The sequence below is a fragment of the Pteronotus mesoamericanus genome, unplaced genomic scaffold, assembly GCF_021234165.1.
Source record: "Pteronotus mesoamericanus isolate MK-2021 breed Mesoamerican mustached bat unplaced genomic scaffold, CSHL_Meso_final scaffold_651, whole genome shotgun sequence".
Taxonomy (NCBI): domain Eukaryota; kingdom Metazoa; phylum Chordata; class Mammalia; order Chiroptera; family Mormoopidae; genus Pteronotus; species Pteronotus mesoamericanus.
The window spans coordinates 44,255,426-44,359,432 of NW_026555325.1; the positions used below are offsets into that span (position 1 = coordinate 44,255,426).

A 104,007-nucleotide genomic window follows, 5' to 3' on the forward strand; every position below is an offset into this window, starting at 1 on the left:
TGACAGACAGGGAAGGGCTAGGTGTAGGGGGACAAGGGGGGAAGTTTAGGACAACTGTAATATCAATAGCATAAACAATAAAAAAGAATATGAAAAACGAATCAACATCAAATAGAGTTTGTTCACATACTGTCAAAACACCAGTAAATAAATACAGTACTTAAATGCTAGGCTTGTGAGTATATTAGACTTAGAAACATAAGCCATTTTAAAGAGAAGGGAGAAAATTGAAACCAGATAATCCTTTGTGGAAAAGAGCCTTGAGCTGAATGCTGAAATTGGAATACAAGAACAGATGAAAAAATGCTACTGCAGGTTGAGCAGACAAGAACCTCAGGGACAGAGGCACGGAGGAAGTGGTGAGCGTGGCATGTCTGTCAGCCTTACGGAGGCCAGCGCAGGTGCTCATCGAAGCTCCTTGCCCAGCTGATCTGCTCCCTTCAGGCACAGAGAAGTCCAGTGCTTGTTTGTATATTCCCAGGTATGAAAGGATTCTTAGGATTTTTATATAAAAGTAAGCAATATGGTCTTTTCAATTTGACCTTTAAGTCCCATAGTATTAAAAAGAGAAGATGAAAATTTTAAAACCAGACTGTGTAAGCAAAATGAGTACACTGAATGCATGTTGGAGAGAAAAGAAATATTCAGATGGTGAAATGTTATCTACATGATAGCAAGCTAAAGATAAAAAAGAAGTATATACAGCATTGGGCAAAAGTAGGTTTACAGTGGTTTGTACAGAAAAGAATACAGTAATTAACAAATAATAATATAAGAATAAACTCACAGCTTTAAACCTATTTTTGCCAACCCCTGTATTTTATTTGGATTACCAACACAATTAGTCCTGAGGGGAAAAATCAAAAGATTAGTTATTTTTGTCGTTTTCTTTAAACAAGAGAACTAAGGTATTTTTAGTTGCCCCAACATTCATATGAAATTTCTTAAGAATACAACTAATTTTTTTCTAGTACATGGAAGGAATATTTGATGTGAAGGCCACCAATGACTGATTTCTTACTGTTTTGAACATGTAAATGCCTTACTTACCAATGAGGATGAGAAACACTTCCACTTCTCATTCTCGACATTCACGGATGTGAGCCAGTTTATCCTCAGTGGCCGTATCATTCTGCCTAGCGTGGGGAAAAGATATTTGAACGAGACCGGGTGACTTCGTTTCATGGTGGCTATTAACAACCACCTTAACTACTCTGGAGGAGCCAGGGAGGCCCCAGGGGTGGGCGAGGTCTTGGGGATCCTCACCAGTACATAACCAGTAAACTTAATAAAAAGTGTTAATTATTATGAAGACTCTAAACAAGGGAATTAACTCCATCATTGAGCTCACTGGTGAGCACAGCAGATACAAAAGCAATAAGGCACGGTTCCTGACAGACGGTTTCCCGGAGGACAGGACGACGCCTGACGCACATCTTGGCAGAAGAGTAGGAAATAGCCGGGCAGAGAACATTAAGGGGGCTTGTCTGTGGCAGGAGGATGAGAACGAGGGAAGCGGTTAAGGAGAAGGGCTAACGTTTTCTAGGCAGTTAGAACCCTATGAACATAGATTCTGAGGAAGCTGCAAGTAATTAAATGTTGCTAAAACCACTTTGTGAGGTGGGTTGTGGTCAGACGTGATCGCTGAGAGCGCCACCGTGAACGGGACCCTGTTGCCGGGGGAGATCCCGGACCGGCTGCAGCTCCGTCAGCCGGCTCTCGCGCTCGCTCAGGCCCTACTTCCTTCTGACCCAGGCTATCCGGACAGCAGACCTAGCCAAGCTCAACCAGGTTTGGGGAGAAGTTTGAAGCAGTTGAGACCTACACCCTAATCATCCGGCTGCGGCACAACGTCATTAAGACAGGTGTGCGCCTTATCAGCCTCATTCCCGGGTCTCCCTGGCTGACATCGCCCAGAAGCTGCAGCTGGATAGCCCAGAGGATGCAGAGTTCATGGTGGCCAAGGCCATCCGGGACGGCGTCACTGAGGCCAGCATCAACCACGAGAAGGGCTCCGTGCAGTCCAAGGAGATGATTGACATCTACACCCCCCCCCCCCCCCCGCCCCGAGAGCCCCAGCTCGCCTTCCACCGGCGCATCTCCTTCTGCCTAGACATCCACAGCCTGTCCGTCAAGGCCATGAGGTTCCTGCCCAAATCCTACAACCAGGACTTGGAGTCAGCAGAGGAGCGGCCTGAGCGAGAGCAGCAAGACTCAGAGTTTGCCAAGGAGATGGCAGAAGATGATGACGACAGCGTCCCTTGAGCTGGGGGGCAGGGGAGGGGTGGGGTGAGTGGGGACCGGCCCTTTATCTTTCTCCCTTCGGGGTCCCCTGCCCAGGGAACTGGCCCCTTTTCCCACACACAGCGCACGGCCTGCGTGCGTGCGGGGAGCATGGGGGTGGTGGTGAAGGATGTGCAGAGCCAGCCACCCCCACCTCACTCCAGGGCCCCTCCCCAGCCGGCCACTCAGCACAAGGCGGGCAGGAGGGCCGGCAGGTGGCCTCCCCAGGGCAGGGTCCTGGCTAGTGATGTGGGCAGCAAGATGGGAGGGAAAAGACCTGTGCTCTCCTCCAGGGCGTAAGGGACTTGAATTGGGACATGGCTCGGATTATATGTATTTTGAAGCGTCAGTTACGATTTTTAAACAATAAAAAGTTCTCCAAAGGAGACGGATGAGTGCAGTGAATCAAGGGAAGAGACCAGGAGAGCCCTGACAATGAAGCAATAGATTGATTAGGCAGTAAAGCCCAGGAAGAAGATAAGTTTCTTGCCATACTTCTCTACTTTTTTCCTCACCCATGGAGCACAGGTGTTGGGAATCTTTTGTGATACAGACCAGAAAAGAAAAGGGAGCACTGGGGCTGGGAGTGGGGGGTGCAGCCAGAGAGACCAAGTCGACGTCCCTCATACTCAGCTGGAGAGGAGAGGCAGGAGAGCCAGGCAAAAAAGCAACAGCAACAAACTGCAAAGCTGGGTTTAGTGGAATAAAAGCTCTGAAGAAATGAAGAGTGGAAGAAGGGGACTTCAGAAAGGTTTCTGCGGTTTATGAACTGAATCCCCCTTGATTTTCTTTGAGAGACAAAAATGTGAAATCATTCTTAAATTTTTGGGGGGTAACTGGACTGAGCTCCTTTTGTGTGCAGAGACAAAGCCAAGTGGAACCTTGGTTTGATAATGGTTATTAAAGGAACTGCTAGATAGATACTAGGAGAACTAAGAAAGTGAAATAATAGTCATACAAATTTGCTATTACTACTGTACTAAACTAATTGTAGTAGACGTATTTATGGCAACAAGTACTATTCAGTTCTATGAGGTAGTGCTATCATCATCCTTGTTTTATAAATTGGAAAACTGAGATACAGAATGGTTTGAGTGCTTGTCCAGAGTCACACAGTAACTTACTTGATGAAGCCAGGACTCGAGCTCAGTCATTTGAATTCAGAGAAAACAATGGAACCTATTTTTAACAAAAGGACAGGGGTAGAGGGTAACATTCAAAGTCAAATTCTTTTTACTATTGAATATTTTATTTTTTCTGTTAGAAGGTGATTATACTTAATGTGTACATATTATGCAGTTCTTTTGAGTTGGAAAAATCATTACAGCATAGTTTAAAGAATCCTGCCACGGAAATGGGAAAGGGAGGACATAGTTTTTCTTCCACAGAAGAAAATATGGTTTTTCCTCTCCCATGCACACAGTACCTGGCACATTGTGGATTCTGAATAAGCACTGGCTGAATTAATATATACAGTAAATGGGTATGTACTTTAATAAATTCCCTCAATTTGCAAGGCGCTGGGTACATAGATGACTGCTCAAGCATGACAGTTATAAAGATGCGTGCATTTATAATCCAGAGTGCCTTAAGGCACTGGGTTAGCCTGAGCCACTGTCTCCTCATAGAAATATGGCTCTGGTACACTTAAGTTTTGGTGGGCACATGGATGTTGCCATTGCTTTTGTTTCTTTATCTGGCCTTCTCATTTCTTCCCTCCCTCCCTCTGGTCTGTTGGACTTAGGTCCTGGATCAGGAGTTGGGCCGTGTGGGAGGGCTCACCGGGTACAGCCAGAGGGTAGACCTCTTCTCTCTTTGCTATCTGGATGGCCTGTGTGCAGGGAGTGGGGCGTGGTGAGGTACATTTGTATTTATGTGTAAGTACTTGTGAAGGATGGCCTATCTCGCATGGTACTTTCCTGTAGGCAAGTTCTGGACCACAGCTTGTAAAACATGTCCCAGCCTTTGCATGCTTATCTTTTAGTCAAATTTAAAAATCAAAATTTATAATGCAATCAAGTACTATACATTCAATCAAATATTTCATTTTTTAAATTAATCTTTATTGTGTTTTTTTATTACCATTTAGTCTCCTTATAGACCCTTCCACCCAGCAATCACCACACTGTTGTCCATGTCCATTTCATTTCTATATATACATATATCACTTCACAGGGTTAAAAAAGAGCTTTTTAGGTTAATATGCATTGTGATTAAGATTTAGTAGTTACTTTGGAAAAGCAATCTGAATGTACTGTTCTAGTACTTGTAAGTTTTTAATGTCCACACAATGTATTTAAACTCTCAGTCTTGTTCACTAACTTATTTCTTTAAATATTTTTTTATTTTTCAATTACAGTTGATGTATAATATTATATTAGTTTCAAGTGTATAACCCAGTGATTTGATATTTTTATAACTTATGAAGTGATCACCCCATCTGACACCGTATATACTTATTACAATATTATTGACTATATTCTCTATGCTGTACTTTACGTTCCCAAGACTCTGCAGTAACTACCAAGTTGTACTTCTTAATCTCTTCACTCTTTTTATTCACTCTTCAACCCCCTCCCATCTGGCAACTGTCAATATGTTTTCTGTATCTATGAGTCTGTTTCTATTCTGCTTGTTCATTTTGTTTTTTAGAATCCACATGTAAGTGAAATCACATGGCATTTGTCTTTCTCTTTGTGATTTCTTTCTTTCTTTAAAAGATTTTATTTATTTTTTTTAAAAGAGGGTAAGGGAGGGAGAAAGAGAGGAAGGAAAAAACCCCAACCAGGGAACTGGCAGCAGCCCAGGCATGTGCCCTGACCAGAAATTGAACCAGCGACCTTTGGGATATCAGTCTGGTGCTCAGCCCACTGATCCACACCAGCCAGAGTGGTCTGATTTATTTCATTCAGCACAATGCCTGGGTCCATCCATGTTATTACAGATGGCAAGATTTCATTCTTTATGGCTGAGTCATATTCCATTGTATATATGTACCATTTCTTTATCCATTAATCTACTTATGGACACTTAAATTGCTTCCATAACTTGGCTATTGTAAATAATGCTACAGTGAATATATGGGTGCACATGTCTTTTTGAGTCAGTGTTTTGGGTTTCTTTGAATAAATGCCCAGAAGTGGAATTGCTGAGTTCTTTTTCATTTCTTGTTATAGCCTTTGTTTAAAGTCTATTTTATCTGATACAAGTGTTGCTACCTCAGCTTTTTTGTTTGCTTCCATTTTCATGAAATATATTTTTCCATCTCTTTACTTTCAGTCTGTGTGTGTCCTTCAATCTGAAGTGAGCCTCTTGTGAACAGCATATGTAAAGGGTCTTGTTTTTTTAACCATTGTTCCATCCTATGTCTTTTTAATGAAGCATTTAATCTATTTGCATTTAAATTAATTGTTGATAGATATGTATTTATTGTGATTTTATTATTCATATTTTTGACCTTTTTTTCATGTTCTTGTTAAAAAAGACCCTTTAACATTTCTTGTAATAATGGTTTGGCAGTGATGAACTCCTTTAGCTTTTTCTTCTCTGAGAAGTTCCTTATCTGTCCTTGATTCTAAATGACAGCTTTGTTGGTAGAGTAATCTTGGTTACTCTACCCTTGTAAAAATCAAGTAGGCCCTTGATTTTTAACAATTTGAACATTTCATGCCAATTCCTTATGGTCTGCAAAGTTTCTTTTGAGAAATCAGTGGACAATCTTATGGGAGCTCCCTTGTAGGTAACTAACGGCTTTTCTCTTGCTGCCGTTAAGATTCTCTCCTTGTCTTTAACCTTTGGCATTTTAATTATGATGTGTCTTGTTGTGGGCCTCTTTGGGTTCATCCTTTTTGGGACTCCCTGTGCTTCCTGGACTTGTATGTCTATTTCCTTCACCAGGTAAGGAAAGTTTTTAGTAATTATTTCTTCAAATAGGTTCTCAATTTTTTGCTCTCTCTATTCTCCTTCTGTATATCCCTATGATGCAGATATTTTGTCATTAATGCTTGTTGCCCCAGAGGCCCCTTTTACTACTCTCATATTTTAAAATTTTTTTTTTCTTTTTGTTGCTCTGATTGGGTGTTTTCTGCTACCTTTTCTTCTAAATTTCTGATTTGATCATATTCTTCATTTAATCTGATCTTGATTCCCTGCAATGTATTCTTCATTTCTGATTGGTTCTTTTTTATGGTGTTTATGTCTTTTTTATGCTATCGAAGTTTTCACTAAGTTTTTTGGGCCTTCTTATAACTATCATTTTGAACTCTGTATCTGGTAGCTTGCTTGCCTCCATTTCATTTAGTTCTTTTTCTAAAGATTTCTCCTGTTCTTTCATTTGGGATACGTTTATTTGTCTCCCTATTTTGGCTGCCTCCCTGTATTTGTTTCCATGCATTAGGCAGATCTTCCATGTCTCCCAGTCTCAGGAGGATGATCTTATGTAGTAGGTGTCCTGTAGGGTTCAGTGGCATAGCCTCCCCAGTCACCTGGGCAGGCACTTTAGGTGCTCCTTCCATGTAGGCTGTGTGCACCCTCCTGTTGTTGAGTTTTGATTGTTGTTGGCACAAAAGTGGGAGGGATTGATCTGCAGGCTGATTAGCTATGACAATCGCTACTACTACAGTGGAGGAGCTGCTGTGCAGAATTTGACCCCACACACCAGAATTTGTTTCAGTGGAGCTCTGGTACTGGCTGAGTCCACCCCTTGAGTGTGTTGTTCATGGAAGTGGTTAGGTGGTGCCCTGGCATAGTCTGAAGCTGGCTACCTGGTGCGCTGGCTCTAGGGCCACCTGGGAGGTGCAGGCCATGGTTAGCTGCTGCTGCGTGTACCCTGCCCAGGGCCACCTGGCGTGAGTTACAAAGTGACCTGCAGGTGGCTGCTACTTGTGCTGGGCTTGGAGGGGCCCAGCAAAGGCAAGCTGTGAATGGAGTTCAACTGCCTCTAGTGCTGGGCCTGGGATCATTTAGCAAGACGTATGTGACACACTGAGGCTAGACGTTTTTTGTTTGGGGTTTGTGAACCTTTGAGAGAATTCAGGAAAGTCCGCTGCATGAGGCAAAACATACTATTTGCATGGAAAAACCGGAACAGCTTGGGTGGGCCCTCGAGTTGAGTGGGGTGGGGCCTCAGGAAATCATTAGGGCAGGAGGAATAGTGTAGGTCAGGTTGATGGAGACTCAGATATGGTCCCTGCCTGTGCCTGCAGTGGGAGGGCTGAGCAAAGGAACGATGTGTTCTGCAGGACTTCTGTCTGTAAGAAAGCTGCCCAATCAGCCCTCACCCTAAAACCACAAAATTCAGTTCTTCCTCATATGTCCCTGGTACCTTCTGAGCTTCTGCCCCAGCGCTGAGGCTCAGAGGGAGTAAGTCTGTGTAAGTCTCTTCACAGACTCTTTAAGAGGGAGGCCTGGGACTCCAGTAGCACCACATCTTACTCACCCACAATCTCTACTCATTTACACGGTCAGAAGATACGGGGACTTCACTTCCCAGCACCGCAACTCTGGGCCGGAGAGCGCAGCATGGGGTTGAGACCCCTGTCTCTGAGACCACTCACTCCTCAGGGGGTCCTCTACAGCTGAGATATCCCTCCCAACATTTGACTGACACACACGGGTGTGGGACCAGCCCCTTGCACCTTTGCCTCTCCTACCAGTGTCCACATGGCTTTTTCTATATTAGTTGTAGGACTTCCATCCAGCTAGATTTCAGGAGGTTCTCAAAGATGGTTGTCCTGTAGTTTAGTTGTAATTTTTATGTGGTGTGGGATGATGCCAGTACCACTGTTTACCTACTCTGCCATCCTGACCCCAAGTCTCTTGTTCACCGGATTCTTTATTGAGTGATACACAATATGGGAAAGTCACATCTCTGGACAAGTTTACTCATCATTTCATGTTCTTTCATTCATTCATTGATTCATTCACTTATTCAATATTTTATTGATAGCTTACTATCTGCCTGGTAAGGTTCTAGGATTGGGGAATATAAAGAAAAAGGTCAAGATTCCTGACCCCAAGGAAATCTCTCAGTTTCTGTGCATGGTGCAACACACCAACAGCAAGCCAGCCCAGGGGACCTTATTTTATAAGAAAGGGGTGCATATTCTTTCCTCTGGCTCTAAAATTGTGTTTCTACACAAATGCCCTAGACCAATGAACATAACAAATCATACGACTTCAGCTAATAAAGTAGGAATAAGGTTTCAGCCAGTCTGACTTGATTTAAAATGATTTTTGCCGGTTATTTGCCTTGCCAATCCTTTCGTGGACCACTGAAGTTAGGCTTTAACACAGCTTGCCAGGAAAGGGCTGTGCTAGCATTCTCCAAGTTTATAATTAAGTTCAGTGTTTGTGTGTGGGATCGAGTAGGGAGGAAAAAGACCACTAATTATGGAGTTTCGTTTGTGAGAGCCTGCTAAGGCTTTTAAGTAGCAGAAACACGAGAAGCGGATAAAGCTTTCCTCATTTTAAAATAAAAGTCGCATGGGAGTCGCTGGCTGGAACGGGGAAAGCGGGCTGTCCTCGGTGCTCCGCAGGACGCAGGAGGGTTTGGACCACCAGGAGCACTGCCGCCGCCGTCGGGGACTCGGAGGGTCTGAGGCCTCGGTACAGACGCCCAGTTCACCGGACAGAAGGCGACAGCTCGCGAGGAAGTGCAATCGGTCTCGCCCCAGGGGAGGAAGACTCTCCTCCTTCACTTCCTCCCGCAAGGCGGCTCAGCCTCCCGGCCGGGCTCCTCCTCCTCTGTCTCCTCCCCCGGCCGCAGCTGCACTCTGGCGCGGGGTGCGGCGCTCACTCCCGCAGTCCCGCGCTGGTGCCCCCGCCCCGCGCGCCCTGCGCTCCACTTCCCCCGCGGCCGCTCCGAAGCTCAGCCCTCCTGCCGCCCCGGCGCTGTCTGGGACTGCTGGGAAGCTAGAGGCCCGCAAATCGCCGCGCGCGCGGGCGGCGGGCCGGCGCGGGCACAGTGCGCTCCGGCTGGGGTGGCGGCGGCGGCGGCTCCGGACTGAGCGCCCTGAGCGCACTTCAGCGATGGCTTCTCCGCCGCGGCAGTGGCTTCGCCTTCGTCCCCGCCGCCTTCTGCTCCTTCTCCCTGGATTCCTGCTGCCTCTTTGCGGCGCCTTTAACCTAGACGTGGACAGTCCTGCCGAGTACTCCGGCCCAGAAGGAAGTTACTTTGGTTTCGCTGTGGATTTCTTCGTGCCCAGCGCGTCTTCGTAAGTGGCCCCTCTTGGAAAGGGAGTCTGCCCCCTCCCCCACTGCTCGCACTCACCCTGCATTTCCCCAGGGGGAGAGAGATCTCCCGGAGAGATGCATGTGTCTGTCTGTCCGTACCGCCCCCCCACCCGCCGGGCTGATTTAGGTTCTGGATGGATGAAACATTTGGGAAGATGAAACTCCCTGCACCCCTCCACCCCGGCACCTACTAGCAGTTTCCTGCTCTCCTCTACCGAGAGAGAGATCTTTGAAGTTTATCGGTGCTTAAACTCGGGTAAAGTGGAGAATCAACAAAGGCTGATCTGGCCGAACTCCGCGCCGCCTCTCCCAGCGTCCGGGATGTAGTCAGTTTCATCCACAAACTTCTGTTCCTCCGGTACCACTCAGCCTCCCTGGTAGCCGTTTTCTACTTCATAGACTTAAACACGAGTCCTTTTCATTCTCCCTAAACAAGCCCTCCCCCACTCTTTCCGCCTTTCTGGCTGATTCGTTTCTCCTCATTTACTCCTCTTCCAGACATTCTGATGACTAAAGTAATCATACTGTCATAGTAAATTCGTTGTCCCCTATCTCTAGGATGCCCGACCTTTGCACAGTTGAGAGCGAACAGATGAATGTGTCATCTGTTCTTTTTATAGTGATTAATTATTTAGGTCATTGTTCGGAAAGAAGGGTGTTTGCTGAGTTTTCACTCACTACAGGTCATTTGAATACTGCAGTAAGGAATTCAGTTATGTTTTCAAATTGCCAACGTTTCGCTTGCAAAGACCGTCAGGATTTGTAACAGACTTACCCTCGTTATTGGACTAAAAGTTGTCTCTGACTTGACGGAACACTGACATCGTTCTCACTACTCCACCTCCACATTAACATTAGAAATATAGCATTAGAAATAAAACATTTAATAAGTGTTCATGGGATGTCTTTTGATGTTTAAATCTTGTTTTCAAGAGGGAGAAATTCCTTTGTGTTATTTCTAAGTTCTTAAAAATTGTAACAACATACTTAAGGTTTCTAATTATTTTACATATTTTAAAGTGCTGTTTTTTAGGGGGGAGAGGGACGATCATTTTGATGGTTAGTAGTTAGATAGGACTATTTTTCCAATTTATACATGTCTAATTAGAAGGTGATCTAAGTACTTTTTTCCATGACTGTTAGAACACTTATCAGGATTCATTCTCATAGTCTTTCTGGATGTTGCAGAGTATCACAAATTTTGGTGACAACCATTGCAGCAGTAAATAGGTTGGAAGCAGTTAGTGGAAGCTAGACATTGTTTTATGTAGTGAACTCTTGTTTCCAGCTTCAGTGCTTTTGATAAGACCTGAGCACAGATTTTTCCAAATTGATCAAAGTAACCATTAACTTTAGGCAACCTTCTCTTTTTTTTACTACCTTTTCTTTGATGTGATCATTTGTCAGCCTTATCTTTTATGTAAGTTTTTTTTTTTTGTTTCCAGATATTTTAAAGTTTATGCCTTTACCCTGCAGAGGATTTTAGTTGCTCCTAACATTGCCCTTTTAGATTTAATCTGTTCAGAAATTCTAGCAATTTTGAGAATGTATTGTCTGTTGTCAAGAGTTAGTACTTAGCAAGAGTTAGCACTTATATATTTCAGAATTGATGGAGTGTTTTGCAGTTGTTGCTCTTGATTCTGTGGCAACCCTCTGAGGTTAGTAGTGTAAAGATAACATGACACTATGATAAACTTTAAGTGTTTTTACCATGGGAAATGCAGTAATATTGAACTGTTAGCCTGAGATATTCACTGTTTTTGGTTAGGAGGCTGGATGACTGATCTTTGATTAGTCATTGGAGTTGCTGAGTATACTATGACCTCACAGGTTTACATGACCTCTCATGTTGGGCCTTCAAAAGTTAGGTAGACTTAAACTTGCTTTGGTTTCATACAATGTCTTGAAATTTTTACCAGTGACTTTGCTACTGATAGACTAGTAAGCTCTAGGTATAGCCTAATCTAAAAAATAGAAATCAACTTTGAGATGTTTAAAAAAATGAAGTATATGTAAACAAAGGTTTCTATTACTGAGCTTTTCAGGTTTAACAAAGAATAATGCAAAATTATGCTTAATTTTGTAAAAAGGTACTTTAAAATGTAGCAAGCAGTGGAATCCAAGGTACCTGGGATGCCATTTATAATACTGCCAGCTGCATTGTTGTAGTTATTTCGTGTGATTGTAAACTTCCAAAGGAAAAATAATCCACATAATAAAAACGTGTTTAAGATTCCCTTTTTTCTGAAGAAGGAATACCTAGATTATGAAGAAGTGACGGTGATAAAGTCTCTCTTTGCTGTTCCAGTTTCTATTAAGTGTCTGAATGCCTCTGGCAAGCTATAGAATTGTTTTATGTCTAATTTTTCTTGTCATAGAAAATCGTTATTGAATTATTTCCATATTGTTTGAAAACTAATGAATCAATATTTATTAAAAAGAAAGGATCCCTGGCTGGGTGGCTTAGTGGATTGAGCTCCAGCCTGCAAACCAAAGTGTTGCTGGTTTGATTCCCCAGTCAGGGCACATGCCTGGGCTGTGGGCCGGGTCTCAAGTAGGGGACGCATGAGAGGCACCCACACATTGATGCTTCTCTCCCTCTCTTTCTCCATCTCTTCCTCTCTCTAAAAATAAATAAATAAAATCTTTTAAGAAAACTAAACTCTTTTAAAAAAAAAGGAAAACCAAGACATTAATAAAAAATATTAAGATGACTCCTCAACAAAATACTCCAAAAGTAAGTTTTAAGTACGAAGTAAAAAGTCACAAACATAGTGATTTAAAAATTATGTTAATAAAAATAAGCATTTCTTAATTTTTTCCTGTGTGCATTAATTTATGGTGCATTAATTTTCCTGTGTCCATGTTGCCATACTTAAGAAAGTTTAAAGATCATTTATTGGCCAAGAAGTAAAGTCATGTTTTTCTTGTCAAGAATATTTGGAGAAATTAAAAATTGCACCTTAGGTTTAATGATAATAATGATATATTACATTGGGTAACCTGTTCTACAATGTACAAAACACTGTTACTTGTGATACTCACTTTGCAGCACAAACCGCCAGGGTAAGGAGGAAAGCAGATAAACTCATTCCTGCAGGTGAGGAAGCTGAGGCCAGAAGAATATGAAGGCTTTAGTTGTTCAGGTTAGTGTGTGGGATAGGGGGCAGGGTGTGATTGAAAGAGAGATTGTATGAAATTCAAATTCCATTTAACTTTTATATTTAAATTTTAAAATTTTAAGAAAGTTGAACAATTTTCTTATGTATACTTCAACTGCTATATTAGTTTTCATTTTACACATATATTTATATTAAAATAATACTATAATAACACTGGGTTAGAATACTTGCCTTTTTCCCTATGAAACGCTAGTGGAACCCTATTTACAGTTTCTTCGAATTTCTCTGACCCCGGGGGCAAAGCGTGGGTGAGTGTGCTTTGGTCACAGAAGGTCCTGCAGAAAGTCCTGCGGAACCATGGTTAGTGGTTCTGAATCCTAACTTCCTGTTAGCAGCTCCTGAAGAGCTTTCAAAATAAAACAGCTGTCCTGGGGGCATCTTAGATCCAAATGTAGAACTCTGGATCATTTCTGCTTCCCTGGCCAGTATTATCTCAATCTGACTAAAAATGAACTCTTTTTCATCAAGAGATGTCAGTTAATACCTCTGTTTCTATTAATGGTGCCATCATTTTCTCTGTTGCCTGGAAATAATTTCATATTCCTCCCTCTCATTTTCCATTTTTCTTTGTTTCCATATCTGCACCCCCCTAATATTAGTCAGTGATTAGTCACCAGGCAGAAGGTCCTAGAAATTCTTCCTTGCTAATGTTTCTTGCTTCCATCTCTGCTTTTCACTCCTTGCTGCCACCTCCTTATTTCAGCCCAGTTGTCACAGGTGTGACCTGGGGCACTCAGGTCCTCATCTCTTGGCCCACCACTTGGCTCTTAAATCTGCAACACATCTTAAATGTTTCTGATGGTTTTATCTCTCTGAGGCATCTTTTCGATCCTGGTATTTGGCTGCTAAAATTTCCTCAACAGTGCTTCTTCTGTGGCCAGAGAGATAGCCCAAACTACTTAACAAGGGTGAAGACCTCTTTCAATTTGTCCCAATCGGCATGCGCTTTTAGAAGTTCGTGTCCCACTCTGGCCAGGTGGCTTAGTTGGTGAGAGCATCGTCCTCATATACCGAAGGGTTGAGGGTTCGATCCTAGTCAGGGCACAGTGCCTAGGTTGCAAGTTCAATCCCCAGTTGGGTGCATTCGAGAGGTAACGGAATGATGTCTCCCTCTCTCTCTGTCTCCCCGCCCTCTCCGCCCCCCCCCCCCGCCCTGTTCCTGTCTCTTTAAAATCAATAAAACACATCCTCCTTGGGCGAGGATTAAAGAATAATAAATAAATAAAGTTCATGTCCCATTCCTCTCTTCACCATTGTAATCATCTTCAAAACTTGTCACCAGCTCATTTTCCTGAACTTTAGTGTGGTTCTGGCTATATTCTTTTCTTCTTGCCATACACAATATACATGCATGGACTATATATAGCCTTATTATTTAGAAATTAAATCCTATGTTGATTATTCCAGATTAAGGCCCAAGGTTTACAGGACATTATAAAAGAGAAGGGAAATGTATAGAATTTACAGTTACTGCATCTCTTTTACATCGTAAATAGGTTGACTCTGTAGTGTTTTTTTAAAATGAAAAGCAAATAGCTCTGAAGTAACATTCAGTTATAAAATTTTATACACATTTCTTACTATAAAGTATAAGAAGTATAAATTTTTCAGAAGTCCCTTTTGATGAAACCTCATTGGTCAACCCTGAGTCAACTGAATATATTAAACATACTCTTGGAGAGAGAAGTCGGTGCTGAAAGTAGCCAAATAACTGAGTTCATTTCGAGGGTTTAAAAAAATGTGCTTGTCATTGTTTGGCTGGTTGCCTCTCCTTGGTAGTCAAGGTCACATTCCCTGAAGCTGCTGCCCTTAAAGTAATACTTCGGATAGGAAGTGCACCCTAAGGGCATCCTCCTGGTCGGTTTCTCTGGCCCTCTGGTCTGCTTCCTTCCCCCTATTCCTCCTCCTCCATTCTGTTCCTCCCTCTTTCCCATCTCCCTCTCTCCCCTCCCCTCATCTCCTACTCCCCCACCCACATCCCAGGCACACACTTTGCCTTTTTATCTTGTAGAATTTCTTGACATGCTCGTGTATGTACACCTTAATTTTGAAGTCATTTAATGGAAATATCTCAAGTCTTTTAAAAAGAATGATGAGAATGGGGATGTTGATAATGTTCTCAAGCCAACTTTTTGGAGGGAGTTGCAGTCTGTCAGGGGAGAGTTGCAGGCATAAGAAACTAAATTGCTGAGCTTCAGATTTCTCATGCTAATTAGTGAAATCTCTGTTAGCCTCAACTATCCCTGGGTATCTTTCCCCAAGCCTTCGCATGATCAGGAAATGTTGCAAGACAACTACTTCTTACCCTTCTTTTCTCCTTGAGATTTTGCATTTGAGTTAATTAATGGCCCTTTGAGAAAATCAAAGAAAGAAAAGTTCTTTTAAAAATAGATTTTAAAATAGAGACAGGCTCCTAGACAGAGAGCAGGCTGACAGCTTTGGGGAGACATTGGGAGACGGAGGAGCGATTGACCAAAAAAGAAAAAAATAGATAACTCAAGGACACAGACAACAGGGTAGTGATTAGGGCGGGGTGGAAGAGGATATGGGGTGATAAATGGTAATGGAAAAAATACAGTTAAAATAGATTTTAACTGCCATATTTCCTATGTTATTAGGGAGTGTTCTACTAATTATTTTTAGTTCTGATGCCATTATTTCTTGTATTTTTGATGTCTTTAGATTTTCTAAGTGTGCTTTTTATCTACTATCCACATTCTGAAAAATTTATGTTTTTAAGTAATTACAGTTGGCATTGTTATCTCCATTGAACAGAAGAGGAGACTGAGACATGTATAGAATGACTTCCTAAGATGATTTTATACAGTGATTGTAACCTTTAGTCCCAAACTGTGTCCCTTAGACAATACTGCTTATATTGCAAACATAATTTTTCTGGTCTGTTACTTCTGTTACCCTAATTAAATTAGTGTAGGCATTAATTAAATATTCTTGGATGAATTTCAAGTAACAATTATTTAATTTTCTATAAAGTGATTTATTAACAGGCTTTTTTTTTTTTTGGTTTGTTATCGTGTCAAAAAACGCATGCCACAAAACTTACCCTCCCAACACATTAATAGGCTTTTGTTTTCTGTAATGTGTTGGTTTTATATTTCTTCATTTTTTTCAGATAGTATCTTTTACCATCCTGTATCCTTTATTCTGTACAAATACTTAATTTTTCTCTGCACAACTCCCTCTGAAGACTAACATTTGTCTAAGGTAATTTTACTTTCTCCATCTTTCCATTTTTCTCTTTTAAAAACTTGGTATGCTCTGAAAAGTAACTTGACATGTTGACATTTTAGACAAAGAACTTTATTCCTCAGCTTCTTTTCTGCCATTAACCTAGCATTCAGGAACTGACAGTGCTCACACATTCCTTTCCTATTATTCTTCCGTTTCTGTAGCATTTTACCAATGTGCAAGACTGCACATGAAGGTATGCTTAGGAAAACTCGATGCACACCCATATTAGTACACGTAATTACCATCATTTCATGCCTATAATGTGCAAATGGTCTGTTGAAAAGCAGCAGCCTTGTTCTTGGTCTTATCCAGGGAGATCAGGCTGCTAGGAGAGAAACTCACGCTGCGGTTTTCATTCAGAACTCAGGCCCCTGTTAGCTTCCCAGCCCTCTCTGTCTTACAGTGCCAAGTAAAGTATCTGAAATCCAAAGTAAAATAATTGTACAGATAATTTAAATAATTGGATGTTTATTAGAAGATGCGTTCTTCAAATGCCAGAGAGGTTGGGGATAGTGGAAATGGCTTATTTATATGTGGCTGTTTTAAATTGAACACCTACAGCTATCAAATTTACTTGCTACTCAGCTGTCAATTCAAAATATTTTTCTTGAGTGCTTAATAGGTGGCAGGTACAAAGATGAATTAGAGTCCTCTACATTCAAGGAAGTAATTTATTGTAAAGTGGGAGGAATAGCTTTGATAAGAAATTGTAGAAGATTGTGTAAGTGGTAAGTAACAGTCCGGAAATGACTTTTACTTGTAGGTTGTTTTTGTTTGTTTGTTTAATCCTCACCTGAGGACATGATTATTGACTTTAGAGAAAGGGGAAGGGAGGGAGAGAGAGGAGAGAAACAGAGAAACACCGATGCACGAGAGAAACGTCATTGGTTGCCTCTCATACACACACCCTTTCCTGGAACTGAACCGGCAACTTAGCAGGTGCCCTGATGCGGAACAGAGCCCAAAACCCGGATGATGCTCCAACAACTGAGCCACGTCGTCGGCCGGGGCTGCTTGTCAGTTTTTAGGCATAGCTTGAGAACCAGCTCTCCTGTCCTGATATGAAGCCTGGCCATTATCCACAACACTGAAATCATATGCAAAGCTGTGCTTGTATTGCGTTTATTAGGACTGTCGCAGAAATGTCCTTCCTCCTTTTTACATGTAGTCCCTGAAAGTCCACTTGTCTGAAATGTTCTTTTTTTCCCCATGATGCACTCAAAAATAATTCAAGTCACGTGAAAAGAGTAAGTTTTGTGGTACATTTTTTACCTGTTGAAATGAAAAATTTCATATATATACAAAATTAAGTTGTTAACCCAGCTCTGTTTTGGAAAAGAAGAGTGTGAAGACAGTGAGCTGCTTTCTTATTAATGGCAGCTGGGGGGTGGGGGTGAGGGCTCTTATTCATAGTCTGATTTTTTTTTCTTACAGAACTTTTTTTGCTGAATGAGAGCTAAGTTGATATTTTACTGAGAGTCATGGGCTCTGAAGAGAGAGTGCGAGCATTGGTGTTTTACTGATGCCAAGTATGACTGCATAACGCTTTACTAAAGAGGGTGTGGTTTAGTTGGGAATTTTGTCTATTTTGAGTATGGACTTTGCAGATTAGCATCAGATAGCAGGATGTTCATAATGCAGCAGTTCATGCAGCCAGCTTTTGGACACCGTAAACATGACTTTGCAGATACCACACACAAGAAATGAAATAGAAAAATAAAAGTTAAAATGGATGCATTCCATATTTAAGGTTGCCCAAGTAAGAACATCCAAACCTGTAGAGAATTTTAATAAATACTTACTTGAGCCAAACAGGATACACGTGGAAGCAGGATCCCAACAAAGAGAGTAAACTGCTTCCTAGAATGGCAGTTTGCGGCCCTTTTTATGCATTTTGATATAAGCAGGGAAATAAAGATGACCTGGAGGTGGGAGACAACGAGGCAGGGGTTGGATTACAGGGTAGTTAACAAGGCTGTGTGCTCTCTTGAGGCTGGTTTCCATTCTGAGGGGCCTGAAAAGAGGCATTTCAAAGGTGTGTTACGCTAGATGCACCAAAACACTGGACAGCCCTTGATTACTGGACGGATGAACCTTTTACTGAAGAAGTTATATGACTGGGGTGTGGTTACCCGCCATGACCTGCCCAGTTAGGAATTTATGATCAGATCACCCTGTGAGGTTTTCTTTTGGTCACTGGACTTGTCAAATTATTGCAAAGCCCCTTTTTTTCTCCACAATAGTAAAGAACTGAAGACAAGATCTCCTTTACTTAAAAATTTGACTCCTGATTACTTTGTCCCCCGATAATTTTACCCTGATAAGAAATTTGAATAATGATCTAATTCTTTGACTAGGGATTAATTAGATTAATTTTGTGAGGAGAAATTTGTTAGTTGCTATTTTTTGAAAGATTGAAGTACAGTAGCTATGAAACAAGTTCTACAAATGGGAAAATGACAATATTTAGAACTACCATCCTTAAGAATTATTTATTTAAAATCATTTTTTCTTTCAACATCTAGGATATAGAAAGTGTGTAGCAAACACATACATTCAAAACCAAAAACTAAAACAACACTTCCATGACCCTAGCCAGTGTACATTTTTAACACCTCTAATGCGATATAATTGACATGTAATAAGCTGTACCTCTTTAAATTTGACCAGCATAAATCTTTAGTGACATGTAACCCTGGGGTTGCCTTATAACATGTTCTTAGGATGAATAAATTACATTAAATAATGTATGTATATTCTTAGGATGAATAAATTACATTAAATAATGTATGTATATAAGAGAACATCAGATGAATAATGAATATTATGCCCTCAGCGAAGAGTTTAAAAAATACAGGGTAGGGCAAAAGTAGGTTTACAATTTGAATACATGAAAAACAGTTTATTCTTTTATCATTATTTATTAATTATTTTATTATTTATCATACAGACAAATGCGAATGTGCTTTTGCCCAGTCTATGTATTTGTGGATAATATCTAGAGAACTAATTGCTCTTTCTAAATTATAGGATGTTGCTTATGCTTTGTGCCATTTTAAAAATCTCGTCTTCCCTTTTGTATTTTAGCAGGATGTTTCTTTTGGTGGGTGCACCCAAAGCAAACACTACCCAGCCTGGGATCGTGGAAGGAGGGCAAGTCCTCAAGTGTGATTGGTCGTCTCACCGCAGGTGCCAGCCAATTGAATTTGATGCAACAGGTAAATGTTGATGCAGTGCCCTCTTAACTTGTCATTTGATTTTTTAAATGTCATTTAATTTTTGAAAGCACTTGTTTCATTTTAAATGTAAACATTTAATAAAATCATGTATAAGCACTTCAGATACCCAGAGAAAGTTATGTAAAGACAAATGATTTATTATATGATTTTCCCCCAACTTTGTGGCATATGAAAACATTAAAAATACATTGCATTTCCACTGCATTGGATGTCTTCAACTTTAAACCGATCACGTCAACCTGCAGAAATCTGGGGAAAATCTATTGAATTGTTTTTGCACCTCTTCTGAGAAGAGAGAGCTCATAGGTACAGGAAGGGTTTTTTTGTCTGTTCTCTGTGGGCAGAATTGAAGCCTGACTCACTGACAACTGTAGAAGATCAACTCTGTAATCATAAATATATCTAAGGCTGGGTCATGCTACCAAAACCAGTTGCGGAATCTTTTGCATTACAGTAGATGTTGTTGACTTTAAAAAAATTCTTATCCAAAATTTATTGGGAAAATTATGTTATGGTTTTGATAACATTAGAATTTTATCTATAGGGACAAATTTTAGTGTCAGTCATGATTGTGATAATAAGGAGAAAAATAGCATAAGGAAGATGAGAAATAAGAATTAACATGTTTTACATTTAGGCTGGTGAAATAAGATTATATAATCCTGTATACATTTGTATTGATATATTTATGTATATTTGTGAAAGCTTAGAAGAGCCTGAAAGAAATAGTGTGGCATTCATCAGGTGCAATAGTTTTACAATTTTTTTAATGATTCTGGTTTGCTGGGTTTGATAATATTTTAAGGTAAGCCTGCAGAAAATTAATTCTTTTTTCCATATTGTTACTTCCTGCTAATTCTAAAATATATTCATTCTGGGAATTATAGCGTCAGTGAAACAGGAATTAAGATGTGGACTGTTTGTTCCACTTAGCATAATCACTGACACTCATTAAACCAACTCTTATTGGAATCAGATCTCATGTTTGTTTTTTTCCATTTGAAACCATCTACATTAAACCCTGTTGTTTTTTCCATATATGGCTGACATTTGGAAAACCCCAAAAGCATGTGAATAGGCTCAGGTTTACCACAAATGGAGAAAGACCTGTGCTGTAGAAATACCTGGGTCAGGACATTTGTATCTTCTAACAAAATATGATTACTAACAAAATGAAACTGTAGTTCAGTTTTGATAGTTTGAACTGTTCAGATATGTTTCTGATGTCAACACCATAGGTTTTCGTGCAGTGCAAGATAATTTATTCTGCTCTTTTTTGAAATTTGCCTTTATATACTATTGTTTTATTGAAAAAAAAAATGCACTTGGCAGAAAAAATTGCAAGCAGTCCAAAATAGTATACAATGAAAAATAGGACTGTCTTACATCAGCCTGCTCAAAGGCAATCACTGTGAACAATTTTTTGATCCTTCTGGAATTTTCTTATACAAAAAGGCAACTCACAAATAGGAATATACTAAATATACTGTTAGGCCCCTGACTCTCTCTACTTTTACCCCATACCTGCCATAGATCTTTCCATATCAATATGTATTGAGATACCTCATTGTTTGCAAATTACTGATAGTATTGTGTTGTGTATGTAGCTCAGTTTATTTTACTCATATATTTTATTGATAGACACTTAGATTAGATTGTTTCTAGTCTATTGTTACTATAACCACTGCTATAGTGAAAAGCTTATGTGCAGTATTTGTGCGAGTGTGTGTGTAGGATTAAAGTCCTGGCAGGGGATTTTTAGATCGAAATATCCTGCATATGTATATTAAAGTTTTGATAGATAACTACAAATTAATTCTTTACAAAGGTTTACGCACCTAAAATTATGTTTTGTGATGTCAGTGCCAATGCCAATTATCAGCATTTTTTAAAAAAGATTTTATTATTTTCTTTTTAGAGAGAGAGGAAGTGAGGCAGAGAGGGAGAGAAACATCTGTGTGTGAGAGATTCGTTGATTGGTTTGATGGGTTGCCTTTCACATGCTCCCATCTGGGGAATCTGGCCTGCAACCCAGGAATGGGCCCTGGCTGGGAATCGAACCTGCGACCTTTTTGTTTGTAAGCCAGTGCTCAGTCCACTGAGCCACACCAGCCAGGCCAGCATATTTTTATCTTTGCCAATTTTATACTGTTATAATATTATTATGTCTTACATATTATGTATAATGTTACATTATTTTATTTTTTGTCATTAATTTGCATTCCTTTAATTAATAGTAAGACTAAGCACTTTTGCATTTGTAAGCCAACGTTCCTTTTCCCGTGAGCTGTTCTTAATATATTTGCACATATTTTCTATTGATTTGTGAATTTCAAAAATGAATCTCAGTTGACGACATTCCATCCTTTTGGTTGCTAAGGCCAAAATCTGGGCTTATGCTTGACATTAAATTTGTCAGCAAGTCAGAACTCTGACTGCTACTCGTCATTCTGCTCCTCACATCCTGATCTGAGCCTCCATTGTCTCTCACCTGGACTGCTGCCCTAGACTCCTGAATTTGTAAGGGTGCTGCCAGAAAAGAGGTAGCACCCTTAAATTGGGATCGTTTGAGGAGCTTTTAGTAAAAGGACCCTTTACCAAGGATTGTGCTGTTTTCACAGATCAGTAGTGCCTAGACACTAGTTAAAATTGGCTTCTGGGCCTGAAGGAATCTCAGGAGCCAGGGAAAGGAGTAGCTGCCAGAATCTAGCCAGAACATTAGGTGGAGAGAGCCACTTGACTGGAGCCGAGGGCACGGTCAGAGAGCAGTAGCCAGCCCAAAAGGGCCGGAAGGAAGGAGCAGGGGAATAAAACCCTGACCTCACTTTCCTTCCTCCTTTTGATCCTTTGTACCTGCTCCCCTCTGGCTGAATCCAGTTGGGAGCCAGCGGGCAGCAGTGCATTTCACACTGGTCAGCATCGTGGGCAAAGAGCAGGCTAAAGAACGGTAGACAGGAGACCTGAGAGGCAGTTGGCTGGGAGCCCACACACCTCACTGTTCTTTCCGTTTCTGCCCTGGATACTCTGATTGTTTGTTCTCCACGGCAGCCAGAGAGATCCTTTTAAAATATGCAGATCATAACACTCCAGCTCAGATTCTACCCATATGTTCCCATCTGTCTCATAGTAGCTGAGAGGACTTTTGAGTATTTTGGCTCTATATTTCTTTTCTTTCTCTCTTTCTAGAGAGAGGGGAAGGGAGGGAGAAATAGAAGGAGAAAAACATCATTGTGAGAGAGAAACACTGATCGGTTGCCTCTTGTACGTGCCCCGACTGGGGACTGAACTGCAACCCAGGTATGCGCCCTGACTGGGAATCGACCCAATGACCATTTGTTTCGTGGGATGAGGCCCAGCCAACTGAGCCACACTGGTCCGGGCCCACTATTTCTATCTTGACCTTCATCCTCTGTGTTGTCCCCTCTTTCACTGTCTTTGAGCCCCAATGGGTCTCTTAGCAGTGGCTTGTAAACAGTAGGCACATTCCTTCCTCACCTTTCCCTGGGTTGTTCCCCCTGCCTGAGAACACTGTTTCCCTAAGTGTACATTGGGCTCCTCCTCTACCACCACCTTTGAGAAGGGACCAAATGTCATCTTCAGTAGTGTGCTGACCATCTTATTTAAAATTGCGATTCCCTCTTTCCTGCTTTATGCTCCCATTCTTTTCTCTGCTTTACTTTTCACTGTAGTACATACGTTGCTGTATGTTATCTTTAGTTAATGTCTCTCTCATATAGGATTTAAGTTCCATGAGGATAGCTTTTTTTTTTTTAATCTTTTTTGTTCATTGCTGAAACTTCTGGGTCTAGAACAATACCTGGTGCCTTGTTGCCTGGTACAAGTTGGTGCCAAATAAATTGAATAGGTGGTTGACGGAGTGAGTGAGTGACTGACTGAATGAATGAATCATAGGAGCTTTTTCTATAGTGAAGAAATAACTAATGTCCATTAGTTATACATGTACAATGATCTATTTTTTGTTCTCTCCTCTTGTGTCCTTGCTTATGGTATTTCTGTATTTTGTATAACTTCTGGGACTTCTCTTACGAATATACAAATTAAGACTTCATTTATTTGCATTAGAATTTTTATCCAAATAGTGTTTGAATTTAAGAAAAGAGGACAATATAGATCCCAATAATCTCGTCTTGAAAATGTATATCTAGAAACATCACTGTTAGACTGAGTCTTGGCTTTAGGCAAGACATGCTTAAAATGTAGAGCACCCCCCAGACTTTCTTCATACCTCTGTCCCTAGGAACCAATACCCCCTCCTAGCCCAAACACGGATACATCTCAGCTCCGCAGCTCTTTTCTCTTTTTCATTATCTCAAGAGACAGTGGCTTTTAATTCTTTCCTTTATCTCAGTCTTAACAGTAGCTGAGTGGGTGGACGAGTGTGGTCTCTGGAGGCAAACTGCCTGGGGCTCCGTCCTGGCCCCGCCATTTTCTTGCCCAGGCTAGTACTGCCTGGCTACTGCCATTTCCATGACGCAGAGCAGTGTCCTCATGAGCCCAGCTCCGCAGGTGTGCCTTAAACGGAGTGAGCTGATTTCTGTATCAGGGAAGACACGCTGAGTGCTTAGTACAGGGACAGGGCTGTTGCAGTGGCTCAATAGATAGAAGTTTTTTTATATTGTTACGACTTGCTCCCTTCTCAGGGAACCTGTCTGTTTCTTCATTTATGTCTCTGGTCCCGCTATATACATTTGCCCTTTTCCTTAACAACAAACCAAAAAAACCTTTCACATGTGCTGATATTTTCTCTACCTGAAAAACTAATCAAAACCACTTTCCCTTGAACGGATGTCTTCTCTAAGTCATTTTCCTTTCTCCTCTTCAGGTTCAGGACCTTCAGTGTGGTGCCTCTCTTCCACACTTGCCACGTTTATCCGCTTCAGCCTGGCAGCTCCCTAACTCCACCCCAGCGGTGGCACTAGCTGAAGTCGTTCAGTGGACACTTCTGATCCCTCGTCTTATTGAATCTCTCTTTTACAGTTCGTTCCACTGACCATTCATTCCTTATTTAAAGTCTCTGTCTGTTGGAAAATACCATGTCCCCTTATTCCTCCTCACCTTCTTGAGACTCTTGTGGGGTTTGCCCTTTGACTCCTCTTTCTTCACGCACTCCATGTTTGCTATACATCACGATGCCATGGAAAGGAAATAGGCCTTGCAGTCAGGCAGGCTGGGCTTCAAATCTAGGTTCTGTCATTTTTCCAGTGTTATTTTGGAAAATTACCTACCTTTTTATATTTACTACATTCTTGGGATGATGAAGAAGAATTAAAATTAGTTGGTTTGCTTGCTTCATTGTGTCTCACTCCTTAATATTTTAAGGAGTTTCATTTTTTTTTAAATTTGACAAGAAAAATTTATAAAATAATTGTTTAAATTAGCTCTGATTTGTATGATGTGGTATATTACATCTCTTCATCCATATCGTCTTTCTAAAACTTCTGGGGAAAACCTTTGAATTTAGGTATGCCCATGTGACTTTTTCTAGCCAATAAAACATGAGCAGAAGGATTTGAGAGTTGGAATATTATTCTGATTAGTGATAGTTTAAATGATAGAGCCTCCATTGACCTGGGTCCCAAAGTGAGGAAGAGATGAAGCATAGACTCTCACTGACCTACAATGCATGTGTACAAGATAATCTTTTGTTAACTTTTGACTAGGATTTTGGGGATGCTTTTTTTCTCTAGCATAATGCATCCAAATTGAATAATCCATATAGGGATATTACAATTGTATATTATCAAGTCTGCGGTTGGGAAATGGTTAGTAAAAGCTTTCCCTATTCTACATGCCAACTTGATCTTCTGTTACGTTTCTTGTTCTATTTTCCTGGGTCATGAGTGGCAAGCAACTATTTAGGTAGTATTGCTCATGCCAAAAATGACTTCTGGTTGGTAAATTGCACTTAGACTGGGAGAAACTATAAATAGACTACATGTCCCTGGCGGGGATGTGGTAGCTCTGGGGTTCCTTGAGTACAGTGACTCCGATCACTGGCATGTTCTTTGCAGGAACCCGGAAAGCCAAGGTATAGAGTCATCACAAGGCATGTCATTCCAGTGGGGCCTGAGGCTCTGAGCCAGAGAAGCTTCTATCCCCACCTGATCTTGTTTCTTCATATCTGGCTGTCATCTGGTGAGGCAAAGGGAAGAGCTCTGTACAGCCGTGTACTGCTGCCCAGGGAAGTTCACATAAGGACGCAAGGAGGCATGTCTGGTTCTCTCCTGCATCCTCTAAGTAGACTGGTGCTCCATGAGGCCTTTGGTGGTATGTGAGTCTGAAAATTTAGTTGAGCCATGAGAAGCCCCCCCGATGGTTGTTGGGTCAACATTTGAAGTTTGTAACTGTATGAAGTACTTTTAGCTCATTTGTTTCTTAGGCCGTTTCTCTTTAGAAAAACACAGAGCATTTTTTTTTCCCCTAAAAAAAACTCAGCGAACTCCAGAATCACAATAAAAATCTTTATAATAAGGTTCTTTTAAATGGCTGTTTTTAAATATCATGAAGAGCCCTTTCCCATTCCCCTCCTCTTTCTTGTAGGTCAGCTTCTGCTCTGCAGGCAGTCTTAGTGCTCTAAGTATAGCTCTTTTTCTTCATTAAGCTGCGGTTTATGTTGGTTTTCTTTTTTTTTTTCTGCTTATCTTATGATATGCTTGTTTTCCTGACTAGATTGTAAGCTCTTGAAGATAGGAAACAAATTTATTTCTGCTCACCATTGTATGGCATATGGATTGCATATTTGTGTATAGTCTATGCAGATTTGGGTCCTTCGTGAAAAGCAAAAAAATACAGACTCTGGCTAAATTTAGCTGAACAGGAATTTACTGGAAGTATATTGGTAACCCACCACCAGTTGTCTGAAAAATGGGCAGGAACCAAGAGAAGCTAACAGCGAGAGGAACCATTAGTGCTGGGTTTACTGCTGTCAGAATTGGTATTGCTAACTGGGGAACAACATCATGAGAATAATAGTCATCCCTCCCTCTCTACATCACTTGCTAGAGTCTCAAAGCTTTTATGCTAGTACCTGACTCACTGGATATAAGTCTTACACCTTTGAAAGTCAAGCTTTTTTTTTTTTAATTTTTTTTAAAGATTTAATTTATTTACTTTTTTTGGAGCAAGGGAAAGGGAGCTAGAAAAAGAAGCAGAGAAACACCAGTGTGTGAGCAATAATACATCCATCAGTTGTCTCTTGCATGCCCCTGGTGGGGAACCTGGACCGCAACCTAGGCATGTGCCCTGACTGGAATCGAACCTCTGACTTTTCAGTTCGTAGGCCAGCGCTCAATCCACTGAGCCACGCCAGCCAGGGCAAAAGTCAGGCCTCTTATGTCACACAACTAAGAAATGATAGATTATGAGCTTGTACAGGGAACGAAAGCCTAGGGTTCTCCAGAAGAAAAAAAAAGTAGGATTAATAGGGTGCCTTTTTCTCTTTTTGTTTACAAAACCAGGTAATAGGAAGAAAGCATCCTTTATGAATACAATGTATCTATTACTGATTAATAATTCATAGACTGATTTTACTTTACCCAAGATGCACCTGGATATTAAACAGTGTATATAATTTACTAGAAGGCCATGTTACTGTGGCTTGCTACATGCATTAAGACATGTAGTAGAAGCTAAGGAAGAAAGTCTGGATTTTGATTTTAAGGTAGCATAACACTTAATTTCTTAGCTCTTAAAGAAGAAATATGAATACATACAGTGTGCTTTTCTTCCTATCCCAGGCATTATTTTCAGTAGTGGGAGAGAAGAGATTTCAAAAGTCTGTTTGGAAAACCAATCTAAATTTATTCTACTTTAACTCTGGGTAGTAGAGACGAACAGATTCATACCAAAATGAAGGAGGCATAACTGGAAATTATCTAACTGGGGATTTTGAGGAAAGCTTCCCAGATCATGACATTCCCAGTTGGTGACATTTCACTAGCTAATGAAAAATGAGATGGAATTCGCCAGATGTGGAATAGAGGTCCAGGTGGAGGAAACCATTTTTGCATAGATTAGTAGAAGATGTTTATGAGTGAAAATCAAGTAATTCTATATGACCCACATATATATATAGTTACATATATATGTAACTACATATACGTAGTTACATGTGACCCACATATATAGTTTCATATGTAGTTACACATATATATATATATGTAACTACAGCAAGTCCTTGAATAGTGTTATTTCATTCAATGTCATTTTATTATTACATTTGATGAGAGGCTGTAGGAACTTAACTCTTGTTTATATCAATCAGCCTGTGGTAAAATTGGTTTCGTTATGTGTGGTTTAGCTTCGTTGTAGAACTTATTGACAATATTAAGTGAAGACTTACCATGTAAGTTTTATAAGTGTATGGAGAGGGTAGAAGGGGTATGATAGGAAATGTGGCTGGACTTAGGGTGGTGAACACACAATGCAATATACAGATGATGTATTAATTAAATTATATTCCTTAAACCTATATAATTTTAATAACCAATGTTATTCCAATAATTCTAATAATAAATAAATAAGACAGAAAAAAAGAAATGAAGCTGAAAGTAAATTAAGGAAAGTTCTAAGTGAATTTTAAGAAGATACCCTAAACTAGCAGTCTAATCAAATGAATTTGCCATAAAGCCTAACATACATAGAACACTATTAAAAATAAAAAGATCTAGAGCTCAGTGGGTAGATCTAGGGTCTTTGGTTTCTGGCTATGCTAAGATTTGACATGAACTTTGCAGTGTATATAGTCTATTAATTTTCCCAGTCATTAGTTTTGGTGTAATTATATATGTTATAATATTACCATATGGATATCTTTAAAATATTGTAGACATGCCTTTTAAACAATTAAGGGAAAATGTAAGGGTCTGTGATGAAAAGTGTAATTTACTAGAAAGTTCAATCCAAGGTGGCAAGCTTACTTGCTGCTTTGATTTTTTTTTAGTTACATTTATGCATTAGTGAGCCTGCAGGAACAAAAGGAAAGCTCAGTCTAAAATTTATCTCTTATTTAGGAGATTTAGCTGTGAAAAGTGCTCTCTTAATTTTCTTTTAAGCTTGTCTTACTTATTTTCCTTTTTCCTGCTGATTTTCTTTATATAATATGTGTACAAAGTCACACCTAGGATGTGAAAAGGAAAGCCTGCTGTCTTCTTTTACATGTTTGTAAAGTGATTGAAATATCGATTTGCATTGACATAATAGTTGCCCTCTTGCATTTTTAAACCCTTTCATCTCGTGACTCTATCTAATTTGTAGTTTTAACCAAGGACTGTGTAATGGCTGAAGAGCAATGTTTCCCTAAATTGACAGAATCATATGACCTTTGAAAAATTACAGAATTAGGAAAGTAAAGGGGTCATTTTGGGATAAGATTTGTTTTACACTAAGGTGATTATTATATAGAAAACACTTATTTTATCTGAATATGGGTGTGAAAAAGTATACCTTAAACAAAGGTTAACATGTGATTTAATTTTAGGATGAATGATCTATGTATTTTAGGAAGTAAATATATTCCAAACTATATCATGTCAGGATGCAAAATAAATAATATTGAGAATATTCATGTAGCATGCATGGGGTGGTCTGTTATTTCAGTTTTGTCTTCATAGCTGAATTATTTTCTTACTGTTGTTGTAATAAGTGACTATAGACTTGTCTTAAAAACACATTTACTACCTCTAGTGCCGGAGGTCAGATGTCCAAAATGGGTCTCAGTGGGCTACAATGAAGGTGTCTGCTGTGCTGTGTTCCTTCTGGGGACTCTGGGGAAGAATCTGGTTTCATGCTTTTTCCAGTTTCTAGAGGCCATTCACATTCCTTGGTTTGTGGCCCTTTCCTCTGTCTTAAAACACATCAGTGGCCAGCCCTGTCTTTCTCAGGCTACATCATCTGGCAACAACTCCTCTGCCTCCCTGTGGTGATTGCCTTGGGCTCACTGAAAAAATCTAGGTAGAGGTGTTCAACCTGCAACCTGTGGGCCACGTGCAGCTCAGGATGACTGTGAATGTGGTTCAACACAAAATCATAAATTTACTTAAAATATTATGAGATTTTTTTTCTGATTACGTGTCACAATGTATTTAATGTGTGGCCCAAGACAATTTTTTTTTAAGCTTTTATTTATTTATTTTTAGAGGGGAAGGGAAGGGAGAAAGAGAGGGAGAGAAACATCCATGTGTGGTTGCCTCTTGAGTACCCCCTACTTTGGACCTGGCCCACAGCCCAGGCATGTACCCTACACTGGGCATCGAACTGGTGACCCTTTGGTTCACAGGCCGGTGCTCAATCCACTGAGCCACATCAGGGCCCAAGACAACCCTTTTCCAGTGTGGCGCTGAGATGCCAAAAGGTTGGACACCCTGATATTTGAAGCCTTCCATTTCAAGATCCTTAATTTAATTACATATGCAAAGTCTCTTTTGCCGTGTAAGGTCACCTATTAGTCGCATGTAAGATTCTAGGGATTAGAACTTGGACATTTTCGGGGATCAGGTGGGTATGAAGGAGGCATTATTCTTTTACCACAGTGCCCTTTTCTGTATTTGTGATGTTTGGTATTGGTTATATTGCAGGTTCCCTCAGGGCAAGAACCCTGCTTATGTAAGCAGGTCTTGTTCCCGCCCTCATTCTTTTTTGCCTTGGCTCTGTGATTATGAGGAATGCAAATTAGATTTAGAAGATGTAGGCTCAGATTCATGCTCTGACATTCACTAGATGTGACCTTGGGCAAATGGCCAAAGTTTGCCAGCCTCAATTTTTTCCATTTGTCACATGAGCATAATATCCACTGCTCAGGGTTCTCATGCGGATGAAATGAGATAATGGGGAAAATCCTGTCCTTGCAACGTGCTTTCCTTTTCTAGGAAGTGGATGTTACTGATTATGCCCTGTTTTCTCAATATTAAGTCTTTCTGAAAAAACAGACTGATCATCTGCCCAAAGGGGGCAGAACGTGCAACAGCTGCCCTGGCAAAGGCTCGGGCTTGCCCACGTGATGATTAAATGTGTCCCCCGAAAAGAGGAGATGCTTCTCTATTCCAAGTTCTGAGAATGGATGTCACCTCTCACCAGTAATGTCTGTCCTAGAGAAGGTCAGAAGTCAGGTTTCTCCCCCACCCAAACGGGCTTGCTGGAATACTTTACCACTAGTTCCCGGAAGGGCTTGGCTGTAGCCTGTGGGCAAACCCTGGCCAGGCCCGTTCTTTGGTCAAGAAAAATGCTGTGAAGTATTTTCTGGATATTACACCACTTTGTATTTAATAGAAAATATAAAACATTTAGCTGCACTCTGGTCTCTGTGCCACATAATGTCCAAGTCATTGCAGCATTCACCATTAGGCAGACTCAAACAGAGTCAGAAGCGTGACCTGGTCCTCTTGGTGAATTGTCTGTCTTTCCGAGTGTGTCTAGATATTTCTACAGTTGCAACATTGCAACAGTCCTGCAAATTAGAAACTTAAAAACACGGAAGAATAGTCTCCCTTCCCTTCTTAAGATAAAGTAAGTTTATACTGAACTGAGGATTTTGTTGTTGTTTTTAATGAAACTTTCTCCAGATATAGTCTGTCACCCTCTGTTACAGAATGATACAATTGGAGAACTGCTAGTCAACCTTGAAATAAATTAATCCAATTTCTTTATTACTAGGTGACAGTTTCAACACTTTAAATATTTCCCCTAATTGAATTCATATGAAACTTTAAAGCCTCTTCCCTGACCACTTTGACCTGACCTGTACCCATTTTTTTCAAAGACTTAACATTGACTTTGCTTTTTAAAAAATCTTCAGCAAAGAGTTTTTGTTTTGAAATGTTAGATGCTTTCAGGATCATTTCCTTCTCATCACTAGGAGGAAACAGACCCGCATTGATCAGACAGTGAGTGTTTTCAAAGGGCCTGTATTCTCTGTGCTGGCTTCCAGCAGCACCATCGGACTTCCTTGTGGAAGGAGAGGCCAATTTAGATTCTCTGTTCCCTCCAGTGATGATAGCTCAATAAATAAATAAATGCTGATCCCAGTGAAATGAGCTTCATCAGGTTTTCTTCTGGCTCTGCTTCTCTGACTCTTCTTGTTTACTTTTGGAAAAAAATTATATCTAATTCTATATAAAAGGCGTTTCTGGACAGGTCTGTGTAAATTAGTAACACTGCCTCCTTTTCATAGATTATGATTTTACAATCTACGTTTATATTCCCAAATGATTTGTTTTTCAGTAATCTGTGACCCCAAACACTTTAGAGTTAGGGACCTTTATCTGTAGTCATTTTAACTCAACAATTATGCCTCTAGAGACATTTAAAGACATTTTGAAGTTTACAAATCAAATAATCCTTTTATTAATACAAATACCTAACCACTGTGAGACTTTCTTAATTAACTATTATTTTTTAATGAAGTCAAAGAAATTATTTACCTCAGTTTTTTCAGTAACATAGAATTTTGATTTTTTTAAATTAATTGATTTTTACAATATACTACTTTTAATAGTTTGACTCTAAGACATGGAATAGAGAAACAGGAAGGATAATGCTTATAAAAATTGCTAGGTGGAGTTTTTTCAATTTAAATGTTACTGAATTTTAGGAACTGAAACTACTTTATGTGTGGGAGATGAATTATAAATATAAAGTTAATTAAGAGGGAATATGGAGGCTCTTAACTAATTTGTATGTGAAAATTAATGGATATGTATCCACATTAATTTCCCCCCACCTTTTAAAACATTGAACAAATAATGCGTAATTATAGATTGAAAAATGAGAAAACACTGAGGCAAAAAGGAAATAAAAATCTCCCAATCCTACCATCCTGGAAACCAGTGACGGTGGGATATCTTTGTAAGTGTGTGTGTGACATGTTTGTGTGTGTGCCTTTGATCTGTGTATATACTTTGTGTGTGTGTGTGTGTGTGTGTGTAGAAATACATAGAATTATAATTTAGTCTGTCTCCTATTGTGTTGGGTATTTTTTTTTTAAACTACTTAAAAATGCTTTGAATATGATTGTTAAGTCATTCTTTGAATTTTAACTACTTATTTAGAATCCATTTCTAAAAGTGAAATTCAGAAGTCAAAGGGATGTGTTTTTTAACATTCTTTTGATATGTATTTGCCATGTAGGAAAATGATACAACCTATTCCCAACTCAGACTTCATAGTATCCTTCTTAATCTGTAAGGGGAAATGTTTATCTGGCTTTAATTTACATTGCTGATTTCTAGCAAGATTAAGTCTTGTTAGCTCTTTTTGGTTTATTTTGTTTTGTATTATCTATTCTTATTCTTGGCCTGTTACCCTACTGTTACGTTCTGTTAATTTTGAACAAGTCTTTATTACACGCACACATTTCTGTTCAGTGTGGCAGCTACTTTTCCACCTGACAGGTTTGCCATTTGTTTTTTCACAAGCTTTACAGAGATACAGTTTACCATAAATCTAATTCCAGAACATTTCCATACACTAAAACGAAACCTCCTGTTCGTTGTCAGCCACTCCATTTGCATCCCAAACCCTGAGCAATCACAAATAAACTTTCTATGTCTATATAGCTCTCTTTTTTTTGGATAGTCATTTAAACAGAATAACATGATATGCACTCTTCTGGTCTGGCAATTCATTCATGTTGTCAGTGTTCTGTTCCTTTTTTATTGCTCAGTGGTGTTCTGTGAACCCTTGTTTATTCACTCACCAGAAGGTGTGCATTTGAGTTGTTTCCACTTTCTGGGTATTATGAATAATGCTGCTGTGAACATTTGTGTGCACATCTTTGTATGGACATGTTATCATTTCTCCTGGATAGTTACCTAGGAGTGGAATGGCAGGGTCATATGGTAACTCTGTGTTTAACTTTTTAAGAAGCTACCAAGTTATTTTAAAAAGTGGCTGCATAATCTTACATTCCTACTAGCAATATATGATGGTTTCAGTTTCTCTACATCCTTATGAACACTTATTTCCTGACTTTTAAAAATTATTATAGTTAGTCTAGTAAATATGAAGTGGTATTGCATTGTGGATAATGATGTTAAGCATGTTTTCATGTACCTATTAGACATCTGTATATCTCCTTTGGAGAAATATCTATTCAAGTTCTTTGCCTATGTTTAATTGTTTATTTTTTTCCTTGAGTTAAGAGGGAGATTTTATATATACATATTTTCATAGCTATATATTTTCACCTGGTTGAAAGTCTATTATGTAATATATATGCTTTGCAAATATTTTTTTCCCATTCTAGGGATTGTTTTTCCCACTTTGGGGTGTGTTTTTGAAGAACATAAGTTTTTAGTTTTGATTGAGTCCAATTTATCAACCTCTTATCTCTTGTACTTTTGGTTTCCTAAATTATTTTTTAACATAAGACAATGAAGGTTTATTCCTGTTTTCTTATAAGTATTTTATAGTTTGACCTCATACATATAAGTCTGTGACTTAATTTTGAGTTTTATTCTTTATTGTTTTGGTTTGCGATAGGTTTCCAAATTAACCTTTTTGCGTATGGATATCCAGAGTCTCAGCACCATTTATTAAAAAGACTATATTTTAAAGTATATTTTATTGATTATGCTATTACAGTTCCAATTTTTCCCCCTTTGCCTCCATCCACCCCGTACCCCTCTTCCCTCCAGCAGTACCCTCCACTTAGTTCTTGGCATGGGTTGTGCATATGAATTCTTTGGCATCTTCATTTCCTATACTGTTCTTAACATCTCCCTGTCAGTTCTGTACCTACCAGTTCTGTTTCTTAACCCCTATACATTTTCCCTGTCCTCCCTTTTTCCCCCTCCCCACAGATAACCCTCCAAATGACCTCCATAATCTATGATTCTGTTCCTGTTCTGGTTGTTTGCTTAGTTTGTTTTTTGTTTTTGTTTTTTAGATTCAGTTGTTGATAGTTGTGAGTTTGTTGTCATTTTAATGTTAATAGTTTTGATCTTCTTTTTCTTTAATAAATCCCTTTAACATTTCATGTAGAAGAGCTTGATAATGATGAACTCCTTTAGCTTTACCTTGTCTGGGGAGCACTTTATCTGCCCTTCAATTCTAAATGATAGCTTTGCTGGCCAGAGTAATCTAGGTTGTAGGTCCTTGCTTTTCATCACTTTGAATACTTCTTGCCAGTCCCATCTTGCCTGCAAGGTTTCTTTTGAGAAATCAGTGGATAGTCTTATGGGTACTTCTTTGTAGGTAACTCTCTTTTTTTCTCTTGCTGTGTTTAAGATTCTCTCTTTATCTTTAACCTTTGGCATTTTAATTATCATGTCTTGGTGTGGTCCTCTTTGGGTCCAGCTTGTTTCAGACTCTGTGCTTCCTGGACATGTATGTCAATTTCCCTCACCAAATTAGGAAAGTTTTTTTTTCATTATTTTTTCAAGTAAGTTTTCAGTTTCTTGTTCTTCCTTCTCTCCTTCTGGCATTTCTATGATTCGGATGTTGGCACTTTTGGAGATGTCCCAGAGTCGTAGTCTTCTCTCCTTATTTTTTTTTGAATTCCTGTTTCTTCATTCTCTTCTGGTTGAATGTTATTTCTTCCTTATGTTCCAAGTTGTTGATTTGAACCCTGGTTTCCTTCCCTTCACTCTTGGTTCCCTGTGGATTTTCCTTTATTTCACTTTGTGTAGCCTTCATTTCTTCCCTTATGCTTTTGCCATACTCAGTGAGTTCTTTGAGCATCCTCATCACCAGTGTTTTGAACTCTGCATCTTATAGGTTGGCTATCTCCACTTTGTTTAGTTCTTTTTCTGGGGTTTGTTCTGTTCCTTCACTAGCCGTCACTTCACCCGCTTCTCGTATGTGAGTGGCGCCCTTGTAGCTGTTGCCCTGGTGGCGGTACCCAGAGTGGGTGAGGTTTCGTATGTTCTAGGGCTGTGCAGGCTCTTTAAATGGACTCTCCTGAGAGACCAGCAGTTTCTTCCACTGCCCCAACCCCCACTGGTTTTTACAGCCAGAAGTCTTGAGGTTTTATTTTCCTGGTGCTGGGACCCTGGGCTGCACGGTCTGGCCTGGGTTAGGATTACTGCTCCCAGGTGTCCCTCCCCACCCTTTCCACCGGCTACTGCCGCCTGACCCTGCCACACTGTGACCTTTCCACCCCTCCTACCTGTCTGGATGACAGTTCCTTCTTTAAATTCTTGGTTGTTAGACTTCCATACAGTTTGATTTTCTGGAAACTCTGGGTGTTTTTTATTTCAAGGTTAGTTGTGATCCTTCTTGTGGTTGTGCAGGGAGGCAAAGCGTGTCTACCTATGCCTCCATCTTGACTGGAAGTCCAAAAGACTATTTTCTTGGCTCCTTTGTCAAAAATCATTTGACTGTAAATGTGAGGGTGCCATTGATGTTAAAATGTACTATTTATGTAGTACTAAAAATGTGCAAATTACAAGTCACCATCAGCTCTAATATACACTCATTTCAAAGATGTTAATATCTAAATATTTGCAGCTTTGAGTCAATGAAATACCTAATTGTATGTTATCATTATGGTACAAATACATGATACCAGCAGCTGTCTATCTTTTCATCACTTTATCTCCAGTTTCTTTTTTAGCATTTTTGACTCTCTGAAACAATTTTATATAATTATGTATCATTTCTGTCCCTTGATAATAGGGGCCTTATCTATCTCAGCTACTGCTGTATTCCTTGCCTTTAGACATAGGTACCCATGATTTATTTATTTAAATGAATGATCAAAGATATTTCCTTCTTTTACATGTTAATTTTCACATAAATAAATAAGCAGTATTGGGAGGTTTTTGTCTCAGGCAAAACATAAGGAGTGTGACGGAGCAACAGTAATGTCTGAGGTAAAGAAGCTGCTTAAGGAACTCTGCAAATTGTCTGTTTTATTAAAGGATGAATGTGAGGTGTCGTTTTTATTTATGTATAATTGATATATAACATTATATTAGTTTCAGATATATAACTTAATGATTTGATATTTATGTATACTGCAAATGATCACTGTAATAAGTTTAGTGAACATCCATCACCATATATAGTTAAAATTTATTTTTTGTGATGCAAAATTTTAAGATTTATGCTCTTTCAAATATACTATACAGTATTATTAAATCTAGTCGTCATGCTGTCCATTACATTGTTTTAATAGCCACGTTTGGGGGCAGTAAATAAGCTCTCTGAGGACCTAAGTTGTTTCATTTTTCATAAAGCCATATAGTAATAAGTGAGAATCAAATGACGTAGCACAGCTAACTCACAAGTATTTTCAAATGCTTTGGCATTCTTGACTTTGCCCTTTTCAAAAAAGGTGACATAATCTTGTAGCTCCGGAGGATATTCTTTAGGAGTGAAAAAAAGAAACAAAAATTTAGCTTTAGGGTGATAACTGTCTTAAAGATAAACATTCCCGTAACTCTCCAGCAAGTTGAATATTTGAGAGTGTGTTTGGAAACTCTCCAAGGAAATGAGAAGAGTTGGCTACTAATCAGCAGCTGAGTCTAAAGCTATGACCATTTGCTCTGCTCAGTAGACTTCTGTCCTGAAGTCTACAATCAAGGGAATCTGATAAAGTGCAATTGATACAATTAAAACCCAACAAAAATAGACATTAAATCTTCAAGGATCTAGGAATTTACTTGCTAATTAACTTCAAATTTTGTTAGCAACAATTTCTGTATTTTAGAAAGTAAGAGTATAGAGGATGATGTTAATTTACAGAATATGGGGCATTTCATTTTTACCATTGTGTAAATACTCTTTATTTGATTTATTTGGAACATCAGAGCAAATATTCCAAGGTGTTTTACAGAATTATGGACAGAAATTTTTGTTCTTTCTTGACTGTTGCCTGAGGCAGTTTCCTCTTGCTCTGGAATTTCTGCAGTTGTCTGTATCCAGTTTCCCTTTTGAGCTTCGTGACATAGTCCAAGCAGCTTGTGGAGTTCCGGCATTACTAGAAATGGTGACACTTCAGGGCTGTGACTCAAAATATTTACTTCAGTCGTGTGTCCCTGGTTAGCTGCCAGTTACAGCCAGGTCATGAATGAAGTTGCCAGTTTGTTTGGAGAGCAGGCTTTCCTTTTCTTTTCCCCCACCCACCTCTATTCACACTTCCCCTAAGTAAAACTTCTTACTGATGTTGAATCAGCCACATTAAACTTGATCTCTGGGGAAGAAGTTCTGAGTGATAAAAAAGGAACTTCCTATTGAGCAAACTTCTTGAAAATACGGTGATTTGAGGTTATGACCTTGTTGAAGTTGAAGGGATTCAAAGCAGTGGGTAATACATATATTTTTTTAAAGACTTTAGACAAAGTTTTGGATTCCAATATATGCCAGTGCATTAAATCCAAATATGTTTGACTTATTTTATTTGGTAATGTAATTGAAAGCATATTTAATCTCATGATGCCTTTAAGACATGCTTTTTGTTTAGGAACATATATAAGTTTTAGTAAAGTTCTAAGTTTTTCAAATGTATTTTTTTTTAAATCAGAAAGAGCTATATTGTCTGATGTTTTTTCAGCTTTGATTGATGCTCCTTTATTTTCATTAAGTAGTGTTGGGTAAGCAGCTTGCCATGTGGAAAGAACTATGGATTTTTGGGTTCCACAATACTTAATGATATTAACACCAAAAAGATAGGTAAAGTTTTTGCACTTATTTTTTTGTCACAGTTTCTAGCTTAAGTTAACTTGATGTCCACAAAGGCAAATAACCGTAATTACTGTGGCACAGGATGTTTTCAATCCTTTTTTTAAAATAGAAAATAGGACAGGGTAGCAATGAGAAGCATATGCTACTTGACAGTGCCATGCCTGGCTTCTTTCGCTTATAATGTCCTGCAGATCCATCCATGATGTCTCAGCTGGTAGGATTTCCTTTCTTATGACTGAATAATATTCCAGTGTATGTGTCTACCACATAGCATTTAAAAAAAATTGATTGAATTTATTAGGGTGACATTGGTCCATCTTGTTTGGAACTCTCTGCACTTCCTGGACATGTATATCTTTTTCCCTCACCAGGTTAGAAACATTTTCGGTCATTATTTCTCCAAATAGATTCTCCATCCGTTGCTCTCTCTTCTCTTTCTGGTGCCCCTATGATGCAGATGTTTTTACACTTCATGTTGTTCCAAAGGTCCCTTCGAGTGTTTTCATTTTTAAAAATTCTTTTTTTGTTTCGCTTTTCTGACCGGTTGTTTTCTGCTACCTTGTCGTCCAAATTGCTCATTCTTTCCTTTGCTTCATCTAACCTCCTGTTTATTCCTTCTAGTTTATTTTTAATTTCAGATATTTTACTCTTCATTTCTGACTGGTACTTTTTCATGGTTTCTTTGCTATTTTTCATGCTTTTGAAATTCTCACTAAGTTCCTTGAAGTCCTCACTTAGTTCCTTGAGCACCCTTATAACCATTTTTTTGAATTCTGTATTTGCAGATTGCTCGCCTCAGTTTCATTTACCTCTTTTTCTGGAGATTTCTCCTGTTTCATTTAAGGCATGTTTCATCCCCCATTTTGGCTACCTCTTTGTGTTTGTGTCTATGTATTAGGTAAATATACTATGTTTCCCAGTCTTGGTAGGGTTGCCTCATGTAGTAGGTGTCCTGTGGAACCCAGTGACCCAGCCTCCCTGATCACCTGTGCTGGATACTCCAGGAAGGTCCCTTTTGTGGGCTATGTGAGGCCTCCTGTTGTAATTGAGTCTTGGTTGCTGTTGGCTTGTTCATGCCTGGGATTGTCCCTCAGGTTGGCTGACTGTGAGGGTTGACCCCAACCATATCACACAAGCTGCTGGGCAGACAGATATTGACCACGCAAAGTGAAACTTACCTCGACAGGTTCTGGTGCCTGCTGAGATCTCCCTTTGGATATGCTGCTTGTGAATCTTAGTTCCACCCAAGACGGTGTCTGTGGTGTGTGAAAAGGACTCAGCACAGGGATCCTGGCAGCTGTCCCTTCAGCTCTCTCCCCAGAGGTACAAACCCCAGTCTCTCCTCATGTGACTCTAGTCTGTTCTGCCTTTCCTTTGCAAGAGCCCAGGATAAGTAGCTGTAAATGAGTTTTTTTGTGTTGGCTGTTTTAAGTGGGTGCCTGTGTCTCTAGCAAACTTTCCTCTCTCCCTGGCATACAGAATCCCTACAGATTTTCATGGCCAGATGTTATATGGGTGCCTCTTCCTGGCTCTGATGCTCTTTGGATAGGGAGCCCAGTGTGGGCTTGAGACCCCACGCTCCTTAGGGAGAACCTTTGCAGCCGAGATTATCCCTCTGGCATATCAGCCACTGCCCACGGAGGTGGACCATCCTTTTCCGCATCTCCGCCTTTCCTACCAGTTTTGACGAGGCTTCTTCTGTAAATCCTTGGTTGTAAGATTTCTGTTCGGCTAATCTTCAGTTGGTTATTCATGTTGATTGTTACAAATTTTAGTTCTAATTCCAGTTTGGTCCTGGGAGGAGGTGAGTGTACCTTCCATCTACTCCACCTCCATTGTTTATCTTCATATTTTCTTTTATTCATCCATCAGTAGATATTTAGGTTGCTTCCATGTTCTTGGCTATTGTGAATATTGGAAGTACAGACATCCCTTCAAGATAGTGATTTTATTTTCTTTGGATATATATCCAGAAGTGGGATAGCTGGATCATGTTAGTTCTATGCTTAATATCTTGAGTAACTTATATATCTTTCCATAATGGCTGTACCAGTTACATTCTCACCAACAGTATACAACGGTGTGTTTTTCACATCTTTTCAAACACGTAACCTTTTTTGGTTGTTTTTTTTTTTTTTTTTTAATAATAGCCATCCTAAGTGGTAAGAGATAATATCTTTTTGCTGCTTTCATTTGCATTTTCATGATGATTAGTCAACTCATATCCACTCTTAATTGTCTTGAACTGGGAGGAAACTCAAATTTGAACTGCCACTTGTGTTCTTAGCTTATTGGCAAGAACTAGTTTTGTGGCTTTAATCTAACTATGGAAGGATAGGAAGTAAGGGATTTCACAGGCTATTTGCTGATCTGTAGGTCACTGATGGGTATTGTTTTGCATCAGAACAGCGTGGTGAACATAGGCTTCACAGGCAAGCCAACCGTTGTTGGGAAACCTTGAGTTTCATGGTGAAGGGCATATATTAGCTAGTTCCTTTTCTTGTCTTCCTCTCCTCTACTTATAAAACAGTATTTTTGTGATCACTGACAAAGAACAGTGGTGTTTGGACTACAGATAGAGAGAGGCCTTTGGAAATTGACAGAAAAACTTTTGGCTTTTTGAGGAAGTCGCAGTTGCGCCTGCAGGTAACTGCTGTTCAGCAGGCTTCTGCTCCTGGCTCACTGCTGTGAATTCGTTCTCGCCTGAGGAACAGGCCTGAGGAACAAACTGGTCAGGAAAACATGCTGCAGCAGTGGCTTTTAAAGATACCAGAAAGACACCTGTGGAACCAGAGGTGGCGATTCACCAAGTTAGAATTACTCTAACCAGCCAGAACATAAAGTCTGGAGAAGGTTTGTGCTGACTTGATCAGAAGCGCAAAGGAAAAGAATCTCAAAGTGAAAGGACCACTAGGGATGCCTACCAACATTCTGAGAAGCACTACAAGAAAAATTCCCTGTGGGGAGGGTTCTGAGACTTGGGATGGATTTCAGATGAGGATCCACAAATGACTCATTGACTTGCACAGCCCTCCTGAGATTGTTAAGCAGGTTACTTTCATCAGCATTGACCCAGGAGATGAGGTTGAAGTAGCCATTGCAGATGCCTAAATCAGTCTTTTTAATAAATTGACTTATCAGTTGTTAAAAATATAATTCTTTGAAAGAATGAAAAAGTTATAAGTATTATGATGAACAAGGCTTTACCCTTCACCTTGAATATAAAACAGCTGGCATTATTGAAATTCTCTTAATTATTTATAACTTTTCAGTTAGTATTAAGTGTTCAAAATGGAATTGAGTAAACACAGTGCTACCTTAGATGGGTGAGCTTCAGGAAACAGATTTAACCAAACCTTTTGATGATATTTACAGGTTGGCCTGCATTCTTAAATTGACACTTGTCTGCTATATTTGTCCAATATACTTATAAAGAATGATTATTATAAAGAGATTTTAAGTGGAACCAATTAGGGTTTAAAAATAGTCTCTTCTTACCAAAGCACTGGATGCATATATTTTTGTATTTTTTTCCTTGACCAGATGAAGGCTTTACTGTAGTAGGATTTTTTACCTTTTTTTTTTTAATAGAGTGCTTTATATGAGTACCTGCTTCCAAATAATTCCAAACCTAATTCTTTTTTTTTTTTTTTTTAAGAGAGAGAGGGGAAGGGATGGAGAAAGAGAGGGAGAGAAACATCAATGTGTGGTTGCCTCTGTTGCATGCCCCTAACTGGGATGGGGACCTGGCCCTCAACTCAGGCACGTGCCCTGACTGGGAATCGAACCGGCAACTCTTTTGTTTGCAGGCCGGCTCTCAGTCCACTGAGCTACACCACCCTGGACTCAAATCTAATTATTTTTCCTGCCAGCCACATCATATCTCCTGGATTCTAACTCTCTTAATACAATGTCACTGGCACCATCTCAGTCTTTGACTTTGGCCTTTTACTACTGGTATTCTACACAGGTGTTTCATAGCCTTTTGTTTTTGTAAACACCTTTGTGCCACAGAAAGAACTTCTGGGAGTACAGGAGGTAATCATAAGTATTTGTTTAATAGTTAATTTATGTTACAGTTTAGCAGCTGGAAAATGTTAGTTGCTATTATTCATATCTCCATTCTGATAATTGATGAAAGTAATTAAAACCCTGAGACACTTCTAAGTCATCTTGTATTTTATTTCTCTGATTAGTTGAAAAATATATGAGATAAATAGCCAATGTGGTCTTTGATATCAAAGCCACACTATTTTAAACCTGGCTGGATGGAAATAAACTCTGTTATATTTCAATTATATATTTTGTTTCTCATCCCTCACAATATTTTTTTTAGGCAATAGAGATTTTGCCAAGGATGATCCATTGGAATATAAGTCCCATCAGTGGTTTGGAGCATCTGTGAGATCAAAGCAGGATAAAATTTTGGTAAGTCTTTTGGATATTTACTCATAGGTGAGGTTAGTCGATTTATATGAAAACAGAGAAAGTTTTATGTTTAAAAGCTGATAGTAAAACTCAGTGTGCTCAGGGGCACAGGGTATAATGAGATCAAGTAGCTCTGATCAAAGGTCACCCTGTTTCTCTAGCTCTTCACAGACTGGGTTTCTGCTACTGTCCGCCATCATTCCTGGATTTTCATTTTTCCCACCTCACTTGATAGTTCCCATCAGTTTGTTTCTGTTCAGTCAGGTTAAGGAACAGTGTGCCTTTCATTAATCAACGCCCCCTAGTACCTACTTCTTTAAAACTAGTCTCCAGTCAGGCTCAAGTAGGCACAGCCAAGGTCACCCTCAACTTTCAAGTCAGTGAAATCTACTGGTACTTATTTTTATTGCCTCCTCAGCACCGTTCAGCAAGGTCAGTTGACCCATTCTTTTTGAAATAATTTTCCTCCCTGGGCTTCCGGGACACTGTACTTTCCTGCTTTTCTCCCATCTTGCTGGTTACTCCTTTGCAACCTCCTTTAACGGCTCCTCTTCTGCTCAGTTTCTATTGTTGGGGTGTCCCTTGGGCTCTGTTCTGGGCCCCATATTCTCTAACTAGACCTTTTACCTAGCTCTTCCTATTTTGTCCTGTGGCTGTAAATACAGGGGGCGGGGGGAGCAAAAGTAGGTTTACAGTTGTGAATAGGCAAAACACAGAGTTTATTCTTGTATTATTATTTATTAATTTTGTATTTTCCATATGAACAGCTGTAAACCTACTTTGGCCTCCCCCTATACAACCTGTATGTCATAATCCTCAGATCTGAAGATTATTTCTCTGAGGTAGTTTGGATTGTCTGAAACTAATTTTTTCAGAGAATGTTTATTCTTAGACTACCTCCTTTGGTTTCTCAGGCCTGTGCCCCACTGTACCACTGGAGGACTGAAATGAAACAGGAGAGAGAGCCTGTTGGAACTTGCTTTCTTCAGGATGGAACAAAGACTGTTGAGTATGCTCCATGCAGATCAAGTATGTATAGGAGCTGTACCAGCTTTTATGAGGGTTGGGAAGCCTAGTTTGTTAAAACTCTGTGTGTGTGTATGTGTGTGTGAGACAGAGAGAGAGAGAGAGAGAATGAGAATGAGAATGGATGGGTTATTAATGTTTATTGACATATTGTGATGTTTGATGACAACAAAATGAAAACAATCCTATTAGTGTAAAGTAATCACACATGTGAAGTCAGTAAGCTTATCTCCCTAAGAACTAATTTTCATCTTCCTTGGTTAGTAATAATTGGTACATGATTTTGGAAACCTGTATTTGAGTCACTTTTAGTCAAAAGATGCTCCATTGAGGTTTTCTGACAAAGATGTTAAAAGATTCTGATTCAGTAGGTCCAGGTCAGGCCTGGGTGCCTGCATTTTAAACTAATTCTACAAGGTGATTTTAATGGATACTGAAGTTTCAGAACTTTATGGTAATATAGTTTGTATTACTAATGATGTTAAAAATAAAAGTTTTGTCTTCAAATGCCAGTTTCTATCAGAAGGTGATTCATTGAACTCAGGATTCTGAGTCTGAATTTCCTTGCTTTTACTAGAGTGTCTTTATTAATCCACTATCAAGCTTATTCCTCTTTTCATAATCCAGAAGATTTCACACTTTCCCCGAGTATTGTTTGAAATTCAAGTGAAACTGACCTTGTGACTAAATATGATTTTGAGCACTTATGATTATGCTTTTACAAACTCTCTACATCCTTTCCCCTCAGAGATGCAAATCCTTTTGCCTTCTCACCTTGTTAAATTGGCCGTCGCTCCAGATCCTCCTTAAACCAGATGCACAAGACTAGCTTATTGAAATGCAGTATGGTGTTTATACCTGGAGCACTTTTTAGACCATTATTTTTTATGTTCCATTGGTCACTGGATAAGTAGAACATTTAAGACTCTTACTGCTAGATTATTATTTCTTAATTGTTCAGTTACACTTGTTGCCATTTCATCTCCTGCTCTACCCACCCCCAACTTCCCGCATTCAGTCCCCCCCTCCCCCGGTCGTCTTTGTCTGTGGGTCCTTTAGACATGTTCCCTGACTTGACCCTTCCCCTTCTATCCCATTACCCTCCGCCCTCCTCTGCTTTGTTCGCTGTCATTTTGCTCTTTATTTCCATGTCTCTGGTTCAGTTTTGCTTGCTTGTTTGTTTTGTTGCTTAGGTTCCACTTAGAGGTGAGATCATATGGTATTTGTCTTTGACACCAGGTCAGAGGAACTACTCAGTTCTCAAAATTCTAAGCAGTTAAACCTCCAAGAAATGGCAAATGATTTCATTAAACACTCATTTTTAGGCTACCACCATGCCCCTACTTGTTGTAGCTGATAGGTAAACATCAAAAGAATGATACCTCCCAGAATGACATTATTGATTAAGACAGGCTGGAAAGCACGTCAGGGACAGAGGAGGCTGGGAGTTTTATCCTCAGTGCTCGATGCCATCTGTATCACCTTTATGTTGGCATTTTGGTCTTAGTACTGTTGCCTTTGTGGTGTGTGGGTGGGATATGTGAAGACTAAATTTGTGTTTTAAATTTCTGTATTACAAAAATGTTCCTATTGTGAGAAGATACTTTTGTAGCTGTGAAGAGTGGGCTTACTCTTGTGTGCCAGGTTTGTAACTTACACAGCAGTGCGCGCACACACACACGCGCACACACACGCGCACACCCCCCCCCACCTTCCCCACCCCCGCCTTCCGCTCATATGATAGATACAGGAACTGAGATTCTGACAGTTTAAGTATTTTTTTTTCTATGTCTTACAGTATCGAGTGGTCTAATGAGGATTTGAACTAGGTCTGTTTTATTCCAAAGGAATTTTTTCCCTGTATCACTAACAATAGAAAATGTTTCCCACTTCAGTTGCCTCTGTAGTAAGCACAGTTTTTCTATAAAGGATATATCCTGTTTTCACGAGTACAGGTTTGGGTAATTTCTGTTGTGTGAGAGTACATGGAACCTTTCTGAAAACAAGCATTCGAACGATGATCCCTGTGGATATACTGCCATGTTAAGCTAGGAATTTTTGTTATTTTGTCTTTTCAGTAATAAATAGGTCTTTTCTCAACATGTATTTGAAGGAATAAGGCAATGGTTGCATAATCCATCTGTTAGGTAATGCATTAGTTTTTATTTGGTTTAGGCATAAAAATTATAAAATGATTTTAAACCTTATTTTCTAACGTATTTAACATCCTAATCAGGTGAGCACACAGAGGCTTGTGAACCTCTTGTTTTAAAGAGAGTTTTATTGGGACACAGCCACACCCATTTGTTTACATGCTGTCTGTGAAGGGAGAGTTGAGTCTTGCCACAGAGATGACGTAGCCCTTAAGCCTAAAATATTTACTGTCTGGCCCTTCACAGAAATAATTTGCTGATCCCTGATCTAAACAATAAAACCTCCAATCTTAGAAAAAGTACAAATAACCACCTTAAAACAGCAGAGTAAATGCCTTTATTCCTAACATACATGGCTTTCTGTATTCCTTGATCATTGTACACATTTTTCCACTCAACTTCTGAAATACTAAGCTACTACCTGCAGGACCCAATTTCAAGGGGCAACCTGCCCAGATAAAAATGCTCATAAGTGGGAACCTGAGAACTTGGGTTATAGTCTCGTAATCAGCCAACAACCCGCCTATATAGCTGAGGGTGATTCACTTAACCACTCTGGGCCTTTGTTTCATGGTGGGTGAAAACACTGTTTTGGACAAAAGACTTCAGAGATGCAGATTTAGTATCTTGTGTCTTCTTCATACTGCAGTACATGATGCAACCCAGTGAATGATTTTACATGGGGATACCAGCTTTGTAGAGCCACATTGCTAACTTCTTGATAACTTTGCTTGTTTTGTTGGCAGTCCTTTGTGGGGAGAGGGGGTTGTTGTTTGTTTGCTTTTGTTTTTTAACATAACCCATGTGGACACCCTGGACAACTTAACTTTACTGTCTGTAAAAAACTTACCATATTACTGATTTCATTTGTTTTTGGCTTTTTATAACTGTATCTGGGACCATTCTTGGCATTACACAATGGGCAAATATCTTTCTGTTCTACCTTAAACACTTTCAGTTCCTTGCTCAGACTGAGTCTTTTGTTCCTGTCTGGTGATGATATTTGTAGACAGATTTTTCTTTGTTTTTATTTCTAGTTGGCTTTTCCTTTTCCTTATTGTTACTCAGGAATTACAAATACATTACTGATTTGAGGTATTGTAGCCTCCTGGGGCAGGCATACCTGGGGTCAGATCCATGCACTTACTTACTAACTAGTTTGACCATGGTCAAGTTACTTAACTTCCTTAAGCCTTAGTTTTGTTATCTGAAAACTGTGAATAATAATAGTATATCTCATAGGATTGCTGTAAATATTTAAAAAGATAATGCCAAGGAAAATGCTTTAGAATAGTAAGTACCTGGCTCATAGTAAGGGCTTGATAACTGTTAGTTGCTCTTACTATCGTAATCAGTAATATTTTTATGTATAATATTGTCAGGTTTAACAAGCAGGAGGAGTATTAATTGTCCATAGAAATAAAAAACAAAAGCCTTCAGTGAAGTAGGCTGTAGTCAACATAAAATTCTTAATGTTAGCATAAATACTCAGTTTAATGTATACCTGTTTCAGAAAGTAGTAAAGGAGAGCGATGTTTTCTAGCTGGATGATCTGGGAAACCATATAAAGCCTATAATTGCACAGTATGATAATACTAAGAAAAAAAGGATGTCTTTACAAATAGCCTGAGATAGTTCCCCAGATGCAACCTGAATAAAGGAAATAACACGGCCGGCTTGAGGTCAGAGCAGAATTCCTCAGTATGAATTCATGAGACACTGGAAACCCCAGCCCTGCATTTTCCCAGTCTCTCTTGGTTAGGAAACTTTACATTGGGGTAGCATTACACTCTTGAGGGTATTTTCTTTGAAAAAAAAAAATCCTAAATTTAGATATTAAGTGTGTAATCTCGGGGCAGTTCCCAAGTTTATAAAATGGATTCAAAATTTTTGATGGGAATATTTGGCAAAAATTCTTGCAAGCTGTCCTAATGACTTAAAATAGAGTTTTTTGGTTCCTGTATTTGAGTGGCAAATACAGTAAGATATAGCATAATTATTTATATATTGTAACATTGGCTACAAGAATTCCTTGATATTACCAGAGTGGTCACTTCATGAGGTGTTTTGTCTAATCATTGCTCTATACCTGAAACTAATGTAGTATTGTATATCAATTATAATTGAAAAATAAGGGAAAAATGCCTTGATAACTGAAGAGTAGAGTTTTTCATTCTTCTTTGTTATCAAAATAAAACAAGGGAGAATCTTCAGGTTCATCCTTACCTCTCTTCTAGGTACAGTATTACTCATGATTAAATTTTATTTTCATTAATTGACCAGTGGTCCATAAATCATCTCTTTCTGTGAGAACTACAAAAAACGGGCAACTACCAAAGAGTAGAATGATTGAGTTTATTATCATCTGGAAAATGCTTGAAAGTGTCATGTTTAAAGAGGTTCACTTTTATTAGACTCCAGTACTAAATGTGTTGTGAGGATAGGTTCATATTTACCTTTCTCAGAACATTTTTAGGTACTGGCTATCTCCTGAAGCTCTGAACTATGTTTTGTAAATAATTTTTTTTGCTATTGTTATTGACTATAAAAATGTACATAGGAAATGTGCATATTAGAGATGTATATATCTCTTTACTAGTGTAAAGACCTAGAACTACAGTATAATAATAGTAAGAAATAGGAATTTTAAATTGGAATTTCTAATTGACATCACACTCATCATTGTTTCATGAAGTCAAAATAGTGGGTCATAATCAGTAATTTAAAAAAATGGAATGAAATACAGTATATGGTTTTGTGAAATTATTTATGTATGTATATGTTGGTTTGTGTGGGGTGTGATATAAAATATAATCTTGCTGTGGTTTGTTGTTAAAAGTAAGAAGTTTGAAAGTCACTATAGTTGGTGATCTTTCTGTTCCCTTGTGACTGCTCTAGGTATTTTAATCTCTTTCTGTTGCCATATCTGAGAAAAATGGAGCTGATAAACATGCATACTTACTTTTTTAAAATGTGATAACTTATGAAGTGCCTGGGTGAATGAACACTCCTAGAAACTAGTACACTATCTTATGATTACAGTTGATATCAGATTTTTCTCTTTGTTTTGTGTGTGTTTGTTTTTTGGGTTTGTGTATATTTCCAATCTTTTTATTTTAGAAAATATTGATGCTGATGGACAGGGATTTTGTCAAGGAGGATTCAGCATTGATTTTACTAAAGTAAGTTCTCATTTAAGACTAAACGAGATTCCAATCTACCTTATTATCTAAGTCATGGTTAAAAATGAGTAGTTGGTCAATACTTCAGCTTCTCCATAACTATTATTTATTTTATGAAAACAGCTCATGAAAATGACCCATGCATTTTGATATTCTTTGCATTATATAATTCTTTCCGTAGGTGTTACTCGATTGAAATTGACATCAAAGTGGGAACGGAAGCCAGTAGAAGATCTCTTCAATAAATGATAGATAACTGTTAGGATTTAATATCACAATTTTCAGTTAGATAAATTTCTAGAATATTATTTTTTTTTGTTTTTGATTGAAGTTGACTTTATACAAAAACTATCAGTGGGAACTTTATTCCAAAATTAAAGCGTAGTTACATAAAAGCTGAGAAACATGCATATATGCCATCTATTGTGTGCCTACAGGCACCAAATGAAACTGAAGCAATTTAATTATTATAATGGATCTTATAGTCAGGATTCTTTGTATTTTTAACTAAGCTAATACATTTTCCGGAGTTGATAGTTTTTATCTAGTTTTCTAAAATAAGAATTGTGTTTAAATTTTCAAAGGAAAATTTTCTTAAGTACTTTCCTTTATGTAATTTGTATGTGTGATTTTTTTTTCTTTTGGTGGGATGTGTGAACACTTTGAATATCAAATTGAGAATATTAATTATTTCTTAGAGAAGTCTCAAAAATAGATTGATTAAAAGTAGAGCTCCCCTGGAAAGCTTAACATGGCTTTCTTAGAAAATGCAAGTAAAGAGTACCTTAAGTTTATTAAAGTAACAGCAACTATAATCATACGATTCAGAAAAACTAATACAGTATTTCGTTTTTTAAAAAATTTATTTTATTAAAAATATTGTAGACTAGGTCCTGATAGTTATAATTAGCTCTCCTTACTAAATAACTGATTTTAATTTACTCAATGTGAAATTCATAATTCAAACTTTGCTTAATTCAAAATTTAAGGAAGCAAAACAAAGAGGTAAAGTATGTAAATAAATACTAGGTTTAAACTTACATGACATCAGGATCCGGCGCAAATAATGCCCCTTTTTAATTACATAAAAATCTTTTATTACAAAACCATAAGCATGTAATTCTGTAACACACAATATCACATTCAAGCACTCCATATGACATTTTAGGTGAAATGTTCAAATTACTGTCCATCTTGTGCAAGACATTCACATACCCTACAAACTACACTCAATGGTGTTACTCCTGCCGGACTTTGTATTTTCAAATAGGTATTGTATTTTTTAAAAGTGTTGATGTTTTCTGTACCTATGCCTGTACAACTGTAACCCTAGAAATACTCTCATATGGCAAATAGTCATTGCTAAATTAACTGTTCACTTTCTTCAACTCATTTCTGAAAAATAAGCAGTCCTTTCAAAGCAGACAATTTAGAAGTATCTGTTCCATAGCCAGGGCAGGAGGTTGACTGTTCAAAGCTTGAAAGGGCTATGTGAACATTTGAAGGGGGAGGTAATTTTTCTAACCTCCAGAAAGAAGAAATTTCCAAAATATTATGCTTAAACACTAAGTATTTTCATTTAAATACTTACAGTTTATTAGAGATGTAAGAAATGCTAGTCAAGTGTAACTTGTATATATAATATACCCTGAAAAATTTACCTTCTAACTTCACTCCTGTTTCGAGCTGCAGGACACTAAAAACTTTCCTTTAGCTGAAAAATTTATAATGATTGTTTGAAAGGAAGTTTGCTTCTGTAGTCTCAAATGTAATATACAGTATTAGGGAGGGACTTTTTTTCCTTACTTAGTACCAAATTTGTGAAGCAGCCAAGATCCACAAAATCTGTATGTATATATGTTTGTTTATTTTCATATATTAAATGAATATATTACTACTTTCCATTTTTTTTTATTTTACTTTAGAAAAGGTACCATGAATATAACTGAAACTGAGTTAGATGATTTTGAGATTTATAATTTTGTTTGTTTTAATATATACATACACGTATAGTCATATATATATATATATATGTAGCTTTTGTGTCTATTACATTGCTTTCAGTTTTTAAAGCTACCTGCTTTTAAATATCTCTCTTTTTGTTGCTTGATTTAATCTAGGCTGACAGAGTACTTCTTGGTGGTCCTGGTAGCTTTTATTGGCAAGGTAGGTTAATATTGTTTAAATTACCCAATGACGACTGTATTTAAGACTCATTTGTCTTACTATGTGCCTATGGGATTTTTCAAATTATTTTAAAGAAATAGAAAAATACAATTTCAATGTAAAATCATTATACTATTATAGTATTTATATATAAAATATGTAACATATAACACATTATATATATCTATTCCTAGTAGAAAATAATACTTTGAAATTAAATTATAAATTAAATTATAAAGTGACTTAACATAATTCATTTTATTGTTTGTGGTCTGTACTTCTCCATTTCTGTACTCTAGAGGCCTTGAGGTGAGCATTAGGAAGTGTATGGAACTTACCTATGACAGGTAAATTGTAGCGTTCTGAAAGCTCATGGTTTTAAAAGTGTTTTGAATATACTCACTGGAATATTTAAATGTCATTTTCTCATAAATCACTGACATACAGAATGATTTCTTTGTGTTGGAGTTTTAAAAATGGGATCTTACTAAGTTTCAAAAGAATATAATTAAACTGGCATTGCTGATTGATGTAAAGGTAAAACACTACATTCTTCAGTCATTCTGGGAGGTCTTAATAAAATGACCATTTGAACAAAATATAACACACCATTACTTGCTGATAGTTTGAAAATAAGTAACTCAATCTGCTTAGATAAACACATTTATTTAGTCAGTATATTCACATGTTTATTTTTTGCTAAAAAGTGCTGTTTACAAGGTTAGAACTCTTGTTTCTTGGCATTCTGGTATTCCAGCATTATCAATTTATGGAAGAACAGGAAAACTTCTGACTGTATTGATTTGAAAGTACTTTCTGATACTGAATTTTACTTCTGTATTCTACACTAGGCTTTCCTGACTTGCTTCTTTGTAGGAAAACCCATGCTTTTGCTTTGTAGAAAGAGAAGCTAAAGTAAGAAATTTCCTGAAGGAAAATAGGATGAAAGGAGAATGAGAAATGGGAATCACTGAAAAGTTGAAAGGGATGGCAAAGGAGAGAATGAAAAAAAGAAATCAGGCAAAGACTAGGATCAGTATGAGAGACATACTAACTAAAACTACAAAATTTGAATTTCTATGAATTATACATCTATTGGAAATTGGAATGATGTAGGAATATTATGCATGAGTTTTACAATAAAAACAAGAAAAGTTCAAATTGCATATGAGAAAATAAATATTAATAATTACATTGATATTCAACATAGATATATTTTTCTTCTCTACTGCCAGGCATGTCATTCTTTGGAGGGAAGTGTCTCATCAGCATGTGTGGGAACCAAAGATAGATTTTGTGATTCTCAGTCAGGACTGCTTGTTAACTCTGCATTTTCAACACAGCTGTGAACATGTTTAAATTACTTGTTCTTTTAATACCCTGAGTGTTGCACAATGCCTATGCATTCCTATTTATTATAAATTTGGACAGATATAGATAATATTATGTTCATTGGAGTTTCATTTTAAATGGTATATGATATGTAACTAAAGGACACAGTGACTGGGCAGAGAAAATTCTGTTTCCATAAGATTAAAATCAGCAGACTTCACCCTGAGTAAATATGTTAGAATGATTTTTTCTGTCGATCTCAGAATTGTCTCTGTAAGAACAGAGAAAATAATAATGATGTTTTGTTCCAAAGAGATGATGGATTTTCCTGTGTTCTTTGCTTCAAAAAACATTTAATGAATGTGCTAGGTACTCGTTAGGCACGGAGGATCAAGTAGTGACCCAGACAGAAAGTGTTTCTGTCCTGTAGGCTCAACACATGGGACTGGACAAATTGGAACAGGACTGAAGTCGTTAGCTATTATGAATTTCTTCCTAAAACAGCAGAAATGAAGAGAATATTTTTCTCATGTTATGGAGATGGCATTTAATAAAGAGTCAACCTTTCCTGGGGCACAGTTTCAGTCTGATTTTTATATAGTTGTCTAGATTTCTTGTCCACCTAATTACTTAAGATTGTGAAGAAAAAGAAACTCACCCCATTCAGGCTACTTCATAAAGGTGCCCAAATAATTTGTTATAAAAAAATCAGTTGGCCCTGGCTGGTGTGGCTCAGTGGATTGAGTGCTGCCCTGTGAACCAGAGGGTTGCCAGTTTGATTCCCAGTCAAGGCACGTGCCTGGATTGCAGACCAGGTCCCAAGTAGGGGGCGTTCGAGAGGCAACTACACGTTGATGTTTCTTTCCCGTTCTTTCTCTCTCTAAAAATAAATAAATAAAAATCTTTTAAAAAATCAGTTGAACTGAATGTTTTTTATTATTCAGATAAGAACATTTAATTACTTCAGTTGATTTTTCAAGTTTTCATGGATTTGGTTGAGAAACAGCCCTTGATTTTATTATTCCATTTATTTAACATTGATTTCTTTAGTGAGTTAAGACAAATTCTAATTCAGAAACTTTTGTTTATTAGCAGAGGCCAATTTTAAGTACTAGGCTAAATAGAAATAATTAACATCAAATTTCTGATTGAATATTATGAAGAAGAGTTATTTAAAGATAATAATTAGAAATACTAACATTTAATGCTATTTTCTTTCATGTAAGTGCTATCCGTCATCTGTATCACAAAGTGCCCATTTGAAAGTTATTTTATATATATCTATACACACACACATATTTTTTTTTCAGGTCAGCTCATATCGGATCAAGTGGCAGAAATTGTATCTAAATATGACCCCAAAGTTTACAGCATCACATATAATAACCAGCTAGCAACTCGGACTGCACAAGCTGTTTTTGATGACAGTTATTTGGGTAGGTGATACCCACCTATGGATTCATTTTTTAGAGTTGGGGTGGATTTGACCTGTATTTGCTGCTTTAGGTAGAAAAATCTTTTATGAAAAATAAATTAAAGTTTTTTTTTAATATAAGGAACATAATTTCAAATTGTTACTGAGTACTAGGGTTATATCATATTTCAGTAACTGAAATTTAAGAGCATGATTATTTGTATTATGATGATAGCAATAGATAACCCTTAAGACATGCTTACTTGTATTCTGGGTATTGTACTAAGTACTTTCCAGTGTTATCTTATTTAATCCTCAAAAGAAGTCCATAGAAGTGTACTGTTAATCTATTTTATATAAAGAAACTCGGGCGGGCAGAGAGGCAAAATAACTTGCCTGAAGTCACTCACTCATAATTTTGTTTTACTCACTTGCTGTTTTGAGATTCAAACCCAGGCAGCCTGAATCTTGACCTTTTATTATTGGCTATATTAAACTATGGTTTTGTTCTTTAGTATTTATTAACGCTTGTTTTCTTTTTAAATTTCTCTTATTCATTAAGCCAAGTACACATGACAGAAGTAGTACTTTGCTGATTGAGAAAATCTTGTTACGGCTTATGATGAAGTGCAAATTTACCCTGTTTTTAAATAACTCCTCTGTAAAGGTGATAAAAGTCTTACTTTTTTCTAATAGAGCTATATACTCTGAGTATGTAGCTCAGTTATTTTCTTTAAGGCACATTTATCATACACATGAATATATTGGCTCTAGAGGACAAAATTAGAGGAATTCCTTGGCAGTAGCCTCAAAGACAGCTGAGGCAGCGAGTGAGCTGAAGCTCCCTGGTCCTGCCCTGACCTGATGGTATTTCACCTTTGATTCCCTGCTTAGGTTACTCCGTGGCTGTCGGCGATTTCAACGGTGATGGCATAGACGGTATGATGTGCTTGAACTATATTTAATCCTTTTCTAAAAATTAAGGCTAAGCTTTTGAAACAAGTGGCATTGACAATTTCAGCAATTAAAGAGTTTTGAAACCGTTGTTAAGGAATGTAACAGGAGAAATGAAGGGGCCATTGGTGCCCTGGCGGGTCTGTATTAAACTTCGTCAGTAGTGGCTGAAAGTGAGCCAGGGCTGGGGGGCCGTCTCTTCCCCATCTGCTCCTTTCTCAGCACTTTCAGTTATGCTTTAGCTCCTTCCTCAGGGCTTTCTGCACATTCAGTCCTCTTGGAGAGACTTAGTTTCTTTGTTCTTTCTGCATAATTTGTAACCTTCTATCTGGGCTCTGTCAGTAAGATTGTTACTCCGCCCTTTCTCTGTCCATGATCCTTCAAAGCTCAATCCGGAAATCATAGGCTTTACCTGATTTTGATCACATTTCTGTGTCACTGTATCCTCTACCATATTTCATTTGCTCTGTATTGGTTTCCATTACTGTAAATACAGCTGTTCCTTATCCTTAGATCACTTGATCTTACCTGTTCTTTTTAACCAGGTTACAAATGCCTTGAGGGCACACATGAATCTATTTAAGGGTCCTCCTGAATCTTTCTATTTTGTACATATTTGATTTTATGGTTAAAAATAAACTGTGGTTATTTATTATGGAATACTAATTAAAAAAGATCTTTCACTTACTGTCTTCTGAAATAAAACTTAAAGTTTTCTGACATATCCCCTTCATCCTGCAATTTCCAATATTGATCTCAGAAATGAGTAATTAAAAAAAATAATAAAGTGCTCTGGCCAGTGTGGCTCAGTTGGTTGGAGTGCCGTCTGTAACCGAAAGCTTGCAGATTTGATTCCTGGTCAGGCACAAACCTAGGCTGCGGTCTGATACCCTGTCTAGTCACGTACAGAGGGCAACCAGTCTATGTTTCTCTCTTCCCCCTTCCTCTTTCTCTAAAAAGCTATGGTAAAATGTCCTCGGGTGGGAATTAAAAAATTTCTTTTTTCAAATGAATAATTAAATTTTTTCTTTTCAGACTTTGTTTCAGGAGTTCCAAGAGCAGCGAGGACTTTGGGAATGGTAGGAAAGTTAAAAAGTGTTTCTAAAAAATATCTCTAGGTTATCTTATATTTTCCTATATTTCATATACTTTTGTTTTTCCTGCACAGGTTTATATTTATGATGGGAAAAACATGTCATCCTTACACAATTTTACTGGTGAGCAGGTATGCTTTTAAAATGATTTTTTCACTTAACATCGTAATATCAGTATTTCCTAATGTCTTAAAATTTTTCTAGGCAATATCCTAACAGTTAAATAATTCATTGTATAATAAATACTGGTTCAATGTTCAATGTTACAGATATAAATAGGCTTGAAATATTTCATATTTGTTTTAGCTGAAGTAATTTGTTTAAGCAGATACTTTCATAATTCCATGTTAGGGCTAGATTTTGGGTTGTTTTTTTTTTAAAGGAGCTACAAAATCAGATTGCTTACACACAAAGCCAAAAACTTCCTTTTACTTTGCTGTTGACATTCACTTCTCCTTTAAGTCTCCTTTAAGACTTTTAATTCTAGTGGATGCAATTTTATCGAATAAGTTAGTAATGATAAAGGAGAGGTTAATTAGTACCAGAGAAAAAACACTTCTAGTTTTCAAATCTGGGATTTAAGCCCAGTTCTTGTTCAGTTGAGATGATGGGGCTTTGCAGGATTGATAGGATGAGGAACTAGACCCAAGGTCTCCAGCAGCCTCTTCCCGTTTGTGGGATAGTCAGGGGTGATGCACAGGGCTGAGTTAGGGCAGGCGGTTCTGGTGTTGGTATCTCTGTGCGCTGTTGTGGCTTCTTTATCTTAAGCAGCGTCTCCTGTAGGCCGTCCATGGTCGTCTCGGCTGTTGGGCTTTGCGTTAGGAAAGACTCGCGTGCTCCATACTCTATTATTGCACTGGACAAGGGATTTACCACTGTAAATCCCATGTCTCATGCGTAAAAATAGGGGTACTGGTAACTTCCTCATGAGGTTGTGGTGAGAACCAAATGAAAACATTTCAATCATAGTGCCCAGAACAAAACTTGTCTCAGTAAATGACATCCTTTTTTATACTTTTAGGCCACACACCCTGAGAGAATAAGGCCTGTACATAGTATTCTATTAACTTCCAGTCATCACATCAACATGGTACCCCAGATACAGTACAGTTTATTACACATGCTCTGATCTTGTACTTGAATACAGTAGAATGTGTCTATTTTCTCAATTATACTTTATCAACCCAAATAAATAATGTAGGAATTTCCCTTATCATTCCTTCCTGGTATCTCTGCTAATCAAATTTTGGAAATTCTGCTAGCTTTGCTGTTCTGGATTTGCAGACTCATTATTCACCTCAGTTCATCTTTAATTTGTCCTCTCTCCTAATTTTTCTTTACCTGGTAGCTTCTCTTGAGAACTTTCCTTTTTCACATGTCTTTCCAGCCGGGCTGCTCTGTGTGTGATAAGCAGCAGTCCCACGGCGGGGAGAGGACATTCCTTCTCCCTCTGAGTAATAGGCCCACGAGAAAACCAAACACATCTGTACTGAGTGTAATTCAAAAGCAAAACCACTGGCATGCAATCAGTTGAGATATGAGACAAAAATGAGTTCTTTCCAAACAATAATTTCTTTAAAGTTGAAGTAATTTCACATAGGGAGAGCTGAGTATGACCTATTGATAATTATTATCTGTTACCTTTAATGCTTAGACATCCATTTATAACTTCTCAGAGTGAAGTAAAATGTTTGTCTGTGACTGAATGTCTTTCTGATAGTATGTCTGCATCTGGTGTGTTTTAGATAGTGGAGAAGAAGGGACATAATAGATTAGGCCTGGGAAGGAGCCTTGATTTTCTTGGACTTAGGCAGTATGTTTTTAAGTCACTGAAATGATATAAATGGGATATGTTTTTCTCATAAATCTAGGAAAATAAGCCTCATTACCTGTCATTGTGTTGGTAGGATAAACAAAAGAGAAGAAATTTAGACTGAAGTATTATATGCAGAGAAAAAAATAACCTTTTTTATTTGATATATATACTACAGATATAATTGTTAAACTAGTTGGATGAAATGTAGACATTTCATTTTCTTCTTATTATCCAGATGGCTGCATATTTTGGATTTTCTGTTGCTGCCACTGACATTAATGGGGATGAGTAAGTTTTAAAAAATGTTTCCAGAAACAGTTTTCCTCTCATGTTTATCAACACTTTGCTAAAACTAAACATTTCTTCCTCTGTTTCTCTGTCCTTTTCCTGCTTATTTTTTAATTCAGGGAACCAGTTTGAAGCAACCTACTGTGAAATCTAGAAAACCTCTATGTTTTTCATAATTTCTTTCAATAGCTTTGATAATAGTGAAGGAATGAAGTAATTTTATGAATTTCACACAGTTTTAAAAGAGTCGAAGGAACGTTCAAATTTGAAACGATCATTTTATTCTTCAGTGTGGCCATGAGAGGTGTGGAAAGAGGGTAGGAGGGGTTTTATGTTGTTGTTGTTGTTTTTAAAGATTTTATTTATTTATTTTTAGACAGAGAGGAAGGGAGGGAGAAAGAGAGGGAGAGAAACATCAGTGTGTGGTTGTCTCTCACATGCCCCCAACTGGAGACCTGGCCGGCCACCCAGCCATATGCCCTGCCTGGGAACCGAGTCAGCAAGCCTTTGGTTTGCAGGTCGGCACTCAATCCACTGAGCCACACCAGCCAGGGCGGGAATAGAGTTTTAGTAGGAAGTAATCATTAACAGTCAGATGGAATTTGATCTTGCTTTCATGAAACAGATTCTGTTTTGTTAGTTATGCAGATGTGTTTATCGGTGCACCTCTATTCATGGATCGTGGTTCAGATGGCAAACTCCAAGAGGTGGGGCAGGTCTCAGTGTCCCTGCAAAGAGCTTCAGGAGACTTCCAGACAACCAAGCTGAATGGGTTTGAGGTCTTTGCGAGGTTTGGCAGTGCCATAGCACCTTTGGGAGACCTGGATCAGGATGGCTTCAATGGTAAGATCAAAAGTCCAGCAGCTGTGGGTCCTTGATTTTGATTTTCTGTGTCCACTTGGAAAAGTTCTGTACTCTCATGAGCAAACCTCCTTTCTGGAAAGAATTTGAGTGACAGTTAGTGACACACTAGGTTAAGTGTCAAGTTGCTCTTCTTCATTAAAAATAAGAGCAGAAATTTAAAAAGTTGCTTTTAATGAGTTATCATTCAAGTAGCGTCAAAAAGCAAGTGTTGGAATAGTTGATTTCTGAAAGGAACGTGCATTGGCTTGGAGCCCCCGGTGAGCTGGCGATTTTGTCTCCTGCTTGGTGGACAGTGCCCTCTGCTGTCCATTTGGGTACAAGTGTAAAATAAGCTCCCAGGCACATGTCCGGCCAATGCTGCCCTGTAATGCGTACTTCAAGCTATAACTTCGTTGTGAGTGCCCAAAATTTTCTGAAGGAGGTTATGTCTCCCTTCATGAGGGCAAGTAAAAGGAGTAAGGTCATGGTAATATAATAGTGCCATTTATACTTTAATTAATAGCTGTAGATATTTTTAAAAACCTAAGTTGGTTTTGCTATAGAATGAAATACAGATCATACATTACCAATTTTTTTTTAAAAAAAATACTATTAAAAACATTTCTAAAACTCACAGAGAGTTGAACTGTTAGTTTGTATCATCAACAATATATAGGGTATGCCCCTTAAAATTTAAAGAAAGTTATAAATTAAGAAGAAAATTTCAAAAATAACAGAGGACGTATCTCCCAAGAAGTACTGGAAAAGGAAAACATCGGTTTGGCCTCAAGATTCCACCCCTGCCTTGTGGGTTGTTTATGTCACACACTGGAAGTGTCACCTGTAAGATTAGCCTTAGAAGTTTCTCAGTGTTAGGGAAAAACTACTCAAAGAAACATTTTGCTTCCTAAATAGAGTCTCATAGATTTTTTACTATCATGAGAACATAACATAAATCAAATGGAACTCTGGTATGTAAAGTTCAAAGTAGAACTTGAAAAGAATACTATAGAACACACCAAAGCATTGCTTTTGGATAACAAAAATCATGTAGAAAATGTAGGGCTGGCTTTGAGGTTGTATCTGGAGTAAATTGAGTCCTTTGCCATCGTTGGCCCCTGTCTCCAAGTGTTCCGGGAGAGCCCAGACACTTTGCTGTCACCTTGTCTTGAGGATATTCCAGCCACTTTACAGAAATCTTCCTTAATGTAATGAGCTGGACAAAAATCTCATCCTACTTTCTATAATTTTATTAAAATGTATCATCCTCGAGCACAATTATAAACAAAAACAGCTCAAAAATATTGACGTTTAACAACAATTTGCAGCGAGATTTTACTTTTAGAGATGGATACCGCAGGGCATCAGTGTTCAGCCCTTTTCATCTCATGGCACATGAAAACTACTAAAATTCTGTGACGCACCAAAAAATATATTTTGTGCTTATCTGACCAAAAAAAAAAATAGATATAATTTTTATTCATTCACACAAGATGGGTATTTTTGTGTTTGTTATTGTCATTTTTTTATTTGACAGTCTTAAATGAAAAGAGGTCAGTGTCCTTACTCAATAGTCAGGTAGTGCATGTTTTAAAAATTCTTGCAGCACACCGGTTGAAAATTCCTACCGTAGAGGATGATTTTGTTCTAAGGTTTCTCCTGGGGTCTTATTGTCCCAAATAATAGAATGTGAATGATAATGCCTTTAGTGGAAAATCATCTGAGCTGTGTTTATGTCACTATATATATATATATATATATATATATATATATTTATATTTTATATGTAGCTATAGTTTATACACATAAAATGAACTATCAGTTATAACCTGGATCTTTGTTCAAACCTGATGACATTACCCTTTGTTACACTCCTGTATTCCTCCCTTTCCACATATACCCACCAGGGAAACCCCAGGTATCATCAAGAGGGATACTGAAAACAAAACAAGAAAGCTCGCTTCCACAGTTATGTGCAATTCTTCTCAATACTCCTCCAGAAAGGCAGAATGGAAAACAAACAAACACACACAGAAAAGAGTAGCTAAAATGACCAAAGAAAGAAACTGATTGCATGAAAAAGCAGGACTCTCCCGTCTAGACAGATGCCAACCAAGAGAAAAGATGATTAGGATGTATAAAATAGTGAGAGTCTTAGAAATGTTAAAGATCATTTTTATTATAACAATATAATAACATTAGTTGAAAACACTAGAGCCATCTTCTGTTGGGAAATTATATTTTAATGAGTACTTTCTTAAAGCTTATGTCAATTTGGGAGTTATGCTTATCTTTTGAAACTTGAATGAGGATAATGTAAATATGACTTACATCATTTAAATATGACTTTTTTAAGGATAAAAAAATTCTTAGTTGGTGCTAACTGCAGGCCAGCAACTGTTCTAGGTGCCAAAAATGAGAGAATAAATTAGAACCCATCCTGTCCTTAAGGAATTTAGCGTCAATTTGGGCAACTTTTATGTAAACAAGTAAATACTAGAAAGTAATCACCACAGTGTTTGGGATATTCCTGGGCATAATGGTCTTACATAAAAGATGAACAATCAAGTTGCTTTTGTTGTCTCAGGGGATGCTGCATTGAGGCTGAAAACGTTTGTGCATATTAAGTAAACAGGCAGTTTGGAAGGGCTGGTACATAAGGACTGTCATAGGCAAGATGGACACGTCTTGCTCTCGTGAAACCTTTTTTGTGGAAGAGCCACCAAGTAAACACATAGTGGAGAAATTCAGGTAATGAAAAGGCTGTGGGTTTAAACAGCAGGAAAAGGGCAAGGAAATACGATAGCGTGGTTGAGAGGCAAGAATGCCATGCTTCATGGTGTGGCCAGGGAGCCCGTCTGGCAAGACGGCATTTATCTATGATTTGGACAAACAGAAGGAGCAAAGCTTGGAAAACTCTGGAGCAAGAGCTGTTAAGGCAGAAAGGAACTACAAGTACAAACTCAGAGATGGCAACGAGCTTGGTGTGTTTAAGAAAAAGGTCAGGATTGGTAGGAAGAGTGAGTGAGGGTTAGAATGGGGTCGGGGGAGATTTGGTTGAATTTACAAACCAGGTAGCATTTAAAGCTTTGGGAAATAATTGAAGGACTTTAAGAAGGAAGGTTACATAATATTGAAATTTGACAGCTCGAGAATGGATTGCAGGGGCAAGAATAGGAGTGGGAAGCCACTTAGTCTTACTTTTGGGGCCTAGACCAAGGATGAGAATGGCTTGTCTAAGGTAGTACCAGCAGGGTTAGAGGGAAGTAAACATATTTGTAAAATATTTTAGAGCTAGCAAAGGTCCTAGTGACTATTTGGTGGCTTTTTTCCTTTTTAAAGGAATTTCAAACTTTTTATGTGTTTATTTCAATATAAGTTGAGCAAGATCATAATGAATTCCTAACTTTCAAGTTTGTGAGTCAGATTGACCTCTGATTAAAAAAAACAACCCCATGCCATTCCCAACTAAATTAACTAGAATGTTGAAAGCTAGCATGAACCTCAGAGGAATGTTTTGACATGTCACCCTCCCCTCCATTAAATGATAAGCTATTTGTGGTCCAGAAAGGTTAACTGATTTGTCCAAGGTCAGGCCCAGAATATCTGGCTCCAAATTAATGTCATTTCCATACAGTTCTGCTCGAGTTTCCTTGAATTAGATTATTGCTTTTAAATAAAGAATACTGAACTTTGAATCATTGTTTATCTTAATAAATGGGTTCTATAAATATTAAGATCTTCACATAAATAATAAGTACTAAGACTTCTTCTCTCCATCCTTCCTGTCTCCTTCCTTTCTCATCTTTTCCCTTCTTCTCTCTCTTACTTCTCTTAATCTCCTCCCCTATCTCCTCTTCCTTTTTCCCTGCAGATATTGCAATTGCTGCTCCCTATGGGGGTGAAGATAAAAAAGGAATTGTTTATATTTTCAATGGAAGATCAACAGGCTTGAATGCAGTGCCGTCTCAGATCCTCGAAGGGAAGTGGGCTGCTCAGAGCATGCCACCAAGCTTTGGCTATTCAATGAAAGGAGCCACAGATATAGACAAAAATGGATATCCAGGTGCTTTCCTAGAAATACATAGAGCTTCATAGATTTTTCAGTCCTAACAGCACATAGTTACTGTGCTCTTGATTTATGTTATACATTCTTTCTTTTTTTTTAAATTAAGATTTTATGTATATACTTTTAGAGAGGGAAAGGAGGGAGAGACAGTGAGAAGCATCAATGTGTGGTTGCCTCTCCTGTGCCCCCTACTGGGGACCTGGCCCGAAACCCAGGCCTGTGTCCTGACTGGGAATCAACCGGAGACGCTTTGGTTCGCAGGTCGGTTCTCAGTCCACTGAACCACACCAGCTAGGGCTATAAATTATTGCAGTTCAATATTTCAAGTACAATTTAAGGCCCTACTGTTGTTTACGGCACTGTTCTTATTACTGAAAAGGAAATGAAGTGAGGCGGCTCTATTTCCTGGGAGTTTCCAATTAAAAAAACTCTGAGTTTTTTTATTGTTTTGAAGTCTGTGATGAAATGTTGGGGAAAAAATGTTGTAGAAGTTATAAACAAAAGCTAAATGCTCATTCTAAGTTTTTGAAAGTTAGCCCTTTTCTTTGGTTTTCAGCAATCTTTAACATTTTTGTGGACTTGACTAATCATTGTGATTTAAAAAATATATTATTTAATTATCTCAATAAGGCTTGTGAAGACCAAAAGCTAGCTCAGCTCATTATTATGCCATTTTCTGGATGAGAAAAGAGGTAATTTGCCCAACATTGCCTACTGGTTTGAGCCAGCACAGAAAGTGAGATTTTTTTCCTGGCTCATATGTACTTTGGAGTATTATAAGGAACCTAGGTTCATAATGGGTCTATTCTTTAAATGAAATACAGTGCAGAAAATTTAGGCTTCCATTGTTGTTGAACTAGTTAATAAGAGCTCAATATGAAAGTATGTTGAAGTGCTTTTAGAAATATGACATGAAGTTGATTCTTATCTATGTCAGTGTTAATTCAAGAATTTTTTTGAATAAGTGCAATATAATTATAGAACTTTTAGAAAATACTGCAAAACATATTTTGCAATCTCTTTTCAATGCATTCATACACATTTTTAACAAAATAGAATTATGCTTTATGTACTATTAATAACATTTAATTCACTTAAATATCAGAAATGTTTCAAGTTATTTTTCTTCAAAGACTTGAATTTTATGTTTTCCATTTTCTCCAGTGGCGGTATTATACATTATTTAAACTTATTGTGAGTCATTTATATTCTTGTGTGTAGTTTTGATGCATACATCTGATTATTTCCTTAGGACAAAGTTTTAGAATTTCTATATCACATCAAAGTGGTTTTTTTTTTTTTTAAAGTTTGTTGATACATATTGTCAAATCACAATCCCACTCACTCCAAAAGAAGGTTTTTGCATCTTTTTAAAGCACTTACAGCAGTAAGTGAGTGGTCATAAGTGAGTCATCATTTTCGCACACTTGTGTCCATATTGGATGACATCTTTTGTTCCTTCTATTTTATATTTTTTTAAGATTTTATTTATTTACTTTTAGAGAGAGGGGAAGGAAGGGAGAAAGAGAGGCAGAGAAAGATCCATGTGTGAGAAATACATCGATTGGTTGCCTCTCTTATGCCCCCAACTGGGGACCTGGCCCACAACTGAGGCATGTGCTGACTGGGAATCAAACCAGTGCCTTTTTGGTTTGCAGCCCAGTGCTAAATCCACTGAGCCACACCTGCCAGGGCTTTTGTTCCTTTTAAAGCAACTTTATATGATAGGTGGAAAATATTGTTTGTCTCATTTTACAGTTTTTGATTGTTAGTGAGGATAAGCATTTTGGTTTATTTGCATATATTTACTTTTGTGAATTTCCTTTTTGCATCTTTTTTCCCTCTTTCTGTTGGGATGTTTTTCTTTCATTAATTCATTTTTTAAAACTTGTGGCGGTGCCTTAAATATTGAAGATCTTAACTCCTTAACTTATATAAATGGGTGGGCAAAAGTAGGTTTACAGTTGTTTGTATGAAAACAATACAATAATTAGTAAAAAATAATACAAGAATAAACTCTGTGTTTCAGGTACTCATAACTGTAAACCTACTTTACCACACCCCTGTATATTTCTTTCTTTGTCACATTTACTTAGTGGGCATACGTAAGTTCTTAATTTTTATGTAATACCATCTGCCTATCTTTATGGTTTTTTTCATGTACTTTTCTGCTTAGATAAGGCTTCATCAAATTGAGCTTGGTTATACTGTGAGATAGAGCTCTGATACCCTTTTTTTCTAATTGTGAACCATTTCTCTCTGTTACATATAAAAACTAATGCATTTTGTTTTTGTTGATTCAGTGCTATCTCCTATTATTCTACATATATGTAATGAGCTTTTTGGTTTGGTTTTGTTTTTTAAGTAAAATAAAGAAAAACTTTTAAAAAGAAATTTTACAATGAAATTGTAAGATCCATGAGTATTTATCTGTACAGCCTTTTCCTTTGGTGTATGGGTATTTGGGGTTTATACTTCCCATGTGTTTCAGTATTCATGAAAAAGATTTTTGTCTACCTAAATGAAATACTAGTTTTATATGAGTGTTTGCCATTCATGATAGCTTATTTCCAATTTCCATATTTTAGCTTTTACTTTAAACAACCTAATGAAGATAGTTTTGAGACTGTCAAAGTATTTTCTGTATTGGAAGGTATATAGAATGGTATGTGAATTTAAAACAACCATCATTGTCACTAACATTTTTTTCTGCTCTCTTTTAAGACTTAATTGTAGGAGCTTTTGGTGTAGATAGAGCTGTGTTATACAGGTGAGCATGTTTCCATATCTTATACTATTCTGAATTATTTGAAAATATTATAGTTAAGTACCACTATTTGAATTTTAGCTTAATTTTCTTGAAATAATGGTAAAATTTGTTTGTTATTTCTATTTAAGATTTACTGCAAGCAAGTAGTATTTACACAAGGAGTTCCCAAAGTAGAGAAAGTTGTAGATTTTTTATTTCAAAAGTGTTTAAAGTTTCCCTCTGTGTTCTTGAAATTATGTCTAGAGATATTCTCCTACATTTTAAATTTCTCTTCCAAAATATAGGAATTTACATTTTCCTCTGAGAGACAAGAAATTAACTTTGTGTCTGTTCCACAGCATTCTATGACTACAAAGGCAGTATGCAATGACTTCCAAAATAAATATTTTTTAGAGCAATGTGTATATCCACATATCACTGTATTTCCCAACTTTATACATATTCCCAGTTTTTCTTTGTAATTCATCAATTACTCATGCTTAAGAATACCAGCTGGCATCCTAAGTGGATTAATATGTTTACTCTTCTGTGGGCCATGTTTATACAGGGGAGGGAAATTAGCATTGATGCTGTGTAATGGAGTTGGAGATGGATTAACTTGACCCTGGCTGTAAGGATAGCATGTATTCATACAGACTCCAGGCTTTACCGTGATTGGGACACGCATACTCTCCTGAGCCTAGTGGATTTTTAAATTTGTACAACTGAACTTCAGGCAATTATTTTAATTTATGGTTTCTGTTTTTAAATGGCCATTAATGAAGGGATACATGTATGTCGTAAATATTCATGCACACAATCGAAAGGGCACACAATAAAAATCTCTTCTCACTCTATTTACTAGTTTATTAGTATATCCTAGTAGAAATAGTTTATGCATTAAAAAATTGTGTGTGCGCATTCTTTGTATATTGTGGATATTTTCCCTGTCATACCAAGATTATATCTTGGATATGTCTTAGAGGCCATCCATAACAACACACGTGGGTTTACAGCGCTCATTTTCCCAGCTGTATTGCACTGTATTAGGTACATATCCCATGACTCATTTAACCATTTTGCTTTAATGGACAAAGTTCAGATAGTTTGACTAATTGTCCCAATTTGCTTGGAACTGAGGAATTTAACAAGTCATAGTACTTTCAGTGCTAAAATTGGGGCAGTGCTGGGAAAACTGGGACAATTGGTCATTCTGAGTTTAAGCTTTTTCTTTTCTTTTTGCTTTTGTGCACAATACTTCAGTAAACATTGTACTATGTATACAGTGAATGTGAACCTAAAATGCTTAGATCAATCTGACATTTTTAAAATAACTTTTTAATTTTTCTTTCCTTATTTCCTCTCTCTTTTCCATCCTCCCTCCCTCCCTGCCTTTCTGCCTCTCTTTCTTTCTCACATGCTCTCTTCCTCTTTCTCTGTCTCTCTCTCTCTAACAGAGCCAGACCAGTTATCACTGTAAATGCTGGCCTTGAAGTTTACCCAAGCATTTTAAATCAAGACAATAAAACCTGCCCACTGCTTGGGACAGATCATAAAGTTTCCTGGTAAGAGAATGAGTTTAATGATAGTTGTTATTGTGATTATTTGTTCAGTTATTATAAAAATGATTACAAATGAAAATAGGGGGCCTGAAATATTGCTAAAGCAGTTTCTATGGGTATACTCTGTTTTTATATCATAGATTAAATTATAGAAATATTTTTCCAAAGAAGATATGTAGAAAACTTTAGAAATATGCTAAAAAACTAATGTAAAGTTTTTAAAAATGATATATGATCATGGAATATATTGAAAAAGAAGGAAAAGCTAGTAAGATCTCAGGACTCATTTATATTTAATTCTAAAAATGCTCATGAACATATTAAATTTTAAAAGATATGATCTTTATCACATTTAATATCTGAGTAGCTGTATGAAAAATATTATTTTGCTCTAATATACCAGTCTTCTACTTATTCCTTTACTAGTTTCTAGAGAAAAAGTTTTTTTTTTTTAATTTAATATGTGAATTCTTCTATAGTCCAGTGTCTCAGGTCTCCATTATTTTTCTGCTACTCTTGCTATATTGCACGATTTCGCTATATTTTCATTCTACCTGTATTTATGACTTTCTTAAGATGTTTTCTTTAAATTGACCTATGTTTTGCTTTAAAATATTTAAAAATAAAATGGAGAAACAAGTATCTCATACATGTCAAAATAAATAAAGCATTTAATAATGAAAAATCTTGACCCATATGCTATTAAAAGCGGGAAACTTTAACCCACTTTGGGAAACACTGTTCAAGTGCTGGCACACAGAAAGATCAGAGAACTTACGGATGAAAGGTAGAGTGATTGGAAGCTGGGAAAATTTTATTTCAAAGGAGCTAATGTAAAAAATCTTCCCTGATTTTGTTTTTGAATTAGTATTACAGTTATTAAAATCATTTTTCAAAATTTTATGTCTTCTATTTGATTGCATTAAAAATTCTGTAATATTTAGTTTTCACTTGTATTCACTGGTAATAAAGTTGCTGTCAAGATTTTTGACTTTTAAGGCTTACTGCTTTTCTTAGATCACTCATCCTAGCAAGTTGTGAAGGTGCTAATAATTTGAAGGCTTTGAATACACTAAAGCAGTAGCTTTTATGTTTTTGGTTATGACACATAGTACAAAATACATTTTGCATTATAATTCAGTAGACACATGTATATAATTGAAAGAAAAGTTTCATGAAATTTTAGCATTGATATATGAGTCGATTTTATTTATTTAATTAATTTTTTAAATATCCTGGGCACAACCCATTAAACTGATTTCTGGACTCGTTAGTAAATTGTGAAAAACACTGTCCTAGAGGAGTTTGCTACTTAAAGGAAGCTTTGGTGGAGCTTTTTATTCAATGATACATTTTTTAAAATCTGCAGTCATTTCCCTCATTTAGATTAACAGGTTCTGTAAACTTGAGAGGAAGTTAGGAAATTCTTTTTTTCTCCCCTTCTCAAGGTACTATGAAAGGAAGAGTGCTTTAATTACTGAAGGGTGAATTAGATTATTCTGTACAGTTTTATGTTATAAATATAATATTAAGACATGGAGAAAGATATAAAGTTTCATAGTATAAACTGTATGAGAAATGGGAGATTTTGGTGATATTTAAAAAATGTCTAAACTGAATTATAGGATTTGTATTTTTTTTTTCCCCACAGTTTTAATGTCAGGTTCTGCTTAAAGGCAGATGGCAAAGGAGCACTTCCCACAAAACTTAGTAAGTGTTCTGTGGAAAAATTACATTATTTTGATTAATGCTGCATACACAGCATTTAAAAATGTTTTAGGATATTTGAATAGTTACTCAAATAATTAATGTTATTTTTTAATTTGAATGTTTACATTTAAAGCCATGTAATATTGCTACATAATTACTTTTTTTGAGAAATAATACATTTTTTTATTGACATTATAAACATAACAGCCCATTGAAGAGTAAATATGATCTTTACAAAGTTGAGCATTTACCAATGTGAGATGAATGAGCTTGAGGGGAATGAGAATCATTGTGTATAAGCAGATGATCTACTGAGAACTTTATATTTTATGTCTTGGAGAAGTCCCCAGCAGTCTTGGAGAAAAAGTTTTGGCACTAAATTTAATCCAGATAGCAGGCTCAGACTCTTCATATCCAAAATATGGTTATGTGGTCCTGAGAGCAAGGTGGTGGTGGAGGGTTTAAGTAATTGTTTCTAAGACTGTCAGGATGTTAGAGACAAAGGGCTGAGGTGTAATAATATAGTAGGGGAAGAGGCCTGAGTCTTTTGTTTGTGTTTCTGCATGAAAGTTCACATAGGGTGGCAAGGAAAGGAAGGAGCTAGGGGGAGTCAGAGGGGTATCTTGCAGAGAGGAAATGGCCATTTCAAGAGTCGGGAGGTAAGGGTGTGCTTCCTGTGTCTGAGAAACAGCAAGGAGAGGGCAGTGTGGTGGGTGGAACAGAGCTGGAAGCGAAATAACCCTGGTTTTTCATCCAAATTTGACATGAAGTTCAATATTTAGAGAATATTAAAAAGACTTGTGGTTTTAAAGATCTGCAGTCTTACCTCCGTGGAAGAAACTACTTAAAAACATGAATGTTAGAACCAGTAATCCTAGCAACTATGCTTCAGACTATTGGCAGCACATCCCATTTTAAGGTGATTCTAGACCCAAACAACTGTATTTGGTCATTTGCTTATTCAGGGACATACTTAAACCTCACAATTTGATGTGGTAGCTGTTCATTCATTGGTGCATATTAGTAAATATTTCCCAGTCACAATCATCAAGAGTCCTGCTACTTGTATTAATGGTTAAAATCTCAATTTACATATATTTCATGCTCTGAACTTCCTCCTGACACTTAATAATTTAATACAGAAGAGAAATTTCTCCTCTATCTGGTGGTTTTACTACCATCATTATCTGTTGTCTGAATTAATATGACATTACTTTGGAGCCAGTTGGATTAATTAATTACTAAACATTCATTCAGAATTAATATGTTATGGTCTCACTACAATGTATAGACATCCTTAATGAATTAAGAGCAAATTACAGGAATAAACATCTCTGTTTATATGAAAACATACGATACGTAGGACAGATTGTAAAGATTATGTTGGTCCATAAAGATTATGTTGGTTATAAATCCTTTGGTTTGTATAGATTTCCAGGTGGAGCTTCTTTTGGATAAACTCAAGCAAAAAGGAGCAATTCGACGAGCACTATTTCTCCATAACAGGTCCCCGGGTCACTCCAAGAACATGACTATTTCACGGGGGGGCCAGATGCAGTGTGAGGAACTGATAGCATATCTGCGGGTAAGAGCTATTTCTCTGCCTTATCTTGTCTTTTTACTTGCTGTTTCTTCTTTTTACCTAAATGATTTTCACATTCTGTACATTTTTGGGTAATAAATCAATAGGAAAGCACAGAAAAATACACTTGAGGAAGTATGGCTTTTTTTAACATGTCAAACCTGAGTAATGGACTTCTAGTCCTAGTAGACTAGATATTTCAAATAGTCTTCCCGTGATAATGCTACTGAATAAATTATGACAAACGTATTTCTTAAAAAGTGCTGGATTCTCAAGACAGCACAAGAAATTTCCAGGGTCCACAAAATGAGGAACCAATTTAGAAACTTCATTGGCTAAGTCTTACGTGTGCATTGTAAGCAAATGTGTGATCCAGGGTTCCTGGGGTGGGAGGGAGCCAGGTGAGAGGGCGAGCAGTAACCGCAGGCACCAGCCTGGGGATTCAGACGTGCCTGGGGCCTGCTGCTGGCCAGGGGTCTGAGCTGCTTGCTTTAGGTGTCCACACTTGCATGAGGCTAACACGTTTCAAAAATGAAGGTGCACCCTGATTTTAGCAAAATTAAGTGCAGAGCCTCTCTGTAACACTCTAGTATGGGCCCAATGATTTCTACAGGTTACGTTAAATCAAATTTATTTTTTAAACATGCTAAACACAAACTATTAGATAAATCAACAGACAGATATTAGACCTCAGAGGCTTGAGGTGTTGGGATTATCAGTTATAGTATGTAAATTTATATAAAATATTTAAAGAAATAAATGATAAAAGTTCAAAAAAAAAAAAAAAAGACCAAAATATTAGGAAAGATTTAGAAGGTGCATCATTAACAGGCTTGATTTAACAGTCCTACATAGAATTTGGCACCTAACTATTAGAGACTATAAAACTTGATCATATATAGGTCATAAAGAGGTTTAAAAAAATTTCAAAAGATTGGTATCATAGAAAGTGTGCTATTTGATCACAGTGCAATCTTTAGAAATCAATAACAAAAAGATAAATTGGGAAGTAGGAACCGTGATTTTAAATAACATGGATCAGAGAAAAGATCATAATGGAAATTTACTTAGAAGTGAATCATAACGAAAATACTATATATCAGAATGTGTGGGGATCCAAGATGGTGGCAGATTAGGTGGATGTGACACTCGCCTCAACTCAGGACCAAACTGGAATTCCAACGAAAGTGTAGAGCAAGCAACCTGAATAACCAGCTGAAGACTAGCTAAAGAGAGTCTTCTTTTTTCTTTTTCATTGAATTTATTGGGGGTGACATTGGTTAATAAAATTATATATACAGATTTCAGACGTACAGGGCTATGATACATTGTCTATGTATTGTGTTGTGTGTTTGTTCACCATCCAAGTCGAGAAATCTTAAAATGAAGAATTTACAGAAAAAGCCACATCGAAACTGGTAGGAAGGGTGGAGGCACGAAAGGGTTGTCCTGCCCTCACAGACAGCTGCTAAGATTCCAGAGGGAGGTCTCAGCTGGGGGAGTGTGGAGTGTGGAGTCTCATCCCCAAGTCTGGCTTTCCGCCCCAGAGCACCAGAGCTGGGAAAGGAGCCCACATTACATTTGGCTGTGAAAATCAGCGGGGATTTTGTTTGTCAGGGAAAAACAGGAGTCTGCTAGAGACACAGGTGCGCTCTTTAAAAACCAATGCACAAAAATTAGTTCCCAGCCACACCCTGGGCTCTGGCAGAGGGAGGGCAGAATGGAATAGAGTTGTGTGAAGAGAAACTAGGGTTTGTGGCTCTGCAGAGAGAGGTGAAGGGACAGCAGTCAGGATCCCTGAGCTGAGTCACTTTCCCACTCAATAGATGTCATCTTTCTTCAGTGGAGCAGTCCTTTCCTTAGGGTACCAGCCTGGGGGAAAGCAATAGCCTGATAGGACTATTGCTCTGGACTCCTGTAGCCCCACCCTGCGGAGCTTGTGCCCTTTTGAGGAATGAGCTGTCTGAGCAAGGGTGTAGAGGTCTGGGCAGACTCAGGGTTTTAGTGGCTGAGCTGTGTGGCTTTGGGGCGGGGCCATTTCCCCTGCCTTTCCTGTGAAACAGACTGATGCCTTCCTTTCACAGGAGAGCTGCTAGCCCCACCCTCCTGACTCCCAGTGGCCACCCTCCCAACTCCTGATGGCTCCATGCTGTGGAGGTCCGGGCAGAAACTGGTACAAACTGAGTTGGGTGGCTTTGGGGTGGGAGCCACTCCCCCCCCCCCCCCGCCCCCCGCCTTCTCCTAAGCCTGATCAGCACTTCTGCCAATAGGAGATCCACTGGCCCCACCCTCTCAACTCCCAGTGGCCCTGCTCTACTGAGATTGGTCTCCTGGAAGAATCTGGGACAGACTGAGTTGTGTGGCTTTAGGACAGGGGACATTTTACCCTCGCACACCCAACTGTTGCAGAATCTTCCCTTCACACAGCCAAATCTTGGTCAGTTTGGGCCTGATAAACTGCTGAACTCAACCCTGATGACTTTCTGAGGGACCACCTCACAACAAAGGTATGCAAACACCAAGCAGGTAGCAGCTAGACTTGGTTTATCCTAGGACATTTGCTGAGTGGTCTCCGACCCGTCAGCGTTGCCAAGTTTGAACTGTATCAGTTTGGTGAACAGCACTTGTCTCTACCTGGTGATTCACTAAGAATCTACCTCATGCAACTTGAGTACTGCTGGAGGCTCTTTCAGTGACTGAGCCTAATAGGCAGTCAGCAGATGGAGGCAGCCAGAGGTGGATCTCAGGGTGTCTTGAGATTATTGATGACCTGCCCCTGGCCCCAGTGCTTTTAAAAGCCAGGCTTGATAAACAGCTTGGTCCTTTCTGCATACACCCAGGCCCAGCACGCGCAACCACAAACTGGATCAATATGTAACTTCAAGCACGTTGCCCAGGGCCAGTCACAGGCAATATCTGACATTGGTCTGTACCAGAGTCCATCCCAAGAGGCCCCAGAACGGACACACCCAGTGGCTAGACAACATAAGAGCAGGATCCAATAAGCTTCACAAACAGCGTATCCAAAGGCAGGCACTAGAACCTGCCTAGGCAAGTTCAGCTTTGTGTGGTCAGCACCTGCATAGCAGCCTGTGCATATATGGTTGGGGTTGATCCTCAGAGCTAGCCTGAGGGTGGTCCCCGGCAAGAATGAGGCAGTAACAATCAAATCTCAATTACAACAGGAGGGCCCACATAACCCACACAAGGGACATCCCTGGAGCACCCAGCACAGGTGATCAAGGAGAGTATGCCACAGGGTCCTGCAGGACACCTACTACATGAAGAGACCCTACCAAGATTGGGAGTCATAGGGAGCCTAATAAATAGAAACAAATACAAAGAGGCAGCCAAAATGGGGAGACAAACATTCCCCAAATGAAAAAACAGGAGACATTTCCAGAAAAAGCTAAATAAAATTGAAGCAAGCAATTTATGAGACACACAGTTCAAGGAACTCAGAACTGTAGCAGCCTGGAAAAGGACATAGAAACCATAAAAGTATCTAGTTTCCTTTAAGATCAAGATCAAGACCGGGATGTCTGCTTTCACTGCTTTTACTCAGCACATTTGTAGCCACAGCAACCTGACAAGAAGAAGAGATAAAAGGCCTCTGAATCGGAAAGAAGCATGACTCATTATTTGTGGAAGGCATGATACTGTATTTAGAAAACCTTAAAGGATTCTATCAAAAAGTTCTGGAACAGATAGATGAATTTATTTATAGGAGAGGGATACTAAATAAATATCCAGAAATCAGTTGCATTTTTATATACTAATCATGAAATATCAGAAAGGGAAACTAAGGAAACAATCTCATTTACAATTACACACAAAATAAAAAAACCTAGGAATAAATTTAACTGAGGATGTAAAAGACCTGCACTCGGGAAACTGTAAGACACTGAAGAAAGTAATAGAAGAAGATACAAACAAGGGAAAACATTTATCATGATCACGGATAGGAAGAATTAACATCATTAAAATGTCCATACTACCAAAAGTAATCTAACGGTTCAGTGCAGTCTCTATCAAGACAAAAAATGGAATATTTCACAGAACTAGAACAAACAATCCAAAAATTTACATGGAATGACAAAAGACCCCAAATAACAACAGCAATTATGAGAAAGAACAAAGTTGGAGGAATCATGCTAGCTGATATAAAACTGTATGATAAAGCCATAGTAATCAAAATAGCATTGTAGTAGCATAAAAAAGAGACATTTAGATTAATGGGACAGAATAAGGAGCCCAGAAATGAACTTATGCCTTTATAGTCTGTTAGTATTTGACAAAAGAGCTAAAAACATATAATGGAGTAAAAGTCTATTCAATACATGGTGTTGGGAAAATTGGACAGATACATGCAGGAAAATGGCACTATACCACCTTACACCATACATAAGAATAAACTCAAAATGGATTAAAGACTTAAATGTTAGGCTTAAAACCATAAAAATTTTAGAAGGAAACATAGGCAGTACAATTTAGGACTTGTTTCTTAGATATATATGTACGCACACGCACACACACGTTTGATGTATCTCCTCAAGCAACAGAAACAAAAAATAAACAAATGACAGTGCATCAAACTACGAAGTTTTTGCACAGCAAAGGAAACCATGAACAAAATGAAAAGACAACCCACTGAATAGGAGAACATATTTGCCAATGATATATCTGGTAAGGGGTTAATATCCAAAATTTATAAAGAACTTATAAAACTGAACAGTGGAAAAGCAAACAATCCAATTAAAAAATGGACAAAGGACCTAAATAGACACTCCCAAATAGGACATACAGATAGCTAATAGACATATGAAAAGATGCCCAATGTCACTAATCATCAGAGAAGTGCAAATTAGAACCACAATGAGATACCAGCTCACACCTGTCAGATGGCTATCATCAATAAATCAGCAACAAGTGCAGGCAAGGATGCAGAGTAAAGGGAACCTTCATGCACTGTTGGTGGGAATGCAGATGGGTGCAGCCATTGTGGAAAGCAGTATTGAGTTACCTCTAAAAATTAAAATTGGAACTGCCTTACGATCAAGTGATTCTACTTTTGGGAATATATCTGAAGAAACTGGAAACACTCAGAAGAATATATGCACTCCTATGTTTATTGCAGCATTATTTACAATAGCTAAGATTTAGAGTAGCCTAAGTGCCGATCCATAGATGAGTGGATGAAAAAGCTGTGTTAATTTTACGCCTTGGAATACTATGTGACCATAAAAAAGAAAGCAATCTCACCTTCAGGGACAGCCTGGATGCACCTGGAGAGTGTTATGATAAGTAAAATAAGCCAGTCAAAGAAAGACAGTACCATACGATTTCACTCATAATTTGGAATCTAATAAAATAACTATTGAAACAGGCTCACAGATACAGAGAACAGACGGACAGCTGTCAGAGGAGGGTTTGGGGTGCTTGCTGAAAAAGATGAAGAGATTAAGGAAAAGAACCTCATAGACACAACAGTACGGTGATTACCAGAGAAAAAGAGGTTGGGGGGAGGTAGAAGAGGGTAAAGGGGGGAAATGGTGATAGAAGGAGGCTTGGGGTGATGAATTCAGGTATACTATGAATTGTACACCTGAAAGCTTTATAAATTTATTAGCCAGTGTCGCCCCAATACATTCAATATATATAAAAAAGAAAAGGAAAAGAATGTGTGTGGGTTGTCACAGTTTAGCAGAATGTAAAGGTAAATGCGTAGACATAAATGCTATTTAACTGAAAGACTGAGAAACAGGGAAAAGCTACAAAATTTAGGCATTGAAAACTACAGATAAAAGATGGAACAAAATTTCATGCCAGTCTTACACAAAGATATAGATGCAAAATTACTAAATGAAATTCTAGCAGTTTATTAAAAAGACAAATATACTAATTTTGATTTATCCTAGGGTGGGGTAACAGAGTAACTTAATAGAAAAGAACATGTCTATCTTAAGTGTAGAAAAAGCTTTTGAATAAATAACTTCATAATTTAAGGAAGACAAATACCTGAAGTTATAATTATGAAGAAGTAATCATCTTTCATTCAAACAAAATCTGCCAATACCTGTCAATTGGCGAAGATGTGAATTAATGAGAATTCTTACACATTGCTGATGGCAGTGTAAATTGTTTTGAAGACTGGAAAGTAATATGACATAGATCTGACAGACTGCTTGTTGCTATGTAGAAGAATCATCACAACATTTTCTTTCTTTTTTTTTTTTTTGGTAACGGCAAAAACAAAGAGCACTAAACAGTCCAAGTAACCTTTGGAGGAGAATGGACAAATAAATTTTGGATTTATTATGTGATGAAATATTACTCAATGGTAAAACTTAACCTCAGCTGCATGCAACAGCATGGATGGATCTTAACCAGAGTATTGAACAGAAGGAAGCAAATCACAAAAGAATATATATGATCTCATTTTAAACAGGAAAAGCAAACTAATGAACACATTGTTTAGAGACATACACACTAACTAGAAGAAAACTGCTGAAAGCAAGCAAGAGAGTGGCCAAATTCAGGATAGTGATTCCATCAGATAAGAACAGCAGAGGAGGGGTGGAAACAGAAAGGGGCTCATGGGTAACTTAAATGGTATCAGTGATGTTCCAGTTGTAATACTGACCGTGCTTTTGGGTGCTCATTTTATTAACGTGCCTCCTATATTTTCATGTGAATAAAATATTACATTATAAAACACCAGTTGATTAAGTGTTCTCAATGAATAATAATCTTTTTGGACACTGTAGTCTTATGTAAGTGTACAGAAGGTTTTGGTAGTATTGGATCAAGATGAATAACAGCTGTTTCTTCAGATAGTTTGATGTCATAGGTTGACATCATCATTCATTTGAAGCTTTTTAATTTCTAGGATGAATCTGAATTTAGAGACAAACTCACCCCAATAACTATTTTTATGGAATATCGGTTGGATTATAGAACGGCTGCTGACGCAACAGGTTTGCAGCCCATTCTTAACCAGTTCACTCCTGCCAACGTCAGTCGACAGGTACTGTACTCTCTCAATTTATCATTTATTTTATACTTTAATTTTTTTATGGTGTTGGAATTCATATTTTAAAATATAAAGAACGCTTTTATAATGGGATTTCAGTCAAAGAAATCAGTGGAAAAGGAATCTGGACTTTTAGGTTAGAGATATTTAAAGCTGCTTCGACATTAATATGGAAAGATGGGATCACATAAAAGGGTTAAATAATTCAAGGAAAACAACAGAATGCCAATTTATATAGTACTTTAGTATTTTGCTAAACAAGTTTTATATCTGTCATACCTTTGATTTACATTTTAATCATAAAAAAAGACATACACATTCATAGTACATAAATTATTTTCATAAAACCAAAATAAGGCAATAAAATTTGATAAAGACTGTATTAAAATATTTTTAGAAAATTTTATGTTAAACCTATATATTCAAATATTGTGATTATATTTCCTATTTCTCCGTCTTCTTTTTTATTACATGTTCACATTTTTAGATTACTATTTTTTCTCTTATAGAATGCTGTATGCTGAATTTTGGTTGTTATTTCTTCTTTATCTAACACTCTTTGTGATTTGAGGAAACCATATTTGGTAGTTGTATAAGGAAATTAAAATACATTTTAAAGGTTTCCATGATTTGTATATTTTAACAGTGTATTTTATATTTTATTTTGCCAATAATTAGGATGTATGTGCCATTTTCTATTACCCATTTATATAAAACTTTTAAACATAGTGGTGAGTTCATATTCTTTATATTTTTTATTTTTAGTTGATCCACAATATTATCTTATGCTTCTAAGAGTCTCTCACTCAATTTTATACTTTTTTCTTAAAAGTCTATATTTATTTTTCGAGAGAGGGGAAGGGAGGGAGAGAAACATCAATGTGTGAGAGAGACATGGATCTGTTACTTCTCACACACCCCCAACTGGGGAGCTGGACCATAACTCAGTCATGTGCCCTGACTGGGAATCAAACTGGCAGCCTTTCAGTGTGCAGGCCAGCTCTAAATCCACTGAGCCACACCAGCCAGGGCCAATTTTATATTTTTTAAAAAGTTAATTGTCACTTGTACTTTTACATTATGTGTTTTGATCTGGGATCATAATTATTATCTTTTTAGAGTTTTAGAATTTTTGAAAATCAGTATTAACATTACATTTGATTAACTTACTGAGAACAACAATCTCTTTAATACCAATACAGTTTTGAAGCCAAGTAATAGAGTAAGCAGGCTAACTTTCGAAATCCTCTGAGAGACTAACTAATAATATTTAGTTTCCTTTTTCCCTCCTCTTGCTCTTGTTCTTAATTATCTGGATGTTCTTTTTTCTTTGTGTCCTTCATTTGTTTCAACAATAACGTTATTTACATTTAAGCGTTTTTTCCTTCTGCATTTGGACCTTTACTGTTTACTCTCATTTCTATGTTAATTACTCACCCGCCATTCTTATTATTTACTTATTTTTAAAATGCATCCTTTATTCTACTGGTCATATTACAGACTTGTTTATTGCACTGTCTATAGAGTCCTGCTGTGCAATAGAAAGATAACATGAGCCACATTTGTAATTTTAAGTTGACCAGTCAGCAACATTTTTTTAGAAGGTAGAAAACAGGCAAAATTAATATTAATGATACATCTGTATTAGTTTGCTAGGACTGTCAAAAAAAAAGAAAAGAAAAGAACTACAGAATGGGTGGCGTCAACATGAGAAATTTTCTCACACTTCTGGAGGCTTGAAGTCCAAGATCAAGGAGTGGGCAGGGTTGGTTTCTCCTAAGCCTCTCCTCTTGGCTTGCAGAGGGCCACCTTCTCCCTGTGTCTTCACATGCTTGTCCCCCTGTGTGTGTCTGTGTCCCAGTCTCCTCATAAAACACCAGTTGTATTGGGTCAGGTCTCACCCCAGTGATGTCATTTAACTTAATTACCTCTTTTAAAGCCCACATTTCTAAATATAAGTCACATTCTGGACTTCAACATACAAATTTGGGGGAAACACAAAACAGTCTATGACAGTATCCAAAATATTATCATTTGAATATGTAATCAGTTGAACAATTTTCAGTGAAATATTTTACATTCTATTTTTTTTACTATCTTCCAAGTCCAGAGTGTATTACACACTTACAGCACACCTCAATTCAAATGCTAAACGTTCATCACAGTTTTTCTGTATTTAGAATTCATATAATTTGTAGTTGAAAAAAGTAGATTCACATACTCAAGTTGTTCTAAAAATACTAGAAGTTTTTTAATAACAGAATCAAGTGTCAGTTTTTAATTTAAATCAGTTAAAATTAAAGTTTAAAAATAAATTTCTTAGTCACACAAGGCACATTTTAAGTGCTCCAAAGCCACTAGTGGCTATTGTATTGGCCAGGGTAGCACTAGAGTTTCACTTTTTGCATCCTAATATTTTGAAGTTAGAGATTTAGTGCTTTCTGCAGAGAGGTTAGCTTTTTTCTCGCACCCTTTGGGTATTTATTCAAATGTGTATTAAGTTCTTAGTCTCTGCAAGATGTTAAGTATATAACTGTAGAAAACTAGTTCTCTGTAAATGAAAGACATTGCTCTATGCTTCCATTTCTGAAATTGTCTTTCCTAATAGCGTATTTTAATACTTTAGGTGCACCAGTGGCAGCTAAGTCCCTTTTCTTCAGTGTAGAGGGATAGCCAAATATTCCTGGACCATAGTTTAATAATATTTTATACATATTTATTATTCCAAACCTGAAATGCTGATAATTCTAAGTTCCTTAATATATACCACATCACTATTAATTTATTATCTGCAAAATCCACACTTTATTTCTGAATTAAATTTAGCAGTGATTGTATTTGATGTGACTTATGTAATCACCATGAAGTTCTTCTCATGGTCCTGCCCCTCACCCTTCTCCTTGAAGTACATAGAAACTGCTTATGTCTAGGTTATTGAATTAGTTTACATATTTGAGGGCTGTCTGGAAAAAGTCCAGTCATTGTTAATATAACTAGAATGGTTTGTGCTACATCAATATAACCTGGCAGCCAAGGAGAGTGGACTGGAATGTGCATGAGTGAACAAATGACAACTTCAGTGTCCTAGTCAGCGGAGGTGGTAGGTGTCATTGAGCGAGCATGTGTACTCTGTGGCTGTTGTGTTCAGAATGACTGAGTAGAGCAATGACTCTGTATCAGATTTTGCTTTAAGCTTGGACAGCCCTCCATAGAAACTGTTCAGATGCTTTAGAAAGCCACAGCTGTGGGCAACTGGTGATAGGCAACTTCATCACAACAACGTGCATCACATCCTCTGCAGAGTTCTTTGGTGAAACGTCAGATCACCCAGGTGACTCAGCCCCTTCACAGCCCAGATGTGGTGCCTTGTGACTTCTGGCTTTTCCCAAAACTAAAATCACCTTTGAAAGGGAAGAGATTTTAGACCGTTGATGAGATTCAGGAAAATATGACAGCGTAGTTGATGACCATTGGGAGAATTGTATGAGGTCCCAAGGTGCCTACTTTGACGGGAACGGAGCCATCATTATCCTATGTACAGTGTCTCTTGTATCTTGTATCTTCTTCAATAAATGTATAATATTTTTCATATTATATGACTGGATACCTTCTGGACAGACCTCTTATTATTGGGTTTCATCCCCAATTAAATTTATATTTAGGTTGTCTATCGTGTAATTTTTTAAAAAAATATTTATTTATTTTCACAAAGAGGGGAAGGGAGGGAGCAAGAGAGGGAGGGAAACATCAATGTGTGGTTGCTTCTCGCATGCCCCTTACTGGGGACCTGGCCTGCAACCCAGGCATGTGCCCTGACTGGGAATCGAGCCAGTGACCCTTTGGTTCGCAGGTCGGTGCTCAATCCACTGAACCATACCAGCCAGGGCATCTATCATAATATAATATAATTTTAATCTGCATATCCCTTGTGGTGACTTGAAAGCATACAGTCATCGTTTTTTCTTTTTTCTTTTCTAAGGAAGCCTTTCATTATTTTTCCTGTTTAAATCTTTTTCTTTCCATCTGCCTTTGGACCTGAAACCCTTTGGGTGTTAACAGTAAACAAACCAAAAATGTCTTCATTTTTTTCTCTTTTATCAATTTTTATATTCCTTCTTTCAAGTCCTCCTCAATCTCTTCTGCTTTTTTCCACTATTTCTCTCTTTCGGGTTTTCCACGCTGCTCAGCTGGCATGTTCTCATGGAGAAATTCAGATTTTTGCTTACTTCCCCTCTTTTGGATAGGCTAACTTGAATGAGTCTAGATCTTTTTCCTTCGTCTCTTTCCATGTGGCCTTGCATATGCTGGATTCATTTTGCCCAGTTTCTGTTCCCTTTCATTTGCCTATCAGAATTGTTATATATCCACAGCTCTTTCTGCTCTTAAACTTTGCAGCCATGTTTCCACAAAATGTTGGCAAGAGGTGTAGTTTGTCACGAGAAACTCTAGAAGGGAGTTTATGTTGCCCAGGATCACACAACTTAGCTTAGCAGCAGCTGAACCCTCATTTCTTGACTGTTACTTTCTCTTCTACATGACACTTCATTCCAAAATCATAACAGCTTACTTTGAGATAGAACTAAAAAGTTCCAACTAATTCTGTTCTGTCCTATGAGTCTATTTCTTCCTTATCATTCTTGATTGTATACTGACCTGTTTAAAAGTAAGTAGCCATGATTCCTTTTCCCTTTAGGGATGCAAATAAGTTGATGAATTTATATAAATATATGCATGTGTACATATGTATATTCACATGCTTCACATATATTTGATATACTTTGCGTGTGACATGTATTGGTATTTTTTTCATGTAGGAAAAATAAATTGCTTTTCTTTCCTAGGCTCATATTCTCCTTGACTGTGGTGAAGACAATGTCTGCAAACCCAAACTGGAAGTTTCTGTAGATAGGTAAGGTTTGCTCCAAATAATAAGTGGTATAATAAGAAATTTAACTGGAAGAGTTTATTTTTGTACTCAAAGTAATAGTATATCTCAAGGAGAATTGTTATATTAGAGTATAATGCATGCTTTTTTATAATAGTAAAACTATCAATATTCAGCTTTAGAAAATGTACTGTGTTTTCATTAATTGTGTAGGTTGACAGACCTATTTCCATTCTTCACTGAGTAGTGTTACAAAAAAAATCATATCCTATTAAAGATACATTTCATTATTGATATACTCCTAACTAAAGGAATCTGATTACCATTTATATCGTACATAAATTACAAAGAATTTTGAGGGAATTAAGACAAATGATTAATTCAGTTTTTTGGAAAAAAATCAAAGAATAAGTATATACAAAGAAATATAAAATTACTTTAGAAATAGATATGAATGATAGTGATACACCAGTGGCATCAGCCTTTTCTTTCACTTAGAGAAGCATTGGATTTGCACCAAGTGTGCTATTTCCAGTTTTCTATTGAGCTGTGAAGTAGTCTTAAAATATCTTGAGACGCTGTTGAACATGTCAGTGCTATCTGTGTATTTATCTCGTTTCTTTGAACAGTCATGCTGTTCAAAGCAACATCCCCATGCAGTCCTTTTTTCATTGACTAGATTTGTATTAACTTGTAGAGATCAAAAGAAGATCTATGTTGGGGATGACAACCCTCTGACATTGATTGTTAAGGCTCAGAACCAAGGAGAAGGTGCCTATGAAGCTGAGCTCATCGTCTCCATCCCACCTCAGGCTGATTTCATCGGGGTTGTGCGCAACAGTGAAGTAAGCAAACTGCCTCTTTAAAAATCGAAATGCACTCATAGGTCTCATTAACATTAATGAACTAGTTCCCTATTTAGAGCAAGCTTAGCCATTCCTCCTAAGGCTGAATTGCTGGACAAGAGAGGGCCTATCTTACATAATTCCTTTCAAGCCTAATACTTTGGATAATGCGTTGATAATGACATTTTTAAAATTGCTAGCTAAGTGCTTAAAACAAGACCAGATAGATAAAGCGTCTAAGCCTGTCCGTCAAAATATTTGTCAGAGGTAATATGGTTATGTATCTGAGTCCTCAAGGGATCTTTCAGAAATACTTCTACATTTATATGTGCAATCGTACACAATTCTGGCTTCTACCTTATCCCACCTGCCATTTGCTCAAATAGATGTATGTACTTTGTAAAACAAGAAACTTAAATATCCAACTGCATGATGTTGTCTAGGAACATTTTAGTCTTATGGCTTCTGCTTTATTTATTTTTTGTAATTAATTTATTTTCCTTTTAATCCTTTTTGTCTCTCAAAGGCATTAGCAAGACTTTCCTGTGCATTTAAGACAGAAAACCAAACCCGCCAGGTGGTTTGTGACCTAGGAAACCCAATGAAGGCTGGAACTCAAGTAAGACATTTTATTTTTAAAAAGATTTTATTTATTTTTAGAGAGAGGGCAAGGAAGGGAGAAAGACAAAAGGAGAGATAAGGAAACATCGATGTGTGAGAGAAACATTATGGCTGGTTGCTTCTTGCATGCCCCCAACTGGGGACCTGGCCTGCAACCCGGGGGTGGGCCCTGACCGGGAATCAGACTGCTGACCCTTTGGTTCATAGGCTGATGCTCCATCCACTGAGCCACACCAGACAGGGTGAAGTAAGACATTTTAATTAAATAGATTTTTTTTTTAATCTTCTAAAGAAAGTAAGCACATTTTTCTCTGGATTTGTCCATGTAATTTTTTAAAATAAACACTTCAAAACAGTAACTTTAAATTGGTTTTAACTTTAAAGTGCAATGATTAGCAGCGTTTTGTTTAGTTTTGACTAAAACCCTAAAATAATGGGTTTTGTTATTAACATGTATTCAATAAACTGGTCTTTATACCCCCTTCATTTTGGTAAATGGATGAAAACATGGTGTAAGGACTGAAGTCGTAACTTTGATATTTTAAACTAATGCTTTCATGAATCCTCAAAGCTACTCTGACAGATACCAAGACTTTCATTCTTAGATGAGATAGAATTTCTCTTTAACTTGAAATCTTTATGGGTGTCCCAAACAGGATCAGGGAGCAGTTGTATGAATCAGGCTTCCCTTCGGGTTGTGGGGAAGTTAGCCCAGGAGTCCGAGAGAAGCACTCAGTGAGACACTTCCCCAGCCCTCCAAAAATTAAACAAAGTACAGGCTGGGGCAAAAGTAGGCTTACAGGTATTTGTATAGAAAAGTATAATAATTAATAAATAATAATACAAGAATAAACTCAGTGTTTTGTGTACTCACAACTGTAAACCTACTTTTGTCCCCCCTTGTATACTTTGTAGAATTCCTGGTGTCAAGGAAAAATGGCAGATTGTTTTGTGTTACTTTTTTCAGTAGACCTAGATACTGGTAATTTGAAGATCTGTGTTAATATGGGGCTAAATATTCCATATTTACTCTTAAATACCATTTCTCCTAGTAAATGGGGTTAAAGGATACAAACGTGCAATTAGTATTAAGTCCTAGAGATCTAATGCACAATACTGAATATAGGTAATAATATTATATTATAATCATCAAACTTGTGGAGACTAGATCTTAATTATTGCAACCACAAAAAAGAAGTGATAATTATGTGCCATGATAGAGGTGCTATCATTACAACAGCCATCATATTACAATTTATAAATGTAGCAAATCATGTTCTATGCCCTAAACTTATACAATGTTATATGTCAAATACATTTCAAATAAAAATGAAATATTCCACATTTCTTTAAGTATATTTTTCATTAAAAGTCATTACTTCTAGATGTATGAGCTCTTAGGTAATATAGCTTGAGCAGAGTTCCTAGAATTGCATTTTTCCACATATATTTAACACAATGTTTCATTAACAAGTTGAACATATTTTTAATTTTTTCATATTCTTATTCTCTCCAGCTTTTCCACTCATAACTCATTTTTTATGGATAATTCCAGTTTATTTCAAATGGCCAGCTCCAGGGTTTGTAAAGTGGGAGGCAGTTTGAAGTCCCCAGAAATGCCTTTTCATGTATTTCATATGAATAAGATCCCAAAAGCCTGCTTTCTCTTATCTTGTAACTCAGTTGTTCTCTTTAAAATAACAGTTTTCCACCTGTAGAAGTTAGGATGCTTGGTGTTGACGGAGTTGTGAGTGGTAGAAAGAAATCCTGGTTCTGGTCCTGTTTATGCCTTCGTCAGCCATGTTCTCTTACTCTTCTACACCATCCATTTCTTCCTTCCTCGTCCATTAACACAAGTGCAGATGTTGGCTTCTTGTAGCCAAATCATTGTGTGTAATTGTTTGATTTCATTGACTCAACAAACATGTACTTTTGCTTTTTTGTGAAAGATAATATTATAAGGAGATATAATTAATAACTGCTGTTAAATAGACTCCATTATACATTGGTCCAGGTATCTTAAAAGAGATTGGATAGAAAGACCAGATTTAATTATCTTTGTTAGAATATTTTAAGTTTATTGTAAGCTCAGAAGAATGCTGTTTTAGGACATTCTTTTTATTTGGACATTGCATCTGAAATGTCACTAATTAGATACTGTTTTAACTAGCATTACTGTCTCTTCCTCTTCCTTCAGCTCTTAGCTGGTCTCCGTTTCAGTGTGCACCAGCAATCAGAGATGGATACCTCTGTGAAATTTGATTTACAAATCCAAAGGTATAAAAACAACCTTTTTAATTTATAATAACTATTGAGGAAATATTTGTTATAAATATGTAATTATTTTTAAATGGAATAAGATAGACTAAAATTTCAGTACTTGATTATACCAGCTTTAAGTCATTGTTTATATCATAAGAATAATTTTGTCATTTTGAGTTTATAAAACAAACTTTAAAGTTAAGTAAAACTTGACCATCTTCTTGGAATTAAATGCTAATGGAAATAATTATTTTATTTATTTCTTTCTTTGTTGCTTTTAATTTGTTTTAGTGTCACCTACATTTGCCTCTATGTAATTTTGATGATTATGTTCAATTCATTCCTAAATATATTTTTTTTCTTTTTCAGCTCCAATCTTTTTGACAAAGTAAGCCCAATTGTATCTTATAGAGTTGACCTTGCTGTTTTAGCTGCTGTTGAGATAAGAGGGTCAGTATGATTACTGGGTGGAGTATCTCATTCTCATGATTTAAATTACTTTAAAAAGTAGTTACTTTTTAAAAGTATGTACTACGCCCCCTAGCTACTTTTGGATAGTAGGCACTCCATGTTTCGTGTGATGGTTTTACTAGAGCTATAGCTTCTATAGAAAGAAGTTTCAAGGTTTTTTTTTCAAAGTCCCAAGTATTTATTTGGTTATCCTCTGGAAATAAACTATACCTGGTACAGCAGGAGCAAAATAAGTGTATTGAAATTCTATGCAAACTGACGTCAATTCGCCTGTTACGTTAGATTATTGATAAAGAGTTGTCGTGTATGTATATACACACACGTGTAGGCTTTTTCTTTTAACTATCTAGGGCTTTTTAAATTTTTTTAAATTAGTTCTGCTTTTACTCATTTAGATACAGGGTACTTTATCTAGGTACTTTTTTTAGAAAAGGAACTGACTGTAGCATTTTGATATTCATGGTACGTTTTCTTTGGTCATTGTTTAGAGTCTCAAGTCCTGATCACATCTTTCTTCCGATTCCAAATTGGGAGCACAAGGAGAACCCTGAGACTGAAGAAGACGTCGGGCCAGTTATTCAGCACATCTATGAGGTTTGCAGTTGCTAGCTTTAACTGATACCTGGTAGAAAGCCAACAAAGAGAGGAGCAGATAGGCTACTTTTAAAAGACAAGTCTATTGAATTTTTATGTAAGCTATGCATAGTTTAAGTATGTACCAGACAGTTCTTTGACTTTTTCCCCGATTATGTTTAAGTTCATTTTTATTAGACAGGTAACTTCAAGAGGTTAAAGAAAGCAGTTCACCCAAATTGTTTAAAATCAATTAGTTCTACTTGAATAAAAGCAATAGATCATTGAGTGTTTTCACATGGACATTTCGCAGTTCTGACTAAAAACTGAAGACACGTATAGCATATCATCAAAATTTTGTTTCTATAGGAAGAAAATTTTCTCTGCCGTCTTTCATCAATAACTTTCTCATATTTTCTTCTTTTGTTTATACTTTCACCCTAACACATACTGCCCTACCCTTGAGGCAAATACTGAGTTTGATCACTTTGGCATAGTAATAGTCATGTTGTAATATCAGAGTAACTATGGAAACTCTGCTGTTTCAGATACTGTTGCTAATGATTCCTAAAGTTGATATAGGGGAAGGATTATAAAATAGATTTTTGCCCAAAGTATTTACATTTTCTTTTTCTCATCAGCTGAGAAACAATGGTCCAAGTTCCTTCAGCAAGGCAATGCTGAATCTTCAGTGGCCTTACAAATACAACAATAGCACTTTGTTGTACATCCTCCAGTATGATATTGATGGGCCAATGAACTGCACTTCAGATGTGGAGATCAACCCTTTGAGAATTAAGGTAATGGCTTAATTGCAGCTCTTCATTATGATATTTTTTTCTAAACTGATAAAAGAAATGTATGAAATGAAACGACTATTTTAATTCATAAACTCATTCTGCAAAATATTTTATTTGTAACTGGTACACTGAGGATTAAATTGTTTATTTGTATACTGAGTAAGGATTGATTCTGTGAAGTCCTGGTGAACCATATATTTATGTGGTGTTCAGTGGGATTCTGTGTAGTTTTGGATGTAGTCATCTTCATCCTAGCACATATATTTCTGAATTTGCACTAAGGAAAGTTAAGTAAACAAAATTAAAAATATATACTCATGATTGACATTTCTCACAGATGTACCCTGTGAAATTTCAGGCTCTTTCAATGTGTTTTATCAATTTCTTCTCTAGACTGTGCAAGGGGAGAAAAATCATGGCTAGGCATACGTAACTTTTTTTTTTAACATATTCAGGGGTCATATTTATTTTCTCTGCTTTTTACCACAAATATTAAGTAATGGATTTTCTGTCATATCAACTTTTTTAAGTCAATGTGCTTGAATTACTTATAACAGTTTATGTGAAAATGTCAGTGTAAAATGTTTTCTGTTATTATTTACCACCAGTTTATTAATGTAACCCTAGGTTTCAAATTCACAAACAACAGAGAAGAACGACACCCTTTCTGGGCAAGGTGGCCGGAACCATCTCGTCACTAAGCGGGATCTCACCCAGAGTGAAGGAGGTGTTCACACTTTGGTAAGTGCCACTTTGACAACAAGCACTTTAAACATTTAAAAATATGTGATTATAGAACTGATGCCAAAGTACATTTCAAAAATAACAACAGCTGTGCTGGAAAGAGCTACATATATTTTTATACCATTCAGTTCTCTTCACTTTTCTTGTTGCTAGACAAATTAATGTCAGATTTTCTTCAAATGATCTATCTTTGTAGATTGGTAATAAAAATATTTTATGATCCAACTTTTTGTTCTGACTGTACTCCTTTAATTGGCCTCTTTCCTGGTCTCACCTTAATCTTTGAGTCTTCAATGCAGTCATGCAGGAAAATCCCAGAGATCTCAACAAAAATATTTTATAAGAATAATTCGCATTATGATTAACTTTTTTCATTTTATTATTTTTTTATTGTTAACACTATTACAAATGTCCCCCATTCCGCTCCCCTTTCCTCACCTTCAACGAGGCCCCGCCTCCCCTTCCCTCTGGCTGTCATCCCACGGTTGCCTGTGTGTGTGTCTGTCGTGCATCTGTGTTCTTCGGCTAATCTCTTTACCTTCTTTCAGCCCAGTCCTTCCACCTCTCTCCCCTCTGAGATCTGTCAGGCTGTTCCATGTCTCCATGCCTCTGTTTCTATTTTGTTTATCACTTTATTTCATTCATTAGATTCCACATATAAATGAGATTATATGGTATTTGTCTTTCTCTGACTAGCTTATTTCGCTTAGTATAATAATCTTCAGGTCCATCCATGCTGTTGCAAAGGGTAAGCGTTCCTTCTTTTTTATAGCCATGTAGTATTCCATTGTGTAAATGTACCATAGCTTTTTTTATTCACTTACCTGCTGATGGACACATGGGCTGTTTCCAGATCTTGGTAATTGTAAATAGCACTGCTGTGAACATAGAGTGCATATATTTTTTCTGATTGGTGTTTTTGGGATACTTAGGATTTTGTCTATTTCAATCATTTGTTGCTGCACATATATGCACATATGTATATGATTAACTTTTGTTGAGTCAGCCTATATAATGATAATAATGTTATAAAGTAGCTTATCAGTTAAGTTTTTGAAATTTAATTGTTCTGCAAACCATCAGCTTACAGAGAATCTGGTATAGTGTTTATGTTCATTAGCAATCACCACTTACTCCCACATTAGCAAATTCCGTGGTCCTTCTTTAGTTCTTTGAAGATCAGCTGCATAGTGATTCTGCACAATAAATCACTTCTTCCTTTGGGAAGCGCTCCTCATTCACTTCTAGAACACTACTGTCTTCTGGCTCTCTGTCTCCTGTAACTGGTTACTTCTTAATCTCCATTTCTAGACCTTTAAACTCTAAAGTATTTCAGGGCTCACATTTTTTATCAGCACTACCTGCATTTATTCATTAGACCTGTGCTGTCCAGTATTAGAGACGCCAGCCACATTTCAGGGGATCAGTAGCCACCTGTGGCTAGTGGCTCCTACTTTGGAAATACAGATATCTAAATACTGATGATCTCATCATTGTAGAAAGTTCTGTCATACAGTGCCACACTAGATGATCTCATGCACTCTTTCTGTAAATACCATCTCTGTGTGGATGACCTTGATTTATATTTCCAACCTGATCCTCTGCATTGAACCCCAGATTTCATTTTTCAACCTCTTACTAGAATTCCTCTTAATAGTTAATAGGAATCTTAAACTTAATTCTAAGAATATAACCTTGACTTTTCCCAACTCTGCTCTTTCTATAGTGTTCCACAGTCTAGTAATATCAAGTTCATTCTCTGTCCAAAAGTTGGGCATCATACTTGATTCCTGTCTTTCTCTTAAATCTCACGTTCTATGTGTCAGCAAATTCTATCAATATTTACTTTCAAAACTTCGAGAATCTGGCCCCTTTCACCAGTTCTACCACTGCCTAGCAGGTCACCACCCTCTCTCCCTCGGACTATTTCCCAGCCTCTAGTTGGATTCCCTATTTTGCCCTCTTCCCCACTACAGTTTGTTTGCCCCACAGAAGCCATAGGTCAGATCACAGCACCTCAGTGCCTTCCCATCTCTCTCAGAACCCCAGAACCTGCAAAGCCTTTAAGCCCAAGGTGATATAATAGGCTCTTATGCGGCAGGCTTGCATTTCCTCTTCTTACTCTGCTCCTCCCATTTTGACTGTCTTGTCTTTCATTGGACAGGCAGCCCAAGCATGTTTCTCCCTCCAGGATTTGAAAATTTTTCTCCCATCTGTCTGGAATGCTCTTCCTCTGGATACCCCTGTGGCCTCCTTCCCCATCTTCGTGTGCTGTCCTTCACTGACAGGACAGCAGGACATTCCTGACCGACCCACATGAAAGAGAAATTACTTTCTACCCCCACCTCACTCTTGACCCTGTACTCCCTGTCCTCCTACGGAATTACATTTTGAAAAAATTGAGATAAAACTTACATAACATAAAAGTTACCATTTTAACCATTTCTAAAAAGTGTACAGTTTAGTGACTTTTAGTATATTCACATTGTGCAACCACCATCATTCTCCAATTCTAGAACATTTCATCACTTCAAAATACTGTGCCTGTGAAGCTACCCATTCTCCCCCACCTTCAGGGAGTCTTGTACTGCCTTAATTAAATTACTTTACATATTTTATTATTTTTCATGCTATTTTAAATAGATTACTTTATTTCAATTAATTTAAATTAATTTCATTTTCAGATTTTTTAGTGCTATAGAAATTCATTTGTATATTAATCTTGTATTCTGTACATTTTCTGCACTTACTAGCTCTAATAGTTTTGTTGTGGATTCTATAGTGTTTTATATATATAAGATTCTGTCACCTGTGAATAGAGAGAGCTTTATTTTTTCCTTTCCAGTCTGGATACCTTTTATTTAGTGTGTTTTTTTTTTCTTGCATTACCGCACTGGCTAGAACCTTTTGAACAATGTTGAATGAAAGTGCGAGTGGGCATCTTTGTCTTGTTCCTCATCTTAAGGGGAAAGTATCCATTGTTTCACTATTAAGTATAATGTTAGCTGTGGACTTTTCATAGATGCCCTTTATCGATCAAGAAAGCTTGCTTCTACTCCTGGTCACCAACTGGGGGTGCCACTTACTAGATGGCATTGTTGGGAGGAATATGCATGTGACATGTCTAATGCAGTTTAGCCAGCACATAGATGTGAATATTTGTTAACTTTGCCTGCCTGCCTTCAAGTTACTGATAAAACACACTGAGTGTAGCAAAGACCATCACCATGCCATAATTGGTTTTTACATGGCATAACTGGTAAAGATTCACTGTTTTTCTGTCTGATTATAGTCTGATTTTTATGTTTTACTGAAATCATCATGCTCAGGGTTTGCCCAGAATGTTGAGAATCTAATAGATTCTCAGAAGACTGTTGAGTTCCAGCCATCAAAATAAATCTTTAACATTACAGATTTTACTCTTGCATAACAAATTACATTAAAACCAACTCATTTATAGCAAAAATCATTCACTGACTTTAATATAAGCCTGTTCCTTTTAAACATTATTTCCACAAGGCAAAAGAATCTGGGTCATCTCTTTGGCCTTCACATGAAATGAGTAAAACGTCTGATTTTCAAATGTTGAAGAGGTGACAGAAGGACCTTTTCTTGTAAGTAAATCCCATGTTTTGGCAGGGCTGTGGGATTGCTGAATGCTTGAAGATCGTCTGCCAGGTTGGGCGACTGGACAGAGGGAAGAGTGCGATCCTTTATGTAAAGTCCCTGCTGTGGACCGAGACCTTTGTGAATGTAAGTGGTCAGAGGAAGCATTTAGCAAACTTAGCCTTTTTTTCAAAGAAGTAAAAAAAGCCTTACATTTAGGAAATCATTTTATTGTTACTCCCATACAGAAGGAAAACCAGAATCATTCATACTCTCTGAAGTCATCTGCTTCATTTAATGTCATCGAGTTTCCTTATAAGAACCTTCCAATTGAGGATATCTTTAACTCCACATTAGTAAGTCATTGATTTGGAGAAATGGAATAAGTGTACTCACTGTAATGTCATAGATACTTTTAATTTATTTTAAATAATGGCAGTTTAACTATTTTGATAATTTAAAGTAAGAAAGAGTTATTTGACAGGATTATAACTTCATATTTTACTCCCTCATCCCAGAATTATTAAAGAAAGACCTTTTACTTTAGCATCTTGTCCTACATAAGAGATCCTTAGTATTTACTGAATTTCATGTAGGAAATTTTTGGAAATTTCTTCTCAGAAGGTTAAAAAGTTGGAAATAGGCTGCAAGAAGTGAAGGCATTTTAAAGATCTTTAATTGGAGGACTAAAAATTGGACCAGCACATCATAAACTAGACTGAATTATATGAAAATCATTTCACAGGGGACCAGAAGTTCACCTGTTGTTGGGAGTTTTACGTGTGTATGTGTCTACTATCAAGCCAGATATGTAATAATAAATGCAAGAAAAAGGAAATAATGTAATAGCCACTAAAATAAAAAGTAGTAGGTATTCAGATAGTTGTTGAATAAGTCACTGAACTATTTTTAAAATGTAAAAACCATTTCCCCTGACAGGTTACCACTAATGTCACCTGGGGCATTCAGCCCGCACCCATGCCCGTGCCTGTGTGGGTAATAATTTTAGCAGTTCTAGCAGGATTGTTGTTATTGGCTGTTTTGGTGTTTGTGATGCACAGGGTAAGTAATGGATATAGGAAGAGAGGGAGGGAGGAGTAAGCAGGAAAGTTGGGGAAGGGAGGGTGAGAAAGGAGGAGGAAGGGAAGGAGGAAAGGGTTCTTTGATGATGATGCATGATGAGCATCACATACTATTTGAAGGAAGACATTTTCTTGGTGGTAATATACTCACTTAGAGTCTTTTTAATATTCTTCACTGATAAGGTAATAATGTTAGTTTTTCTTCAACTGACAGATGGGCTTTTTTAAACGTGTTCGACCACCTCAAGAAGAACAAGAAAGGGAACAGCTTCAACCTCATGAAAACGGTGAAGGAAACTCGGAAACTTAACTGTGACTTTTTAAGTTATGTTACGTCCTGACCCATTAGAATTACCAACGTCATAGATTTCAGTTTCCTTCATGAGGACTGAAATTCCAAGATTTTACTGCTGACGGTGCCCATTGGTATTAACCACAAAAAGAGAGCAATATCTGTCAGTTTCTTCTTTAGAAATAAGTTCAGACATATATTTAATACACATCCACTGACTTGTGTTTTTAGGTATTTACATAATAAAATTTGAAGTGTTAGTTCTTTAATGTACAGAAGACAGGTAGTGCCTGAATTACTGCTTTGTGTAAAATAGTACCTCCTATAATTACTGTTTCTGGTTTGTATGTTGAATCTTGTTTGTTGTTGTTATTGTTATCGTTCTAAAGCAATTCATCTTTGGACTTTAGCATCCACATCTTTTGTACAGGTACTTAATACTACATATTACACTACAGTTGAGTTTTCAAGTTACTAAAGACTTTATAGCTCCATAAACTTGGATTTCAATATTACCTATATGGTAAACTGAAAAAATACTGAGTCCACCAAAATTCTCTCCTGTAATAGATAGGTATAGTATTTTGTTTTAATATGATATTTGGGTACATGTTATTAAATTTTTATTTATTTAATCCACAATCCATTTATTACATTTAATTATTTAAGTTTAAGCTGTATTCCAAATCCTTAGTCAGCCTATACTAAAAATTAGTTCTTAAATCAGAAATGCCTCTTTTAGCTTAATTTCAGCTAAACATCATGATGCTTAAAGCCATATGGAGTTGAAAATACATTTCCAAAGTACATTTATTCCATTGTATTAGTCTGGCCATTTATAATTTTTTAAAAAACATAATTTAAAAAACTATGTTTGTATTTCTTTGATAGAATTGCTTATTAATATAGATTAGAGGTTTTAGTTGGGGTTAATTTATTTTCTTCCTATATATGTTTTTTTAAAAAAAATATAGTTCCAAAACTGTTACTGAGGACAGGTCAAGATCACTGAGGAATCCTTACAATTTCAGGAACCTGCATCCAACTCCTCAACCCTATGAGAAATGCTTGGAATTGAAATTCTTAAAGTAGCAATAGCATAATGCTACCTACGTACATGGATATTACCTCATTCTGAGCGAGGTGTAATGTGTAAAACCAGTCTCAGCTATCAAAATAATTTTTTAAAAGGTACTTTTATAAGCAATTCAAGTTATTGGAAACATTTAAAAGTTTCCTAGGTTTATTACCATAAATTTTTTCTAAGACTTTTTTAATAAAAGCTGCACAGGTGGCAAGTTGTAGTTTTATATGTCTGTAGGATGATGAATTTTTAGAGGAATATGTGATTTATTCACAGTTCTTCAAAGCCTAGGGATGACTATTAATTATAACTATTTTTGTGCAATTACACCATGTTTTACATTAAAAACTGAGAGTTTAATAGCTTTTTAACTTCTGTCTTCATTAGTCAATGATACATATTTCCCTTAAATAATTGAAATTTAACGTGCCATGTCTTATAATTCCCCACACAAGTGGCTGTAGTCATGAAATAGAGGCACATGTAGGTGAGTTATACAAATTAGAACATTGACAAGACCCTGTATTTAGCTTTAGTGAATTTCAAAATTAATAGATTTTATAACGTAGATTTTATTACTAGCTTAAGAGATCATAGTCATATGCAATAACCAATAAGTTTAAAATGTTTTTAAGGAAAAAAAATATTTCTATCCTAGGGCTTGCCACCAGACAGTCACTAAGTTGTTCTAGAACAACTTTCATGTTACCTGTTTTCCCGTGTACTAACAGCCATTCCTGAAAATTCATATTGGATAGAAACTAACTCTTCAAAAAAAAAGGTTTGTGTTTGCTTTTGCACAATCTATTCCTTTATGGCCTTTATTTCAAGGTATAATCTTGTATAGGAAATTGAAGGATGTTTTCATTGGAATTTAACATGATGTTTTAAATTGCCTTTATGAATTGTAGCTTTAGGCAATAATGTTTTTAATGAAAAAATTTATATCTCTAAAAAAATCACATGGTAGAAGTATACATTTAAAAGCCTACTCTTTGAGGAAAATGTTTGGATTTTTTTACCCTAACGTAGCATGTGAATATATTTGGTTGAAATGTCAAAAAAGTAATCCTATAAAAGCTTTTAATTTTCAAATATTTTAAATACTGTTGTGTGATCTATTGCAAATTAATATCTGTTTTGAGTATAAAATTCTTAAAATGTGATTCAGTTTAAGAACACAGAAGTGAGGTAGAGAATATTTAAAGCATTTGACATTGGTAAGAAATATTGATAATGTTGATTTCTTATCTAGGCATTTATTTCAGAATTGATATTTTGAAAAACATTTGTGTGAGACATTCTTTCCTTTAACTTTCTCTCATAATTATTATAATCCTGATTGAGTTCTTAATTCTGAAGTGCCACGATTATACCTGTGTTATGAAACTACTTAGTCATAGTAAATACTCATTAACCCTTATATTTATATAAAGAGAAAATTTAAGTATCAGGAAAAGAGACTATGCTGGCTTTTTTAAGAGGGCTGAAGAAGGTTTTTTTAATAGTGAATCATGACCCTAAGAAAGAGATTTACATGGCAGAAGTATAGTGTATGAGATCAGCAAACAGAATTTGTAAGTCGGTAGACATCCCTATGTTGCAGAATGTAGTGCCAAACATGGTGAAGGCTGAGTCCGTCTTGAACACCTGTGTATGACCATTGCTTATCTCAGTATCACCTTGTTTGTACTCTTGGATAGCCTGTTTATGTAGTAGTTTGATAAATAAGAAAAAAATATAAAATTTGAACACTGAATATAGGATCAAAATGGTGAATGAAATGGCTTCATACTCAGTGTTTTGGAGAGTTATCCCTTTAGCTTGTTGGTAGGCTAGTTGGAATGATGACCCTATGGACGTGAAGCATGAATGAATCCTTGTATTTCATTGTAATTCCTGATACTTAATGAATTTCCTTGGAGAGATACCTAGTCTTTCATTTTTGTTGTCATTGTTCTCAAGTGCAATATAACAATGTAATCAAACCCAGATAATTTCCAAGGCATTATTAATTTAGTAAACTAATCTAAATTGAGATTTATTAATATTTTGTTAGCAGGAAGGAGTGATTCTATTGTACTATGGACATACAATTGAAGTTATTTACTCCTAAAAGGTACATCCTACATTTTATTTCAGGCTGGACATGATCTATTCCCTACTAATTTTGAAACACTTTGAAATCTCTTAAAGTAACTTAGAAACTGTGTATATCAAATTAGTTTGCTACCTAAGTAACATAGATTTTCTTTATTTAGCTTCTTTTGTGATCACCCACATTGGGTGAGAAAATGAGTGTGTTCTGTAACATGTCATTTGCTAACTTGATCTGAATTTGTGAAAACTGGTGATGATGTTCTTCTTAGTGTCCAATGTGTAACTTGTGACTGTACAATAAACTTGAGCATATGGTGCCACTTTTGTGTATAGACCATGATTACCTTATACGATGTTTTGTTTTGTTTTGTTTTGTTTTGTTTATAATTCACATGAGCAAACCATAATGCACCAAAAAGTTGACCTTAGTGAGATGGCACATCTCCTTAAATGTCTGAATTCTTAGGAGTGTTATTTGAAAAAAAGGTAACACAAAAAGAATTGTGTTCGATAGATCAATAGGATTCACCCAAACTGAAGCACAGAGGAGAGGGAGGGACGAGGGACGGGGCGGGGAAGGAATTAAAAAATAATCAGTCTCTGAGTCTGTCTCTATTTTGTTTGTTAGCTCAGTTTGTTCATTAGATTCCACATAAGAGTGAAATTGTACGGTGTTTGTCTTTCTCTGACTGGCTTATTTCACTTAGCATAATGCTCTCTGGGCCCATCCATGCTGTTGTAAAGGGTAAAATAGAGAGCAAGCTGACAGCTCTGGGTTGGGGGCGGAGCGATTGAGCAAAAATTAAAAGGACTCATGGACACAGACAGCAGGGTGGTGACTGCGGGTAGGGGGGTGGAGGTAGAAGAGTGTATAAGGAGGATAAAAGGTAATGGGAAAAAGTACAATAAATTCTCAAGCTACTGGGCATGTAGTTTTTTTTTTAGTTACTCTTTAAATCTATATGTTTTACACAGTCTCTGGTATCATACATTTCATAATAAAAATGAGGTTTAAATAAGTTTAAAAAAATAGTCTTAATGACCCATGGGATAATCTAACTAGGTAGGGAAGGAGTCTTAGGAGAGAGAAAATGGGTCAGACAAAATATTGGAAGCCAAAAAGCTTCCAAATTGATCCAAGATAGCAACCTACAATTTGGAAGCTCAGTGAACTCCAAACAGGACAACCACAAAAATATATTACCTGTGCACATCATGGTCAAACTGCTGAAAACCACAAGTCAGAAGGTTTGTCCCCTCAACTTGACTGTCCTAAATCTCATCATCCAAATTAGGTTTGGGTAAAGCTTGGGTTATGATCTCTCCTGGGGCACAGTTCCTCTCTACATGTGGAGCTGTGAAACTACAGAGACAAGTTATCTGCTCCCAATATAACATGGCTGGACCGGCAGATGGTAACAATTACAGACGTTCTGATGTAAAGAGGGAAAAATAGTCACTGATCCCAAACCATATTAAAATCCAGCTGGGCACACTCCATTTGGTTTCAAATAGTTCTGTGAATAATTTTCTGTGGCTCATGGCTCCACACCGAGTCATCCTTTTTTCACCCATGACAGAGCACATGTTTGCAGCTGAGTCATAGTAAAATTTTGTGGGTCCAATATGATTTTTCTTTTTGTACTCTGTTATATACCAAACTAGCAGTGTTTCTGCTGATGTAATATTCGCATGAGACTTGTGGATCTCCAGTGGCTACCAAAGATCAGTTGACCATAAATGTGTGGATGAATTTCTGGGTTCCCTATTCTGTTCCATTAGTCTATATGCTTATTTTTGTATCATTACTATACTGTTTTGACTACTAAAGCTTTGTATTATATTTTGAAATCCAGTGGTATACTATTTCCAGCTTTGTTCTTTTTAAGATTTCTTTGCCTACTCACATTGATTTGTGGATTGTATGAACTTTAGGATTGCTTTTTTTCTATTTCTGTGAAAAATGCCATTGGAATTTTTATAGGAATTTCATTGAATCTATAGATAGCTTTGGGGAATATGGGCATTTTAACAATATTCATTCTTCCAATCCATGAACAAGAGATGTTTTTCCATTTATTTGTGTCTTCTTTAATTACTTTCATCAGTGTTTTATAGTTTTCAGTGTACAGATCATTCCCCTAAGGTTTTCCTTTTAATGTTATTGTAAACAGGATTTTCTTAATTTCTTTTTCACATAGTTCATTGTTAGTGTGTAAAAACAACTAATTTTGTATGTTCATTTTGTATCCTGCAATTCTTCTCGATTTGTTGATTAGTTCTGGCAGTTTTGGTAGAATCAGTTAAGATTTTCTATCTGTAAGGTCATGTCATCTACAATACAGTTTTATAATACTTCTTTCTCTCTGATTTTGACGCCCTTCCCCTTCTTCTTCCCCTGCCCCCCCCCCTTTCCCTGCCCCTTTCCATCCTCTTCTTCCTCCTCCTCTCTTTCCTAATTGCATTGGCTAGGACTCTAGTACTATATTTAATCGAAGTGGCAGGAGTGGGCATCTTTGTCTTGTTTCTGATGTTAGAAGAAATGCTTTCAGCTTTCACAGTTGAGTATGATGTTAGCTGTGTATTTCTCATATTTGGCCTTCATTCTGTTGAGGTACATTCCTTTCATACCTAATTTATTGAGGGGTTTTTTTTTAAATCATTAAAGGGTGTTGAATTTTGTCAAATGTGTTTTCAATGCTTGAGATGATCATACGATTTTTATCCTTTGTTTTGTTAATGTGGTATTTCACACTGATTGATTTGCAGATGTTGGTGGTGAGGGATGGTCTGGACCCTGAGTCCACAGAGGCAGCCCTTGGCCCCGGGTTCCCTGGAATCTGGATCTGTGGGTGCTGGTCTGGCGTTGGGTTGGGCCTGGAGCCTAAAGCCACAGGGGCAGTTCTTGTGTATGGGCAGCCCTGAAGTTTGGGACCATGAGGGTTGACCTGGAGCCTGGGGCCTTTTGGGGGAGGGGTGTGGAGCCAGCCTAGCATTGGCACAGGCCTGGAGCCTGAAACTGCAGGGGTGGATTCTTTCTTAATTCTTGATGGCATTAAATTTTTTTTGCAGAATTATTTGGCTTCCCTATAATAATTTGTCCAGTCTCTTACCTATACCAAAAGATTTTATCCCATTTTTCTTACCATGTATAACACACACACGTATACACATATATGAAGCTGATCATCGTTATTCATGATTCCATATTTCTGAATTTGCCTATTTGCTAAAATATATTTGTAACCCTCAAATCAGTACTTTCACAGTTATTCCTGGAAAAGTGCAGAGCAGTGAAAAATTTGCATTGCCAACATGCACATCTCCAGCTGAGTTCAAACAAGGTGAAGCTCTTTCAGCTGTCACTGGAGATACGTGTCCTTTTGATGGTCTATTTAATGACGGTTTTTTTTCCCAGTTTTGTATATCCAGTTGGTGATTTTGTTGTTTAAAATGACCCCTAATTTTATAGTGCTGAAGTGGTGTCTGATGTTCCTAAGCTCAGGAAGGCCGTCACGTGCCTTACGGAGCAAACGCGTACTAGATAAGCTGCTTTCAGGCATGAGTTGCAGTGTTGTTGGCTGTGAGCTCAATGTGCATGAACCAAAAATGTATAAGTAAGGTGTCTTTAAACAGAAACACATACACAGCAAGGTTATGTAGTGATGGGTTGATGAAAATGTGACCAGAGGAACCTGACTCTATTCCTCCTAGGAGCAATGCCTCAGTATTTGCTAATTAGTGTGTACAGTGACTTAATAGAACATAGTTACCAAAGAAAAATGAGAATGGGCTTCATATGACATGAAATTTTATATACATTATAAAACATGTAAGTAAAAGAGGATAAACATACATAACATTAACAAAGGAAGTAGCAGCTGACAGTAGCAGCTGGCATTTACCAGTTTCCATAGCAAGAAACTTAAGTATTTTACCTTTTTTCATTTTATTTACCTGCTTTGGGTGCTGTGATCTCTCCCACTATCCAGCTGAAAAAACTGAGGTCTAGAGTCTTAGGTAAATCATTCAGCTGTGAGTGGTGGACACCAGAGCCCTGATCCCAGGGCCCTGCTCCAAAACCAACAGTTCTGCCTCTTAAAATCAACTCACTGATTTCATCAACTTGGTAATTAAACAGTGCTAGATGTTGTAGGAGGAGCTGGAGACACAGCTGTGAGCACGATGGCTCTGGCCCTTGTGGAACCTATGCTAGTGAGGACATAGGCAAGTAAATACCAATTTTAAACAGAGTACTAAGGGGAACTATGAGATGTCATGCACGGTCATAGAGGAAGCATATAATCAAAGCTAAGGGTGTCAGGAAATGTATACTGGGGGGAGTAATATATCTAAGCTAACTCTTCAGGCCTTATGGGAGTCAGCTAAAGAGGTGATGAGGTAGAGTTCCAGGCAGAGGAATGAGTATGTAAAGGGATGTCTAGATGCAACACACATAAGTCTAGTTCAAAGAAATAAATATTCTCTCTCCCTTTCTCTGTAAGAAATACTAAAAGATGAGCCTGGGCAGTCAGATAATAGATTGTCAAGGGCTTTGTAAGTCTCTTAGTAGAGATTTTGGGCTTTATGCTAAGAGCAATGGGGAGGTATTGGTAGTTCTTAAGCAGGGAAGGCTTATTATATATAGTATGTATGGTATTATACTTTCTGATGGCTCGCAGTATTTTTATAAAATCAAGTTCTTAACTATTACATTGTAATTTAAACATGAACAGTATCATGGATTATGAACTTGAAAACACCTTTCTGGATCAACTGGCATCTCCCAATCCTCCATAAATGACACTGAAGCAACTGATGTCACATGCAGGAGGACAAACCTTCCTCAAAGTCTGCTTGGTTTTGCCACCACCAGTTGGTTTATGAGTGTGCTGACTGCTATGCTTTCCACAAATTTGTTTTTGCCAGTTCTTTGTGTTATAAGGATGAAATGTAAATTTGAATAAAGTGTATTTTTCCATAAAAGCTAAGTTTAATATTAAGTGGGATAGAAAATTGTAAAAATATGGGAAAAATTGAACATGGAAGGATTTGGCACTCAAATTGCCTGTCAAGGGCTTTAATAACTTCTTCCATTTAAACTAAAACTGCAGATCATAGAAGTGCATTATAATTGTGGTTTATTACTTCAAACCCTAGGATGTGGTTACGTAGTATAAAAAAATTCTTGGCCCTACATCAAAAGATTGGTAAATGGATATACATTTACTTATTTAAGGTAAAATAAACAGTTTAAAATATATTTAAGATACATTGATTTTTATGTCTCTTACCAACTTTTCTGATTCATCAATTACTAGGTTTGATTGCATCAGATAATGCACCTTCTGTCTATTGCGCAGAAAGTAAGCGTAAGCTCTATGAACAATGGAACATTTAAAAACCACCTAAAATCCATCTTGACTGACAAGTTCCTCTCTCAGCAGTCCATAATATTGAAGGATTTGCTGTCCATCCTCTTCTGGGGGCCCCAGAATCAGTGGCTTGCCTCCAGCAGGTCAGGGGCTGATAGATGAACAACGACGTGGCCACCACACGGCAGGATGACAGGAATCCTGGCAGCATGTCTTTCTCCTTGATGTGCCAGTCAGGTTTCTGGAGCTATTTCCATTTTTCCCCTTTCTTCTCTCGAGGAGTAGGGGTAAATTGGAAGAAAAGGAAACAAAAACAGCTTGATGAGACTAACGAAGGCTCTCTGCATTCAGCCTAGCCTCCCCTCTAGTGTGCCTGCTCACACAGGTGAGGCAGAGCTGTGACGGACACTGGTGCTCAGTTTTAGGCCTCACTTTGGCACTAATCTTCCAAATAACTCTGTACCCACATAGTGTATTGGGTCTAAAAATCACTTTGGAGAGGCTATGCAAGCTAATGGTAAAAGTTTCAAGTGGGGTGGAAGGGTAAAATTACACATAATTAATGTATCCTTGGGCAAATCAGTAGCTTCTCTGATCTTCAGTGTTTCCATTTGTTAATTAAGATAAAGAGAGCTAATTTGTAGGATTACTCTGAGGATACAATGAGCTAATGTACCTAAAAAGCCTATTATTATTATCACTTTATGATTATATAGGCACTATTTCCACATCCTTGACCAAAGAATAATTTCCGACTACTGAGAAGTTTGTTCTTTTCCAGCAAGGTGGAAACATTGGGAGGAACACATAGGAATGGTGAGGGTGGAAAGGGACTGTCCATGTAGTCAAATCAGCTGAATCAACTATGACGGTAAATGATGTTGTGATGTCACAGATCACACTGACATTATACAATACATCACATGGGCACTCTAAGTGCAGAGAGGTTACAAATGAACAAGGCGTGGCTTATCACTTATTCTGCAGTCTGTATTATCACTTAATATTGATAATATCATAAGCAGCCACCCAGGATCTTAATCTGTCAATTCGGGTGTCATACCAGACATATTCATCTCTCTTCTCCCTTTCCAGCCCAAACAATCACCCATCTCTGTAGATTCTAGCCCTAAATACTGAATCTCCCACTTCTTTCCTTTCCTTCCCAGTCTCACAAACCTTTGGCATCTCCCTGTGGGCTTTTACAAACTCCTCTACACTGGCCTTTCCCAATGTATTCCTCGGTAATCCATCCTTCATACTGAGAGGAAAGTGATCCTTCTAAAATGCATGCTGGTAGCAAGCAATTCCCTTCCCTGATTAATTCCTTTCACTACTTCATAATCACTTGCAGTGTAAATTTCAGTTTCCTTATAGCACCGAAGATTATTACAATAGTTAACATATATAAAGTGCTTGAACGGTGCCTGGCGTGCAGTAATTGCTATAGAAGTATTTGCTGTTTGTTTGTTTGTTTTTTAATGACCTGATCTCTACCCTCCTTTTTCAATCGAAAACAGCCACTCTGTCACAATCATTGCTCACTGTTTTCCAAGTCCCTCTGGGTTTTGCATGCATGCTGACCACAGATGCGGCGCGCGCGCGCGCGCGCGCACACACACACACACACACACACACACACACACACAACTCTTTATAGTAGACCTGGTACTATCTCTGTGTGGAACTCTTACTCTTTAAACCCCACGCCCACAGTATTTCATAGTCCCTTCCATATACCACATAGTTAATTTCTTCCAATTCTTTGCAGTCTCTGCACATTGCCGTGTTTCTCCAGTGGCAACCGCCACTCTGGATTACAATTTCCTTTTATGTTCCTCTGCCCTAACAGGTAGCTCCTAGAATGCAGGGATTGTATCTCGCTCATCCCAAACACCTGACTAAATGCTGGAGCATAGTAAACACCCAGTACTCATTTAGCAAAATATTTTTTTTGAACAAATGAAAAGTATCGGCTACTATTAGACAAAATGTAATTAAGAATATTTTATATACCAAAAATCCCACTTGAGCT

At 37.3% G+C, this 104,007-nt stretch overlaps 1 protein-coding gene and 1 pseudogene across 2 annotated transcripts; both read left to right on the forward strand.

Annotated features, from left to right (window-relative positions):
* The first annotated feature begins 9,051 nt into the window (after positions 1-9,051).
* Positions 9,052-96,917, forward strand: ITGAV (integrin subunit alpha V). Of its 2 annotated transcripts, none has more exons than XM_054562597.1 (30): positions 9,052-9,497; positions 19,038-19,168; positions 42,168-42,259; positions 43,174-43,288; positions 48,559-48,620; positions 50,741-50,786; positions 53,429-53,554; positions 54,427-54,471; positions 55,522-55,565; positions 55,655-55,711; positions 57,632-57,684; positions 58,325-58,527; positions 62,402-62,593; positions 65,321-65,366; positions 66,803-66,910; positions 68,559-68,617; positions 70,048-70,202; positions 77,089-77,226; positions 82,074-82,141; positions 82,815-82,962; positions 83,489-83,581; positions 85,781-85,860; positions 86,215-86,295; positions 86,805-86,910; positions 87,531-87,689; positions 88,317-88,430; positions 92,073-92,186; positions 92,288-92,395; positions 92,979-93,101; positions 93,336-96,917. In XM_054562597.1, exons 1-30 carry the CDS (start codon positions 9,313-9,315, stop codon positions 93,429-93,431), a joined length of 3,147 nt encoding a protein of 1,048 aa, XP_054418572.1. In that variant the 5' UTR covers positions 9,052-9,312; the 3' UTR covers positions 93,432-96,917. The 2 variants fall into 2 exon arrangements, with proteins under 2 accessions (XP_054418572.1, XP_054418573.1); XM_054562598.1 differs by having other exon boundaries at positions 19,041-19,168.
* Positions 23,678-40,942, forward strand: LOC129061756 (40S ribosomal protein S20-like; annotated as a pseudogene).
* Positions 96,918-104,007: the final 7,090 nt, after the last annotated feature.

Bases quoted from the DNA above. Each gene is read 5' to 3' on its own strand.
- ITGAV (XM_054562597.1), top strand. From the start codon at position 9,313: ATGGCTTCTCCGCCGCGGCAGTGGCTTCGCCTTCGTCCCCGCCGCCTT. The intron at 50,787-53,428 runs GTAGGTTAATAT...TTTTTTTTTCAG, and splicing joins TGGTAGCTTTTATTGGCAAG to GTCAGCTCATATCGGATCAA. The intron at 77,227-82,073 runs GTACTGTACTCT...TTTCTTTCCTAG, and splicing joins CTGCCAACGTCAGTCGACAG to GCTCATATTCTCCTTGACTG.